Source organism: Melanotaenia boesemani, chromosome 13, assembly GCF_017639745.1.
Source record: "Melanotaenia boesemani isolate fMelBoe1 chromosome 13, fMelBoe1.pri, whole genome shotgun sequence".
NCBI lineage: Eukaryota > Metazoa > Chordata > Actinopteri > Atheriniformes > Melanotaeniidae > Melanotaenia > Melanotaenia boesemani.
The window spans coordinates 9,848,972-9,991,780 of record NC_055694.1 but is presented as its reverse complement, the minus strand read 5'-3'; the positions used below and the strand labels follow the sequence as shown (position 1 = coordinate 9,991,780).

At 38.9% G+C, this 142,809-nt stretch overlaps 7 protein-coding genes, 1 long non-coding RNA gene and 1 other non-coding gene across 19 annotated transcripts; 3 read left to right on the top strand and 6 right to left on the bottom strand.

The window, feature by feature from the left end:
* Positions 1-5,048: 5,048 nt before the first annotated feature.
* Positions 5,049-5,812, bottom strand: LOC121651814. The gene is made up of 3 exons (XR_006012497.1): positions 5,683-5,812; positions 5,548-5,616; positions 5,049-5,478 (listed from the first exon to the last, which is right to left on the bottom strand). It is a non-coding gene; the product is annotated as an uncharacterized LOC121651814 (long non-coding RNA).
* A 28,062-nt stretch (positions 5,813-33,874) lies between these two features.
* On the bottom strand, positions 33,875-38,569 carry kcnk15 (potassium channel, subfamily K, member 15). Its single transcript, XM_042002801.1, has 2 exons — positions 35,371-38,569; positions 33,875-35,172 (listed from the first exon to the last, which is right to left on the bottom strand). The coding sequence occupies exons 1-2, from the start codon at positions 35,666-35,668 to the stop codon at positions 34,169-34,171; spliced, it is 1,302 nt and encodes a 433-aa protein (XP_041858735.1). The 5' UTR covers positions 35,669-38,569; the 3' UTR covers positions 33,875-34,168.
* A 4,122-nt stretch (positions 38,570-42,691) lies between these two features.
* ogfr (opioid growth factor receptor) lies at positions 42,692-47,742 on the top strand. The gene is made up of 7 exons (XM_042003626.1): positions 42,692-42,965; positions 43,386-43,451; positions 43,546-43,627; positions 43,713-43,791; positions 43,985-44,051; positions 45,532-45,680; positions 45,795-47,742. Exons 1-7 carry the CDS (start codon positions 42,840-42,842, stop codon positions 46,879-46,881), a joined length of 1,656 nt encoding a protein of 551 aa, XP_041859560.1. The 5' UTR covers positions 42,692-42,839; the 3' UTR covers positions 46,882-47,742.
* Positions 47,743-47,986: 244 nt separating this feature from the next.
* col9a3 (collagen, type IX, alpha 3) lies at positions 47,987-63,585 on the top strand. 2 transcript variants are annotated; one of them, XM_042003625.1, is made up of 32 exons: positions 47,987-48,639; positions 49,301-49,369; positions 50,524-50,559; positions 51,239-51,310; positions 51,461-51,514; positions 53,755-53,790; positions 54,204-54,227; positions 54,343-54,396; positions 56,175-56,228; positions 57,363-57,404; positions 57,514-57,570; positions 57,682-57,735; positions 57,814-57,867; positions 57,969-58,022; positions 58,145-58,198; positions 58,318-58,371; positions 58,452-58,505; positions 58,590-58,643; positions 58,736-58,789; positions 58,906-58,950; positions 59,036-59,089; positions 59,201-59,254; positions 59,918-59,971; positions 60,061-60,132; positions 60,563-60,598; positions 60,779-60,823; positions 60,945-60,977; positions 61,584-61,730; positions 61,832-61,886; positions 61,982-62,164; positions 62,345-62,422; positions 62,502-63,585. In XM_042003625.1, exons 1-32 carry the CDS (start codon positions 48,574-48,576, stop codon positions 62,684-62,686), a joined length of 2,037 nt encoding a protein of 678 aa, XP_041859559.1. In that variant the 5' UTR covers positions 47,987-48,573; the 3' UTR covers positions 62,687-63,585. The 2 variants fall into 2 exon arrangements, with proteins under 2 accessions (XP_041859559.1, XP_041859558.1); XM_042003624.1 differs by lacking the exon at positions 47,987-48,639 and having other exon boundaries at positions 48,966-49,369.
* A 5-nt stretch (positions 63,586-63,590) lies between these two features.
* Positions 63,591-68,140, bottom strand: LOC121651425 (transcription factor-like 5 protein). 2 transcript variants are annotated; one of them, XM_042003627.1, is made up of 7 exons: positions 68,013-68,140; positions 66,978-67,554; positions 66,729-66,885; positions 66,490-66,631; positions 66,297-66,378; positions 64,673-64,814; positions 63,591-64,363 (listed from the first exon to the last, which is right to left on the bottom strand). In XM_042003627.1, exons 2-7 carry the CDS (start codon positions 67,544-67,546, stop codon positions 64,238-64,240), a joined length of 1,218 nt encoding a protein of 405 aa, XP_041859561.1. In that variant the 5' UTR covers positions 67,547-67,554; positions 68,013-68,140; the 3' UTR covers positions 63,591-64,237. The 2 variants fall into 2 exon arrangements, with proteins under 2 accessions (XP_041859561.1, XP_041859562.1); XM_042003628.1 differs by having other exon boundaries at positions 63,592-64,363; positions 66,729-66,861; positions 68,013-68,134.
* Positions 68,141-69,432: 1,292 nt separating this feature from the next.
* si:ch73-181d5.4 (death-inducer obliterator 1) lies at positions 69,433-102,696 on the bottom strand. The gene is made up of 17 exons (XM_042003615.1): positions 102,613-102,696; positions 101,357-101,422; positions 101,216-101,271; positions 99,954-101,127; positions 99,611-99,857; positions 99,082-99,375; positions 98,769-98,949; positions 80,880-81,405; positions 80,603-80,762; positions 80,326-80,442; positions 80,107-80,214; positions 79,823-79,979; positions 79,088-79,706; positions 78,834-78,987; positions 78,632-78,721; positions 78,338-78,533; positions 69,433-76,696 (listed from the first exon to the last, which is right to left on the bottom strand). The coding sequence occupies exons 3-17, from the start codon at positions 101,268-101,270 to the stop codon at positions 76,608-76,610; spliced, it is 4,167 nt and encodes a 1,388-aa protein (XP_041859549.1). The 5' UTR covers position 101,271; positions 101,357-101,422; positions 102,613-102,696; the 3' UTR covers positions 69,433-76,607.
* A 211-nt stretch (positions 102,697-102,907) lies between these two features.
* On the bottom strand, positions 102,908-122,537 carry LOC121651421 (protein kinase C-binding protein 1-like). 8 transcript variants are annotated; one of them, XM_042003616.1, is made up of 22 exons: positions 122,508-122,534; positions 120,821-121,008; positions 120,489-120,724; positions 115,471-115,541; positions 114,739-114,902; positions 113,069-113,299; positions 112,539-112,652; positions 112,310-112,402; positions 112,028-112,115; positions 111,886-111,941; positions 111,723-111,800; positions 111,496-111,611; positions 110,908-111,383; positions 110,691-110,819; positions 110,424-110,570; positions 109,624-110,136; positions 106,285-106,743; positions 106,033-106,184; positions 105,849-105,929; positions 105,691-105,769; positions 105,324-105,563; positions 102,908-104,032 (listed from the first exon to the last, which is right to left on the bottom strand). In XM_042003616.1, exons 3-22 carry the CDS (start codon positions 120,500-120,502, stop codon positions 103,860-103,862), a joined length of 3,474 nt encoding a protein of 1,157 aa, XP_041859550.1. In that variant the 5' UTR covers positions 120,503-120,724; positions 120,821-121,008; positions 122,508-122,534; the 3' UTR covers positions 102,908-103,859. The 8 variants fall into 8 exon arrangements, with proteins under 8 accessions (XP_041859550.1, XP_041859555.1, XP_041859551.1 ...); XM_042003621.1 differs by having other exon boundaries at positions 113,069-113,221; XM_042003617.1 differs by having other exon boundaries at positions 113,078-113,299; positions 122,508-122,533.
* Positions 122,091-122,163, bottom strand: trnak-cuu. The gene has a single exon. It is a non-coding gene; the product is annotated as a tRNA-Lys (tRNA).
* Positions 122,538-124,182: 1,645 nt separating the features above from the next.
* LOC121651725 (UHRF1-binding protein 1-like) lies at positions 124,183-135,563 on the top strand. Of its 2 annotated transcripts, XM_042004128.1 has the most exons (10): positions 124,183-124,334; positions 126,230-126,410; positions 126,609-126,694; positions 127,293-127,463; positions 128,470-128,620; positions 128,965-129,224; positions 129,427-129,535; positions 129,697-129,788; positions 134,655-134,780; positions 134,882-135,563. In XM_042004128.1, exons 4-10 carry the CDS (start codon positions 127,296-127,298, stop codon positions 134,984-134,986), a joined length of 1,011 nt encoding a protein of 336 aa, XP_041860062.1. In that variant the 5' UTR covers positions 124,183-124,334; positions 126,230-126,410; positions 126,609-126,694; positions 127,293-127,295; the 3' UTR covers positions 134,987-135,563. The 2 variants fall into 2 exon arrangements, with proteins under 2 accessions (XP_041860062.1, XP_041860063.1); XM_042004129.1 differs by lacking the exons at positions 124,183-124,334; positions 126,230-126,410; positions 126,609-126,694 and adding exons at positions 127,805-127,998; positions 128,084-128,382 and having other exon boundaries at positions 127,328-127,463; positions 134,655-135,561.
* Positions 135,564-142,809: the final 7,246 nt, after the last annotated feature.

The following is a 142,809-nucleotide window of genomic DNA, read 5'->3' as shown; positions in this document are numbered from 1 at the left end:
AGCCTTTGTTTACCTTTATTCAGCTTCAAAAGTATTTGAGTTTCATTATTTTAGCATGTTTCATATTATCACCAGACAAAAGAAACAAAAGAAGGAAAAACAATGATACTACAGCTGATAGGTATCAGTGCGAGACTAACACAAATTTAATGGAATAATGCTAGACTTACATGTTGAATTTATGTATTTTCCTGTTTTTATTTCTAATTCTGTTAACTTCTCTTAGATGTATCACCAGCTAAAGTGGAGCAGTCAGGAGTAGCTGAGAAGTGACCTGGAATATGACAGGTAGCTGGTTGAAGTCAATCTTGAAATTCCAGGGTCTGTTATGTGATGCACTGTGATGTGATGACACCCTTTTAAATTCCTTTGAACTTCAGGCTGCGAAAATGCCATCCTGTAGCGGAACCGACTTAAAGAAAAGCAACTCCTTTTAAGAAGTATTTTTAGATTAATGATGTCTGATTAGTCTGTGCAACTTTTACAGCTGGCTGTACTTTGAAAAGCTCACTCTGCGATCCATTAAATTAACCAAAGACCTTTTAAATGAGGCAAATCAAAGAGCGAGCGAACAGTTAATACGGCTCTGAGAATAGATCAGCTGACCTGACACAAAATCCTGAGCACAGTAAAGAGCAGTGGTCCATTCTAGCATGAAAACTTTCAGAAAACATCAAACATGGAAAACTTTAGCAGTGTTTAATTTTTTGTAATGACTGAACATTTATCATGTTTGACGTGGCCTTCCAGCATGTCTATATAGAGCAGTTCTTTTCTTCAGGCTTTGTATTCTATGCTAATTCTTGTTTTAATGTGTTTGGATTCCAGTGTGAGTTTTGTTGATGAATGCTCAGGACTTGTCTTGTCTCACAAATCAGCAACACATACAAGCTGTTTTGGCATCATTGCATGTACACTCTGTGTTTTTGACTTGTTTCATCCTTTGATCAGACACACAGACACAAAAAATACCAAAATGAATGTGAGCTGTTTGAATCTCCTGCCTAATGTTAAAAGAAATTGCTACAACAGGAAAAAATGTACCTTGGACTGATGGAGGGTAAAAAAATAAATAAAAAGAAAAAGCAGCCTGAGTAGGAGCAAAAAAAGGTCTTTTAATGTTTTGAAAGCTGAAACTGTAATTGTACTTTCTTTTTTATTATTAAAAAGTATGACTCCTTTTGTGTAAAGTGACTGTTTTTAATGAGTATTATCTCTACTTGCAGGTTTATCACAATTTATTCAAACTTAACAGCAGCTGCACTTCTAAAATGGCATCTATTAATATGTGATATTTCAAAGCCACATGCAACAAAGGCTGCTATTATCCTGTCTTTTTCTCTCTTTTTTGATGGTAGAACTTGTGGGATTCACAGCAGAAAACAATAGGACAGTCAACCAAAAGGTCTACACAGCTGCAGACAGACAAAATGAATAGACTAGAAAAAGTCACCAGCGTCACCTTTGTACTACAGCCCACAACTCCACTACTGACTTACATCGTAACCAGGGAAATGCTGTCTTTTCTTTTTCCCTCAATCCAGCAAAGACGTAGGCTTGAAAAAATGTTAGGTCTCTGTTGTCAGAAAAGAGCTTAACAGTTCAATGTTGATTTAATTTCTATTTCTATTAGTTTGGGTTTCTCTTTTTTTTTTTTTTTTTTTTTGTTTAAATAATTTTTAAAAAGCAACTTCTTCTATTTTTTAGAGCAGGGGTGCCCAAGTCCAGTCCTTGAGAGCTACTACCCTGCAATTTTTAGATGTGTCCCTTCTCCAACACACCTGAATCAAATGGTTGAATTCCCTCGTGCACATCATCCAACGCTGCAGGAACCTGGGAGGTATTTATTTGATTCAGCTGTGTTGGCGAAGGGATGCATCTAAACGCTGCAGAGTAGTAGCTCTCAAGGACTGGACTTGGGCTTCCCAGCTTAAGAGTACATGTTTACAGAACCTTAAAATGCAGCACAACAAAGTTGAGGAGCAGTTTTTACCCCTCAGCTGTTGAAGAACTTAATCTTTGCCCTGGGGTTTAAAGAGTCTTAGTATGCGCTGATAAATTATCTAATTTTGATTTTTGCATTAACATAAGTTATCCAGCTGTTACAGTCTGAGCTATGATTTTTTTAAAACAATCTGAGCCAGTTAAAAACATGACACAAAACAAAAGAGGGATCAGTACTCCTGGAAATGGTTGGATTGCTGAGGAGGGGACTTCATTTGAAAATAAAATTGCTAATCAGGTTTTTTATTTATCAGTTTGATGTTTGGTAGTCTGAGCTGGGTTTGATGTGTGTGCTAGTGTGAGCTCCAAGGCTACTCACTGTATGCTCTGTCATATTGTGATGATGCGCTTCATTGATTATTAATCTCCAGAGATGCAGACCCCATGCAAAAAGGGATGGAGTGAAATGGCTCACAGCACCCCCCCCCCCCCCCCCCCCCCCCCCCCCGAAGCTAGAAACATGATATGTAGCTCACGTTATTGCCTTGTGTGAATTTCTTGCCAAAGCATTTGCTCAGGTTCAGTTTAATCTCCTTACAGTCTTTGTATGTCACACCCCCATCTATTTCACTTTTGCAGTGTTGACATTCACAGTTAGTCATACATCTTATTGGCAGTGGTGATACAAAGAGCAGGACATGAAGTACTGTAAGCATTTCACTTAAACACTCCCTTTTTACCCATTTCATTTTTCAGTTGATATGGTCTTTGGCAAACTGAGTTTTATTTATTTGAAACCATTTATGCATATTTCGTGTGATTCAGTTTAGTGTGAGGAGTGCAACACTGCCATTGCTCTTTGTGTCAAGTGTTGTTAAGCTGTGCATGTTTATATTGTGGTAGCTTGAAAAAAAACACATGAAATAAGAACCAGAAGAAACTTGCACATTGTCAAAACATTTCTTATACCATTTATGATATTTAAAGTTTAATGAGAGAACTAAGGGTCTAATTTTTTTTTTTTTTTTTTTTTTTTACATTGAAAGAGACATATAGCAGCAGGCTGTGGTGTGGAAACATTCATTCAAAATGAATGGGAGTAGATGTCCACATTTCTTTACTGCTGCTATCAGCAACAACCACTGTGGAAAAACTCAAGATTCTCAACATGTCAAAATCAACAATCTCATCCCATAAACATAACTCCCCCAGTAAACACAATATACCACTTAGAGAGAATTTCAGCAGCCTCAGCACACCCTCAGAGTCAGGCTGTAGGAGAATCATTCATTTGAACATGATGCTCATTCACAGCTCTCTGCTGCCAGCATTGCTCTGTCATGCAAACTGGCACCAATCTCCATGAAGTATTCAAATTCTGTTTGTACAGTATATCATCAGATTCAAGGTAATAACTCTGTGAGATTCGGTCATGCAAAAAGTTTTCAAATGGAAATTAACAGAGAGCTTAAAAATGGAAAAACTGCTCAACTAAAACATGTTGTAATAAAACATGCATAAATCACAAATGGCCTTTAACTGTCACAATCTGACCAGTTAGAAAATGAACTCATATAATTCACTAGTTCCACAGATTTAACAAGATGGGGCGGGCTGGATGTTCTCCCTTTAAGTGTAAGCATTGTTAGAGGATCACAAGTTATGCATGTTCCAGATTCTCTAACAGTTTTATTATGCACCTTCAGTATATGCCATCAGTACTACTTCTTTAACTGCCTCCTCTTTGCACATCTCCTTATCTGCTGTGCACCTTCTCCTCCATGAACAGAGCTCCGAGGGTTCACCGAAGATCACATCTGAAAGAGACACTGGCGCACACAGTAGCGAGCAGCTCCATATGTGGAGATGTGGCATTTGGAAGAAGATGAGCTTGCGTGTTTAAAAAAAAAAAAAAAAAAGGTAAGGTGGAGAGGAGAAGGCGACAAGCAAAAGAAGCGCGCCAGCCTTCCTATATGCCAACAAAGTGCCGTGCACCTGCCTGCTGCCTGGTGTGGGAACCTGTCAGAGTGAAGGGGCTGGCTGAGTGACTTCACATCACCCTTTCAGCTCTAGTAACTTCCCATTTATATTGTAATGCAAATCCGTGGCCTGTCCCAGATGGTGCTTTTCCAGCATCGTGAGTGCATAGAAATATGATTATTTACCCCAAGCCCTCCTCAGATCTTCAGTGCATCCTCCGTCTGCTTCTATCCCTTCTTGCCACTGGCAGCAGTTGAAAGTCACTGCAGTGTGATGTATCTGTCCCTAAAGGTAAATAAAAATGGATAGATGATAAATATAAAAAATGGCTGATAAGGAGCTACCACCAAGAGATCACATAACAGTAAGAGAAACAAACCACAAAGTGTAAAAGTAAATTAAAGAGGAATACAATCTATTACTTTGGAGGGCTTTGCTTTATTCACGGTAGATACAGCTCTGTGTCACGAAAAACATAACCTGGTTTTACCCGGTAGAGGGCATTATGAGCTATTTTTTACCCACAAAATCCAACAATCCAATTCATTAAGTTAGAAAAAAAAATTACTTTTTAAATAAATTTAAAAATACAAATCAACAGTCTATGTAGTTTTCATCACAATTAAGTAATACTAGGTTGCTTACAGCTCAAAAAACACATTTTTGGGTGCACTACCCCTTTATTATGCATCAAAATTAAGAGGCATAAATCATCATAAGTTATATGTCATAACCTTATCAACACTAGAGATATTTACCGTTATCATGAAAAGCTCAGTTGCAATGCAACTTCCCACCACTTGGTGTCAGGTAGTTCCTCAACAAACTCAGGCGCCAGTCTGTAGCAAAAGTTATAAAGAAGTATTTAAAACAAAAAAGCAAATACAAAAATTGTCCCAAACCTCTCCTAAAAGGCAAAACTATTACGCAAGAACAATCCAATTCATTAAGTAAGGTTTTGTAAATGGAAGTGACAAAGCAGAGCCGCGAGGTGTGTGTGGAGTTTTAGCTAACACTACCCAGCACTAAAGCCCCAGCACTAAAGCAGCATCTAGCAACCAAAAAAACCAATGTTACCAGGGGTCAGGTGTAAAGTAACTCAAAAATAAAGAATAAACAATGTAAAAGTTCAACTCAATTTATTAATCACATAAACATAAGGGGTCATTCCCCAATTACTCCTCCTGTCATCTAACCCGGTATCCGCCTGCTCCCACCCGACTGGAACCACACACCACGAAGGCGAAAAACCCGCTTAAGTAACCGGCCCGATGGCAGGCAAAACCAAACCCACACACGATTGCACTACAACTCACTGCAAACTAACACCCAAGTCTGCATGCACAAGAGTCGGGTGTAGAACGGCTCCGGGTGATTACCGACAGGAGGGTTAAACTCATTCGTAGGGGGATGCCCAAACAAACAAAACAAACAAACAAAAATTAAACAGTTAGTCTGCCCTTACAATCAGCGCCACCACAAACAATTGGACCAGGAGCGGACTAACTTTAAAACAAAAACCCTAAAAGGACAGCAGGCAACGGTACCCAACAGCTGCAGAAAAAGAAATACAAAGTTACTACAAGAAAATACTTTAATTCAAACACAATACTCACAACATACCTGCAGCGTTGAATTCCATTACTCAGTCAACATGCTTTTCCAAGGATCTACACCACTCAGATCCCAGCCCTGCATTACAGACCAAACTTAAAACTCATCCACCATATAAAATTCAACATATAAAAACATATTTACCCGATGCTGCTAAAAACCACCTTGCACCAAGGCTGACGTGGCCCAGCAACGTCCTGGCAACTCCAACCAGGAAACTGGCACTCCCTACTACAGTGCCACTTCCCCTTTTATAGCGGAGCAGCCCTCATCAACACAGCGACCCCTATGGTGCCAACCGCTACACCAACAATGGTGGGAAAGCCAGAGGAATTTTAAAAGAAGTAGGCAGAGACAAAGACATAGATGGAAAAACATAACAAATAATAATCCTCTTTGCCTAGTGTTGCATTTATGCTGTCTGTACAAATAGTTTTCCATCCAGCCTCTAAAATCATTGACAAATACTTTTTCAGACTGCTTTTTAATGTGACAGCACTTTGTAGTCATTCTCAGTAGGATCGGCTAAGCGAGGTCATGCACAGTAGAATAAACAGCATAGCTGGAGGTTTTTGTGTGAAACAGCCACATCCTGAGAGACTGCGTGTGCTGTAATCAAATGTGTACTATAAGTCGCTCTGTTATACTGTCAGCATTTCTATGCTTTCATCATAGCACCTTCACCAGATTTGCCGCCTGCCTCTGAAGTATTTAAGTAGCACTTGACACCTCCTATGTCAAATAATTAAATCAAAATCTAGCGTTGGATCAAGTCTTCCAACCTTGAGATAAAAAATTTGAGTGAAGCACAGAAAATGTCTCTAAATGGTGAGGATTACTTTAAGATGGTGGCTGAGTTAAACAGGGTGGGTTCTGAAGATACAGCAGCATCAAGTCAGATTAGCTGACTGACATGAATTTAAGAAAAGAAAAAATAAACTGTTACTGTTGTGTCTTCTGCTTTATGTAAAAGCTTAAAGGCTTTGTTACGCCAAGCCAGCCCAGTTTCACATTTTTAAAAAAAAAATGTGCAAGAGCTACATCAGTCCACACTGCAAAACTTTTCAGTAAAATATAATAAAATTTTATCTCACTGTCACCCTGAAAAAGATGAGTATTTATCTTTTTATAAATATGTTGATTTAGGTCTATTTGAAGCTCCAAAATAATGAAAATCTGGTTCTGATACATAAAGCAGTGCAAAATAGTATTTCCACATCTGTCACATGACGTGAACAAACGCTAACGGAGGAAAAAAAATGGAGGCAAGAAAGTGCTCTCACATTTAGCTGTGAAACTGACCTGTTTTGCACTGATCAACCTACATATACCTTGTACACAGATCAGAGACTAGGTAAGCCTGTGGGTATAACAAAGCTTATCTGCATCCATGTGCCACAGAGATATCTGTTTAATGTATTCTGATTATAGTTGAAGTAGGCTACATAATTTAATAAATTACCCATGCAATAATGAAAAGCAAATCTCTCTTGAACCTCATTTGAAACGCACTTTTAGATGGTCTCTGAATCCATGAGGTAAAAATTAAACCTGCAGAGTATCAGCCAAGCTGTCTTCTACGGCACAATAAATCCATTTAAGACCAACATTAAATATATACCACATTAGTATTGTTTTGTTTTATTGTTTGTTTTTTTATCCATCTATTCTCCATTTTTTAAACCCGTTTATTCCAATGCAGGGTCGCATCGGGGGCTGGAGCCTATCAGGTACCAGGATAGTAGGGATGGCAGGGTGCACTGTGACTAGGTCACTGGGGCATTGCCGGGCCATGGCAGAGACAAACAACCATTCACACACACTCCTAGAGTGACCAGTTAAACTAATACACATGTCTCTGAATGGCAGGAGGAAGCTAAAGTATGTGGAGAGAACATGCAAACTCCACATAGAAATTCTACAGTTCCACATGAACATGTAATGTTGAGTCTTACCCAAACCATTTTAAGGCCACAAAGGTTTTGCTGTTGTTGTTTGTCTTTTTGTTTTTTGTGTGCTTGTTTTACTTTCAAAACACAACCTTCTAAATAATAATAAATTAGATTTACATTGCACATTTCTGCTGACAGGACTCAAAGCGCTTTACATTGAATCCATTATTCCTTCACTCTACATCTAGTGATGGTAAGCTACATGGCAGACTGACAGACACATACAGTCTCTCTGACCACCACCAAGCACTCATATGCATTCACACATCAGTGCTGCTGACCCTGGAGGCAAGGTGAATCATCTTGCCACAAGCAACGATTCGAACCACCATCCTTCCAGTGATTAGACAACCTGCTCCACCACCTGAGCCTCTGCCAACTAGAATGCACAATGTGTAAATGTTCAAATTTGCCATTGAGAATCATCTGCTTCAGAAGCTACTACATATCAAAATAACCAGTGTGAGTCAGGTACTATTAAGTCTGTTATTTTCAATATATAATACAGACATCTGGTCACCACAGAGCGCTTCATCTATATCTTAATGCACCTGCTGTATTTTCGAAAAATAGATGTCATCATTTTTCAAAAGTTTCCCAAGTAGCACAAATTAAAGGTAATTTAACTTTGAGCAAATGTATAGGGTTTAATGGCGCTATCCCCCTGTAATTGCTCCACTCAGTCAAACACTTATCACAATAAGTGTCAGGAAGGTTTGCAACTATCACTCAGATTTTTTATCATTTTATTTCACTGCCTCTCACTACAGCTATATAAGATTTTAGTTAACCATAGTCAGCCAAAATTTTTACTTCCTCTGAGCAGAAATTGAGATCAGACAGTGAGTTTTATGCATTTATATGCTTCTATCAGCCTATGGTAGAACTGTGGTTACAGAGAAATCTGGACAGAGAAGCTATTATGCCCCAGTGATTCCAGTCAGAAAGAAAAATTAAGGCATGCTGACGGTCATGATAACCAACATCAAAATGGGCTTATTTAATCATTTCTAAGAGCAGCAGCAATCAAATCTATTTCAGCCTCTTTTCACATCCCTGACTACAATACAAACTAGGGAACAAAACACTGCAGAACGCTTGGCTCAAATCAAAAGCTCTCCCACTGATTCTTTCTTTTTTAGAAACTCTTTAAAACAATTGCTTGTTTTCTGGAAAAGGCAGAATGAAAGCAAACATCTTTATTCAATGATCTAGTCATCAGGAAATAATTGTGTTCATCATATCTGGCCTCTTGTCATCCTACATCACTCTGCAAACAGTTTACCTGCTTGCACAAAGAACAGAAGTTGGCATTAAGCCTGGATGGTCCCTGGAGTTTCATGTTGCTCACCATCTGTGCTCAAGGCAAAACTCACTATGGCCATTACAGTGAAGAGCCAATGAAAGAGTTGAGCCTTGGGGTGACTGGGAGGTTAATGCAACGCTACTCCACACTGCACAATCAGAAGGGAGGATAGACAGGAATGAGGCTTGTGAAAAGAACTAAAGTAATGTTTTTGCAGGTAACATTCATTGTTGCTTTGTCATTTGAGTTTTCAGCAAAGAGACTGACATTTTTTCTGTCAAATTATTCTCAACGTAAATGGGAATCCTGTCTAGACAGAAATAAATAAAAGCAGATAATTGGGGATTTTATCAGATGCCTAAACATTTGCTTTTAGTTGTTTTATGAGGTGAAGCTTGATGTTTACATTTCTATAACTGGGATGTCATTGTTCACATTTTCACTTGTGCTGCCCCTGAATACAATGCCATTTAATATTTTTAAATAACATGCATTAATGCATCAGTAGGGTTACTTTTACCCATGAGGTGAGAAATGATGTTACCGTCCCTGTATTTGCAGATAAACAGCTGTAAATCAGCAGTCACCCCACCAGTGCTATTTATGATTTGCAAACACATGCTAATTTGCCCAGATTAGTTAGTCTGAACCAGGGTGTTATTACTGCCTGAGGTGGGACTACTGCTGTAGTACATTAGTATCTTCACTATGTTATGCAATGTTAGAAATTAATGGTCATCTCACAAGGTTCTGTGCTAGCATGTTGCTAAAAGAAGATTCATGTACTGTCACCTGCTGACAGTCTATAGAGAACATACACAAAAAGTAAGTAGCAGCCAAGCAGCTGCAGATCCTTACATTAGAAAACAAAGAAAATAAACATAAAATGATTTAATGTACTACAATGGACTGGTGACTTGTCCAGGGTGTGTCCTGCCTCTCACTTAGTAAAAGCTGGGTTAGGCTCCAGCTGCTCTGCATCCCTTAATGGATGAAGTGGTACAGATAACGAATGAATGAATGAATTTCATGTTTGTATTTTCAAAAACTGTGCTTTACTTTTATTTATTTTAGAAAAATGTGTAAATGTACGAGTTGGGATCAACAAATACAGTCATCTTCATCAACAAATATCCTCTTCTTCTCTTCCAAATAGTCCAGGGTGATGCAGATGGTTTTTTGTTTCACCAGTCAATGGCATATTAACCACTTCTGGAACTGACTGAAAGATTTTACAGATCACTTTTGAAACATGCAACATTAGCAATGTCTCTCTCTGGTTTTCAGCCTTAGATCGTTTGGTGACGTCCCCTCTGGCTGTTCCAGTAGTTGGCACCTATATCTGAAGGTAATTGTACGTATGTGACCCCTTTGCTTTGAAAGAATACACCTGAGGGGATTTGTAAACTACATAGTATATTGATAGACTCAGCACTTTGCATGCTTAATTTTCTAGTCAAACTTTGTTTTAATTTCGATCTTACTTGTTTTATCTTTCTCTTTAATGGTATATTATTAGTAGTATCATGTTTTTTCTCTGTCCAAGTATGTTGTAAATCAAAGTTATTCTCATTCTTTTCATAGTCTTTACCAAATGCAGTTTATTTAACTTGTAACCTCACACTGCAGATATTGACCCGTGGCAAAGTAGATGGCTGCCAATGTTTAATATAGAGCAGAAAAGTGCACTTAAGTTTCTTCGCTCTCCAAAGACAGGGTAATAGTTTAACAACAGCCCCATGCACAGCTGTTAAACACATCAGTTGAAAGCCAGCCTACAATTTGGCTGTTCAGCTATGACTGATGACAATCACGGTTCAGGGTCAACTGGTTAAAAAAAAAAGAAAAGAAAAAAACTATATATAAGAAGGGAAATAAAACCCACCATTATACACTGCAGCGGTTACTATATGAAAGCAATGGTGGTGTATGATCTAGAGACTAACAGTGGAAACATACACCAAGATAACATAATAATCCCCAAACACAACAAAACAAATCTTAATCCATCTGAGGTGCACACTGGCAGATTTTGCCCGCAGTTGTCTTCTTATTTCAAAAGGGCTGATCTCTTAAAGCCTGGCGAGATCTCGGTGAGCTGACTCACTGGCAAGAAGGGCAGCATCGCCATCTATGGGCGAGAGCAGCAACAGCACTTTCCAGCCATAACAACAGCTGCCTTTTACACAGTGCCTGCTTGCATTGTACACACACAATGCACCCACAAACATTGCTTCAGAATCAATTACTCACACACCGCAGGTCACACAACAGTTCATTACTGTTCAATTACCAGTGAATGTTCAATAGCGAGCCCATTACAGGAGAAAAGTTTCAACCTCACTGCCAAGACAACAGGACGAGTATGACTATTTAATGATACTATTAAAGATGAGCAAGAGATGAGTGCAAACAAATAAATTGAAGCAGATTATAATGAGCTGTGTGAAATAAAATGGAAAAGAACAGAGTGAGAAGAAGGTTTGACATCAGTTTAACTAAGAATGAAGCTGACTTCTAATTAATATTGATCAGCTGCATCTCAATATCCTGACTTCCCATTAAACTGAATGAGATCCTGAATATTTTTATGATCTGTGTTAATGACATCTTATCCTCGTAGTTTTTCAAACCACAGAAGAGACATGTTTTTCCTCTATGTTCAACTACAATGCATTCGATTGCAAATCACTTGAGAGACAGTCTGCAACATTCAAGTCTCTGCTGTAACTAATTAGGTCACACTTGACACACCTTTTTCTTATCGCTGGAAATTATTCCAGCAGAACAATCAATATTAAGAATTTCCTTTTCTACTTCTTCCGTGTGTGAGTTTTCTTGTTATTTTTTCTTCATTTTTAGCAGATCTTTGTCCTCTTTCTAATTATTCAATTCCCCAGATTCCAGCGTTTCAGCTGGTGGAAGGAACATTAAAGAAAACAGTGAAAAGCTGCAAAGTGAACAACCAACATGTTGTTGATTTAGTAAAAATCCATGCACATGTTGCACAGTATTTTTATTTATTCCTGTTGGGTTTGTAATTGTTTTTGTTTTGAATTTGGTTTGTATTTGTTTAAAAAGAAAAGCAATAGCCAGCATCCTGCTGGCTATTGAACAGAAGAAAATTAAAACCGAAATGTGACATTTTAAAGTAGTGGGACAGCAATTCTCCATCTGCTTGTTTTAATCTTTTCTCATCAGTTATGTGAGTTTGCAACCCACTAAATAGAAACCAAAAGTAGGATGCAAACCCTTCTGGTGAGTGGCAGACAGGCTGAAAGTCAAGTTGGAAGAAAAAAGAAGAAAAGCATTAACTGATAAAGTTTGACAGCCATTTAACTTTTATACCCATAATGACTCTGCTAGCCATCATCTGATTTTTCTTGGAGCTTTTTAAAGTAACACTTAAAATATCAAGCAAAAGTAAAGTGCTCAGAAAAAATTAAAAAGACCATACAATGGAAACCCCTCATTAGCTCGAGCTTGGTGTGCAGAGAAACAGCAGCTTCCGGAGGAGAATTTAACAGACTGCTATGAGGCTCCAGTGAAAAGTGAGAGGGCAGAAATTCTCTTTCTGGATGGCCCTAAAGTTGCTACCAAAATATGACTCATGGGCCTGGTGTTCACTGGTGTGAAAAGTGAAAAATATGTGTATATGTAAAGATCAAGAATAATACAGTATGATCCACATGCTGGGTAATCATTGTGGTTAAAAGGTGCTATATTAGTGAGGACTGCTAAAATAATCCTGCAAAAGTATTAAATGTGCCTTGATACATTGCTAAAAACAGTCCACAAGACAGGCACATTTCTAGTGCAACAATACTTTCTAAGAATGACTGTCTAGTCCTTTGGTTAACATGAAACTACATTTGTCCTCACTGATGCTGATAGGACAGCAGGGAGGTGGATCAGGACGAGGAAGACAGGAACAGTTTTGTTTTAGTGACAAACACAGAAACAGGAGCTGACAGAGAGAGCGTGGTAGGTTGACAGAACAGCCAGTAAACACAGCCAGAGGAAAGACAGACTGTAAAAAAAAAAAGAAAAGAAGAAAAAGAAGAAAAAGAAAACAGGCAACAGGTGAAAACAGGTAGCCCCAAAACAATCCTGGAACGCTTGGCTTGAACACGGGAAAACAATCAGACTGAGTGGCTCTGGAGAGCTATACATACACTGCAGGGATAATATGGGGATTGGAAAGCCTGTGCATGGACTGAATGACTGAGGACATCTGGTGGGCTGAAAGGGTGATGCAGAGAAAACAAATGTGGTCTTGGAGCAAATGGTGACATCTGTGATCCAGCAAATTAAGAAGAAAATCCCTGCCTCTAAATCTAAATTAGCTAATCGTGTAGTTAGATGTTTTAATCTTTTATCTTTGTTGCTGTGCAGTTTGCAGCAGTCAGAGTTAGAAAAACTGAAACTGAGTCAATACTTCTCCATTAATGTGAATGTTTAACACTGATAACAAGCTGACAAAAAGCTTTTCTCAGAGCAGTTCTATCAGACAGTATGAAAAGACTGTTATGGCTTTTATTCGTCATGAGGAATATAATTCAAACAAGTTCATTTTTTAAGAGGCTTATCAATAAGTAAAATGTTTCACAGAAATATTTTGAAATATTTATAGAGAGAAAAAAAAGCTGTATGAATATATTATGAGTCAGAAAGTCATAAATCAAGGAGACAATGAAAGTGTCAAAATGTTGAGTTATTTCAGAGAACACTGCATGTTTGATTACCTCTTTGAATCTCCCATGAAAGTGTTTCTTCCTTCTTCAAATACTCCCTGTGGAGTCCGGTCTCACTGTGGAAAATAAGAGAGGAAGAGCGACAAGAGAAAGTTGGCTGGCACAGGCTGGCTCCCTCTGGGTCTTTTCTAGCACTCAGCCAAGATGGCCATATTGTGTCTCTAAACAAATCGAATGCTTGGCTCTGTGACAAGCCAGCCTCTGTGTGTTCAGATTCACAGAGTCAGCACGACTGTGCTCCTGCAGTCCCAGGTCACCGCATGCAGCTGCCAGTAGGGAGCCGCAGTCGTGTTTATTCTCCTGCTGGATGGCAACTGTGTCATTAGCCTTTTGGCTGCAAGCTGCAAGAAAATACACCAAGAAGTCCAGATTTCTTTGTGCTAAATTTATCATTAATATGCAGCCCATCTTCACTTTTTCTAACTCCCTAAGTTATATTTTAAGAGAATATTTCTGCAAGATTGAGGCTAAGCTCTTAGCTAAAGTCTAAAAACCTTTTAAGATGCTAAATGGCTTCACTGAACAAACCTCTTTGTTTAGCTTCATATACCACATATATACACATTATTTTTATTCTCAATGAAAAAAATCTTCACTTGAAAGAAGAGCAAAGTTTTGTTGTTGTTTTTTTTTAGTGTTTTGGGCATTATTGGATTTATTTCCTCAGTTTGAAGGTGAGTTAACACCAGCAAATGACAGCACATAGATGTGTGGACTGTGTGGGGTTTAATAGAGAATCTGATGATGCAGCACCTCCCCTCAAAGACTGCTGTTATTCTGCAGCACCTGGAAGGAGGGGTCAAGTTTGAAATGCTGCATTTACAAAATACAGCTGCCTATTAATCCTTTTAAGTTGTTTATCTGTTAATAAAAAGCTTTTAGATTGCTTATTTTTCAACTCAATTGATGTTTCTTGTATATGACTGCACCGCTTTATTAAAGAGGTTTTGGAGTTGTTGCTGTTTGTGTGCCAGTCCTTCTAACCAACAACAGGTAAGTATTGTCAGGCTTAAAGATACACAAAAAATTCCAAGTTGAAAGTAACATGTTTCAATTCAGCCTGACCTTCTTTCTTAAAACTAACATCCAAATGAAATTATGCAAATAATAATACAAAAAAAATAATAACTGACATATTTTAGTATCAGTTAAGGCTACCTTTATAAACTACGTAACACTGTTTTTGAGGGTTTTTTTAAAGGACTCTTGTTTATAGTGGATGATACACAATTTGTGTCTTTTTCTGGACAAAGAGGACAAGGGGTATTCAATATATATTTATTACCCAATAAAGCTATTATCTTTAAAGAGTCCAGACACCTTTGGGCCAGTGAAACAGAAATTGCTTCTCTCTCTTTGGGGTGATGAATGTCTGGTTTTACAACTCTGCTAAAGGAATGTCGATATGATGCCCAGCTGCACAAACTACATGCACATATACAACACACATTCCTGCTCACAGAGGCAAAGATTTGACAGCATCAGACACACACATCCATTACTGACTTTTCAACAACAGCCTTTTACAGGCAAATAAAGGGTATGAATGTAAAACCTGTAAAACCTCCACACACCTCCAGTTATACGTGTCAGGCAGTTGAAACTTCTGAGAAAGAAAAAAAAAGAAACGTCAAACTGGATATAAAAGAATCAATAAAGGAAAGAAAGAAAGTGAGAGAAGAGGGAGATTAGCCGTGTAAGGTGCTTTGTACTGGCAGGAATGCAAGCAGGCTAATTGCTCTGGGACCTACATGGGATGCTGGGATGAGCGGATGAGGAGTGTCAGCAGGTCATCGATTGTTTGAAGCTCAAGTAATGGGTGCGGCGGGGGTACGGGGGCAAGATTTTGGAACATTAAAAAAAAATTTCACAATTGTAAAATATTTGCTTTGGGTCTTTTTTCTTAATTGCAGAATGTGCTTTGAGCTGCACTAATGTATTACTCTCTACTATCAATAGAACAAAAGTGAAATGTGAAAGCAGATGCTTGCCTTACTGTTAATGTTCATTTATTATTCTGTTCAACTATGCTGAACTCAGCAACTTTTTCCAGCTCATTGCTTTGGTTTCCTGGCTGATCTGTTATTGGTTTTGCTTCATTCTTTTTATCTTCAGCTCACTTCAGTTTGTTGTCACTTTCATTGCACACCTTCAGCATACAAAGGAAGTGAAATACTGTTATCCAGTTCATCAGTGTTTGCACATTGTACAAAATCACTTTTTAAAAAACACATTGGTTAAAAACAAACTGCAAGATTCTATTCTATTCTATTCTATTCTACAGTCATTTAGCAGATGCTTTTATCCAAAGCGACTTACATTTGAGAGGAAGAACAACACAAGCATGAATTCAAACAAGATGGGACGTCATAATTAAGTGATAGTCAGACCGCTTTTGAGTCCAGTTGGACCCAGGTGCTGTCATGTAGTGCTAGTGCAGTGCATATAATTGTTTTTTTTTTTTTTTTTTTTTTTTTTTTTCTTTTTATTAAAAACACAATTTAAGATTTAATAGCAGCACAGGTGTGACAAGATGCTGGACATGTTGTTAAAGTGCAGTCAGGACAGAGGAACTGGGGGGAAAGGGGGACAATTTATGCTGTTTATTCATTTCTCTGATGTCCTGAGGGAAGACACTGTTGGAGTCTTGATGTCATGACCCATATGCTCTGAAGTCTCTAACCAGAGGGAAGGAGCATAAAGAGACCATGAGATGGATGAGAGAGGGGTCCATCATCATTTATCGCTGACATTAACTTCTATTAATGTCTGTCATCAGCCAACAGCAAAATAGTACTAAAAAACAGTCAGTATTAGAGAGATGATGAGATGAATTGCTCATAGTATGGTTCCATAATGGTCCCAGTTACTGAATATGGATCCACTGCCTGGTTCTATTTTATTTCCCTTGCTTGAGCTGATTCAATGAAGTTTGCTTGTGACTTTGATATAAAGATGCTTCAGCCAAGTGTTTCTGAAAGCCTTTGCCCTTTCCAAACACTTTCTGCAGAGGACTTTCCAGATGGTCTTGCTATGTCAAGTTACCATAAAAATATGGATTATAGCAATATAATACAATAATATTAGAATAAATCTCATTGGTCATGGACCTATTTTTGTCTGATGCAGGATTCTAGCTGCTGGACAATCCTGGGCTTTTGTTGCCAGGTTTTTCCATTTTATGATGTGTCAAATGTTTTCTATTGGTGAAAGGTCTGAACTGTAGACAGGCCAGTTCAGAATCTTTCCCCCCATGCCATGCTGCAAAATGATGTATGCAGTATGTGCTTTAGCATTGTCTTGCTAAAAATATAAGACTTCCCTGAAAGAGTCATTGTCTGGATGAGAGCAAATGTTGCTATAAAACCTTTATGTATTTTTCAGAACTCATGGTGTCTTCACACAAGAGTAAGCTACCCACATAAGAACTAATGCAACCGTATGCCATCAAAGATGCAGGACAGCATCCATGGTTTACAAAGGACTAATGTTCAATCATCTGACCACAGAACAGTTTTCCACTTTGCCTCAGACCATTTTAAATGCGCTTTGACCCAGAGAAGACAGCAACATTTCTGGATTGTGTTCACATTTGACTTCTTCTTCACATGATAGAGCTTTAACATGCATTTGTGGATTGTATGACAAACCATGTTCAGTGTTATTTGGAAGTGGTACCAAGCCCATGCAGTGATTTCCAGAAGAGAATCATATCTGTTTTAATGCAGTGCTGACTGAGGCCCAGAAAATTACAATCATCCCGTTTTGAATTTTGATCTTGTCCCATGTGCACAGAGATTCCTTCAGATTCTCTGAATCTCTTGATGATAATAATGCATGATAATAAAATAGAATTTTCAAAGCCTTTACAATTTCATATTGAGAAACATTTTATGAAATTGTCCATCTTTACATCTGAGATGGTTCTTTTTATATTCAATCATGTCTCTGACCTGTTGCTGACCTAATTAATCTTCAGATGCTCCTCTGGTTGTTTTTTTTTTTTATTTGTGCCATTTACTTTCCCAGCCTTTTGTTCCTCCTGCTTTAGCTTTTTCAAAATGTGTCAAAATGTCTTGTAGTTCCACTTTTTTTTTTTTTTTTTTTGGCTTTTGTGAATGTTTGCGTTTCATGATGCCCCAAATCTTTTGAGTTGGTGAAAGTGCTGGACTGCAGGCAGGTCAGTCCAGCACTCATACTCCGCTACTTCAAGGACATGCTGTTTATTATAGATGCAGAATTCATTAAGCATTCTCTTGCTGATATATGAAAGATATTCCCTAAAAAGACATCACCAGGATGAGACCATATGTTGTTCTAAAATCTGTTCAGTTTTAACGGTGCCTTTCCAGATGTGCAAGTTCCCAGTTTGATAGGCACTAATGCAGCTCAATACCGTCAGAGATGTAGGATTATGAAGTGAGTGCTGATAGCAAGTCAGATGGTCCCTCTTTTCTTTAATGAGGAAGACAAGGCATTGATGATTTCCAAGAAGAATTTCATATTTTGATTTGTCTGACAACAGAATAGTTTTCCACAAATCAAAAAAAATCAAAGCTCATCTAAAATTAGCTTTGACCCAGAAAAGAAGGCAGTGTGTCTGTACCATAAGGAAACATCTTCTTCTTAGCATGATAGAGGTTTGACCTCGTCACTATGAACTGTTTTTCATCATGAAACATACATATTTTTAATTAACTCCCGCTTGAGAGCTTAAAGATCAAAGACATCCAATATTGATTTTTGCCCATGTGCCTTGCACACAGGGATTTCTCCAGATTTTTTCAATCTTTTATTATATGCACAGTAGATGACAGAGTATTCAAGGACTTAACATTTTTACATTGAGAAACATTATTGTGTAACTGTGCAGATTGTTAAAACTTTGCCCATTTACTTCTGGGAGACTCTACTTCTCTAAGGTTCTCTTTATTTACCCAGTCCACTTACTGGTCTGTTGCCAGTTAACCTACTAAGTTGCAACATCTTTCTTCAGATGATTCTTTCTGGCTTTACCTCTTTGAAAAGCTGCTTTTATACCCATTCTGACCTGTTGGCTATTATCCTAATTAGCTATCAAATACTCCTCCAGTTGTTTTATTATTTGGGCCAGCTACTTTTCCAGCCTTTTATAGCCCATATTTTTTTTAGATATGTTGCTTATCCAAGTCTGGAGTGATAGGCTGGAGGCCAATCCAAAAGGCCAGGGGCCGTAACACCCCCTCCCTTAAAATCTGGCCACAGATTCTCCAAACACATCTCCAGCTTGCAATACAGAAACACAGGTTAAACCATCAAGAACACATATACAATCACAAACAGTCCTAAAGACGAGATAAGGCATCCGCGAAAAGGTTGTCCACCCCCTTTTTATGCCTAATCTCCAGGTCGTATTCCTGCAGAATGAGTGCCCATCGCATCAATCTCTGATTATGGTTATACATACGACTTAGAAAGGTTAACGGATTGTGGTCCGTGAATACCTGAATGGGCACAGGAGAGGATCCCACATATACATCGAAGTGCTGTAGCGCCAGGAGTAACGACAGCGTTTCCTTCTCGATGGTGGAATAATGCAACTGATGTCGGCTGAACTTACGGGAGAAATAACAGACAGGGTGATCAATCCCATCGTTACCAGGCTGGAGGAGCACGGCGCCAGCCCCTACAGCACTGGCATCTATATCCAGTTTGAAGGGTTTCCCCATATCAGGAGCCGCTAACACTGGTGCATTTTTAAGTAGAGCTTTTACACTATCGAACGCGTGTTGGCACTTGTGGGTCCATAGAAATTCCTGCTTAGGACTTACTAAGGACGTCAATGGTTCTACAACTGTAGAGTAATTTCTACAGAAGTTTCTGTAATAACCGGCCATCCCCAGAAAACGGCGTAAGGCTTTTCGGTCTTCTGGAATGGGAAATTGGGTTATCGAACTCACTTTAGCTTCCACAGGACGCACGATTCCCTGTCCTACCTGTCGGCCTAGATAGGTGACAGTAGCGCGACCGAATTCGCATTTGGCAAGGTTCAGGGTTAAGCTGGCGTCAGCTAAACGTGCAAATATTGTCTCCAAAGCAGACACATGATCTTCCCATTTGTCCGTGAATACCACCACGTCATCCAAGTACGCAGAACAAAATGGAAGATCAGAAAATAGCGTATTAACGAGACGCTGAAATGTCGCAGGGGCATTACACATGCCAAAAGCCATAACTGTATATTGCAGGAAAGTATCGGGAGTAGCAAAAGCAGAAATTAATGAAGCACGAGGTGTAAGTGGAACTTGCCAGTACCCTTTTAACAGGTCCAACTTACTGACATATTGTGCATTCCCAATAGTATCTACACAATCGTCTACGCGAGGTAGAGGATACGCATCCGTAACAGTTACAGCGTTAACCTTCCTATAATCGGTAATAAACCGTGGAGATCCATCGGGTTTGGTTTCAACAAGGCAGGGCGAACTCCAAGGACTGGAACTAGGTACAGCAAAACCATGCTGCAGCAGATAGTCCGTTTCTTGTTTCATCTGAGCCCTTTTTCCAGGATTACACCTGTAGGGATGTTGCTTTATTGGACGACTTATTCCCACGTCTATATCATGCTGGATGACATGAGTTTGGGAAGGAATGTCCTGAAATATAACAGGGTATCTGTTTATCAAAGAGAGTAGGTCAGTTTTCTGTTCGTCAGGCAGATAATCTAACGTGGAAGTCAGCGATGTCAACATTTCAGAGTTTGACAGCCGCGGCATCAAGCGCGATTCTATGCGTTTCGTCAATGCCAGTTCCGGTTCCGTAGTATCCACCATAGTAAAAGCCGCACAACTCTTCACAGCTTCATGGGATGCGGGAACTTTGACTTTTTTTAATGCAACATCTGCATCACGGGTCACATAAGCCTTGAGCATGTTTATATGACAAACTCGGGTCTTTCTCTTACGATCGGGGGTAACAATGACATAATCAGTTTCACTAAGGCGTTGCTTCACCTCATACGGTCCTACAAATCTAGCAGCTAGCGCTGCGCCCTGTACAGGGAGCAATACCAGTACTTTGTCACCTTCCTCAAAGTCTCGGGAAACGGCCTTTTTATCATAATGGCGTTTCATCACTATTTGGGCGGATTTCAAAGCAATCTCCGCAAACTCACGGGAACGGTGTAAACGTTCTCGAAACGAGGATACATAATCCAATACATTCTCTTGGGCAGACGTGGTGGAGTCAAGGAGTTTCTCTTTTAAGACTTTGAGAGGTCCGCGTAATTTATGTCCAAAAACAAGTTCTGCTGGACTAAACCCGAGTGATTCCTGAGGGGATTCACGGGTTGCAAACAATATGAAGGGGATACCTTCATCCCAGTCTTTACCTTCCTGATGACAGTACTTACGCAACATCGATTTAACTGTTTGGTGCCACCGCTCTAAAGCTCCTTGGCTTTCAGGGTTATAGGCACTTGAAATGACATGTTTTATGCGCAGTTCCGCAAGACTTTGCTTAAATACTTGGGACATAAAATTACTTCCTTGGTCTGTTTGAACTACATTTGGTAGCCCAAACGTAGAGAAGAATTTCAGTAAAGCTTTCACAACCAACCGAGCCGTAATCCGACGCAACGGAATCGCTTCCGGGTAACGGGTCGCTGGGCACATTAGTGTCAAAAGGAATACGTTACCTGATTTAGTACGTGGCAAAGGACCTACACAGTCCAAAATCAGACGCTCAAACGGTTCTGACATTATCGGGATCGGATGTAAAGGGGCACAGGGAACTTTCTGGTTTGGCTTTCCCATGAGTTGACATGTATGACAACTGCGGACAAACCTAACTACGTCAGCCTTTAAACCAGGCCAGAAAAAGTGTTTCAACACACGCTGATAAGTCTTATTAACCCCCACATGTCCCGACCACTGATCATCGTGGGCCAAATGTAATACCTGCTGCCTATATGGGGCAGGCATCACTATTTGAGTCTCCACGTTCCAATCTGTCTCCGCAAGCACAACCGGACGCCAACATCGCAGCAATAATCCACCATCTACATAAAATGCGCTACGTTCGCCACCCCGTTTTTCAGCACTCACCACCTTTTCGAAGCATATGCGTAGTGTAGGATCCTTCTCCTGCGCCTCACTCAGCATTGCACGGGTCACTGACAGCCAGGAGTCAGCAGAGTCTGGCAGAGAAGCCTGAGCTTTTACGTCAGGAGCCTCTGCCCCGTTTTCTGCGTTCTCCTGCTGTTCATCTGTAAAGGATGAGAGCAGAAAGCTGTCAGACAGATCAATTCCTTCCTGTATTTCTGTCTTATTTTGGCGGGCTTGGGCCCTAGTTACCACACAAGTAGGAGAACTTTGCGTTTCCGTGGGATGATCCAGCACTTCCAGGGATGGAGTTACTCTACCCCCAGCAATATCATTTCCTAGAAGCAGAGATATGTTGTCAATGGGTAACTCACGACATACAGCCACAGGAAATCGACCCGAGATTAGTTTTGTGTTTAGATACACATAATGCACAGGACAGGGTGCGTATCCCATCTCAACTCCCCGCAATATAACACTGTAGCCCGCATAAGTCTGTTCTGAGAAGGCCAGTGTATTTGCTAAGATCAGGGTTTGAGATGCACCTGTATCACGCAGTACAAGAATCTTCCGCTCCTCAGAGGCGGAGTCAGTTAAAGACACGGTTCCAGGCATTGTAAATGGCTGGAAACATGGATCCAGGGAGCGATCAACCTTTTTCGCTTTACCTGTACACTTCAGAAATCCCACTCCTTTCTCAGTAGGAGATGGAGTTGAAGAATGATTTCGTTTTTTTAATTTTAAACACGCACTGATCAAATGACCCGGCTGATGACAGTAAAAACAGAGTCTTTCATCAGAGCTTCTGTTCTTAGCCGTTCCCAATATGGGTTTTACATCAGTTTTGGCCACAGGCTGAAATACAGTCTTATGAGTTAAAATATACTCGTCTGCTAAGACTGCAGCGGAAGACAACTCTGTCACTTTCTGTTCATTTAAATGAACCACCAGTTTTTCTGGAAGCTGCTTTTTAAATTCTTCCAGCAACATCAGTTCTCTAAGAGCTTTAAAAGTAGTAACCCCACAAGAAGAACACCATTTATCCAGTAAGGTACTCTTTTCTCGGGCAAATTCCACGTATGTGTGGGTTGCCTCTTTTCTATGGGTTCTAAACCTCTGACGGTAGGCTTCAGGCACAAGCTCATAAGCTTTTAATACCGTGGCCTTTACAGTGTCATAATTCTGACTGTCCAACAGAGGGAGCGCAGCTACCACCTCCTGCGCTTTTCCTGTGAGTCTGCACTGAATGAGGAGGGACCAACACTCCGGAGGCCACTTTAATGCAATTGCCATGCGTTCAAATGCAGCGAAATAGCAATCCACCTCAGATTCCTTGAAAACTGGTACAAATGGAATAAATTTTGAAATGTCTAAAGGGATAGAGGAGGGAGCCGTACTGAGGGACCCAGACAGGTCACCAGAGACTTGCTTACCTGTGGCTTTTACCTGAGCTTCCAGCTCCAACTGGCACAGGCGCACTGCTTTTTCAGCTTCTATTTCCATTCTTTTTATTTCCAGGCGCATTTGTCGCTCTTGGGCCTTTTCCTCTGCCTCCAGATGTAATCTGGCAAGCCGCAACCTCAGCCGAGCATCTAGCGGAGAGGTGCCAGCTTCGGAGAGCAAGGGATCAAAACGAGGAAGAGTGACAGGTGTAGCAGGCCTGTCACCAGCCTCTGAAACCTCTCCAGGGATTTCCGACCCAAGCAGCTCATCCTGCTCAGTTTTGCCAGAACCTATCCCCGAGGGACCCGCTTTTTCAGGCGACGCCACCGGAACACTTTCAGCTTCAATAGCAGCCATTTCTGCCACACACAGTACCCGCCTGTCAACCAGACCAGCCACCACCAACGCCCTCATATCCTTTTTCCTAATTTGCTTCGATAAAGGAATCTCATAAAAGTCGGCCAGCACGGCCAAGTCGTCCTTACGACAGAGGTCGATTTGCTCCAGAGTGGGGTTCTCACGGAACCGCTCCAGGCTAAATCGGACCATCATTAACGTCACAACCGCACTCAGCACAGATCACAGCAACAGCCTAGGAAGATTAAACCAAATATGACTATATTATCTTTAAATAAGGAAATCTCCCGGACGAGCCCCCATTGTGTTACGGACCCCTTCTGGTCTAGGGGTGGAAGGGGTTGAGTAACACAACAAGCCGGTGTTATGATCAAAAATAACAATAATTTATTTACACAAATGTTCAATATTTACAAAAACTTAAAGTGTCCTTCTTAGGTAAATTACAACAATAACAAAAGATGACCTATAAAAGGAAAACGCACGCTAACCGGCGGCAAATTATAACTCGCTTACAAAAAAACACAAAGGAAACTTAACCAAACAAGAAACTATAGTGTCAAACAAAACAAACAATCCTAAATAACAAAAGGAGGGGAGTTTCTCCTAATGAGAAAACTCCCAAACAATCAATCACTATAAATCACTGAAATTACAATCCGTCTGTTGAACAGTTCAGTCAAAATTCTAAAGGTTCAAGAGCCACCAAGTGTCCTCAGACACATAAACCATACAAACAGCTCAAAGAAACCACACAATGTACAAACTAGTCAGAGAACCCAACACGAGGCGAACTGTGTCCTAGTGACACAGCTGCCATGAATAATGACAGGTCCTCCTATTTAAGGGCGAGGCATCTCTCAATGATTTCCAGCTGGGATGAGCGGGAGCAGTAGCGACCAATCGGTGAGGCGGAGGGGAGGAACTGCAGCTTCCGGTCCACAGCCAATCCCGAAGCAGCACTGGCTCAGCAGCATTTGCATATCCAAGTCTGGAGTGACAGGCTGGAGGCCAATCCAAAAGGCCAGGGGCCGTAACATTGCTGCATTGAAATTTAAAATGAGCAAATATGTTTCATGAAACAATAAAAAGTTTGTGTGTTTTCTATGTTCTATTGTGAATAAAATTGTGGTTTTTGAGAACTGCAAATTATTGCATTCTATTTTTATTCGTATTTTGAAAGCATCCCATTGTTTTCAAAATCACGATTTTTTATATTTTGTTGTAATCAAAGCTATAATTCATATTTTATTTACCTAAATAATTTTTTTAATTCTGTCTTTATATGATTTGCACAATTATGTGATATATTTATGCCTGTTGCTGCTGTCATGTGTGTTTATTGTTTTAATTGTTATTTAAAACTTAATAAAAATATTTATAAACATAAATTAAGCTAGAATTCCTTCTATTGACTTATAGGTTATAATGTGTATTTTGTTATACATACTGACGATAGCTTTAGTTGACCTCAGTGTGCTGGAATTGCTGGTTAGACTATAAGTAAAGTTGAGTCCATAAAGACTCAAGAGTTTAAAGACACAGGAAAAAATTAAGTGAGCAGCATTTTGCTATTTGCCTAATAGAAACAACACTTGACGATGACGTCCAGCATTCATTAAAAAGAAAAAAAACTTTCTCAAAAAACAGTAAAATAAAAATCTTTTTTTACTTTTTTGTTTCCTGCAACTTTGATGATGGACTATAAATGTTGGGGTTTTAAGGTGACTGGTGATACGCCTGCAAAAAAAAAGAAAAAAAAAGGAATTTATTGAAAATAAAAGTTTATTTTTCTGTTATATAGCTAAGTAGAAAAGCCACCCATCCACTCCTTCATACACAATCACAGGGAAATAGAAGCTAGCGTGCAAGGTGCTAACCTCCTCACAGGAAACATCTTCAAGTTCAGTGTCTTGCTCAAGGACATTGTCACTAAAGTAGATGTTGTTTCTTCAAGTGCTCCAACTCTGTGATTAATGGACGACCTCCTGAGTCACAGCCAAGTAAGAAATACTGTGATGGACTAAATGTACGAAGTTATTTTCTGTGGTTCCCTCAGCTAGAAAGCCGTTCTGATTAAAGATCATATATTAATGATCATATATGACTGATTATATGTCAGTGAGAAATACTACATGAGTTATATTTGTGATTTCTTTATCATACAGCAGCAGATGAAAAACAGCATCATTTACACTATGACAACAAGCAATCGGTATTGCCTATAAAAAATTCCACTTGTCATCCTCCTCCACTTAATTCCTTTTCAGTTGTATCGCTGGCAGCTCGTCCTCATTTAAAATCATTAATGTCTTTCCTGCAGAGAAATTAGCAGGATGGATGTGAGCACTTTGTCCATCATGCACGTGTGTTTGTACATTATCGTCTAATTCAGTTGTGCTGGTATTAGTTAAAAACCTGTTTATTTATTGTGTTGCAACTTGTTCTGTTAATGCTTTTACAGAAATGAATGGGGACAGAGTCTGTAAAGATCTCATATTAATGTTGGCCTCTTCTTTCATGTCCTGATTGCTATTCATCACTGTTTACCTCCATTTCATGCACAGATCACTGGTGGCAATGGTACAGAAGATGGGGAGAATGGGAGTTGGTACGCAATATGAGGTACTTTGTGAAAGCTGTCTGGTGTGTCACTGCCTCTCAGTGGCAGCTAATGAAGCTACATAACTGTTTCATCTTCCCTCAACCTTCATCTTATCCACAGTTTGCCTCACAATACTTTTGAAAACAAGAAGATAATTAAAGAGCAGGAGGCGTAGCATTCTTTGGTTGAGTTAGGGTGAGACCAGTGGGTGTAAACATTCTTTATTCATTGCTACAGTGCTAGGTCCTCTCAGTAACAAAGTCAGAAAACAACAAATTATTAGCTTCAAAGTGATCTGCTTACGGAAAACTTAGGAGGATAAGTAAGAGCCATGTGCTAATAATCATATACACCTAATTAACTGGTAATTGTCAAATTTAAGCAGCTCTATAAAAGCAAAAGATTTGACAGCTTACTAGTCTGGAACATTCAGGTGTGTTAACACAATGCCAAGAATAAAATGATTTTTGCCGCCCGTCAGTCTGAAAAAGGTTAGAGAAGGGTTATGAAGCTTTCATCCAGCCAAACAAATCTATCTGTATAATCCAGAGAAGGAATTCTCATGCAATTTGGAGTTATTCAGCATAAAAACTATTTACAAAAGCTGCCAATCTTCCCAGGAGTGGATATAAAGTTTACCCTCAGTAAACAGGGAAGGGTGTGAGTGTGGGGTTATATGGGGGTGCAGACTGGAGTAGGTGGGGGGTAGGGGGAGGGGGTCGATGGCACCCTGGTTCCCGGGGTGTGCGGCTGGAACATCGGGGTGTGTGCTGGCCTACGCCGGGTGGCTTTCTGGTGGGACCTGGTTCTCCTAGGCATGTTGCAGGTCCTCTGCCTTTGGGGGGTGGGGTGGCCACCTCTGGGCTCCTGGGGCCCTGGGCCCTTCTCTTGGGCTGCCCTGGGTGGCCGGTCCCTGGCGGGGCCGGCGGCTGCTGATCTTGGCCCACTGGGACCTGTGCCCCAAGACCGTGGGGGGTCTTGCTGGGGCTCTCCTCTGCCGCCCTTCGGGTGGAGCTGGAGTTGTCTTCGTGGTGGGGTAGCTTGGGTTGGTGCTCCGGGGCTGCTGCTGAGGGCCCGGGTCTCTGGCCCTGGTCTGCCTCTGACCTCCGTAGAGACGTGGTCGCATTTGCACGATCTCTCTCACCACTCTTCATCACTGATCACTCCTCATTCCTCATCCTCTGCATGCTGACACAGTCACTGAGTTGTCCAGTGGGTTTTTATACTAAGAGATAATTCTTTTTATTTTTCCTGTGAGTTCGTATCTGGTCGCTGTTATGCTACTTTCATGATATGTCTTTTTGATTTGGTTATTATTTAAAAACTCTTAATGACTAGCAGCTCTGTTTTGTTTTGTGTGTGTGTGTGTGTGTGTGTGTGTTTCTGTTTTGGTTTTTGTAAAAGTTGTAGGAAATTTTCTGGTGTGTTCATGTAGAGGTGTAACAGTTTGTTGTCTGCTGATGGTGTGGATTGAAGGGTCGTTTCCTTCTGTCTGTGATCTTTTTGTCTCCTTTTTTCTTTTCCTTTTGCTCTTTTTTGCTATTTTCCATCTTTTTCTGTCCAAGTTTACCCTGAGTTCACTCCAAAAAGGCAAGAGACACATCTCAGATCCTACAGGCCTTAGTTAGCATGTTAAATGCTAAAGTTTAAGAAGTACGATTTTAAAAAGGCTCAACAAGTACATGGAACAAAGAACATGGCAGCCATACTTTGTTTTTTGAGAAAGAAACTGTAGGATTTCTGGAACAATGTACTTTGGAAAAATTTGACCAAACTGAAAGCTGTTATTTTAATTGATGGAATGATCCAGTCAAATTTCAGACTTTAACCTGACTGGAATGCTGTTGTGGGATCTTGAGAGAGCTGTGATTAAATAAAATGCATACAAAAATTTATTAAATAGAGCAATGATGTAAAGAACCATGAGTCAAACTTCTTCCACAATGATGCAGGAGACTGACACCATTACACAGAAAATAATTACTGAAAAGAAGAATTAAATCCTGAATGATTCTGTGTTAATGAAAGAGAGAAGATGAGACTTCAGCCAGGACTCTTAAGTACAAGCAAGTAGCTCAAATAAATAATTGTCATCATGTCAAAGACTGACTGACCTATATAGTGCTGTGAAGCATGCCTGTGATTCCTTAAATAGTCCCAATCTCAATGTAACTTGTCTTGTTTTTGCTGATCTGAGCATCTTGACAGTAACTTTGCTGCAGAGATCTGCAGGAAATAGTGACACAAGCTTTCTCCACCTGTCTCTGTATCAACATGAAGCTTCCACATGAACACCTTCACATTATGCCAATTATTTAAGTTATTCTTGCTAAAGATGGTCATACAATTAAAGGGTTGTACCAGCTTTTCTCATACTACTTCTGAATTTTGGTTTCACTTTTTTTAATAATCGCACAGCCTAATGTATTATTTGATGCTGTTCATTGTAGTTCGAGTTTACTTCATATTAAGAACTGAGGACCAGATTTTTTTTTTTTATCAATTCTTCTTCTTTTATTTTAGTAGTAGTAGTAGTAGTAGTAGTAGTAGTATCATCATTGGCATAATTGTGTGGCATAGTGGAAACCAAGATGCTAAATTAAAGTGAATTCTCTTTCTTTATGTTTACACACAAGAAATGCAGAGCGAGTTGCTATATCAATATATAATATATATATATATATATATATCAATAATCCATCCAAACACCGTGTCTGCTCTCCTCTACTTCTGATCAACTGTCATTTATACTCTTTTGTGTGATGCAAAAAGAGGCCGCAAACTGTATGCAGCACATGCTCCAGATCATCATTGTCATATCTCACAGTAAAGAGATCAGACATGTGTTTGCTGAGTGATGGCAATGAGGATTTGGTTAAAGTCTAATGTATGCTTTCTTGCAGCCATCACTTCCTAAACAGAAAAGACACTTTAAAACTGACCCATTATCTGTGTCACACAAGATGACATTTGGCAAGAGCATGAGCCTCAGCTTGACTCTTATTTTGCATAAAGTGGCAAGAAGAATATTTTCATTTTCTTTTGGAAGAAAATAGACTTATGGCGAATGGAAATACACTTGATGATGCATTACAACAGAGTGTGATTTTCTAATTTTAAATCAATTTTTAGAAACCCTCGGAAGAACATAATTATCTCTTCTCGTCCTACTTGCACCATCTTTCATTTTAATCAGTCTTGATTTGATTATCCCTTTCAGGATCATTCATTTTAGCAGGAGATGTACTGTAGCACCTTGCTTTGATCCATGTCCTCAGGCACAAAAAGCCTCGCACAACCTGAAATTGTTTGGGCGGATCATAAGAAAGCTTCATAAGATGAAGGGATTCTGTGGTCACCGGAGGGATTTTCTTGAGTTTATGTTAGACTAATGCACTAGGCCTTAAAAGATCCTTTTGCTCTTTTTAGTCCACTTCAAAAGGGGTTAGTAGTATGATTTGGATTTGGATAAAAAAATAAAAAATACTGAACAAAAACAAATGAGATTAGAGTGGCCACCCATAGCACTTTATACCAGCTCATTTGTGGTTGTTTTTGCTGCTATGTTCCAATAGTTTGCTGCAATCCATCACTGTAAAATAAATCATGTCATGGACTGAAGCCAACATTTCCTTTGTACCATTCATGCAATTCAATAGACAGCTGGTTCCTGGAAAATTATATTTGGATCAATGTATTCAGTTCTAACAGTCTGGCCTAATTTGTATTAAAAATGAAAGCTGCAAACGTTGACAGATATTGATCCTGTACTGACATGACAACAATAGGTCAATAAATGAGAAACTGGTCTGCAAATAATATTAAGATACATTTCAGTAATGCATTTAAAGAAATTATCCAGAACCTGAAGGTAAATCTAGGCTTTCCAAAAAACTTGTGGTTATATTTTCTCTCTTTCTTTTTTGCAGAATATCTCTAACAACTCTAACAATGTCTCCCAGTTAAATACCAGAGTTGGCTTTATAATGAATAACACAGTGGGTACATGAATACAGTTACTGTGCTCCTGCATGGAGATTTTTATTCTTGAGGTCCAATAACGCACACTGTAATCATTTTATACTTTTTTTAATATCCATATACTCTCTGATTGTTCAGTGTTTTGTTTTGTTTTAATTATTTCAGTGTCAGTATTGCAGTATAATGACTATGGTTAAGGTCCTGCATGTTTAGCAATCCAGCAATTTATTTGTCAAGTTTCTTCATATTTGAACTAAGGCTGAGCTCTTGGAAAGGTACCATACTGTGTGGACACTGTGTTGATAATTAAATCTTTAAAAATATTATTTATGACATTGGGATGTATAATTCAGGCCATTGTAAGCTGCCTGTTCAGCATTTAATAGCTTCTTTTATTTTGACCCAGACCAAAGATTGAGATAGCTAATACCACAAAGTTTTGAGTTCAGATTGAGGTCTTATGGTCAAACTTGTCATTGAAAACACATTTTTCTGGTAACCAACATAATAATGATGATGTTTATTAATAAATAAAGTTAGTATGACTTTTCCTGTGCACCGTGTTTGATTTAAATGAAACAGATCTTGATCATTAAGTTTCACTTACTCTTTAATAAGTGCGTATACTGCCCTCTAGTGGTTAAATGTTTGCCATGCATCTTTGTTACTCACTGTTTATTTAAATATCCCTAAAGTGTTATCACCTGTAGAGGGCCGTCTTGTCAAAGTATTTATATTTTACCTGATTTCAACCCCTTTACTCCACAATGAGAGCAAAGAATGGTGAGAATTCAGTATATTTGAAGGAAAAGGATAAAATGCTACTCAAACTTGCAGTTAAAAAGAAAAGGATTCGTATCAAATGACCTGAGGAAGAAGAGTAAATGTCACCACATACACACATCATCTACCCAGAGCAGATGGCATTTCATAACCGCTCACAATTTCTGATGCTATTACCCAATCACTTTCACATTTATATGTAAAGTAGTCGACTTTTCCAGCAGACAAACAGATGGCTTGAAATGGATGTTTGGGAACTCTTGTGTGAAGGCTTTGTGATCTCTGTTTTTCATTACAAACCAAACCCGTGTATTAAAACAGAGGCAATATGTACAACTTGCAATAAATTATCTGAGTCTCTCTTATGACAAAAATCTAGATGCGGTGCTTATAGAGTGGAACTATTAGGCCTAGTATTATAAAGTGGAGGTATGATGTTTATCACCATCTTATTATTTACATCATCACTCAAACAGACAGGGATAGCTGATAGTTGTAGAAACAATAGCACAACAAAGGCTCATCAACTGGATTTAAACCAAGACCAAACAATGCAATAACCCCAGGGGAGACAAGGAAATAACATTAATCCATCTTCTGTTCTTTTTTCACTTTTTTTTTTTTTTTTTTTTTTGGTGTGTGTGTGTGTGTGTGTGTGTGTGTGTGTGTGTGTGTGTGTGTGTGTGTGTGTGTGTGTGTGTGTGTGTGTTTGTTTGTTTTTTTATGTTTTGTTGATTCAAGGATGCTAGCTACAAAGAACCTGTCTGAAGTGCAGAACCACAGATCAGTACAGACACATAAATAAACTAATTCCTTTTAATTAAATTTATTATTGATCAAATACAGTGTTTTTAGTTTAAACTACAACTGAACCTCAAAACAAATTCTTAGAGGAGTTTATAAAAATAAACAAATACAGAAAAACTATTAGCATATAGATAAAAGATAATATTTTAAAAAACCCTGTTTTCCCAACTCATTTGTGTATTCACAGCTTTTATTTGTTTCAACTAGATGGTACAAAATAATCATTCTAAAGGAAAAAAATCTTTCAACGGGACCTTATCTGTGGTTCTTGTGCTTCATGGGCTCTCCTTGTTTGTCCAGTTTCAGCCACTTCAGTTTCTCTCTCCTTCAGCCTGTAACTTTGACCCCTTTTTTTTCTGAACTTATACATTTAGTTTCTATTTTCTCTAACTCGAGAAGAGGCCACATGTTTTCATTGTTCTGTCAACTTCAAGAACCACTGATACAGGAATATTCTTCACAAACTGCCAGATTATCTGGGAGTTGATTTTCAATCTGTTTCCAGCCCCATAATATCCAGCTATCTCATCTGAAAGGTTAACAGTACATATCCTCCTTCCTCCATCATTTAACCTTATTTGATGTGCTGCCCTGTGTTCATCAAGTATTCAGTCACTATCCATCTGTCACGTTGACTCACTCTTCTTTCACCTGTCCATAAAGCCTATAAATCCTGATGCTAGGGCTTGTGAATTTGTTTCAGAGACAGATTTGTGTAAACATTCTTAGTCATGTCTTAATAAAATATTTGTAGTTATGAAATGTGGTGACCTTAAAATGTTTTGAAGTTATTTTGAGATCATTTTCTCTTTATGCATTCCATAAGATCCTTTGGAGTATTTGGAATAAATACTTGATGATCTGGGGATCACACCATACTAGGTTTTTTCTGATTGTAGTGTTGCATTTGTCAAAGTGTCTTTTCACTTATTGCTGGTCCATTATTGTGTGGTTACAAAGTTGAATGATTATTAATAAATCTCATCTGAATCTGAAAAGCAATAAAGTTGATGCAGTTAGTTGAGAGGAAAATGTAGAAATAACCATCTGGTCAGAACAGTCACTTAACCTAAATGACTGTAAATGACATGGTCACTTGGTTTTCTTTCTTTCTTGTTTGTTTCTTTCAATAAGATGGGTTTATGTCAACACTTTGGATCATTCTAGGTAGTTAAGTCTAACACAGTTCAAGAGGACAATGTGACATTATCATCAATTTTAATGTAAAATTTTCCAGTATACATAAGTCAGCTGTCAAGTGCAAGAACATAATATGATGTACAGTTTCTGAATTTGAGTGGATTATGGGATGTAGAGCTGAACATAAGAAGTACATACTTAAATGCAACGTTTTAGGCAGTTCTCATTATTTTTATCTCACATTGCTACAATTTTTACAGGAAGTGCTTTGATTGCATGCAAATAGCAAACAAAAAGTGTCATATTTATGTAAAATTGAATTTGTGTTTTTTATGTAACAAGTTGCAAATGTTTTAACGGTAATTTAATCGTCACCATCTTTTTTTTTTTTCCTTCTTTTTAATTAGAGGTCCTTGCTACAACTGAAACACCTGGATCTCCAAACAAATTTAACGGTTTCTCTTTCTTTTTTAACAGATTTTCTTTTCAATAGTTACCGTAACAGTCTTTAAAAGGGGGGGTGGGGGGGGGGCATTAGTTTTTACTAAGTGTTTTTCCAAGGCGGTAAAAACACAAACAGGACAGAGAAAGACAAATGATACCAGAAGCTTAAAAGCTCATACGAACACAAGTCAGTTTGTTCAATAACATCCTAAAATTGGATTTACTGTGTATAATGAATAAAAACAAGAACATGTTTAGGCCTCTCCTTTGGTTTTAATAAAACAATACTGGAAAAGGCTCACATTGATTGTAACTAAAACAACCCTCCTTTGCTGAAAATGACTAGTTTTTCAGAAGTGTGAGTTCTTCACCAATAACCTGCTACATATTTGTTGTAAGCTACATCCATTAATGTGGATAATCTCTTTATATTATAGTGCAAATCCACACTTTTCATTTCTGGTGCTTAATAATTGAACAATTCTTTAAATGCACTGTGTAAAGAAGCCACATATCTCATGTGCTTGGTCAAAGTACTTTAAGGCATATAAAAGTTTAATGACATCTTCTAGCTATGGCATGAAAAGTTTAGAGAGCAGAGTCCACTGAAGGTCAATTATATCCCTTCATTGCCATTTTAGACATTCATAAGTATTATATCCTAATTGTTTTTGATTTTAAAAAAAAAAACAGTAGAGGAAGCTAACACTTTATATCTTATTAGCACTTATGCATTCACATTCTGTGCTATTTATTGTGTTTAACATGCATTGCTTACATGCAAGCAAAACAGCAGAATCATCGACATAAATATAGCAAAAAAAATCTTGCTTTACATTCTAAAATCTCCACAACAGACAACTTGTTCATTTAACAGAATTTCTGTCCTCTGACATGCACAAAACAGAGTAACACAAAGTGTCTCTAAAAATGCTGTTTAAAGTCTGTGCAAAACCTTTTCCTCAAAATAACACTCTTTACACTGATTTTCTCCTTAAATGAGGAAGCTCCTGGAAGCTGTGCCCAGGTGAGAGCGTGCTTCCTGGGGAAGAGAGTCCAGTGTTGTTGCGGGAGCAGCCCTGGATCCTATATGAGACCGAGTTGCAATAAACAGAATTGACATGGCAGCAGTGATGCTCACTGCGAGCCATGAGAGGACTATCACAAATCTCTAAGCGGTAGCACACACAGGAGGAACAGAGGGAGCTGAGGCTCGACTCACGCTTCCGCCTGCCTGCCTTGATCTGAAGATGTAACCTGTGCCTGCATGGGCTTCCTCGTCTCTCCTGATCTTCCGCTGGGGAAGAAATGAGGTTGGTGCGGCTGGTTCCTTCCTCCATAGGGAGAAAAAGTGTGCTGTGGCTATGACTGTGCAACATGGTGCCCCTGTTCCTCTCCCTGTAACTGTCTCTGCTGTGATCCCCTACAACACGGAGGCCCAGACCCCCTTCCAAACGACCTTTGTCCCTCCTCAGGGAAGCCCTCTCTTGAGCATCTCGCTTTTCATCTTCAGTGTTCATTGTGAGGAAACGAAGCACCACCAAATTAAGAAAAGCCCCAATGACAGTTAGCCCCACTAGGATGTACATGAAGCTGAAAGCAACATAGGGTGTCTTCTCCTGCAGGTCCTCTTTTTTCTGCAGGGCCACAAAGTCCCCAAAGCCAATAGTAGTGAGTGTAATGAAGCAGTAGTAGTAAGCATGGAAGAAGCTCCATCCCTCAAAGTGAGAAAAGGCTGCAGCTCCTACACACAGGGTTCCAATGCAAGACAGGAAGCCCACCAGGACCATGTTCTCCATGGACACTTCAGTGCGTCGAAAGCCCATGCACTGCTTCATCTTATGTAGGAGATAACGAACAAATGTGTTCATCCTCTCTCCCAGGCTCTGGAACATGACCAAAGTGAGAGGAATGCCGAGCACAGCGTAGAACATGCAGAAGACCTTTCCTGCGTCTGTGCCTGGTGCTGCATGTCCATAACCTTAATGCAGAAAGGTGGAAATGAGAAGAACGCTGTGACGCATATTCACGCAACGCTTGGATTAAAAACAGGCGACAAATGTTTGTTTTTGATTAGTCAAATTTAAAAAAATAGCCTGGAACATTGCCTCAGGCATCCAACATTGAAACAGAGTGAAACATATTCCTTATCAAAGATATAAGGCGTTCATTAACTTACCAATGGTAGTGATGACTGTTATGGCAAAGTAAAAAGAGCCGGCAAATTTCCACTGCCTCCCGGCGCGGTGGGGTTCAGCTTGCAGCACCACTCGCTCAATTTCGTGGTAGTCGTCCTCGGAGAAGCGGTACTTCTTCTTCATCTCGTTGCGCTTCTGCTCCAAGATGCGTCTGCGGGAACTCTCCGACTCGGACTCCAGCGCGTCAAACACCGCGGCGCCCACCAGCAAATAGGAAAACATGCAGAGGATGAGCGACAGGGTCCGGACGTTTTGCTTCTTCATCCTCGGTGTCGGCATTAAAAGTCGGGGGAGCGGAGGCGCAGTTACAGGTGATACCGTGGTCTTCAGCGTTGACACCACATTGGTGTAGCAGCCTGTTGCGGAGCTACAAAGGAGGCGGGCAGGAAAATTAAAACCTGGATATTTTTTTCTTCAGGTTTTGATTTCTACTTAAGGTAAAAACGCGCGTGTGCTTTTCTGTTGTTGCTCATATGGTCATCTGTTTGAGCAAGTGGTCTGGGGTTACTTCTTCGCATGCGCAAACCAGTCACCAATAAAAAGCTGCGTGTAATGTAAGTGTGTGCCTGACATTAGGAGAAGGGTTCAGCTTCAGCACCATGGACAGCAACCAGTGGGACTTGAATAAGGCGTAAAACAGAATAAGCTCAAACATTTAGTCAAAGTAATAAATATTTGTACAAATATATCATGCACATATACAGTATGGAGCAAATGTTGAGCATCATTTCTTTATTTATTGCTTCCAACGAGCCATATTTTCTTATATTTAAAATAGTCTTGAACACCAGATCTTCAAAGTTAACTGGATCTTTCAAGAAGAAAAGAGGGATGAATCAGAGTTGTGGCCACATATAATTGATAATTTTGTTGTTACTTTCTTTAGAAAAATGCCCACAGTAGCACATTTTGGCAACAATGGATATCACATTAGTACTTTTGCACCTACAAGATTATTCTTAAGTATATGCCAGTTTTCATTTATTTTGTACCGTTTTTCTATATTTAAGTATACAGACATAAAGAAGCACATACAGTTATGTGGAAGACAATACAGAAGTGATGCTTTGAGACAATACAGAATGGGTATGTTACAAAAATAGTTAGGATTCACTTGCTGGTTTAGTGTAGGACTTCATACCTGTGAGTGTTTGCATGTTAAAGGACTGCTGCATGCACATTATGTACAGTGGCTAAATAAACGAGATGGCTACACTAGATGCTTCTGGAAATGTACTGTAGCTGATGCTGGTTGCCATGGTTACTGTACTTGTGCCAGAGGCACAGACTTTTACTGTGAGGTGGGCTGAATCTTATATAAATGTAATAATCTTGGACATTGCTCAGTAAATAATGTTGTCACTACAGCATTTCTCTCAGTCGAACCTGGCAAAAAGAAAGAAAGAAAGAAAGAAAGAAAGAAAGAAAGAAATTAGAGGAGCTATCATAGACAAAAAACCAAGAGAGATATGATCTGTCACAGCAGGTGTCGTGTCACCAGCTGAATATTGCTGGTGGATTACTTTGTGCTCTTTTGTTCCTGTGGACCAGAGTAACCTGCTCTCTGTGCTCCTGTTTTTGTGTTAAGTGGCTAAATCAGTACACTTAACATCCCTGTTGAGATTCAACCAGCTCTTCATAAATCAATTACATCGCAGCTGATAAGAAAGGTACCTGAGTCCACATCCTTTTCAAAGCCCAAGGACTTGGAACAAAGTGAGGGGGGCTTTTAATCCACACTGGGCCAGAGTATTTAGACTGAGATTGATATCTTTATTACTTGGGTTCTGCTATCTTTGTTCTCATTTAGGTATATTGCATTATCACACTTCCATATGGACAAGGAACATTAGGTAAATGCCATCTTCTAACCACAGTCAGCAAGGAGCAGTAGAGACAATGCCTCCCTTTCACCGCTGATGTGGATTTCTTTTTTCTCTTTCCTCACTGTAATAAGATTATTGTAACACCTATAGTAGTAAATCTGTTGGAATTGCTTAATGTCATCTGTATCATCATTGTATTACAGTAGCTTGAGATTTTATACAAGCTTTCCTACTTACATATTTGTCTGTATATGGAACATAAAGGGAGATTTTGTATATTTACTGTATGTTTCATATCTTACAAAATCAAACCTATAAAAGGCATGGTGGTGTATGGCATGCTAAAAATACACAGACTTTGTAAAGTATTTTTAAAATGCAGGTAGCATGCAGTTAAATACAGATCTTGTGGGCTGAAGGTACAGTTTTTACCCAAATGAAACCCATTTGGCATCTTTGTAACAACAACAAAAGGAAACAAACTATAAAGGCTTGTACAAAAATTAGGTTCCAGTTTGAAAAGTTAGTGTGGGGAGGGGTTTAGCAGGAAGTTGAAGCTGTGTTTTAGCCAAAATATAAGAAAAAAGGGATAACAAATAGAAGATGGTGGTAAAAGTAGTCTGACACACAAGATGCAGATTAACCTTCTTTCAGAATAGTCCATGAACAAAGGATGAGGATCTCTAAAGACAAACATGTGGACAGCTGTGAACTTAACTGTAAACACTAGATAAAAAAATATTTGGGGGGAAAAAGATCTCATTATAAACTGCTTAAGGTGTAATTTGGCTTTACTGATTACTCCATTTGGCAAGTGCTGTTATGGTATAAACATCCTCAACATCCTTTGTGAGACTTTTCTGTGTCTTTTTATTAATTAATGTTAAATATTAAATATTTTACCTGCAAGAAAAACATTGATGGTGTCAGCTAAGGTAAGACTGCCTGATATTAAACAAGCCATGGTCCATCACTGCCTTCCAGTTATAGCACAGAACTGATTTATATTTGGTGGAGTGGTACAACACACACCAAGGCCTGTCTTTCTCCTACTCACAAGGGAAGCCTTAGGCAACTGAGCCAACTGGATTGTCTGATTATATCTGAATATGTAAGATTTCATGAGCTCACAGAAAGCAAGATTAAATACTTATTTAAACACAGTTCATTTTTGTTCTGTTTGTTTTATTATCAGCTCATCAGTTTATGTTTAATACCAGTCAGGGAAAGGAAATGCATGCTATTGATTAAGATCTTCTGCTACTTGAGACCAAAGTACCACAGGCTAAAACAGAAAAATATCCAAAGACAGCATCATTTCATCAATACTTTTCCTTTGGAATTAATACAGCATCATTTAATGTCATTCAGTTTATTTATTGTAGAAGTGAGATTAGAATTAATGTGAGAAAACAAACACATGTCAGTCAATAGCTGATTTATTTATTTATGCTACACCACTTTTTATATGACATTAATAACTGTAAACCAATCACACTCATGTCTAAATCCTGTCAGCTCCTACAGTTCAAGTCTGAGTTTTTCAGACCTTTACTCATCTATTTATTTTATTGATTCATTTTAAACAAAAGATAAATACTATAATCTACAAATACATACCAAAAAGAACAAAACATCAAACCAACACTCATGTGTTTAAAAAGGAGTAGGAGGAAACTAAAGTTGTTTTGATTTTTGTAAATATTGCTCTAATTGGATAATAATTTGCATATATCTTTTACCCCATAGTCATTTGCTGACTCACTCATCCACATTTTTGTTCATTCTTTTACTCATTTGCCTACCAGTCCAGTGTTTAAATCATAGAAAAATGAAATCAAAAGTGCATATCCCAAAAGACAAATAAAATATGACAGAAACAAAAAAAATATAGCAACACATTCATAAGGAACAATGTAAGAACCCATTGGCCAAATGAGCTATAAGCTCACTAAATAGTAACTTAATTAGCTATTCAGGTCTTTGACTTAAGTGAAAGCAGCCAGATATTAAAGTTATAAGTAAAGGTCTGAAGTTTTTACCACCATGATACACCAAAACTAGTAGAATTTATTATATAACATGGCAGAAGAGTCATATTATCAATTATTATTTTATGATATACATACATGCATCAATTTGTTTTTGCAACCAGTTAAGATTAAAATTATTCAAACCACTTTCTCATGTGACTTGTGAATAATTAAAGTGGTAAATAAAATCTAAATCAACGTAAATTGTGATTATATTTTGTGTTATGTGTATGTAAACACTAAATAACACTAAAAGCTGAAATTGGAGGAGGAAGATAGAGATTACCATCCATTTTATTTACAGAAATTATAAAAAATGCAGCCCAATTTTTAATTAGAATTTGTTCCCCTGTATTTAATTGAAAATTTAACTCCCTTTAAAATTCTTTAGAATTTCCATCTGGCATTAAAAAAAATATATATTTTTCATTTCACTGAATTCCTCTTAGTGTGCAGAGGCCACAATCTATTGCAGGAGCAAAACAGTTGTCTACTTAAATGTGTTTGTTTTGCCTGATTCATTGATTCTTTAAGTGTCTGGTGTTCAGATCAGTTAGTACTGGATGTCTTTGATTGTGGCTCGGAAATATCAGACCCAAAACTTAGCTGGTGATCCTTGGAACTGTCTGCGGTGCTAAATTTCTCTGTCATGATAAAAGTACATAACCATGGACGTAAAAGAGGATAATGGAAACACAGCCTCCTGCTTCTTATGATCATAGTTCTTTGATACTTACATAGTCATTCATTTTTCTAGTGCTGTTGACAATGCATCCCAAAGTAATTCCCTCCATCCATCCATCCATCCATCCATCCATCCATCCGTCCATCCATCCGTCCGTCCGTCCGTCCGTCCGTCCGTCCATACATCTTTTACTTCTTATCCAGGGTCGGGTCACGGGGGCAGCTGGGAAGCCCAGACTTCCCTCTCCCCGGCCTAATTTGCCAGCTCGTCCAGGAGGATCCAGAGGCATTTCCAGGCCAGCCAAGGGATGTATTCCCTCCAGCGTGTCCTGGGTCTTCCCTGGGGACTTCTCTTGATGGGACTTGTCCAGAACACCTCACATGGGAGGCATCCAAAACACTTCATCATACTAAGAAAAGAAAAAAACAATAGCTTTTTGAGGTTAACAGTTTAAATATACATGATGTGTATTGCAAAAAAATTCTCATAAAGGTACTTAGTATCTATTTCTAGTATGAAAATACTTGCACAAAACATTGTATGAACTTACTCGCTTTAAAATTCTGTCAAATAGAAATTGTATTGCAATATAATAATAATATAGAATTACAAATATATTTAGGTCTGTGTGCACATCCTGAGGTCTTATAGTGATATGAAGTAGCTATAAAAAAGTGCTGGTTGTCTTGATGATGTGGAAACAGAAAGTTGCTCCAACATAACTAACAAAATACTACAGGAGACCTAGAATATAATGTTCAGTAAACATACTTTCCATCACCAGTATTTTCTACTCATTTTGAATAGTATTCTTGATCCTTTATGTATGAAACCATGTTAAATGTAACACAAAAGGGATGAAGTATATGAAGCTCATAGTGAGGCCATATAAAGTTGCAAGTTAATCCTAAAGTCAGTGATTTCACGTCAAAGCAGTGAAAATGGCAGCCAGGCTGGGTTTACAGACTTTTTATAACCCCTGTGAGTATTAGAGGAACACATCTTTCCATCTGTATTGGACTAACAATAAAAGCAATGAGGATTCAGTTTTATGAAGCAGAGGCAGAAAATAGCAACAACAAATACTGGATGCCTGCAGAGCCTTTTTGGTTTCCACAGTAACCAAGAACAAAAATAGTAACCCACACCAGAGGCTATTCAACACCGAATCCCTTGTGATAACACGATTCTATTTATACCCTCTAATGGCGAAATAACCACCATGTATAAATACATCAGTATAATTATTGTCAAAAGATCGATGACATGGTTCAATTCAATGTTCTCACCTTTAAATCAAATTCCTACATCTTCCGACTGTCATTATCATATGAAACCAGAATACAAGTTATTATATACTAACAAGCTGCTGAAGATATTCATGTGTAGCACATTTTCAATTATTTGAATATGTTAGAGATGAAGAGTAGGTTTGTTTGTTTGTTTGTGTGTGAATGACTGCACTGTTTATATTCGCTCAGATAAAAGATTAAAGCAAGCATGTTTGTTTCACACTGCTTATACAGTATCTTCTAACTGTAAAATATTTCTGTTTTTACAGTAGAGCTTGAACTTTTGTGATTACTTTCAACTTGTATTTCTACCAAATTTGAGCCAAAAATCATAAAGAGAAACAGTGACTCTTTTAAAGAAGTATTTCTACTAAAGATCATTGTAAAAAGAAAACAAAATGATGCTGAAAACAAAAAACATTTGTGGATGCATGAAACCAAAAATAAATCTCCTATTTTCTAAAAGGAGTGCGGGAACTAAAACACTGCCTTCTTGTGGTCATCTTTGCTCTGTGAGACGCATTTGCTTTGGTTTATCTGGCTACAGATGGCATCACCTCATGGCTTAGGGATGGTGAATTTGCCTGCCCTCATCAAGACAAGGGGGAGCAACTTAAAAAAGGTTTAGTAGACAATTCTTGATTAATTTTATTAGGTGGGCCTCAGCTTTGTGCAGCATAGTTCATAATTCTGTGTGCATCACTGTTTGCTCTCATCTCATCTGAGTTTGCAGCTGCTAAATTTGAGCTATCCTACTAACTTGCTTATCAGCATCTTATGTTTAAACAAGGTTATTGATCAAACCTGTCACGCCCCTAAGCTTTGTCTTAGGGATGTGTCATTCCGAAACTCAGGCAAGCCACTTAAGAAATGATTTTCCAGCAGTTGGCTCCTCTTTTGGCCAATTTAGTTCCTGTTTATTAATGCAAAATCCTGTGTCTCTTACTGTAAAGTGGTACTGGTCTGCCCTCTCCAAGACAAGATACCCAACAGGTACATTACATGCTATTTAACCTCTGCTGCTCCTTGTTTTCATTTTTTTCTGACCTTAATAAACAGCCATGATACATTTTGGCCACAGCACCTCCCTAATACCCATAACTATAAATTCTTCACCTTAAATTCCTTATTCATTCTGCCAAATGTTAAATGGTTGGAGCAATTAAAGCACTGCACCATGATTGTAATGGTTGGACAATGGTTGGTCAAAATTACATAAGCAGCTAAGACATAATTAATTTATATCGCCATCCTAAACTACTTTTGGCCAGTGATTATGGAAGGGAAAAAGACAGCTATACATTGAGTATTGTTTACTACTTTTAAACATAAAAAAACCGTCCTGCTAAATTGCTGATTTGTCCTTCAACAACGCAGCTTTCCAAAGTTGTTATTTACGACTTAGCTGGAGTACCTGAAAGCAACGTCATTACTGCAGTCGCCAGCAGAGCTGCTGCTGTCTTGACGATGGTAGGCTGGAAAGACGGATGGGCAGAGCCGTCCACGTCGAACCTGAACATGCAAGTGTAACCTGTTTCATCGCTGGTTATAGTGCTACGTCGGGTTACGCTTTCATTTAGCATTAGCCATTTGTAAAAGTATATTTTTTAAATAATGGAGGACGACTGTGTTTGTGAGTACGACTCGACCTGGGACACAGAGAGTGATGGTGACGACCCGGCCGGAGAGACCCAGACCCGACGGTCGAGTCAAGATAAAAACAAATCTACTTGGGCTATAGTAGGTATTTTCGTTATTAGTCACCCACGCGATATCATACAAACATACTTTCATTTTGCTATCGGCCTAATTGCTTTTGCTCCCGGTTAGGCTAGTGCAGAGCTCGTGTTAGCTGTACGCCTCACTGCTGCAGCCTTGCTAACTAGCCTAGCTAGTCATAAATGTTAGCTTACTTTTGACTCAGCGTTGTATGTTAATATGAAGGTTTACAGATACCATACGCGGTTTATCATAGATACACCGGACGACTTATTTTCCTTAATGAGAAATTAAAAGCTTTTAAGAATCACCAGAGATATGCAGGTCTGTACATCTGTAATAATATCGTTTGACTGCGATGGATTCAGGATTAGTAAAGTGTTAATCCGTTACTATTATTGAAAGATAATTGATGCTGGTTAATTTTATTTGAATTTGCAGTGGCATCACGCTCCTAGAAACTTAAGGGCAGCAAAGGACATGCAGAACTACAGAAGAGGATACCCTGTAAGTTCCATATAAACACACAAAAAATAATTCTCGGCTTAAAACTGTTACTGATCACATTATCCTTTTGTTTGTTTGATTGTTGTTTTTACAGAATCTAACAGATGATGAATGCTTAGAGGATAAAATGAACAATTTACAGTTTTATCTCAATAAGTTTCCCTCCGCTCCTGATGGTAAGACATTTAAATGTTGTTGCGAGATATTTGGGAATATTTTTGTAGGATATTGTTGTAGGTATTTTCTTTCTTTGTGTCACAGACATCTATATTGAGTCGTTTCTTAAAGATTGGAAAAATGACTACAAAAGACTGGAGAGGGTTCACTCTTACATTCAATGGTATGTACTTTTTTGATTTCTGTATGGTTGCAGCTTTATCAGCATATAATCGATGCAGAGGTCATTATTGTCGTATTACTTTGACTTTATGGTATAAGTTCTGTTAGTCTGGGTTTTATTGATATTTATATATGTATATATAATTTAATTAGAGCTCAGTTTCATAAGATATTATTTGGGGTTTCTATTGCAGGTTGTTTCCACTACGAGAACCAGGTGTTAATTATATGGCTTCAGAACTCACCAAGAAGGAAATTGAGGTAAGTCGAAGTCTGCACATGAGGCGCCTGCTCACCAGTTTAGGTGCTTGGCTTATATGGCCATTTTAAATAATGAAATTTGATTTGGGCTTTGCTCTCATCAAAAGCTGTTCAGTAAACCAAAAGATCATCATATCTCTGCAGCTTTGGTCTGTATTGCTGCTGTAAGCTTGTCTCATGACTTATTGATGGTGACTGTGTGATAAATTCTGTCCAAAGTAACATACAGACATTTCAACCAACCTGACGAGGTTGCTTTGTAGACAAAGACGAATCCCAACATATTGCAGACTATTTAAACATTGCTTTTAAATTAAAACAGTACAGAGATAACATATAAATGTTGAAACTCGGAAGAAATATCTTTTGAAATGTGCTCATTTTGATTCTTTTTTAGCAGTGACATATTAAAATAAAAGAGAACTGTGGGACAAGTTTACCGCTGTGTTAGAACACCTTTTCTGCAAGTGTTTGGAAACAGAGTAGAAAAAATATTTTCCATTTCTTCATTGAATGGAAAAAATAAGTTGTGGTGCTCAACAATTCAGGGTCTCTGTTTATTTTTCTAACTAAAATGTGTGACAGTTGTGGACAGCAGACATGTTTGTTTTAAACCGAACTCTTTCCCTGCAGAACCATCTTGTTTTAACACACTCAGACTGCAGCTTGGTATCTTTTTGCTGATATAAGCAACTTTCTTTTGTGGAAGTGGTGGGAAGCTGTTTTTACTGACAGAAGTTTTGCGAGGTGTTTCAGATCTCCTTTGGGGATTTCCACCACAGAACCAATACCGTTTTTGATACTTGAAAGTTGTGGACGTGTCAGTCATAAACCTTGGATTTGGAGACTCCTGGATGCTCAGAGACTTGATGATATTCAGTACCACAGATTATATCACCTTCAAATTCTTTGCAGTTTTGAACTGCAAAAAACAAAAAAATGGATAATATTCTTATACAATCTTCTACAGTGTTAAACCCTTCCCCATATCTATTTCTAAAACGGTTTTCATACCAACGTCTTGACAGTTAATAAAATTAGTTCTGTGATGTTCTACCAGTATTTTATTCTAAAATTATGCAACTTTTCCGCCTTTTATTGCCGCTGTCCCCATGTTTTTAAAACATATTGCTGCCATAACACCCAAAACGAGCCTTTAAACCGGATTAGAGCATTAGCTTAATGTGTGTCAAGCAGTTTACGATATTTACATCATAGCTGTATTTCACCTCGTCTTGTTTGTTGCTGTTCAGCAAAATTTGAAATATTGCATTTGACAAAATTTCAACATTTCTGTAGTGTTTACTGAATCTTTTATTCATAATGTATTGTAATATTTAGCATGTAATGTGTTGTCTTACTGCAAACACGTCATATTTTCTAAAGATATTGAATGTTGTTTTCCATGTTACTATTATATTATTATGATGTGATATATGTTGTTTAATTTATATTTATATCTACACTGTATGTAAACCAGGCCTTTAAGAAGAATGAGGATGCCAAAAAGAGACTAGTGGAATCCTATGAACTCATGTTGGGCTTCTATGGCATCCATTTGGTCGACACTAAGACAGGTGAAGTGAAGCGGGCTGAAAATTGGAAGGAACGCTTTGGAAACCTGGAGCGGTAAAACAAATTAAAAAAAAAAAAAAAAATCATTTTTAGATATTTTTTCTTTTATATGTACCTTTTTTCTTTTATTTTTTGTTCCTGTAGCTAAAATTGTCTAATCTCTTGCAGGAATATGCACAATAACCTGCGGATCACTCGGATCCTGAAAAGCCTTGGAGAGCTGGGCTTTGCGCACTATCAGGCCCCACTCGTGCGCTTCTTTCTGGAGGAGACTTTGGTTAAAAAAAACCTCAGCAGCGTGAAACGCAGCGTCCTCGACTATTTTCTGTTTGCTGTGCTGGACAAGCAGAAACGTCAGGATCTTGTGCGCTATGCTTACCTTCACTTTGAGCCAAAGGACAAGTTTGTGTGGTGTCCCAGAAGGATTCAGAAACAATTCAGAAAAGCAGAGAAAAGATCTGAAACTGCTGGGAATGGAGAAGGAAAAGACGAAGTCTGTGCACGTGGTAAAAGCAAAGATGGAGAAGCAGCAGTTCAGCAGAGAGATGACGGACTGGATAATGTTGCTAAGGCTCAGAAAGTAACTGATAAAAGTAAGGACAAGAGCAAACAGGCTGAGGCGTCCCCTGAGCCAAAAGCAGAAGCTGAGGCAGTCGGAAATGGAACTGTGGGGGTTGTGTGTAATAATGAGATTGTAAGAAATGGAAATGACTCTCCAGATGATGTTCATGAAATGGATCAGTCCCCTAGTCCCGACACTTTGACGACAAAGACTACACCCTGTGCAGACAATGAGCAGAAATTGACCAACAACACGAAGGACGCCATCCAGGAAGTTGACATTATGCAAACAGATGGAGACATAGAAACTGAAAAACCACCAAAGAAGAAGAGAGAAGATGATAAGGTCCTGTCAGACAACAGCCCTGCTGAGGACTCTGCCAATAGACAGATAGAGGAAAAAGCTGCTGCTAATAAAGCCGCAGGTCAGATGAGTCCATCTGTGCAAACTCCTCTTAAGACTTCAAAACATTCACCCTCTCATTGTTCTGAAAGGGAGGGCAAAATCCCAAGGACTGATTATAGCCAAGTGCCAGATAAAAAGGAGGAAGAAACTTCCCAGGAAGATAGTTCATCTGCAGACGGGATGGAAGGCAGCAGCGTTGTGGATGAACAGAGGAATGGGAAACATTCAGAAGATGCTGACATGGAGTCAAACTCCTTGAGCTCAGACCAAAATGAAGAGAATTTGTGATTGGTGACCACACAAACTTGAATGACGTGTAAATTAAGGACAGATTTGGACTAAAAAGACTTTAAGGGCCTTATTTCTACTGATGTTAAGACACTGATTCTTTTAACTTTGAAGGAGTATATAATTTGGTTAATTCACCAAAACATGAGACTGGATGTGACTCAAGTTTATCCAAGACTTCTGATATGCTGTATTTTTGTGGGCTTTCTTTTCCATCCATCAATTATCTATTCCGCTTAGTCCAATTCAGGGTCGAGAGTGAGCTGGAGCCTATCCCAGCAGTTATAGCAGGCCAGAGGCAGGGCACACCCTGGACGGGTCGCCAGTCCATCACAGGGCTGACTTTCTTTTCCCTGTATCCAAAACAGCGCCCTGGTTTACCACTTAAAGGGTTGACTAACTTCATTGCTGGTTTTGTTGTTTTTTTTTTTTTTATTTGTATTTGTTGACAATGAGAAAATGTAGAATATTACCTGATTTATCTTTTTAAGACAGGGATGGCAATGACTGTCTGGAACACATTAATCTACGTCTGCTCATTGAAGGTCTCAGCAACTTTTTATACTTCAGCATTTAAGCATTTTTTTGTGTTTGTTTCTTGATCCTGCTGTTCAAATAAAATGAAGGTGGAAAATAATTTAAGTTATATTTCAATCTTATTGCACGGTTTGTATGCTGTTATGCAGACTTCTAAACAGCTGAAAGCCTTGCCAAAAGTCCGATAAGACTGGTTGATTGTATATCGTGTTTGTCTTTGAAGAAATGATAAATCTCTGGTTGTAATTTAAAGTCCACTGTATGTTCATTTTGAAATGGATGCAGTCCATGAAAATGTATAAAACAGGTTGATGTATCTTTTTATATTTGCACTTCATTTTTGCAATCATTGGCTGAAGTTACTGTATTTACCTGATGAACACCTGTTTCTAACACACCCCGCCTCCCCTTCTAACTACATACCTGGCTGTTTACAGAGCAGAATAAAATCATACTATTTTCAGATTATTGTATGAGATCAATCTGCATTTAGCCATGATTTGACTCCTGGTATCATTCATTCCCGTAAATAGTTTTCAGAATAACACTGGTGAATCCTAAAATAGGCTGCAGATTTTTTTTGACACTGATTGAAGCTTAATTTAATTTAACTTGTTCAAAAAGAGAAGCACTTCTATATTAATATGAATGTAAAGTAGATCTTTAACACCAAGCTGATCCGTTTGAAGGTGAAAATGACTAATTTACTTACAGAAATCTACGAACTAGGCCAATGACTTGATGTCAGAATGCAGAGATTGAAGTGCATTATGGGAAATGTAGGATCCATTACTTTCTGAAAATGTTCACTCATTATCAGACGTTAACTGTTTTTCCTGCTCTCTGATTGGTTAGTTTATATGTTTAACATTCATAGCTCTTCCCACTTTCTTGGTGTCCGAAATGGATTCCCTACCTCCTTCACCATCCTCACCCCCTCACCCCTGTGTGCAATGTGCTAGACTGAGTTCAGCCCCTTCGGCTGGAGGCTCGGGTTTATCTGGAAGCAAAGAGAAAGCCATTCAGGGGCTGCACTCCGTGAGGTGAAGGAAGGCTCCGTCGTGGACGCTGCTGGGGGGGAACGAGACAGGACCTGGAACCGGGGATTTGACCTTTTCCGCATAAACTTGGGTTTGTGAGCGCGAGCGGGGAGCCATGGTGCTGTTCTCTGCCCTTTGGGCGCTCTTGCTGTGCCAGCTTTTAACATCATCCTCTGCACAGGTAAGGCTTGTCAACGTGCGGCATTATTCTTTTGGAGCACTTTAATTGCGCTATCTGTGTTTAGAGTCTTGCCTCAGTGCCGTAGGCCTACGTAACAGTGAATATTACTGGGTGATGGTGATGACATTGCTTCCTCTCACCCTTGCTCAAGGCCTGATATCCAAGCAGTTTACTCTAAAACCTAATATTCTATTTTAGTTGTAAACTGTGTGTGGGGTTTATTCTTCCAGCTCAGTTTAAGGTCAGGATCTTTTGAGGAGTCTCGAAACTGTGCAGGTGGCTGTATCTTTCACGCTGCTGCAGTCTAGGTTCTGTTTTCCCTGATCCTGCGGAATGCGCACGTTGGATCAGCGCGCACAAAGCCGCCTCTGTTCATTCATTGGCCCTGGCTGAGCAAAACTCTGGAGCACATCTGGAAAGTCCTCATATCATAAACATTTAGTTTCAAATATATTTGTGTTATTATTTAAATCTGTCGGAGCCATGCTCTGTGCTGTCAATGAAATTTAACTCGTTTTTACACGTTTTTCTCAGCATGTAGTTCATGGGGTTGCAGTGGCATATTTTAAGCATTTTCCCGTATTCACTTCATATCAAACCCATAATGATAGTTTATGTTCGTTGGGGATTAATTAAACTTTTGATGCATTGTATTTTGCAGAGGCCAGGCCCCAGAGGAGCCACTGGGCCACCAGGACCCCCAGGATCACCGGGAAGGGATGGCACAGATGTGAGTTAGCCAGGAGTCTTCACTTGCATGTGGCTGTAATCCAGATTATTTAAGGTTTCACAGTCAACCAGTAACAGTAGGTGAGAGCAGAAAGCAGATGATTTAGGTCCTAATTTTCTTTCAGTGGGTAAACAACAGATTTAAGAGATTAAGAATTACAGATTATATAATTTTGTTTCATTTTTTTCTTTTTATATTCTATAATCAGGACAACTCAGCCTTGGCTGTTTTTATTGTTGAATTTTAATATTGGAATTACTTTTAATGTTTTGCTGATTCACAAGTGTTGCTGAATCTCCAGATATTATATTTTATCAGCCTGACTCCTCTTGTAGCTCCTCCTACAAGTATTGAATGGTCGTTTATGGAAGATGTGGGCAGGGTTTAGGTGTGTGAGTGAAAATGATTCAGAGAAACTCTCTAATTAAAAATAGATTTTCCTTTCAATACTCTTTGCATTTATACAATGAATGGCTTGCATATTCACTTTAGGCAACCATATTGATTTATATGTATTATTTAATTGTTTAGGGAGGTGTTTTTAATAGAAAAATTGCATGATGAGATTATACTTGCACAGTTTCTAAGAGGAAATGGGATAAGGAAGAAGCTAAGTAACAGAAAAATCTGCTAACATATCTAAATGAATATAAAAATAAACCTTGGGAATCTGTTGTTTTTACACATCAGAAAACTTTAAACCATTTTAGCTTTGGATAATTTTTTTGAGACTCCAGTAACGTTTGGGCACACAGAGGGTCCATTCATACATTCCCCAGCTCTGTGAGACCATCTAGAATTTCAGTTCGCACCTCCTCCCTGCACCTTAACCCCCCCCAAAAACCAAACTGAGGCTTTTATCATGTGTCCAGTCTACACTGGGTCACTTTAGTGGTGTTTGTTCTTCCCCATTTTCAGCATAAGGGAAACACTGCATTCAGAAAGCAGCTCATACACACGTTGTTTCAGATATTGATGAATTTGAATCAGGATCTAGCATCACTTCATCTGTAATTAGACTTGTAGACTCTTTAAACTTGTCCGACACTAATATTTCAACAGCTGCATTTTTATAAATTCATTGTGTATGAGCCTTTTAAGATTAACAACTTATTAACATAAAGAATAAATGAAGGCTGTTATCTCATTAACAGGGGAAACCTGGACCTGCTGGACTGCCTGGCAAAGCTGTAAGTATTCCATCTAGTCTGCCCAAACAAATTAAGTTGTATAGGAAAAAAATTAAGTGTGTCATAGTCTCTGGCTCTATATAAATTTCAGTTTGATACTTCTTGAAGAAAGAAAGCCCAAGGGCTGAAACGTTGATTATTAAAGCAAAACGCTTCTGTGATCATTACTACTCTTCTTTATTATTAAAAAAAAAAAAAACTTTAACAGCTACAAGTACAAGGTTTTCCTAAGGGTTACCAATTTCTTTGCATCCTTTCTTAATTAGTATATAATGGTGTTAAACTAGAGCAGTTTCATTGAGGTTTTCTCTATGTTAATAAATAATAATAGCACTTTAAATTAGACAAACCCAGATAACAAACATACTCCCTACCAGGAATGTGGAAGGAGAATTAGTTGGTCACACACACCAACGCAAGAAGCAATCTCCAGTTATATTAGTCTGATAAAAGGCTTTTCTACGCTCTTAGCATAAGAGCATGAGACCAACAGACTTTACACTCCAGGATACAAAATCTTTTCATCTCAGACGCAATTAGAAAAAGGAACATGTCCAAAATCCAAAGTGTACTGAGAAGGGACTTTTTTTTTTTTTTTTGAAGATGAATCACTTTTTAAATAAGTATATTTTTCCTCCCAGTTGGGTAAATGACTTTGTTCTCATCTGTGTCTTTGTAGGGTCCCAAAGGAAAAGGAGGAATACCAGGATCACCAGGAAAACCAGGCCTGCCAGGACTTCCAGGGATCGATGTAAGTGACCACACACAAATTCAAATCAACACAACTCTTTGTTTTTTTATTTTAGTGCCCAAACTGCATATGGTTGATGCTGGGAAGCTGGAAATGATCAGTTCTAGACAACATTGGTAACAACATGATGATTTTACTCTTCCTCTTTAGGGTTTGACCGGTCCTGATGGTCCTGCTGGCAAAGATGGACCCCCAGGAGAAGCAGTAAGCGTGTTTTGGGCTTTTAAACTTTTAGAGATGCTGAGGATACATGTATATGCCCTGATTGGGTTTGGCAGCCTCCAAGCTGCTTCACACTCCATCAGTTAGGTGAAGTCAGCCACCCACACGTGAACGTATATAAAAGCAAACTTTGCTAAATCAGACTCTGTTTCATGCAGCTCTTTAGGAGGCTCTAACAGGCATAAGGCCAGAGTTTTGCATGCCAGCTTGAACTAGTCAAACTGGCTCAACAGCATGGTTGGGAATATTTTTAATGAGGGATCAGAATGAGGTTTGTTCCTGCTGCTTCCTAATCCTCACCGGAATGTGCACTGTTTTTCACCAGTTTGCAAGATTGTAGAAGTTCCTGATGCAGATAAGTCTTATTCTCAGAGTGATAGAGAATTACAATGTTTGACATCACTGCTGCAGCATCCTGGATAATCAAGACTTTCAGCTTACACAATGCACCTCTGCCCCCATACTCCTTCCACCGTTTAGCTAACCCAATGAGGAGGCTTGCATGTGCCCATGTCCCTAATTACACAGATAAATACACTGCCGACTGTGCTGAAGAGTCAAATAAGTTCCTGAAACAAAGTATAAACTAAACTACAGCTCAGATGCAGTATCCACAATCTGGTGTCACAGTAAAGCAGGACAGCCATTGTTTTTATGCATATGAGCACAAAAGGACACAGATGATTCTTCTGGGTGACAGATGTGTCACACCCTCCAAGCCCCTTAATGTGGACTTTTTCTTATTTTAAATCTGGTCAACATTCACTTTGTGATAGATTTATGATTTGACATCAGACATTGTTGGCACACACACAGGCACCTCACAACTCTTTGTTTGGGATTTGTACTCTACGATGCACCGATGTGCATTTTGCATGCTGAGGAATGTAGTGTATAGGTGTGACAGCACTGTGTTAGGTGTGTTTATTTAAAGTCTTTTTCCATCTCCCTTTAGAAACAACACAAATACAGCTGGGAAGGGACACACACTGTCGTGCTCCATTCTTATGAGCTACAGTTAAACTCTATGAAGCACACACCACACATTAGTCCCCTTATCTTCATTTTTCATAATGCTAATGTGTGGCATTATCCTTTATTAATCAACTCCAAACCCCATTTCCAGAAAAGACACGTTTCTAAATGCAATAAAAACTTTTATTTATATTTTTTAACTTTCTTTGGACTTTTACAAAATACATATCAGCCTCATCACTGACCAGCGTCATTGCATCTAAAAATATATAAACTCTAGATTCCTTTTTGATACCAGCAATACATTACAAATGCAGAAAAAAGACAAAGATTTACAGAATATACACAAGACACTGTTTTTGAAGATTCTACAGTCTGCATGTTCATTGGTGTCTGGTAAGGGTGTCAGAATTGGCGTAAAAGGAATATTCATCAAATTCTCATCTTTCCACATGAGGAGGAGTAGTGGTTAAAATGTTCCACAAAAAGCAGGAGAATCCTTAATAAATAATAAGTAATGCAAAGAACTTTGCACTGTTTTACATTCCAGAAATGCAACCTGAAACTGCAGGTACTTTTTAAAGATGGGACTGATGCCCCTGCGCTGCATATCTGTTTATATGCGATGGCACGGGTGGCTGAAGTCGATCCACCTCTGACAGGTTTGCTGATATGTTAAAAGGGTTTCTGAAATACCAGGAAGAAAACCACATATCTACCCTACACAAAAATGTCAAGTTCTCCGGGGACGAACTATTCTCGGATGTCACAAAGTGTCAGGGATGGTTGAGGGGACTTGCATATGTGTGAAAGTATCACTGATGCTGAAGCCTATATTGGAAATTTGATGAGACCTATGCTACCATCAAGACATTGTCTTATGCCAGGAGATCTGTGGCTATAACGTCATTCTGGATCCCTGCCTACAGTCCAGATCTGTCTCCTACTGAGTGTGTACGCTCAGTTTTCAAACTTTTAAAGATACAAGAAGTTGGACAGTGAAGACAATAAAAATCATTTCCTTTGTAATTTTGCTAAATAAACACTTAATTATAAATGAACAATTACAGATTAAAGTTATGCTTTTTTTTAAAAAAAGCTTCCCTATTTTTCTGGAAACAAGTTAAGTAAAGGAAATGAAAAATAAAGTAATTTACATCAGAGTTTCTTCATGGGTTTTGTGGTTTCTTTTGCACTCCTTGATTATGTCTCAAAGCCTGATAATGATTTTGTGTTGCTGTCATCAGGGTGAACCAGGACCTTCGGGACCACCTGGGACTCCTGTAAGTAATGTCACTTCTGTGTAGCACATACACACATCAAATCACACACATACACAGCTGTTTGACTTCTAGTCATTACTTCACTTAAATATCTGTTTCACTGGCCTGGAGTATTTAGAGAACTCTGATTTTATATCTACACAACCCATTTTAGATTTACAGACTGGACCAAATCAGCTTTAAACTAACTCAGGGAAGTCTCTGCTGACATTAAAACAATGAGGATACAGTTTAAAGTGCCAGTATCGTATAATTAGACTACTGGAAAATGGACATTCACCTAAAGAATACAAGTTGTGGTAAACTTTGAAAGTGGATAACCTGCAGTGTAACATCACGTGATAGATGTTGTTTCTAACTCTAATAATGCTCTTGTTTTTGTGACTTAATTTGCCTTCCTGTGTCTTTCGTAGGGCAGAGGGAGACCAGGAGCTGCAGTGAGTACACCTCAGTTGTCTTACTTTGCATCCTGGAAGTGTATGTTTTTTGTTTTGTGATGAAATCCACATACTGTGTACCAAGTGTTTTGTTTTGTTTGGTTGTTGTTTCTAGGGACTACCTGGAACCAATGGGTTGCCAGGCGGAGTCGGACCTCAGGGTCCAGCAGTAAGTATCTGTCTGATTTCTTCAATTAAGACTGACTTCCTATCAAAATTATATAATTTCATTCACTAATTCACAGAGTAATAGTCTTTTCTAATTTCAGGACCATATAAAACTTATCACCCACATATTATTTAAGCTGGAACATGTAATGTCTGTGCATGCATCTGCAGCTGTTATAGGGCAGTGCAGCAGGTGTAGTAGCTGTAATCTGTACAACATTGTCCTAAACCTAAACCATTGAATGACAGTGACATAATTGCTCAAAGGCAGTCTCAGTGTTGGTGCTGGGTCACAAGCTGTTTGGATTTTATTCAGCTCAGCAGCAATGTGAGGAGTTTAACAACAGTTTGGGACAGGTTAATACCAGGGTTACAACAGCCTGCAGATAACTGAAGTATTATTAAACGTGTACTCTCAATTAACATTTAAGTAGCTAGTTAGATGTTATCTGTTAAAATGACAAATCAGTTCTCAGATCAGTTGTGCTAGAAGTTTAAAGTTTCTGTATTACATCTTTCTTATCACCGGATTAACTTTTGATCTGTGATGTCACAAAATCTTGAGTGCAAAGATCTGATTTAACACGAGCATGAAAATACAACCTGAATAGTAAAAAAATGTGATTCTAAATCAAAACCAGAATGCAAGGATTTGTAAATTTCATAAGTTTTTTCCCTGTAGAACAGAAACAACATGTCAGAGGATGAAACGTAGACATTTTGTGGAAAATATTGACTAGTTTTTTTTTTAATTTAATGGCAGCAGTGCATCTCAAAAAAGTTGGACAAGGGGGAACAAAAAGCTTAAAAAGTAATTGGCACCAATCAGAAAAAACTGGAGGAGCATTGGAAAACTAATCAGGTTGATTGGCAACAGGTTAGTAATATGACCGGGTATAAAGGAGCATTTTGGAGAAGCAGAGTCTCTCAGATGTAAAGATGGGCAGAGGTTCATCAATCTGAGACTAACAGAATCTAGACATTTTGGAGAAAAATGGTTCTCAATATACAATTGTGATCCTAATATCTACAGTGAATAATATCAAAAGATAAAAAAAATCTGGAAGAATCTGCACATAAGACAAGACAAGACAAGTGATATTGGGGCCCTCATGCAGCAGTGCATTAAAAACAGAACCCCTCCAGAAATCACTGTATATGAACACAGGTCACCATGAAACCCACAAATACAAGTTTAAGCTCTATTATACAAAAAAAAAAAACAAATGTGAACACAGTCTAGAGATGCCATCTTTTCTGGGCTAAAGCTCATTTAAAACAGTCTGAGGCAACGTGGAAAACTGTTCTGTGGTCATACGGATCAACATTTGGATGGAAAAGAGTCCAGATGTGCTGAACTGGTCTGTCCCTTTTATCAACAGAAAACATCTGACATAATGTGAAACTAAAATACACACACACACACACACACACACACATATGGGAAAAAAGGGGGTTTACAGGGTTTTTAAATTTGGGTTGTAAGATTCCTCTTTTACCAGGTGAATGTGAGCCAGCCTCTAACTGCAGATACATCCCGCTACACACAGAACATTTAACGTTATTGTGAAGTTACAGTAACTTCAGAATTTTGAGAGAAGGTGAGCCCCAGGTATTACTCTTTCCTATGTGGTCATATCTTATTTGCAGTAAGTATGGACAGACCACTTCTTGCTAATGAAACCAGATAAGAAAAACATCCTTAACAAGGATGAAAGTACATATTTGACAGTGAAGGGCTGAAGACATTTGTAATATTGGTGCTTTTCTGTTTCTCAGGGTGCTGAGGGTCTTTCAGGACTTCCTGGACCTCCTGGCTCTGATGGACCTCCAGTAAGTGCATTTACACTAGTCTCAGTATTATTCCTCACTTCTTTATATTTTGGTTCCAAGGAACCAGTCTGTCTTGTAATCTTTTAAAGTGGTATTGAGCATCAGTTCTTCAGGCTTTCTGAAGGTCTTTCATACTTTCTTTTGAAAGCCACTTCTCAAAATGATCTATGAGCTTTTTAAGCACAAAAAGGCATCTTACTCAAAGGATTAATTTGTGTTGTCTGCACATTACAGGCAACTTTGCAAATAACCTGTTTAAATAGTCACTTTAGACACTCGGTTAGAAGCAGCCTGTCACAAAGACGTCATTTGTTCCCATTTTTTAGATGCACTTATGAAAGTGGGCAAAGATGAGTCAGTTTGACTGAATGAACAAACTAAGTAAAGAGCTTTTAGATGAACATGTGGTTCAGCTCAGCATGGTGTTTTTCTTTTAAATACTTGAGGAAACTGGACAAGTAGAGGACAAAAGAAGTGGCTGGTCAAAAATATCTATTGATTAAGAGGAACAGAAAAGGATATATTTAAGAAATAGAAAAAAAGATCTTGAAGTGGCAGACCTGACACCAGACCTGAGACACACCTGGCCTTTCAGTGGACTTGTTTTTTGTTTACTGAAGCCTCATCAAAAGCGGTCTCCATGGTAGAGTGGCTGTCAAGAAGCCATTTTTAAGAAATGGAAGTAGGAGAAAAAAACTAAGGTATGCCAAATAACTCAAAAACTGGCATATTGCTGAAGCAGTGTGGGATCATAATAACAGAGAATGGAGCCCATATTAAGGTAGAGCTTTGAAATGTCATTTAAGAAGCCTGGAGAACTATTCCTGAAAATTAATTTAAAAAACTACAAGAAAGCTTATCTGAGAGGGCTCAAGCTGTGTTGAAGACACACCAAACATTGACTCTCAAGCTAATTCGGATTGTACATTTTCTGTTTCTGTATCTATTTCCCAATTTTCCTGGCAACATATGAAGAAATAATGTTTGATTTAAGATTGTTCTACAGTACTGTATCATCGTATAGCTTCTATATCACATAGTTTGTACAGTAGAGTCAATCTCTTGTTGAAAAAGAACCAAAGAATTCACAAATGCTATTATTTAAAAAAAAGGTGTGATTTCTCCCTCTGTCAGGGGCTTCCTGGCAGCCTTCAAGATCTTAGTGGAGACCTTCTGGTAAGACGTGAGCAGTGCATGTTGTGAAAGTACCTTATATGAGCTGAAAACGTGTTGTCTACATACAGCAACTGCAGTGTCCTCAGTGTTTTGTCTTTGTCCTTTACAGTGTCCTGCAATCTGCCCCCCTGGTCCCCCTGGTGCACCTGGGATGCCAGGATTCAAGGTAAAGAATCTCCATCACGGTTCTTTCTATATCTTTTTTTTTTTTATTGCGCTATGCGAACTTGCTTCATGTGTCCCAACTAACCTAATTTCTGTGTGTGTGCTTATGTAGGGACACACTGGACACAAAGGAGACAAGGGAGAGCCTGGAAAAGATGGAGAGAAGGTAAGGCGTGGTGAAAATAATCAGATGTTTGTTATACATGCCCAATGGTGTTTTCAGTGTCGTGTTCTGTATCTCTAGGGGGACCCTGGCCCACCCGGACCAGCAGGTATTCCTGGTACAGTCGGTCTGCAGGTAAGATTCACAAAGAGAATGTCCCATTATGAAAGTTAATCCCCCCCATTTAACTTTTAATATAAGTAAGTTTGTAAGAGTGCTTTATTGCTGTGTTTCAGGGCCCACGTGGTCTGAGAGGTTTACAAGGCCCAATGGGACCTGTAGGCGACAGAGTAAGCAACTTTAATTCAGGGTCAATCCTAACTGCTTTACTCATGTTATTATTCACTGGGCGGACATCTCAGTTTGAATCAGGATGCTTTATTTGACCTCGTCATCCTCGGTTTGTCTCCAGGGCTTCCCGGGTTTCAGAGGCAAGCCTGGCATTGCCGGCATCATTGGAAAGACAGTGAGTCACTTCTTGTTTGTTCCACATCATGAAAACTGTTCATGTTGGTAGATGACTGCGGGATTGGATGGCTGGTCCCATCAATGAATAGCTGTGTGTGTTTCATCTGATATTTCCAGGGTGATACTGGAGAAAAAGGACCACAAGGATTCAAAGGACCCAAAGGAGAAATTGTAAGTCAAAAACTTTGAGTTGTAATTGTTAGAAGATACATAAAAATGCTTAAATAACACCGTTATATGTCTTTTAACAGGGTAAAATTGGTCCCAAAGGAGCTCCTGGGGGAGCAGGACCCAAAGGGGAGCCTGTGAGTTTATATGTGCAAAAACATAAATGTGTATCGGATATCACATCTTCAAACTATGAGGGTGATATTTGATGTTTTGGGCAGGGTATTCCTGGCAGAGATGGCAAAGATGGAACACCAGGGTTGGATGGGGAGAAGGTAGGCTGCACTTCCTTTTCCTGAAAGATCCTTGACTTAAGTTGCGAGTCCACTGAGTGAGCAGTAGTGTCACTGTGTTTGCCTGCTGACAGGGTGATGCTGGACGCCACGGAGTAGTAGGAGAAAAAGGACCCAATGGACTTCCTGTGAGTATAAATACTTAGATTTACAATTCAGTGACATTCCCGGTGATATTCTGCAAAATATGGAGGATAACCCATGTTTTACCATTATGATACAACTTCTGTAACTTAACTTTTAGGGTCTGCAAGGAAAGGCTGGTGCAAAGGGGTCCAAAGGAGAAGTTGTAAGTTAAAGAAACTCCACACAGCCTAGAAAGAAGACAAGGAGCAAAAAAAAAAAAAAACAATAACATCTCTCTTCTTTTACAGGGTGATCCAGGGAAGGCTGGGGAGATGGGACCCTCTGGAGAGCCAGGTATTCCTGTATGTATCTGGTGGGATTATTGCTGAGGGGTAAAAGCCTCTTTGATGCACTTAAGCCAACATGTCTGCTCCCTAAGACTTCCTGACCTGTCTACAATATTTTCTCTTCAGGGTGAGATCGGTGTCCCAGGAGAGAGGGGTATAGCAGGTCCCAGAGGAGTAGCAGTAAGTTAATTAATACTCTAGAAAAAATGACAACTCATATAACCTATTGTTATGGAGTTGCAGGGCTAGTATAGCCACAGCTACAAAATAATGTGCTAAAGGCTCAAACAAAGAGAATCTTTGCTCCAGTTACCCTTTTCTAGCACTTTAAAACACGCTGTTGTAGTAAAAAAAGTTAGTATATCTGAGTAAGAAAATGAAAGCAATATTTTTTTTACACATATCAATGCACAGCAGTGTAGAAACTATGAAATTAAACTGGAATAGCAAGATAATAAACTACTATCCTTCATATCTAATTATATTCTACAAAAGTACCTGGAGTATCCACTCTGACCCAACAGCTTGTTAGAGTGGACTTGATTAGTAACAAAGGTATACCTGCAGGGAGGAAAGCTGAGTTTCATGAAGAAAGAGTTCATAAATAGTGAGCCCTTTGTTTCAAATCACACCCTGCGTGAAGAAGGAGGAGGGGGGGTAAACTAGCACAACACAATATCATCACACGGTGTGCTGCATTACAGATCATGTCTCGCAACTGCAGCATCCATTTGCTTCGCTCTTTTTCTTTGAATTAAAATTGCACAAAAAGAGGCTCTTATTAATATCTAATGTGATATTTTGCATCCAGTGAGATCACATGACAATGTCTCTTTCTAACAGGGAGGTATTGGACCAGCTGGCAATCCTGGGCCCCAGGGAGTGAGAGGCTTCCAGGTCAGCTGCATGAAATCTCAAAAAATTCTGTTTTTTTTCTATGATTATTATAATTTTTAGTGAACTTACTGGCTGTGTGTGTGTTACAGGGAGTTAAAGGCGCTTTGGGTGATCCAGGTCTTCCAGGACCAACAGGGCTGCGTGGAGATTTTGGTGACAGGGTGAGTTTTCATGTGTGGAAAAAGCAGTTAAACATTAACACGATAAATGGCTCCAGCTCATAGTTATTTACATTATTTATTCATTTACCTATTTAGGTATTATTATTATTATTATTATTATTTAATTCTGAGATCTTGAATTTATTTTTCTTTTATAACACTAAGGTTCAGTTGGGTGGGGGCTCTGTATGTCAGTAACCAGCTCAGCCCTCCCCCGTTTCATCTGTATAAACTCAGACTACAGACAGGAGAGTGCACAGACACAAAGTGGCCTCCTGTTCAGAACCTGTGGACAGAACAAAGCCGGCCTTTATGTCAGTCCTGGTCCCGCTCAACCACCTCGCTTCCCCACTCCCCCTTCCGTCTTCCACAAATCTCTGCATGGCTCTTTTTTTTTAAAACTCACTGTATGCTCTTATCAACCCTGTAGGGTCCAGTTGGAGCTTCTGGAGCAAAGGGAGAAATGGTAAGTCAATATTTAAACTTTCTCTAATGTGGGATGGGATAGTCTCCCTACAACAGTTTGAAGAGGAATTATAATTTTTCTCGCTTTAAATTGGTCAAAGCTATGTTTCTTTATATTCAGATTTTAGTCATGCATTTTTTTGACAACTAGTCAAATAATTAAGAACTTGTGTTACTTTAGGGCGTGGCAGGAAGTGATGGTTTACCAGGAGAGAATGGAGAGCCTGTGAGTATTTGCAGAATTTGAGTCTGCCCCCCCCCCCCCCCCCCCAAAATCCAAGAGGCAATACTAATAACCTAGTGATTCTCTTTGACATGCTTATCTAAAAGGATGTCTTCATTTTCAGGGTCCTTTTGGTCCAGTTGGACAAAAAGGCGAGGTGAGCTGCTTCATCCAGTTTTACATCTACAGTATTTCATACACAGATCCTTACCCCTCAAACCAGCTCACTAAATAGTTCATGTGTGCCAAACATAGATCAGATGTTGTGAACAAGTGTAATTAGCAGCACAAGTTTGCTCCAGACTCCCTTACTGAGCAGTAAAAAAGTGGTTCCTCAGTCTGAGCTGTTGGGCACTTGTCAGAGTAACTGCACATGATTCAGCCTCACATTCCAGGTTTAATAGGATTAATTAGAGATAGGCATTGCAGCTTTAGCTTTATTGGCCTGTTTGCTGCTATCGCCACGAGGGAAGGACCAGTCGCACTAAGCCACAGCACAGTTTCTGTAATTAGAGACAGAGACAGCACTGATGAGCTTCACTCTCCATGTCTCATTTACTGTTTGCGGTGCTCGTTGGAGTAATTATCAAGCAACAACATGCCATATGGATCCACCCCCACATTGTCTCAACAGACATTTTGTTCCTCAGTTAGTGTTTAATCAGCAATTACGCTGTATAAATGTTTTGTACTCTAGTTTAAAGAAAAACTATTTTTGCTAAACTTACTGAGGCATTAAATCCATCATTCTTGTTGACTGTAGTCAGGGAAGCGAGGTGAACTGGGGCCAAAGGGGGTAACAGGTCCACAAGGAGAGCTCGGTGCAAGAGGGCCTCCAGGAAAACCAGGACCAATGGGCTTCCAAGGTGAACAGGGTGTGCCGGGAATCCCAGGAAAGATAGGTGTTCCTGTGAGTGTAGAGTCTGTCCAAAGAGACTGGCTTATTAAAGCATGTTATACAGATTTTTTGAATGAAGTTATGCTTCAGACATTTGTTCTTGTGTATATCAGGGCAAACTGGTGAGTGAGCAGCACATCAGAGAGCTCTGTGGTTCAATGATTGATGGTGAGCATCTTCATATTTTCTCCATCTGTGATTCACTGCTGTGCTGAATCAAAGAAATGTTGAGAAATAACCCTCTGGTGTTTTTTTTCATGCAGATCAGATCGCACAGCTGGCTGCTAATCTGAGAAGACCTCTGGCACCTGGAATGGTGGGTCGTCCTGGTGCTCCTGGATCTAATGGACAGCCGGGAGTTGCTGGCTCTATTGGGCATCCAGGCGCCCGTGGACCACCAGGGTATAGAGGCCTGCCAGGAGAACTTGGAGATCCAGGCCCCAGAGGTATAATAAATAACATTAGTGCCAATTTTTTATTCATTTCATTATGTAAATGCAACAAAATATTCTATTCTAGAAGAAGTGCAAATTGTAACTTAAAAAGAAAGCTTCTAAAAAAATCTAATTTGTGCTGAAAGACCACACACTGAAGCAGAAAAATACAGGTTTCTGTTTTCATTACAGGTGATGTTGGTGAGCAAGGTGACAAGGGCCCCATTGGCAAAGCCATTGACGGGCCCCAGGGAGACCAAGGAAACCAAGGTATGTGGCAGCCATTGTTCAACCAACTTCAACCATATGCACTGAATCCATTTCTAAAAATATCTCAAATTTCGCACAGGTCTTCCAGGAGTACCTGGAATTGTCAAAGATGGTCGCGATGGGTCTCCAGGAGATCCAGGTGAGCCTGGAGAGCCAGGCAGGGTAGGTAGGACTGGGCATCAGGGACCTCCTGGGATCTGTGATACATCAGCCTGCCAGGGAGCATCAGCTGCAGGGAAATCCTCCAACCCCAAAAACCATTAAACATGACTCCCTGCAGCCTGACATCCCCCACACTGACAGGTGGGGAGAGAGTGATATGTGAAGAGGGAGGAAATGAAAGACGAGAGATCACAAAAAAAGTCTTCTTTATTTAAATACATGTATCACAAGATGGGAAGAGTAACATCAGTGGGCGTGATGCTTTGAAAGGAATGGAGGAACATCCCAGGAGTGATATGAAAACCAAAGCAATTGAGAGACAAAAAAAAAGAAGAAAAAAACCCACAAAACACAGATGACATCCACAAAAAATGGCCAGAGGAATGGAGAACATCTGCATTGATGCCAGTACTATCACATAACAAGACTTGACTGAGAACTGGATTGCATAACAAGTCATTTGTTTGTAAAAACTTTTTACATGGTGTTTCTTTGCCCCTTTAACTTTGGTTAACATCCTCATGGCAGACAGCACACTACAAACTTACTGTCTCTGAAGTAAATGTGCATGTATGATGGTCCATTGTATAAAGCACAGGTGTTACCTCAACATGCAAGCTTACATTGTAAAATATGGAAATAAGTGCCAGAGGGAAAAAGCCTGAGTCGAGGAGCTGTGTATGTACTGTAAAAGCAATAAAAAAACAGATAACTAGATGCCCAGAAATTGTGTAGATTTAATACAAAACTAAATCTTTTAATAGTCATATTTTTTACAGCTTGTTTTCTATTTTTGTTTTTAACATGTGAAGCTGATTCTGTAGATTTGCGAATCACAAACAGAACAAAACTTGTGGATTCATAAATGAGACGTAAAATGCGTACGTTAAAAAGGCTTAGAAGTTTGTTTTTATAAGGTTTTTCAAGGTTATTTTTTCTAACTTGCAACGACAACATCCACTATGTACTTCCGGTGCTGTAACTATTAAATATACATGACTTTAAATACTATTTATTATTTGTGGGTGACTGTTGTATGTACAGTAAGATGCTACAGCGACATGTTGTAAGAAAGAACAAATAAAGCCACTTTTCAGTAAAACATTACTCTTCTCTACACATCAAATGAACAGTGCACTTCAGAATAGTCAAATAACCTCATCAATTACAATCACATTTTTCTTGCTTTACTCAATAAATAAAGACGAGATGCAGGAATGTAGTGAGCTTAAGAACATTTAGTAGAGAAAAACTATTCCAAAAAACAGTGAGCATCAGTTATAAAAGATGCAAATATTCCTGAACTATCAGCCTATTTAATTGCCTCTGCATTTTAAAAGGGAAACAGCACCACCTGTGTAAAAAAACCTCTCCTCCTAAACTGTCTTGTATATCTGCCAGAAGAAATAGTACGCCAGTTCAAATATTGTGACAATGTGTTCTTCACATTCAGCTGCAAAGACATTTCTGAGCATGAAACAGTCTGGTACTGAAAACCATCCACTTCCTGAGACACTCTAAAGTAGTCAAAGACACGTTTTTTGGCATAAAAAATGTAAAACCTTCTCAGCAGAGCCTCACAGGCTCAGGCAGACGTTTTAAGGTTCAAATAAAATGCTTGTATTGTCAGTAAATTTTTAAAGGCAGAGGAGTTCATTGTTCAGCTGCAAGAGGAATGCTCAGTGTCTCGTCCATCTCTTGATTAATTAGAAGCTGAGCTGGAGAAAAGATGGATTTAAGAAAGCCTCCTCTCCCACGAGTGAAGACCTTCTGAAACTCCTGCATAGGAAGAAATGTTCATGATAGATTTTCTACTTTTTATTTTACATTTGGGCTTTCTCGACTTTCTCCTTCGCTCCAGATGGTGGTGCTGTTGCACACTGTCAATATGGTGTGATTTATATTCGACTGTGTAGTTTACATTAAATTTGTTCTTGCAAAGTGGTAATTCATCACAATAGAAGGATTATGTTGTGTAAAAATGAACTGAATTAAGTCTGCTGATATATTTATCTTACAGATACAGGTTTCTAAAATATTCAGGTAGAGGACGATGCTGCTTTACATCCATGATCTATTCAGGCTTACCTCGTTGAAGGTGTTTCCATATGTTTTATTGATGTATCTCAGGTAAGCCGTGGTCCACTGCAGGGTGGTGGCTTTGTCGGTATCAGAGTTACAGAACGGCACCATTGTGTTCAGCTCATCACAATACAAGCGGATTCTCTTCCTGTGCGATACAAACATGTAGCACGTTTTTAAAGCAGTGTTTCTCAAACATTACTTTCTCACATCCTCGGGTGTCTTGTCCTATAACTCACTGAGGAAACAAGTTTAATGTGAATATTTTCAACTGAAATGAATGTGACAATATCTGTAACTATAAGCTGGGTTAGAAGGAAAAGATGTCAGGCTGAGACAGTTCTGGTCGGTAGATGTGTGCTGAGTACCTGTTTTGCATTCAGGCTGCACCAAAGATTTAATCAAACCATTATTTGCTGTATCACTATTAATTTAACATGAGCTGCAAAAATACTCCAATATATGTGTTACAATAGACATCTCTATAGCATGCCAGTAGCTTAAAACACTCTTATTCTTTCATGTATAAAGTCAATTCAAATCAAATTAGCAAAGAAATCAGAGATTTAATCATCTTAGATGCACATGATTTCTTCCCTAAAGACATCTCTCTAGGGAAGGAATTAAGCCAAAAACAAATACTCAGTGGTGTCAGCATAAAAAACAGATCATTCTGTTACAAGCAGCTTAATATTTCAACAAAGCCTGAACCCTTTTAGACAAGTTTTTTTATATATAGTTTCTTGAGAAATAGTTCTCAGACTTCTTTAAGGACATTCCAAAGTTATTCACTTCTTTTCCTTCCTTAAGAATGGCTTTCTTGACAACCACCTTTCCACGGAGACCATAAGACTTCAGTAAACGGCAAACAACTCAACTGAAAAGCCAGATGCATCTCTTAGGTCCTGTGTCAGGTCTTTGCTGGATTTTTTTTTTTTACCTTTATTTTCTTGGGCCTCCCACTTCATTTGTTCTTCATTTTTCTAGTTTTTTTTTTTTTTTTTTTTTAAATGGAGAAACTGTACACCTTAGAGATGCCAAGTTTTCAGCTAATAGCACTTTGGGAATCACCTTCTTGATGCAAAAATACTTTGTCTAGATTTTTTTTTTCCTTGCCAATTCTCACAGATACAACAACGAAATGGAAAATAATTATTTGTTTTTGCTACCTGTTGCTAATAACAAGATCTCTAAAGATTTATGAGCATTCAGAATTGGTATAATATCCTGCTACCCAGACATCTTCTTCAAGTAAAGCCTCAACCCTTTCAGCAGGTCATATAGCAGAATGCTATGTGATGCTATATAAAAACAATATGTATAAATATTGTTACAGCAAAATCACATAATACAATCAGCCAATCTGGATTTTTTATCTGTTTATGTGACGATATGTATAGCTGAAAGCTGAAGACTTTAATGCAACCTGCACTAAAAAAATATCCCTTGAAAATGCAACTCTTGCTTTGAACATCTTAACTGAACTATTCAAGGTTCATTATGCTGTGCAATGTGATAGCAATACTGGACACAGTCCGTAAAGATGGATGCACAAGCAAAAATATGTCAGACAGAGATGTATCTGCAATCAAATCACACTCTGTGGAGACGCTGTTAAAAAATGGCTCACCTGCGCTCCCTCTCCTTGCTGTTGTGTCTCTCCCTGCGCTGGCTGAGTGGCACAGAAGATCGAGCAGGTTTTGTCACATTCGCTGTGAAAAACATGAGGGGGATATTTAGATATAGGCCTACAATTTTGCAGAGTAGTATAGTAGACAACTGTACTTTATTAGGTAAGCATAAAATTACAATTTGATTATTACTTTTCATTTTAACCAACTCTGTTCTAGGGATGCTGCTGTTGGCATAGACCGTTTGAGGACTCTCTGAGTGAAAATTGAAGGAAAAACTCTTGGGCATGATTAAACTCTGAGGTTTGTTGGGTACAACCATATTAGCAATAACCTGAAATAGCAAAATACAAATAAACAAACATTAAATTAAGAGTTATGGTGAAGATAGAAGCTATGAAAATATATGTTGGTTAGCTTTTCCACCTTACCTGACTGCAAATGTTGGTTACTTGGTCAAAAGTATCCGCAACATATGAGCTAGAAACTTCAAAAGGATTTGCTTTCTCATTTTTCATCCGCTTCTGATTTTGAGGATGCATGACCACTTCCTGAGCCTCTGCCCTATATTGAAGTGCGGTCAAAAAACTGAACCAAAGATAATTTTGCACATTGCATAAAAAATAAGAACATCAGTTTTGCATTTAATAAAATATAACAACAGTATTACAGAAACATACTTGTTGAGAACAGCAGAGTGAATGTCTTGAGGTGTGGTTTCAGCACACATGCTGTCAAATCTTTTCTCCAGACAAACTCTAGCAGCTACTCTGGATCGATACTGTGAAGATTTCACCTTTTTGGCAGGTGGTTCAGTCAGGCTTTCTTCATCTCTGATTCTGGCTAGCACAAAACTTGGAACATCCCCATAGGTGACTGGTGTCTTCTCCCCTGACATCACCAGACTGTAGTCATCGCTGGAAGTTGACAAATCAATGGCTTGAGTAGACATGAGGGGATAAATCACTGTAGAACCAGTGGTTTCTTTAACCATCACTGTAGCTGGATGAGGTCTGGCATCTGGCTCTTCTAAAGGTCCAGCATGGACCTCCATGTGTGCTTGGATAAGGTGCTGAAGATGTGAACATTCATTGTCTGTCATCTCCATGAGACCAAGTTCAGAGCCCAACATCTGCTCCTGACCCTGGGTCACACATCCATCCTGGCCTAGACCAATCAAGTCAGAAGAGTGCTCACAAGATGGAGGTGATCCATTAACAGCTTTATCAGCTGGAAAGATGGATGACATCTTTCACTCTATTAATGGAAGCAAGAGCAGGAAAAATATATCTTATTGTCCGCAGAGTGCAACTACTACAGCTAGTTTTGGTGTTGGCTGTAGAATTAGTTGAAAGCTTAAATTATTTTAATATGTTTGGAACCGAAATTGTTTAATTTGGCCAAATTAACTGCATATGTTATCTTTTCTCATCAGTTTTGCAATCATTTGTCATGTTTATTTCAAAATATAAGAAGTCATTACTGAGCACCTGTTAGCTAGCAGGTTTCAGCTAAGCTAACATTGGTCAAATACCAACGTTCGACTAATGACATCGCCATTTTGGAATGATCTAACACTATTAAAAACGTCTTGACACATAAAATAATCAATAACCAAGCTATAGGTTTTATAAAATAATAATTTCAAAACAACTTAATTGTTTACAATAAACATTATTACGTCTATCGATTTCTACTGAATCTTTAAAACTTACCTCAAAGACAGCGCTTCGATGAGTGGTCAGGATTGGCAACTCACGGTGTTGACACCTTCTATGCCAATGAGGACAAAGTGTTTTATTTAGCCCAGAATGTATCAAATGACAAACCATTTTTAACACTCAAAAAAAAAAAAAAAAAAAAAGATGGAAGTAGCAATGCCACATGAAAAACTTTATTTAGACTGCATGTAAATGTTGACATTATTTTTTTATTTACATTTTAGTTTCACGAAGATTAATAGGTAAGTTTATAAGTGTATATATATATATATATATATATATATATATATATATATATATATATATATATATATATCACAATTGCTAATCATGAGAACAGTCAGCATGGTGCTGTCTGCTAAACAATAAATTACTATTACTATTATTTTAATAAACTTAAATAATCACAGTCTCCATACTGTGCATGCTGACAAAATTCTGTTTCAGAGTAATAAAGCCTGCATTTTATCATGTGACGCTGCAACCTAAATGTAAACTTTTAAACAGTCTCCACAATTTTAATGTCATATAATGTACTGAAAGACTGCCACTGATTAAAACACATTTTATAACAAATGAGCCATTTAAATCTGTATCCTCATCAGTCAGATACTGGTAGATATTGTGGGGCAGCACTGTTGAGCTTAAAATATTCTTATAAGTTCGTATTTTATCAAAAATTGAAATTACTCTCAATAAATATGTGTAAAAATATGTTTAACGGCAGTGGTGGCTACCTTTTTATATAATTATCCCCACAGCAAATCATAACAGTTTGAAGATATAAAGACATTGAAGCATAGTGTCTCAATCATTTCTGTTCCCAGTTGGGACGGGGTCCACCAAAATTATTAAAATCACATTTTTTTTTTCTTAGTTTGAAAGACAGAGAAATTGTGCTGGCACAGTCTAAATATAGGATCTGTAAAAGTAAGATCTGGGTACCATTCATGTAGCAAAAATTCACTCCAAGCATCAAAGACCAAATTTCACACAAACTGAAAAAGGGACATCTTTTTATTGATTTCTTGCAGTCTAAGAACGACATTGAAACGAGTGTCTTTATCAGCAAGACATACAAGCCAGATGAAGGCTACTGTAATGACACCAACTATTAAAAAAAAAAAAACTGTACATACTCTACAAAGTGTTCCCAACTATTTCCAGTTACAAATCAAGATGTATTTACAATTAAATTACATTAAAGACACAATCATAATCAGTAGCATCTGTTTTGAATATATCAAAACAAACTAGAACATAATTATTTTTTTGTGCATGGGAAAATTGAAAGGGGGAAAAAAAATTATTTGAGGATCCTTATCTTTAACCATCTCAATCCAGCACAGTGAAGCTAAACATCTTGACAGGTCTACTTTAGCAGCCTTTGTGTCCTGAAGACTATGCATAAAGATTTTTTTTCCAACTGAGCACAGCTTTTATATTTACTGCAGTACACACTGTGACTGGTTTGAATTTCTACACGGGCACTATTAAAGGTCCTGTTGTTAATTTACATTGCGCCCTTAATTTCTGTCTTCTCCAGCGAATGCATTTACATTACCAGCTGGATTTCCCCGGCCTCGCCCTCGTGTGCGCCCTCTGCGGATGCCCATTGCTCTGCCTCTACTTGGGTCTGCATTTGCTGGGTAACCTGCATCATGATTTTTGATCATGTGATTTGGGAAAGGTAGAAGACCTGTTGCTGGAGTGGGAAGTAAGCCACCTCTGCGTCTTGGGGGTGGAACAGCCTGCTGATTTTGTGGCCTATCAAAAACAGGGAATGCTTTTCCTCCCCTGTTTGGACCTGGACCGCATGGTCTATTGAATGGCGTTGAATGTGAATCATAAGAGTCCTGAATTCCAGCAGCCTGAGGAGGACCTCTTCTTCCACTACAGGTTGTTTGTTCTATCGGCTCCTGCTCCCCATCCCTCGTGTCTGGACCTGTTCCATCAGACTCGGGGAACTCCAGGTTTGTATCCCGCCTTCCAGTTCTGTGACTGAAATCTGAACTCTGGGGTGATGTCATCCACATTTCTGCTTTGTTAGGCCCTCTCATTTTAGGACCTCTTCTATCCCCTCTAAAAACATGCCTAAATCCTTGTCTGCCTGGTCCAGAATCCTCAATATTTGCATCATGCCTTTCAAATCCTAGCTCCCTATAATCTGAACTCCCATCAGACACAGGTCTTCGGTGCCTTGAATCTGGACCACCTGGGCCTCTTCTCTCAAATCCCTCCCTCTCAAATTCTCTCTTGTCTGAGCAAAGATTTTTCAAATCTGGACCTTTCCTATGAGCCCCATAATCATCTATGTTAGTGCCTCTCATATTCCCTTTGAAGTCTTGCTGACTCCAGTCATTATTTGTGTCAGAATGCCTTTGCATACTTGATCCTCGTCCTCTAACTCGGCCTCTATAACAGCCGCGTCCTCTATTGTCTGGATACCTTTCCTCTTTGAAAAATGGTCCAGCGCCTCCTCTATCAGGCTCCACCCATTCATTTCCTTGTTCTTCCATACTAGGGCCATGACCAATCAGATCTAAATTCTCCTGAACAGGCCCTAAACCTCTACTACGAGGACCATTCCAATCATCTCCACGACCCCTTCTAGAGCCTGGGAACTGCATATTTTGTCCATCATGTATGAGCCCTGGCCCGCCACTTCCAGAGTCTGCCCATTCATCATAAGGCCCACTATGTGTTTGACTGTGTTCATCAGAACTATCTTGCATAGGCCCCGAACTCCAATTATCACATTCAACCCAATTATCTCCTGAGCATCCTGTTTCATTCCCTGAAGCATCAATATTTGACCCTCTTGTATCTGACCATTGCTCCTCAAAGCCTGTGCCACTACCAGCAGGTGCAGAACCCCAGACATGTGGCCCTGGTCCTCTGTTTCTTCTCATAGGCCTTAGAGCCCTAAAATTTCTCCGTCCTCTCTCAGATCCTGGAACCTCTATATCTGGGCTGTTTTGAATAGGTTCTGACTTTCTCCAGTCATTTTGTCTTTCCTGTTTTAGACCCTCCACATTTCTCCCTTGCTGCCTTATGCCTGGACCGCTACAATCCGGACCACCAGATCCTCTCCAGTCAGGCTCTGGATGCTCCATATTTGGACACTGCCTTCTAGGCCCAGGGTTTTTTAGGCTTGGGTCTCCTGGTCTTTGTCTGTTAAAAGGTGCGCCCTTCATGTCTGAATCTGTACTTTCATTACATTGTGCTCTAAAACCTTCTGGACCTTTTCCAATGGACCACGGGCCTCCCATACTTCTGTCAGGCCCCAATCCTCTGAAGTGTGGCTCTCTTATATCACACCGTGGGCCCTCCATATGTGGAGGTATTCCTCCTGATTCAGGATCCCTGAACCCTGGGCCTCTTGGAAAGTTCCTGTTGTGTTCCATTTCCTCCATATTTGGAGGTATTATATCTGCCCCTGCTTCCCTGATGTTTGAACCTTCTGGACCTCTCCAGTTGGGCCTTGGGCTCTCTCTGTTTAGACCTGCATGTTGAGGCCCTGGTCTCCCCATTCGTGGACCTCCTCGCCCTCTCCTGTTAAGTGGTGGACGTGACATATCAGAACCTGGCCTACCAAAGTCTGGACCACTCTTTTTGTGCCCCAAAATATTTGGATATTCACCATCTGTCCCATCAACCCCAGAATGTGGTTCTCCCTGTATAGTATGTTGCCCTGGTCCTTCTATACCTGAGTCAGTTCTTTCTGGCTCTTGTCCTATGAAGTTACACCCTGCAACCCCCATATATGGTCCTTTCTGTTCAGGACCTTGTCCACCAGTGTTTTGACTTCCTGCTGCGCCCCTTTCAGATCCTGGTCCCCAGAAATCTGTCGCTCTTGATACTCTTCTCTCACGACCTTGGCTGTCCAAACTGGGTCCTCCCATTTCATATTCGGGCCTACTGAAATCTGGACATCCTGATAACATCCTGTCAATCTTTGGACCACTCATAGGAGGACATCTACTATCAGGCCCTGACTCACTGAAATCTGAGCCTCCAGTTCCTATATCCTCATGTCCAGGACCCCTCATGGGCATAAATCTGTTTTGAGGCCTTGATCCTTTGAAAACAGAATGTTCGTGTCCTCTCCTATGTGGATCAGGACCTTCCATAGATGGATTTCCCCTCTCATGCCCTGGTCCTCCAAATTCAAGATCTCCAAGTCCTCTGCCATAATGTTCAGGACCCTTTATGGATAAGGCTCTGTCTTCAGGCCCTAGTCCTCCAGGTTTTTCAATGTTGGGACCTCTCCTTTCAGGTCCTATTCCTCTAATATCTGGGCCACCTGGTTGTCTACTGTTATGCATAGCACTATCTTTGGACAAGTCGCTGCCATCAGATCCTAGTCCCCTGAAATTAGGATTTCCAAATCCTCTCCTGTCGGCTTGAGGAGCCCCTCTTCTTACAGGTTCTGGTTTTCTGAAATCTGGCCCTCCAGGTCCTCTCCTGTCAGTCCCAGAACTCTCCATGTTAGAATCTCTCTGATAAGGCCCTGAATCAACCATATCTGGTCCTCTCCTTTCAGGCCAGGGTTCCCTAAAAAAATTTGTGCCTGTTGACTCTATCATGTCAGTTCTATGACTTTCCACCATTTGACCTTTTCTCTCACGTCCCGATCCTCCAAAAGGTGGACCTACAGGTCTTCTTCTTTCAGGCTCAGGACCCTCTACAGTTAAACCTTGTCTATCAAATCCTGGTCCCATAGATGGAGCTATTCTTTCGGTTCTTTGTAGCATAAAATCTGTGCCCCCTGGTCCTATTCTGTCATGCACTGGAAATTCATTGTCAGGAGTTCTTTCAGGTCCTTGTCTATTGAAATCTGGATGCACTGGTTTTTTCCTGTCTGGGACACCCATCTGAGATACTTGCCTTTCAGGCTCTTGTCCCATTAAATCTGGTCCTCTCCTTTCTTGCCTTGGGAATTGCACCTCAGAATCTCTCCTTTCAGGTCCTGGTCTCATTAAATCTGTAACCCCAAGTCCTCTACTATCACGCCTCGGGTCTTGTATGCTTTGGATTATGTTACTCTCTGGTTGTCTATATTCTAGGTCTCCAATGCCTCTTCTGTCAGACACCTTGTTCCACTCGTTATTCATAAATGGTCCTCCTCTGTGAGGATCTATTCCACTCTTATCTGAACCTTGACAATCATGTCCTATGTCTGATTTTGGAATATTACAATCTGGATCCCTTTTATGTGGACTAAGGCCTTCATTTTGACTACTCTGGAAAGGCCCTGGACCTCTCCAGTCTGGATTTGTGATGTTTAGCTGGGTTTCATTTCTTTGACCACCAACCATTATGCTTAATTCTGCATCTTTTCCATGTGTCTGAAAACCCCTTTTCCCAAGGCTCCTTTCTTCAAAAGCTGGACTGCTATCATGCCTGGACTGTCTCTGGTCTCCTCTAAAGCCCATAAAAGTTGGGTTCAAATCTGTTTTATCTCCATCTCTCCTTGGAGATCCCAAAGCTTCAAAATGTGGTATTCTTACTTCTAACTTTGGACCACCAAAGGGTATCCCAGTTTTCATGGCATCTGGCCTATTGTCTGAGTTCTTTGGGTGGAGGCTAAAGTCCTTTGCTTTTAAACAAGGTAAACTTTTCTGCAGAGAACTAATATTCTGGTTTCCCTCATCAGCATGCACCCTTGTATCTTTTGACTCTGGCATCCCCTCTGGCAAAGCTCTATTTGACAACAGTGTTTGCATGAAGAGATTTCCTTTCTCACTTTGTATGCCTGATTCTCCCACTGGCGAATTTGAGACAGATGGTACAAGCTTTTGTCTCATATCTGGACTTGGACTTTCTAATGAAGACCTTTGCATTTCTGAACCTGTCATGACACACTGTGACTCGTCTCTGTTAAGATTTCGATGCTGAATGCCCAGGTCTCTTATATTGAACACTGAACCCTGCATGCATGTTCCACGTCCCATTACATGATTTCCTTGACCATCTATAACTTGATCTTTTATGGCTGCTCCTGAGCCCCAAATATTTGGCATTATGCCTTGCATGCCTAGACCGGAAGAATCAGGCCCTGGAAATCTAATTCCTGTTTCTTTTATGTCTACCTGCAGCCCTCTATATCCAGATTCTTTCATATCTGGTCTTAAATTCCTAATATCTGGACAACTCTTACCGGGTCCTGAAAGTTTTGCAGTGTCAAACTCAGGTCCTGGGTGTTGACCACCTAGGCCTGTAGGTGGATTTGAATGTTCTCCCCCCGGAAGTACTGTTTCTTGATACTTTAAGATGGAACTTCCTGTCATTATCTGGTTATCTATTTTCATCAAACCCCGCTGACTTTGGATATCAGGGCTTTGTAGATCTGCTCTAAGGGACATTGCTGCATGCCCACTAATTGGCAGACTATGATTTTCCGCTTTAACTGACAAAGTGGTACCCTCCTCTGCACTAAGACCGATTTCCTCAGTCTTAGAGTCACCATTTTCTGTACTGGAAGGTTTCAAAAACTGTGGCTCTGGATCAGGACTCTCAGGTGAATCTCGAAGGGGTGGATCAATTTCCCTTAGAGGGATTGTGTTTTCACATTTGTCATGAAAAAATGTCTGTTGCATTGGGGGTGTATTTACCTGTGTAGAACAATAACTAACTAAGTTTTCATTGTCACTGACTGACTGCTCTGAAACCTCAGCCTTCACTTTTTGAATAAGTTTGAGTGGGTGCTTATTAGAGCTCATAACAAGACTACACTCCAACTTCTGTCCATCTGGATCATTTTTTATAGTAACTGAGGAAGATGACGATGTCTTACTTTCTACAAATTTTCCTACAACAGAATCAGGAACATTGCATGGGATACTTGCATGTTCTTTTTTCACTTGAGGGCAGGGTTGCCTGTGCTGTTTTGGAGAAAGGGATACAGAATGTTTTTTCCTAGGGGATGAAGGAGATCTTCTGCGCCCACGAGAATGCTGGTGTGTAGTATGGTCTCTGTGATGGTGTCCCTGTCGTTCAGATGGCTCTCTAGTTCTGTGCTTTGACCTGTCTCTTTCAGTTCTTCTGTGTCTATCCCTGTCTCTTCGTCTACGAGAATGTGACCGAGAACGTTGCTGTGACCTTCTTGAAGGACTTCTATTGTGGTCTCTATCATGACGACTCCGCCTTTTTGGTGAAGACCTTTGCTTTTTGCTTTGACATGAGGATGGAGACACACCCTTATGCCCTGCTCTAGATGACAAATCACTAGCAATTGTGCTTCCTCCTTTAAATACATCTTCTTGGATTTCATCAAAAAGAGATTCATCCTCAGGATCATAAGCAACATCAGAATCTCCAATCTCTCCAGTAGAGGAATATTTGTCATGTTCCTCAAAATTTTCTTGTATTTTGTCTTGCTCTACAGCAGAATTTTTATCTTCTTTTAAATCATGGCCAGATGTTGTATTTTCTAGCTTAACCGTTTTTGAATCCACATTCAAATTGTCCTTAGCCTCTGTAAGGTTTTTGGCTTGAGGTGTTTGATCTGACTTTGACTCTTTTTGCATTTTACTACCCTGCAGAGAGGACAGCTGGCTATGTGATGACACTTTTGTTGGGGGAGACATGAGGGAATCAGAAACAGAAAAGTGAGCCATGAACATACCAACAGCTTCCCTTTGCTGCCGCAATGCCTCTTCCTGCTCTTTCAACTGTCGTTTTTGCTCTTCAATTTGCTTGTTAAGTTCCTCAAGCATCCGCTGCTGTTCATTCAGTGTTGCAGCTGAGACAACTACAGTACCTGTAGGAAGGGTTTGTATTACAGTAGCTGCAGTAGAACTTTGTGCTGCAGTAGAAGTGGAAACTGGCGTAGGGCATGATGGACAGTCTAGCATCTGAGTTGAAACTGGGGGCTTTGTTTCAGAAACACCACTTTGAATATCTTCAAAAATGGTCTCATCCTCTGGATCATAGGCAACATCATCTTCCACAACCCCTGATAATGTAGCGTCATCGGTTTCCATTTTTTGCGTGTTCTGTACAGTAACTGTTTTACATGTCATTGCAGGATTATATTCCTCTTCTGGGTCATAAGGTCTGTCAAAGTCAGTCTGTTCTTCCTCTTCTTTTATCTCTTTGGCTTTGGATTTCTGCCCGTACTGTTGGACAATTGGATCCACCATTGAACCAGACACTTGAGAAAACACTGGGGTTTTCTTTACTCTCTCTGCTGATTTTGTTGAACTTGCATCAGAGGAGCCCTTGGACTCAGACTGATTACTTCTAAACAAAGTCTTCAAAATAGTCTGTAATGGTGTCTTTTTACTGGATACCGGTTTTGGATTATTAGTAGAATTGTTATTAGACATGGAGTCTGTGGAAGCAACAGTTGAGACAGAAGGAGTTGCTTTAGTGGAGGTCAAAAGAGATGGTACGGTAGCCGAGCTAGAAGAGGAAGAGTCTGATGGTGATCCAGGGCAAGATGGTGAGTCAGGAGGGGAAGTATTAACAGGAGTCTCTGGATCATAAGGTTGGAATACATCTAATTTGTCAGAACCATAGAGGACTGGTGGTTTTGGGATCCACATTGGGTCTTTAGACATGTGAACCTTGGGTCTCTTCTCTTCAATTTCCTGTGGTAGGCTTCCTGGACGTTTTGCCTTCTGGACAATTGCTAGACCAAGAAGAAGATTGGGTCGTTTTTTTTTCAAACCCTGGGAAAAAAAGAAAATAAATAATTCATTACAACACATCTGGATTAATATATTCTATTATTACCAATATAGTTTTTCGGAAATAGGTCCCTCCTTAGATAGAAACTCCACATGGATGGATTGATGGATGGACAGACGGATGGATGGGTGGATGTGTTTGGGAGGTTAAAATAATGGTTAAATTAATAAAAGTATTAGTTGTTAATTAAGTTTTACTTCTTTTTTCCCCTCAAAAAATATTTAGACATTAGCAACCTTATTTTTTTTTTAAAGGGGTATGACAGGAAAGTGTCCAGAGAGAGAGAGAGAGAGAGAGAGAGAGAGAGGGAGAAAGTGACAAAGACAGATTTCTTTTTTTTTCTTTTTTTTGTAGCATCCCACTTAATTCAAGAGAGAACAATAGAAGCACTTTAACATGGATGTGAAGTCAACACAGCAATGTAAGAACATGACCTCAGTGCCCTTCTCATTTTAATAATGCTTAATATGTAAATGTCACTACCTGCATTTATTAACGCTAGGGGGTGGGGGTGGGTCCATTTTTAGATGCATCATGATCTGGACGGACGTGGACGATTCTGAATCAATTTACAAATGTTAAAAAATCAGTTTGTTAACTGTTAATTAATAGCACAATGTGGAGGCATGCAAAAGGCCAAACTCGAAATTTCAGCAGTGCAGCATCTGGCCAGTTTGTGGCATGTATACCACAGACATAATGGCTGAGCGTGAAATCCGGCACACATCCTGTGCATGAAAAGCCAGCGTATGGGAATACTTCAGGTTCTTTGGGTGGCTTTGTTTGCTTGGAAAATCTAGTACGTCTGGGGAGGTGTGAATGTGCAAACAAACTCTGATGCACCTCAAAAAAGCAAACGCTGGTCCGCCTACAAACCTGAGCTTCAACTGAACCATGTGCAGGAAGCGGGATACAAAACTAAGGGTATTGTGGGTTCAACACAGGGCAATGTGTGTAAACATGACCAAAACAAACGTTTGTGTCAGTTGACAGGCCAACAAAGAACTGGCTTTAACCCTGCCTTAAACCAGTGATTAAAAAGGGTTAATACTTTCGAACAAGCTTCTCAAGCTGTGTTAAGAACAGATATTTTAGCATTCTTTGGCAGTCCTGCTGATAAAATCAACTTACATGAATGTTAGGCTGTAAAGCTTGTATTTTATTGGAGTACTGCACTATCCTAACCACATACTGTTTACTTTTTAAAATAAATGACAGAAACACCTGTTTGTTTATCTAGCAACACCTATGTAGGCTATAAAATTTACTTTTTGCATCAACCCCTGCAACAAAGATATGTCTGTTTGAAAACTACATTACCTGTTCCCAAGATTGTCGTGCTTCACTTTTTGGTTGATAACATGTTATTGAGCTTTATATTCATTTATGGTATACAATTATATGATATAAAAATGCATGGAAATAAGAAAATGCTCCTGACATTTTGACACGATTCATCAAATTTCTACTTTTCATTTCACTTTTAATCTTAAGAGATGGGCGTGAACAATAATTTTAGACAAATGAAGATTCATCTACAGGGTAAAATTTGTTTTTGATGCCTTTTTTTCTTCTTTTTTTTTTCTCTTATTCTTTCCAGAAGATAAACAAAGCATCCATACCTGGTCCTTCAAGAGGTTGCAGTATGGATGGAATTGATTCCTTAGCGCTGAGTGGGACGAGGTATACATCCTTAATGGAACGGTTGATGTTGGCAACCACCCCAAAACGACCTCTGCTGCTGAAATAGGAAAACAGGGAGACATAGGCTACCTCCTCCTCCTCTGTTGCAGGGTGAAACCGGATCACGCATAACTCCTAACAAGCAAAAAAAAAAAAAAGAACGTGCAGAATATTGTAATACTGTCATTACAATTTTGCAAAATGAAGAAATAACTATGACATGTTCAGCTTGCCTTTGTAACAGAGGTCTTCAGTTTCTCAACATAGTCCCACACAGTTTCAGGCAGGATTCTTCCTCCAATTTGTATGGTATCAGGCAGATCCTACACAACACACAAACATATCTTTTTATTCATTTCTTCACCCTATGAAAGAGAAGTGTTTTTATTTTTAAACAGTCCAGTAATCTTAAGTTATTTTTGTGCATTACTATACCGCTTTGAGATTTTCAGCAGGTCCTGAAACCAGATATCCCTTTGTGACAAACTTAGCAACAGTAAGCATGTTTAGGAAGCCTTTCCACAGTATGTCTTGCTTAGCTAGGAACTGTGAAGTATCACCATCAGCAGGGGATTGAGGAACCATAGTTCTGGAAAACAAACCATAACAGCAGAATAAAAATCATGACGTTCGTGCTCTACCTAAAACAAAAGAGAGATTCAGGGATTTTTTTAAAAGCTTTTAATTACCTTGCAGATGTGCCATAAAGTCTGGGATCAGAAGTGGAAGATGGTTTCATTAAGATAGATTTGGGCAGTGTTTTGGGTGGTGGTAGTGAGGATGGCGGTGCCGACTGGGAGGCAGTGGTCTCTTTAATAGGCGCATAAGGGGCTGCTTGATTATGGATTATGTTACTGGGACTGGAGGTGCTCCCAGATGAAGCAGTGAACCTGCTAGCTGCAGTACGGGGGTCACGTCTTGTGATGGTTACTGTGGAGACAGCTGGAATTACAACTGGTGTATAACTCCTCTTTGGTGCAATTGCTGTAGGGGCCTCTGGTGTTGGGGAAGCAGGGGACTCCATCACAGGTGAAGTAGGAGACTCTAAAGTTGGGGAGGCTGGAGAATCCATCACTGGGGAGGCAGGTGATTCGACAATGGTCAATTTTGGAGAGTCAATAAAAAAGTGGGATGAAGGATCCATTAGTGAAGATACTGGAGAATCTGTTTCAGGTGAGGCAGTAGGCGCCCGCAGAGGGGAGTCATCTCCTGCAGACTTCCTCCAAGATGGTTCATGCTTATCTTTTGATACAGATATCTTGAGTTTTTTCCTAACAGGTTCTTCTGCTTCTGCAGCAAGTATCTGGCCTTTGGAAAGTAATGAGAAACTGCTTGAAACAACTAAAAGTAACAGTTGCATATCACTGAAATTATAAGATCTACTCGGGGAAAATCACTGTTTTGCCAAACATTTTTTAATTCACCTGTGCATATCTTGCATTTCAGATCAAAGAGATGAGATTTGTGCTCCGATGTTGTGTCCTTAAGCATACAAGAAAGAATATCTGGCACAGCTTTGTCCTGGCTTGGTTGGCTAGCTCTGGACTTAAGAGGAGGAGCAGGAAGACTCTTCTTCTGCTCCTGGAAATTCAAACACACCAAAAAACACACAAACAACAACACTTAACAGTCATAATGAGGAAATCTATAACAACCCGAAAAGGTATTTCAAGTCCATCAGTTTAATGCAAATTAAACCAGTACCCACCATACTATCAGGTTTTCTTTCTGCTCTAGCAGAACTCAAACTAGGCAAATCAACCTTCTTTGTTTCAGGCTTCTGCACATTTATTACATTTGGAGGTCCATCTTTAACCTTCATCATAAGAAGCAAACAAAGAATATAATCAGTTTTGTAATACTACATTATGTTTTGAAAACTGCTGAAAAACACAATATTTCATTTTTATTGTCTACTATTCTTTACCTCTTTTGTCTCCTTGGGACTTGGCTCAGGTGCCTTGGTAGCCTGCATGTCCTTTTGGCTCATCCTGACCAGTCTGAAAGGGCCAATTTCTCCATGCACAACTCGATACAACAAACCCTAGAGAAAATTAAGAAATGAAGTGTTACTTTGCCAAAAAATAAAGCCAAAGTAACCACGAGGTGCTGCTATACAACCGCATTTGAAATATTAAGTCATATGCAAATACAAGATAATAACCGGAATGGTTAAATCAAAGTTTTATGAATTATCAACAAACCTTGTTTCTTGGGTCTTTCAGGTTGAACATTATTGTTCTGTACTTGTTCATGTATTTGCTGTCTGTGTTGCGAAATATGTCAAACATTTCCATTTCAATGTTAGCGACAAGCTTAGCAGCTTCAGCCTCGGACATCTCCAAATCTTCACAATCACACACCCTTAACAAACAAAAGGGGAGTTACTCAGCAAGTTACAAACTAATATGGATTTTTTTCCCTAATTTTTGAAAAGTATAATAACACTGCATTCTACTAATGTAATGTACAAACACTCACCTTTTAAACAGGATGCTTGTGAGGGATCGCTGGATGCTCTGTCTGACCTGGTTGTTGGGCTGAGATGGTCTAGACGAGGGAGCACTGGGTGCTGGTGACACGGGCAGATTACGGGTTTCATTCAGCAGTGCAGGCACTGAAGACGGCTTCTGGCATGACGATGAGGCTGATGTGTGACTGGATGGAGGCTGAGATCCAGTCTGTTTCTTTGGTATAACATATGTGGTCTTTGTGACTATCAGAGCACCAGTTTCATGATGCCTAGGAGCTGAGGTGGTTGGAGATTGTGCATCTAGAGAAACATGATGTTTTACAGGAACAGGTGGTGTTGAGGCACGGGATCCTGCACACTGTTCTTTAGGCACATCACTGCTTTCAGGCTTATTTGTTTTTTCTGGAGATGGACTTTCTTCCTCAACTGCAGGCTGGGAAAGGAGAGTTGCATCTGTCGAGGAATCCTCTGGACATTGTTTTGAAAGAGACATGGCCTCATGGTCAACCTCTATTGTTTCATTGCCCTCATCAGCTGTTAGAAAGAAAAAAAAAGAAACATGAAGACATGTTAACTTTGCCATGATAATGGAGTGCTAGATATGCAAATTAATTGAAGATAAATAGACAAATTAATACTTCTTAAAAGATTAAGAACATCATCTTAAGATAAATTTGCTCTTCCCAATATAAATGGTTTAATGGGATTTTTAATAAACCAGAAAATTAATTCAGACCCAGAAAAGACAGTAGCACCCACTTAAAAAAGAAAAGGTTATTGGAGTGAGTTAAGAAAAAAAAACTAAAAGATTAGATTAGATCTAATTAGATGATACAAACATTAACAAAAGGAACATTCAGAAACATTTACATGCTCATGAATCCTTTAGAGACATTAAATAACTGATGGCACAAAGGGAAAAGAAAAGAAAAACTCTGTTTCTCCCATGCACTACTTATTTAAAATATAGCAAATTTGAAGGAAATTAAAACATTGTATTAGCTGAAAAAATGCACATTGTTGTACTTTAAAAATAGAAAGCTTAAAGCCAGCGAGGAGTCTGATCACTTTTATGAACACATGAATGTAAATTATTTAACAAATAAAGTCAACAACAAATATACGAAAATAAAATTTTCACATTTGTTTATGCTTGTTTTGCATACTTTCTATACATTTTTTCATGCAAATCTATGAACCTTTGTTCATGTCAAACGTGTGATATTAGTTTCTTTTTGTCATCTATCTACATTTTAGTGGAATATTTTCATTTCCTAACTCAAACAACTCTGAAATAGTCAATAACTAGACTTATCTAAATAAATCTGATTTCTAGATTAATTACTTAACAAAGTTCAAATGCTGAAGTAGATAACTGACAACTAATGTGAAGACGTATGTTCTTATTAGGTTCCCTGTCAAAGGAATAATGTGGAGGCTGACATACATACTGGCCATACTGTAGTAGAGATGATTAGTTTGAGTTTCTTATGATTTCCTTTCATTATTAGTTCACCGAGTTGGCAATGAAGCAGCAGTTGTCTGGGATGATGTAACAAGATTGATTCTGCTGTTATGTTGGCATTTTGTAAAACTGCAACTTGCTGTAGAAAATGTGTATTTTGTTAAATGACGTCTGAGGAAAACGTTTTTTAAGCATTCAGTTTACTCCCAGTTACAAAACTGGTGGTGCATGTTTACAGTGCAATTACCGAGGCACTGTCAATATGTCTAGTATTGATCAGTCATATCTAATAATGCGCTTAATATTTTCCCATGTTGGAGTTGATTAAACCACATGGGTACACAGTTTGCATGTTTTAAATCTACAGTTTATCTTTCATATGTGCAGCACAACACAAACAGTATCTTTATTAATATGGCTGTTTGAGAGGAAAATCACTCACATGATGGGGGAAATTTACAGTGGCACTGACCATAATTATTGATTTCTTGTGTTCAACAAATTTTCCAAATAGAATTAAAGTACATGTTTTTCATAAATCATATAAACTACTATTTACTGTTGGACTATGTTTAAATTAAAGAGCTGTAAAATAACACATATTTAATGTAGAACAAATGTTGGGCAAAATATAATAATCGGAAAATATAGTGTCTGTTGGAAAACTTCCTTTTCACAAGTTATTGCATGGATCAGTGGGGAGGACAGTAAACATCTACTACAGAGCAGCACTGCAGGCAGAGACCAATAATAATAATAATACTAATAATAATACTACTACTAATAATAATAATAATTCTGAAATTCAGCTCTGCATTTCATCCATCTCTAGATGTACTAGAGAGCAGTGGGCTGCCATGTTTCAGTGACTGGAGAGCAGTTGGGAGGGGTTGAGGGCCTTGCTCAAGGACCCACAGTGGTTGACCTCTGTTGGCACACTGAGGACTTAATACCCAGGTTTTCTGGGCCCAAACCCACCTCTGTAACCACTAGGCTACCCCCCCCAATTCCATTCCATTATGTGGAACAGGGACATACACTTTATATCCTATTTCACAAATCAAGCTATTGAGAACATTGTTTTTCAATCCATGTCCTCAGGGCCCACTGCCCTACATGTCTTAGAGGCAACCCTATTTTAACAAACTTGTAAAATAAAATAAATTGCTTGTTAACATTAAAAGAACTCGATGAGAGGAAGCTCATTCAACTGAATTAGTTGTGTTGAAGTAGGAACATGGCTAAAACATGCAGGGCAGTGGGTCCTGAGGACCTGGATTGAAAACAATGATTCAGAGCATCCAAGGGCATATTTAACTATGTAAATAATAAACAAATACTTTAAAATTTTTGTAGTCAAGTTGTTTACATATCCCATTTTAATTTAACTGTGTGAATGAATAAAAAAATAAACTTTGTTTATCTTGGAGCCAAATAAATGGTCCACCATACAAAAATCTTTTAAAAATTAGAAAATTAATAATTGTAACATCTCAGTTCTGAATTCAATGTGGTACTCAAGGACATACAGAAACTTTATGGTGACCAGTTTTATACAGGAACTCTTGTTTTCCTGCTAAACATAAACTGTCAACAGCATCACTGTGCAGAGAGAAGCAGAGGTCAAGTGTAATCTAGTTCCATAATACTGCAGAAAAAGCTCTCTTTTCAAATTTTACACCAAATCACTAAAAAGAAGTTTTTGAAATGAGTAAACCGTTGAATTAAGTCTTTCTCTCTGTGTGCAGCAGCAGTTTTATCTTCAGGGCTTTATACACCTAGTCCAGTATACAGCTACCTCCCAAAAGACAGGCATGTTACTACCACAACATGATGGGATGGTTTGACACTGCATCCTGCAGGTTGTTTCTAACAATGAACAACTCTGCTGTTAACTAGACTAATGACGTCAGCCTTACATGGCAGTACGCAGAACCATTTTCAAGCTGTATTGACATGAGATTAAAAAATAAATGGATCAATCTCATATTTGCTTATCTGTGCAATGTTGTCAATTTCAGCACCTCTGTGTGAGCTGTTGTGGTCTTTAGATGTGTCTCTGTAAAGAAAATAAGCTGTGCCCATTTCTGTCGTCCCCTCCACAGCATCCTCAGTGAAAAGCAGCCTGTACTCCAGGGTTTTCTTTTCCCACAACGCCAAGCCAAACTAGAGCCGATAAAAACCTGTCTACTGCAGTCATTTCATGAAGGACTGCCAACTAAACACTTTCAAACTGGACTCATGAGCCAGATGTTTGTGGGAGTTGCTGCCAACTTGACCAGTATGAAAAGAGCTTTAGAGATATCAGCCATCTCAAACTGATAACCCAAAAACACAGCAACTTACTCCAAAAACAATGTGACTAACTAGTACCACAGATCAGAGCAAGAATATATATTTTGTCAGGAGATCTTTCCTTTTAATTTAATGTAGTAGAAGGGACTGCAATGATAGTTCACACACATATATGTGATCAACTGTACAGGTGCAATTGACACCCATGTACTTGTACATGACAATCACTGTATGTATGGGCAATGTGTACATAAGAACTTTTTTTTTCTTTTTTTTTTTACTTTTTCTCTCTTTTTTTAATAAAGTAAAAACATCCAGAAAGAATGTTCATGGCCCACAAATACTTCTGGCTATAAATACATCTACATTTCAGTCCCAGCTTTTCCCCACCCACTATCAGATATAATAAAGTATAAATGAAAATTGATAAAACGTAATAAAATATGAGCCATTACACAGATGTTGCCTTTATCATCATAATATTCCTACTTTTAATATTTCAAATACATAAATTCATTATGTCTGTCACCATTTTTTTAATATGGGTGCTATAAAAAGTTGTGTCTGAGCAAAGATGCTGTAGCTATGGAGTTGTTTAAGGACTTTGCAAATGCATTTACAGAATAGCCACCTCCTTTTTTCCTGCTCACTACATCTGTTCCTGCCTATGGATGTGAGTGAAAATCAGCATTGAGCTCTTGAGTTTGGGCTAAAAACTCTAAGAGTGGCATTGTAAGTCTTACAGAAAGAATGTTCATTTCTGCCTTGACACTTGCAGTTTTAGTTGTTAATCTACAAAGTTTTGAGCATCTGGCTCACTGTGACCTTAGCTGTTCCAGTCTATGGCAGGTCTAAATGCATCACTATGCAAACCAATATTCAGGGGTTTGTGTATTTAAAGTGGAAGTGAAATGAGACTCGTGAATCAAACAGAACCTAGCTTACATGGAGCTCACATCAGTTACACAGAGGGAATATTTATAGCAGGTTTAATTTAAAAAGTGATCCCTGATGTACCTCAAAATGTATGCCAGCCCCGCTACCACACTGATTACATGCTAATGAAAATAATTTAACCAAATTCTGAGTGCAATGCATTAAAAACAAAACACAGACTGCCTCAAACAGACAGGAACCATCCAAGAAAATTCAGCATCATCATAAAGGGAAGAACATGAGTTACTAAATTCCTAACGCTTCCTTTTCCTTGGAGGTGCGGATGTGTCCTGATTTAATAATGTGAAAATATCCTGAGGCTAGAGGTCCCTTTGGACATTATTAATAACTAAGGTCATAAATTATACATTTTGTAATGGAAGCTGAGGCTGTATAAAATCAGACTGGTTTTAACTGGTCCCCAGTACTGACTACAGGTAGGCTTGCTTAAAACCACTGACAGGAAGAAAACTGTTAAAAATGACTAATTAAATGAACAAAGAGAAAAAAAAGGTAAAAGCAACAGAACAAGTACACCATGTATCTTTTAGATTAATTACAAAGAATCTTGGTGTATAAGTACGTGACTGTGTCTATTTACAGATGTACAGATGTATTTCACTGAATTATATTTCTGTGAAATCTTGAGAGTAGCTCACTAAGTTGTGTATGAGAGTTTTTAAATCTATCAAGTATCCACAAGCTGACATGCATTGCCTTTGCCTGAGGTATTTCTGCAGAAGCTAATTTCAAAGTTAAATCAATCAGATGTTGTCTCTCACATTTTACACAAAGCTCTGTGGGCACATCTCAGCCTTTCATATTTCACCCTAAACATCATAAACTTAAATACTGAGGTTTCATGACTTGAGTCAAGCAGCTGTAACATCCTGCTTTTTAAATATAATGGTTAATATGTGGTCAGCTAATTACTAGAAGCAAATAAGTCAGTCTAATCGCCAGTCTTTCTACTGTTGATCTAATATAAAACTGTTTATACACTTCCAGGTAACTTTTTTATTTTAAAATTCATCATTATAGTATATACTACTGTCTTCCTGGTATACGAGTTATCTATATTAGGTGAGGATGAAACATGAGGCTGTCATACAGTGTTAAGTATACAGTAGCAGAGCTCTGCTGAGGGCCCAACTAGACTCATCAACATGGCACTCTGTATCATCTCATCACAGAGCTCAAGTGCTGTTACTGTTATTCTGCCAAATGGATTTGAAGTGTCTGAAAAGGCGTCTTAATCTGCAATGATACCACAGCAATGATACAGCAGTATCTCACAGCCCAGTAAGAAAGTCAAATGGTAAAAAGTCATCTTAAGCTAGTGTCAATGACAGATTGAACTCTCTTTGTGATTTTATGCTGTTGAAACACAACAAACTAAACTGGACCTTCACCCAGTTGTGTAGATACCAACAGTGTTGTTATCACAGGATTAATCATTGGCTCCTCTTGTGTCCCACATCTAAAAAACAGTGCAGATGTTACACTGTTGTTTTGTGACTTTGGAGATGAGGAATCTTTGCAAAGTATGTGCATGTGGCGCTGCTTCGCCTCTTTATTACACAGTTTCATGAGATGATAGTCATTCTTTTTTTCAGTTGTTGTGCCTACAAACTAAGGTGTTGTTGCAGATGTGTTTGAGTGAGGCTTAAAAGTGCCTAACTGTTTCTCTCTCGCTATAAAACTCGCAAATTAGACGCAGGTTGCCCTAAGCATTGTGGGTAAAGGCAGCACTGAACAGGTTCCCTTCTTTGTTGTGTACAACTTCGTACTGTGAGGATAAACGTTACTTCATGTTTTGGATGAATAGTCATATGTCATAGCCGTTTTCACACATGTAAAGGTAAACCTCAGTTATCGTTTTCCTACATGGAAGGAAAATGTTAATTGCAATGTTAACAATGTAACCAAGAGGCGTTGTACGGCATACATTGCACCTGCAAGACAACTAAAAATCACCTTAGACACAAAAATCCAACCACACATGGTGGTGTCCACAAGGCATTTTCATAAAGGTAAGTCATACATTACTCCCAAGCGATATATCACGGTATGGTGACGGTAGAGATGTGTTGTTGTAGCTTGCAGAGGTGAATCACAACACAACAACAGACCCTTTGTGTAAAGAGCTGAGTAACATTATAAAGAGAATTCTATTTTACATAGTTTACATGAAATTGTGTGCTATCATTTATTATAGAAATAACACAACAGAGAGAAGGAAACATTCATTTCTATCTGTAGTCAATTTGAAAATGTTACCCGTACTTGCTCAAGTAGTCGCTAGCGTTAGTATAGCTGGTATGGTAGTTTTCCACCACACAAACAAATAGATTAATATAAAGTGTACACAAGAAGGAAATAAAATAGTTCTACTTCATCTTGGTATCAATTTTCCTTGTTTTCAGGCAAGCTTTCAAGCTTTGATTTCAAATGCCTACTGTTGTATGTTTGCCAATAAAGATGAAGAATGAATCTGGTTCTGGCCTCTATGTATTCATGGAAGTCAAAATACAAATAAATAAAGGCACATGCACCGTCAACCCTGTGTAGCATCAGTTATATTAGTTCAACAGATTTAACCATTTTTTGTAAAAATATAAGGAAAACTATTAACACGATGTGAAACTGTTGAAATGAGCATTCCCCCAAACCTTTTCATAGATGCAGGCTGTTTTTATGAGGTGATTTTCAGTTATGTTTGCATGTGTCATAAAACCATAGTTTATAGCCTATTTAACCATAGCCTCGGAGAAGTATGGTAGCACATTCACGCCAGACTTCCACTCCTTGTGTTCATAAGGGTCCAACCCTTCAACTCCCCAGATTTTTTTGTATCTTAGCATTTTTTTTTTTTAGGTTTTTCTCTGTCTGGACACTCATAATTGTCTTTAACTCAGTCCATCCTGAGCATTGTATGTTTGGGTCTTTGTACCACATCTTCAATGCTTAGCACTGCTTATGTCACACCAGTGAGCTCTATTGGTTGAATTAATCATATTTTAAAGTTAATGATGTTCCTTCTTTTGTTTATCAAGTAAAAACGAAAACATCTGTATTCTTTCTGTGTCTCTGAGTACATCTGATCTACACACTAATTTATACAAAAGTAGGTATTTACATACATGATCAAACTAAAACATTAAGGCTGGGTAAATGGTTTCCACTTCTTCATCCTAAAGCCAACTGGGATTCCGTTGATGGTTCTGAATTTTCCCATTCATGGGCATGTAATCAGTGTACAATATATTTCAGAGATATGATGTACTGTATATAAATTTCATGCCATTATCTACAAAGTATCTCCTTAAACTAAGTGTCCCTGTTGTTTTTCTGTACCTCATCTTCTTGGTCCAGGAGATTTTCTTTAGAATTTAGTTTGATCCACACTGACAGTTGACACATTTAGCCACACAGGAACCCAATAGACCATTGCGGTCTGATGCAGCGGTGATGAAAATGTCATCACACAGGCCTCAGAATACACACAAAAACCACAAACTGCCTTACATTCTGTCAACTAGCTGCATGGGGATAGTCTTTTGAGTGTGCTGTTAGGTATGTGGTTTAGCTAATGTTTATGGATCAATAGTTAAATTCTTGGTCAATACCAGTAGTTTCTGATAATTTTGTAAATAACCAATAAACATTTATTAACATCTATTTTTTATTTAATGCCAGAGAAACATATTTGCATCATTATATTAATGTTAATATGCACATTATTGGTGTGCACTTGTTTTTCCTCAGTCATTTTGTGTTGGCACAAATATTTGTTGGTGTGAATATTTGTTTGTGTACTCATTAATTCCAGGCCCATCTGTGTGTCAGCTTTTAAAGTGAACATATTCTATGAGACACAAATGAAGCTATGTCACAAGCTCCTTAGTTTGTTGTTTTCTAGGCTACACACACAGAAAACGTGAACTTTGCTCTGCTGTGTCACATGCAAAAACAAACACCAAGCGTTTCTAACCAAAAAATATTAAAAATAAAATAAAAATAAACCTTGCTATGTTTGTGTAAATGCAACATGCATTGATTTCTGAGTCCACAAAAGTGTTGATCAACAAATTAAGCATAGAACTTTTTTGAATCACGTCAGCTGTTTCAGAGCAGAAACACATGCTTCGTTCTAAGATTGTAGAGACTGAGTAGCCAACACAGACTAATCAGATTAACCACAGACTAGACAGTCTGCTGCAGTGAAGAATTAAGTTGCTGATAGTTGAGAAATGTCTGGAAAATATCTATGGGTTACTTCTAAGATGGCTTATCTTGATCAGGTTATTATATGTTTATGAAAACTATTCATAGAGTCCATGTATTTATATTTATAGTGTAACATTTATATTTATATAATATTGGATTCAGCATTCTGTTTAATCAAGAAACCAAGTCTCAGCTGTCAACAGGTAATAATAAATCCTTAAGGCCGGGTGGTCTGAGCTCCCTCCATCTACAGCTGTAACAGTGTTTTAAACAGACTCTCCTCAATGATTTGCACTATCCAATCAGCAGGTCAAAACCTTAAAAAATATTTTGAATTAAAGAGCAATTTCTTGTTTATCTGTATTAACTATAACTATGGTGTTACTGGTACTTAAGACGAGAATAACATAAATATATATGTACAGAGCAAATTCTAAAAGTTATAATAGAATAGATGTGTATGTAACAGTATTAAAAAAAATACAGTTTTTTAATCACCCTTTAATATTTCCACAGCTTTCTATTACTGACCATGATTCCATAAAATGTCTATTAACTTCATCCTAATCCTGAAAACTAGGGATGGGAAATACCAAAAATGTTCCTATCAATATGATGCCATTCATTTATGGTACTTTTTCATCTATACCAATAGATACCCGTTTCCCCTAAAAGAAAAATCATGATTATACAGAGTGCAGTAATATCTGCACACTGTATTCTTAAATATAAAAGTGCCCTCATCAAGTGTCATAAATAAATTATAGCAAGACAGTCTGGATTAATTAGTGGATTTGCACACAAAGCCCAACAGCCTTGGAGTATTTCACCACTGCCTTAAATGAGGTGGAAAGATAAAGCTGAGGCTAGTACTGCAAAGCAATGAAGGAGAAAAAGCAATAACAGATTACTCTGATTTGATAAGTTATACTTTAAATATCTAACAAATAATACTGCTCATGCTGTTCATATATTTTGTAGAGAGTTTACTACAAGCCTGAAAGCATCCAAACTGTAATAATCTTGTATGACCAGCATTTCCCCCATATTGAGGACTTCAAAACCAAATATTTGGATGTCTTCTGTTTAAGCAATAATATCAGAACTGGTTTCACTTAATTTTACAAGTCATGACCTTGAACCGAATCCAAGCAACAATCAGTAAGTTTAATTCAGGAACTTAATTGTCCTAAAGCCAATCATTTGTAAATTAGGGAAATCAAATATTATTTATCTGGCTAGTAAACAAAGTTATAGTAAAAGGATGCTTAACATTAAATCTAGAAATCAAAGTAAACAGAGTTGTATTTTGTTTTTGCTGATTTCTCATTTTGCTTTATTTTGTTTACTTTTACTCCATTTAATCCAGGTATAAACTATATCAATCAAACAGCAAATCTAAACAACAGCTGCTTAATATTGAATTAATTTTATATTATAATAGCACAGATCTTTGACATCAGTCTAAGACACTAAATCAGCATTTTCCCCAAAAGTGACACGCATTTGCTTATTACCCTTTGTCATTTGTTTTGTTTGAGCTATTCTGACCACTGATTCACTGATTCGTTGTTGTAGTGACATGTACGTGAATGGACTGAATCATTTTTTGTCCACTTCTTACAGAGTTAATTCAGGAGAAATAAAGTAAAAAATATTGCAAAAGGATTGTTCTCAAAAGGAAAGCCATGACTACTCCTTGAATTAAACACTGACTTACTGTTTTGAATGTGTATGTAAAATCATTCTAAAACATTCATGCAAGCTTTTTGTTTTTTTTTTTGTTTTGTTTTGTTTTTTCTTCTTGAAGGGAGACTAATGAGCAACTAATTTAGCAATTTTAGCACTTGATTGTTTTAATAATAATCATTTGTAATAATAAATATATGCAGTTACCCAGTTTGCGCTATTTTGAGTCACTCAATATATCAGACGGGATAATAATGTCAAATACAGGGAATATTCGTAGATTGTTTCTGGTTGTACTGTAACATTCTGGCCAGTAGAGGGTGCTTGTGTTGTACTATTCTTTGCATGAGACCGGTGGTGACACCAAATGTTAAAAACTGCACACCCTCAGAACATGCAAGCTTTAAGAGCCTGTGATGGGAGAACAAGTAGTGATAAAGTTTTAGCCAACCTGGAATGAAAATCCATTTTAAATCAATCATAAAGTTTTATACTATTGGCAGCGAACACATGCTCGTTAGGACAGTTTTAAAACATGTTCCAGTACATGTGCACTAACCCACTGTAAAATTAACCCATAACAGACAATTGTCAACACTGACACTAATCAACAAGAGTCACATGTCTTTCCCATGGCAGTAATATTTTATGATGTGATCACACCTCACTCAACAGCTGAGTTTAAAGTTTGCCTTCTAAAGGGATGCAACTCGCTGAAAGTCCATGTTGCACATAAACTTAAGAACACATTTTATACTTCCACCATGTCAAAGCTGTACAACCTAATGAAATTTGTTTGTATATGTGTGGTCTCTTAATGGGCTGCTAACAGGAAACTAGTCCATTTCAGAACCGATGAGTGTCAAAGTCAACAAGGCGAGATGTGTGGACACAAAAAAGCATTGGACTTTACTGAGTGAGTGTTGGGGATGAAACTTTGATATTGTTTTAAGAAGGTTGAGGGGGAAAAAACAGACAGTTTTCAGACCGCTTCACTCAGACCCAACCCGAGTTTGCCTACCACAATTTATCACCATAAAGCTGATTTAAAGCAAAACATTTGGCTGTTTTAACTTCTTATATTTCCAACTTGTTTTTTTATTTATTTATTTGTTTTGTTAGGTAAAATGTTAGTTTCAGCAGTGATGCCACACGTCACATTTAACAGGCATTTCATGAGTGGCTTCATTGTGTTTGCATTTTGTCACAGAGCATGATGAGCCATGTTTAGAGTGTCAGAAACTATGAAAACTAAGAATAAGAGTTCAACTCAGGTCAAAGTGGAAAACCATGATACAGTGGGGTGGTGGTGGGGGGGGGGGGGGGGGTCTTGCACTAACGAAAATGTATGATTATGGCAAATTCTTATGACGCAACAGTGTGAGTGGCCGTTTGTCTCGCTGTGTTGGCCCTGTGATGGACTGGCAACCTGTCCAGGGTGTAGCCTGCCTCTCGCCTAATAATTGCTGAGATAGGCTCCAGCTTCCCCGTGACCCTGAATTGGGCTAAGCGGTACAGAAAAAGGTTGGATGATGGTTACTTGGATAAGGAAATATTTAATAGCAGCTTATATTTCTTGGATCCTGGAGAAATCATACCAAAACAAGTGGAAGATATACTTGAAGAATGAAGCTCAGTTTCTGTTCTTGGTTTTTCATAACAACTTTATCATACCTAATAGGAACATTTAAAGGCAGTCAAGGATATCGAGTTATCAAGTAAAAGCTGTGGAGAGGCTCCATTTTCATTTTCAAGTGGGTTCATCACTTATTAGGTTACAGATTATGTCTCTACATCTCATTCAATATGTTCTGCCTAAAATATCAAATAAAACATTTATAAGGTGACTACTTGACATATACATTTCCAGTTTATTCAGAGTACTTGATGAAATGTGATGTTCTGTTATTTGGTGTCTGGTCAGATCTGCTATTTTTGCAGGAAATGTAATAGCCAACCCACAAACTGTAGCTTTTAGAATGCAAAAAGTGTTATTCACTGTTTTATGGAATGAGCAAAAAAAGAATACTTTGAAAGGAAACAGCATGTACTGTCAGATAAAAAATATCACAGCAAAGTTTTACTACTACTCATGTAGGGAGGTGGTCAACCCTCTGAACCAACCTATTTTTAGTGTGTCTTTTGTTGGATACATAATTTGAAAAGCAACGGTTATGTGCACGCAAGATCATTTGAAATATTTCAACACGAGACTGTTGTGATTGCGGCTGGCCTATATTTAGTTTTACTGCTATATATACTGATGGAAAAGAAACACTTTACAGCAGGTGGGGCCTATAGTAAGTTTGTCCTGTACAACTTGACCAGCAGTTCTTCTTGCATCAACCACTTAAGATTATCAGAAATGCTTTGATCCATCAGGACACCTCTGCTCTGCAGGCCGCACTCAGATGTTGTGGTCACACTGGAGGAAAACTTGGGGTGAAGATGTGTCAGCCTCCCTCTTCCCCTGATGTTGTCCCCTGAGACGGGACCACTGCTTGTAGGAGCCAGCTGCTCAGTCAGGACCTTCTCCAGAAATGTGTCAGCACCTCACAGCTGCACATTCAGAGGCACAGCAGCTCCGTGAGGTGTCAAGAAGAGCTGAATGCAACCAGTGGTCACCGTGGTTCTGATGGACTGCTGGTCAACTAGTCTTAAGTTCTCTATTGTGTTTCCCTGTTATTTATTTTCATTATCTAGTGGTGTTCAATTTCTTTTTACCATCAGTATATATCATGACTTGCTGAAGTTACTAACATTTCAGTGTTTGGATCCATAAACCCATAATCCATTTCTCTCACTCTCCAACCCACTTCGATCTCCAAAAATGTGAGCAATGTGGAAAAGATATGACACCGATTCTTCAGAACTCTTTCACTGACAAAAGTCTTAGTGGTGAGATAGTTTAATATGTTCTCAGCTAAATTTTCTGCCACCACCCCAATATAAAATGTGAATCATACTACATCAGTGGTAAAAAAAAATTAGTTAGTTTGACACATTTTCCAATAAATTTATATCAATTGTCCAATGAGGTGTGAATTATCTCCCAACAACAGACAGTTGTGCTTTTTTAAATTTGCAAACGTCTTTAACACCACAAAGTAATTTGATTCACCCAATTTTTATAGGTGTGAAGTAGCAGCAGAACTATTTCAGGGGCAAATCTGCATAGTGAAGTTATAACTGATGTTTGAGCACCAGGACCAATATATGCTGCTGATTAACATTGTAGTATATTCAGAAAAAAAAAAGTTTGAAGTTAAATTTGGTTAACCCCTTATCAAGCGGGGTCATTTTGGCAAAAACGCCTGTAATATGACCTCTCCAAATTAGAATTACTGCTGTTATTAAATGCTCTGGATTGTAAGTACAGGCTTGGGCTCTTTGTAAAGGTAACACTCTCTAGTTTCACCCACAGCAATCAGAATCACTGCAAGTATTACTGATAAAAAGTTATACACTTTAGAACACACAGAAAAAAATAGTTTTTTGTCCTCGCCTAACCTGTACGGACAGAATGAGACCAATCTTGATGGGAAATATTGATGTTTGACCTATAGAGAGCCCTCAAAGGTAAGGAAAGTCAACATTTAAACTTTCTGCTTTTCTGTAAAACAGGCTTTAGTGTTAGCGCTGTGGTTGTTGCGTGTCAAAATGGTTTATATCATCGGAAAGACGAGACTTTGAGCTTTCATTTGATGTGTATATTGTGGGCATTCATGACGGAGGGGCTTGCACACATGGCTGCAATGTTGTTGATTAGTAGTCATGTACCGGGACCGGTACGTCTGCATCGTAAGGGGTTAAAGAGAATGTTTCAAAAGTAGGAATAAGTTATCTTGACAACTAGAAATTAAAACTCACAAAAGGCACTTGACTGTGACCTGTTTGACATAACAAACTCCTGGTATGAAGTGTACTCAATTTTTCCGGTTTTTTATTTTCCTTGGTGTAGTTGACATTCATAATATTTCTCCCCAAAGTCTGGTTTTAAACTCCTGTAAAAAAAAAAAATAAAAACTGCATCTGCTCAAAGTTAAGCAAACATGGTTGATTTTATGTTTATAAGGGTGAAAAGAAAGGCATCTATTGCTGTTTACTCCCTACAAACCTAATGTATAAGTTATTTGTGATTGCAGGTGGTCTTTTTTTGTGATCCTGACATCCTGGCCATTAGGTTGTCTCAAACTATTGATTCAAACTTCTCATCTGTGTCTTCAGACATGCTATCAGTTGTATGTACCTTTATTAAGGTTAGTTTAAAAGGGTGGATATAATTTAAAAGTCCAAAGAAAGTATGATGGTGATAAAAGAAGAACAGAGACAGACCACAAGTCATCAGAGATGAGTATTGTCAAAAAAAGCATTTGTGTGTGTGTGTGTGAGTAGATGAAGAACTGTGGATGCATGTGATTGTGTGATCAAGAACAAAGGATGTGGGGACACAACTACCAGGGTTGGATTTAAGTCATTATCCCAGGACAAATGTGACCAAACCCAAGAAGGATCTTTTAATACAATGGTTGCACTCAGTTACATGATTAAGATCACTTTCTCTCAACTCTGGTTTGAATGCCATATGCTGATCAGTGTTATTTTTCATTTATAGCAGGATGAAGACCCTCCCAGAAGCTCAGCATTTTACTGAAGGTGACAAGCAGGCACTTTGACATCATCTTAATGGAAATGTGACAACTGATCTGTCAGTGAACTTCAGGTGGAACCTCATCTGAACTGATGCATCTTTTCATTTCATCTGTAGCAACAAATCAACTCATACTCCTCTTCCTCCTCCATATCTGTTGCCAAGCCCCTATTCATCCCTATTCATTCAGGATCCTGTCCAGCTGGTCAGTGTATGTGTGCTGTGATTGGTTAAGGCACTGAGCTTCAGCATTAAGAAACATGAAGAGGTATTAAGAGAATGTGTTTTCCCTGAGACATTGGGAAAGATGTTTGAAGAAGACTTCTGCAAGAAAACTTGCATGTATGTAGCAATTAATATGCAATGAACTGCATTACATGGATTAAATAGATTAAATTAAGTTGCACTGAATGCAACTCTCTACAAAAAAAAAAAAAAAAAAAAGAACAGAATGTTGCCTGTTGGAAGCATTATGGGTTTGACATATGGGAGGCGACCAGTGACAGCGACAGATTAAACTCATCCCCACCCAGGTGAAACCCATACAGGACGCAACAAACAGCAGCAACGGCAGCAGCGTCGCACATCGCGCTCTTGGATCCCTGGTTTTGACATTTTGAAAGCAGTCTGTGACAGACAAAACATCAACGATGAGGAGTCAGAAGATTTTGTTTGAATAGACAGAAGTTTTGCTGTTGACTCTACTGAACAAAAAAAGACAACCCTGGGTTCATCCTATTATACAAACAAGGAAACAGCATGGTGAATATATCATTATTTGATGGCGGACCTCAAGAGTGATCCAGATAAATCCAGGACCTAAGTTCGGACAAATTCACCCTGGCGCCCTGAGGCTGCCTTTTTATTTACATCTCTATAATCTTTGCGTGAAGTATTGTAAAGTATGAGAAAGTCAGACACAACTGATCTGTTCCTCCATGTTTAAAGTGGTTGCCGACTGCGCTGTATAGCCTGTTCCCAGCTCTTTGGTCAGTCAATGAAACCCTCACTGGTTGGTTGTAGTGCCATGCAACAGCGACGTAATGTTGAACATTTCTCAACTTTCTTGTGTCAGGTCGCAAGCCCCCATGTGCACGTTTACATAAACGAATACAACACTTCACATGCACAAATGCTGCCTGTTGCTGGGCTGAAGGAGGGCAGGGATTTTTGCCTCATCACGGAAGTTCCACAGGAAATTAATGGAGAAGAAGCAACGTTGCCTCCCGTGTGTCGAGCACATTAGGCTGCTGTTTGAAGTACAAACATATCCTTATGGATATGATATGCTTGACCTTCAGACTCCTTTTAAGGAAAGCGCAACTTACACAACCAGTGTGTGCAATGGCACAGAGGACCAGTGAGTTTGATTTGTGGCAGATTCAGCTTAGTAGCAATCAAGCTAAGAGATGTCTATATTTCATCTTGCTGAAATTATATAATAAAAGGACACCAGAGCCAAAATACAACCAGCTCTTTCATAACAGCAAGAAAACATGTTTAATTACTGTCGTTAATGTTTAGAAAGCTGCTCTAGTCTTCCTTTTAATTGGTAACCGTCACCTTTGTGAGCTTGTAAGTTTTTGGATTAATTAAGTTGTCAGACTAGATTTAAAAGAAGATTTGTTTTAGTAAATATTATGGAGAAAAAGAAAGGCTTCGCTGGTGTATGTGTATTCTTTTTAAATAAAAAAATATATTTTTTTACATTTAAATGCTATTCAAGCAGATACTGTAAAGTCTGTGATAAAATGTGCAGAAAGTGATTTGTATTATTTATCAAAAAGAGTATGAATAAAGTTTCCGTTTAATCCATTTATGACAAACCACTCAAGCTCCTTGTAAGTCCTTCATATGTGGTGTATTTGTTGTTGTTTTTTTGTCATGACAAGGTAATAAAACCACAAATCACTGATAAAACTTTTATAGTTGTGCAATTACAGTTGTATAATTATCAGAAAAAAATGTAAAAAATGCAATCTATAGTTATTTAAACTACACTGAATGTAAGCAAAGTCATCATCAATCTAAGTGAATATGTTTTAAGTGTAGTTTATATTTAAAAAGGACTTAAATGTTTAAATGTAGAGTTGTCCAGCTGTTTAGTTCACATAGTATAACACCAGAATGAGAGATTGTTGTCAACAAAAATATTTTCCAAGTTGTCTTAATTGTTATTTGTTGATTGCCATGACTTTTGGAAAGACCCTTTTGAATATGCAAAACCATTCAGTCTGACAACTGAAGGAGTGTACCAATACCAAGCACAGCAAAGCGCTCCCCGCTTCCCTGCCGTATTCTACCAGCACGCTGGATGTTTACAGCTAACGCTGCTTTAGATGAGTGCTTTTAGTTGGGACCAGAAACCCCACTTGTCAAGAAAGTTTCAGCAGAACATTTTGGACTTCTAGAAAAGAGCAACTATTAAAGTGAACATACTTACCCATTGCTGACCCCTGCTACTTATCAGTCATCCCAGAGAGAACATGTATGTGTACAAGTGTGTATATGCTTGTGTGATTGTGTATTGTAATGGTTTTAAGGGGAGGCCAAATCTGTAAAATCATAAAAGGCACCTTGTACCAGGTGTATAAATTGGTATAATGTGTGTGAATATTAAATGGTACATACACGTGGTGTGTAAGTTAGATGACGGTATGGAAGTGGACTGAACATCTGTGAGACTGGGGTCACAGGCTACTGAAGGTGCAGCTGCCTCCTGCTCTCTGCCATCCTCCATCATCTCTTCTTTATCAGCATCCTCCAAAGCTTTTTCTGCCAATCTCTTAGATGTCCGTATTGCCTTCTGAGCCTGTGAGGGAAATTTTTAACACATCTAATTAAGAATACTTAACAGTTACAAAACATCATGTCAAAAAGACTATTGAAAAGATCTAATACCAATATTTTTTTAATCATAAAAACTCTGCAAGTTTCCACCTACCTTTGCTGTTGTTGCAGCTTGTCTCTGTTCCCGTCCTTTGGACTTGGGCATCTTAGGGCCAGAGAGTGTCTTCATAGTGACAGCAGCATGCTGAAGGATGCAGTCAGTGCCACAGTAAACAGAATCTGGTAGGGCTTGTTTGAAGCAGCCAGGCCCAGTACACAAGGGAAAAGAGTCGTCTGTCTCCATCTCAGCCTTAGGTTCAGGTTCGTGTTCCAGATCAGGTTCAGGTTCAGCTTCACTTTTGGTCGTTGTCATCAAAGCCTGCCCTTCATCCTCAACCACTACAGTCTCCTGAAAGCAGATTTTAATCTTAAACAGAGAACAGACTTCCTTTGATAAAATCAGTTGGTGACTGAAAAAAACTCTTATAGTGATGGTGAAATATCACACATGCTATCACACAAACCTGATATATTCACGTGTATATTAAATTAAAAAAAAACAAGCTGAAAGGCAATTCTTATTAGTTTTAACTTGACTCTGAGAGCAATCGAAAGATCAGTAACAATTCAAATTAAATTCTAACCTTGAGGGCTTGCTGCTCTTCTTGTCTCACCCCTTCTTCAGGAAGAGGACATAGTGTTGAGCATTCAGGAAAGCTAAGGTCTGGGTCTAGCTGGGACTGAGACTCAAACTGGAGTTGGCTCTGCTTCTTTGTAGTGCAGGGCGGGCACACGTACTCTTTCCTTTCAATTTTCTGGCTCAGTGTTTCGCTGATACCGACACAGTCACCATGAAACCAGTACTGGCAGCTGTCACAGTTGATCATGAACCTAAAAAAAACGTGATCAGGAAATGACATTGACATATGGTACAGATATGCAAACCTCTATGCCCAAGAGATCTTGTTACCAGAAATGAGCATGTACCTTTTATTATGTTTCTGGCGACAGATGCAGCACAGAGTGTTGGAATTGTATCTTTTAGTGTCTGATATGCTGGGAAACAGTCCTGTATTCGCAACCTCTTTCTTCCCTTCCCCATCCTCCATCTCCTCTGGTGCATCATCATACTGACCATGAGTTATAGGAGTACTCTGGTTTAAATCACTATCTATGATGATGAGGTCTGAGCTTAACTGTTGAGCAGGACTTAAAGTATCAATGTGGGCAGGTGATACCACTTCTTTAGGAGGGCTATGAGTGTCATTTTCTTTTTGCTCCTCATGTAAATGTTGCGGCTCAGCTGTATTAACTAGGATGACATCATCATTACTGTCCTCATCGATTGCAATGATTGACTGAAGCTCCACTGCTCTACCCCTCCCTCTTCCCTTTCCTTTACCTTTTCCTCTACCTCTACCTCTTCCTCTACCTCTCCCCCTTCCTCTGGCCCTTCCTCTCCCACCTTTTCCCCCTCGGGCCCTTGCACCTGCCTGACTGTCTGTGGACTTTAGCTGCTCCTTAATCTGCAACAGAGTCATTTCATCACTGTCCTCTTCTTGACTTGAGATCACTACCATATCACTAATTTCTCCTTCTGCCACAATGCCAGGAGCAACTGGCTGTGCTATCTCCATGTCATCCATATTATCAGGCAACCCAGCTTCCTGGAAAGCCTGAGGATTAGGATCCTCAGTGGCATCCATGGCTCCCAAAATGTCAGGGACTGGCAATGCATCTGTCACAGTCAATGGAAGGTCCTCGTTTCCCCCAAGCAGGGAGAAGGCAGTGTGGAAGGCAGACCCAAAATCCTGCCATAAACTGGGATCAAGGCTAACCCCTGCAGAAGACTCTGAGGCTGGCTTGCTATCCTCTGACACAGGTGAAGATGGGGCAGACCACTGGAGGTCATCTAAAACACTCCTAGCTGTTCGAGTGGCTTTCTGTGTGTTGTGGCTCTCTGCAGCAGTCTCAGATGTCTGGTTGGTTCTTCGATTTCTGCTTCTTCGAACAAGTGGGGGACTGTGGGTTAGTTCTCCAACTTCTTCCATGAACTCCCTTTTGGCAATGGTTGTCCGCCTGAAGCCCCAGGACTTTCTAACCTGCGACAAAGTGGGCCTAACGCCCAACTCTCCTCCCTCTGACTGGCTCTGCTGTTCAGCTTTAGAAAAACAGAGGCAAACAGAATGAACAAAAACAAACAAAACACATATATATTCTTTTACCCAGTCCATTTAAAAAATACTGACCTGTTACAGCTGAATCATCATCATCACCCATGGAATTGTTTACCATTGGATCCATTCTGGAATTCAGAAAGGAGGGGAAACTATGACTGGATATGTTAAATAACAACTACATGCATCAAAACAGGTACCTCTCCAACTTACACTGTTGCTGAAGCCAAATGTTTTCAAGTTGGAAAAAATGTTCATTCCAACTGACTTCCACTGTGCCTGTAAATAGCATTGTGAGAAAATGCACCAAAGCATCCACATTAGATGATAAACAAACAGCAAGTGACAAAAAAGATTCAATGAATAAAAAGCATAATTCAATTGCAAATGTTTGGAATTTTTCAAAATTATCATATTATGAATTCTTATATATACACTTGTATGTAAGCCCTTCATTCTTAATAAAAAAAAAACTGAGTATTATTGCTTTTTTTGGCAATAGGATTTCTATGCAGTTTCATAAAAGTGAGTTACTTTAAACCACTAGTTATCTCCACGATACAACCCAGACTCAATCAAACTTGGAGTTTCCCTTTAACCTTCATCCTAAAAAATTAGGGTGAAAAATGTGTAACAAATGGATCTGATTAAATCAATAATATACTCAGTGGGCAGAGCATATTTCTTGTGGAAGAGTCGAAGCATGCCTGAATGCATTTGGAGCATACATGTACTTTGCTTGCTTAATCACATTAATTTTATTTATTTATTTTTTTATGTTTGTTTTCTTGGTTGCTTTACTGTCTAGTTCAGCTCCAATTAAACTCTGATGAAAGTGTTGCACATTTTCCTCAAATTTTACAGCTTATGTTATGCACCTTTTAAGATTATACATTACAAACACAATCACACAAGATTACAAATGAAAGGTACTGTGTAAAATTAAATAATCAGCTCCTCACCTTGTTAGGTTTCTATTTCTTAGATAAAAGCAGCTTTTATTTAAGGTTCTTCATCATGTTTCTGCTGCTTTATGTTGATTTAGAATGGCTTATGTTCACACCTCACTGTTTTCTATTGTTGTAATGCTATTTAAAGTTTGTCCACTGATATCTGTAGGAAGACTTGACCATAGTTATAACAGCACGTATGCCTCATGCATGTATCTTACACTTGTAAGCAAACGGAAACGAAAATAACAGGCTTCGTTCATTTAAATAACAGAAACCAGGTGGCTTAAAATCCACAGAAACGAAACGTCTTGGCTCTGCTATGCTGTTAATCCGGACAAGTTGTTCTGTAAAGCAGGACTCTTGTTACAGTCGATCGACATTGTGTTTTGCAGCTAAGTTGGCTAACTGATCAATTTAGCCAGTACTACATCATTACCTTGCAGAGCCAATTTTTTCCAACGATCCCGACTGAGAAACTGAATGTTACATGCTCACACACAAACACAAATATCATACCTTCGACGTCAATTATTATTTTCCAGTTGTTAGATTCGCTCAGCTACCATGCTAACACGACTTCCATTTTCTTTACCTTGCAATTTGAAATCTCGCGAGAACTACTCAAAGGCGGAAAGCACCGAGGTTTCTTCTACATTCATTAGTCTTGTAAGAAGATCGGTGATGAATTTATGGTTAACGACACTATAATAAAATAAAAGGGCCCGGGGACCAATGAAAATTTAAACTGATTATTTTTTATGTATCAGGAAAGTTTGTATTTTCACTTATTTAAGCACCAATTAAACACGAACATTTTTCACAGGGCCATTTATTGTATGTACAATATATAAACGAGAACAAGACACAAGCTTAACACGAACATGCTCACAGGAAATATCTGGCCATAATTCAGTTTCTTATCACGTCTACCCAGTTCTTAGATACAGTCCGACCAGAATTTACATCAGATTTTGGTAACCAACTACACAGAAACTTCACTCAGAGCTGACATTCACGTGAAGTCATTTATTCTCAAATAACTGTTTTAGACACATAAAAATGTGATCTCAATAAACATACTATAAAAACATAACACTATAAATATTGTTCAGGTATCTTCTTACAAAAACTTTGTACAGTTTAAATTTTTTAGTCTTTTTAATAAATCAGTTTTTTTTAATGTGGGGCTATACAACATGGAACTACAATACAAAACTGGTATTGACAAAAATGCCACCACTGACAGGACATGATGGATTGAAATGCAATCTTTAAAACTGTTACTTTGAAAACACCTTGGTTCAAACTTAAGATGAAACTCGTGTGAGTTAAAATATCGAATGGCACTGTAATGAAAGTATCACCTGTTGAAGGCTGTTTCATTTGTTTTGTCTCACAATATGGAGAACAATAAACAAAACAAAACAGCAACAAAGTACTTTAGAGCAGCATTAAAAGTGATAATGTATAAAATATTCTGTAGGTGGACACAATCTTATCCAGGGCTGTAAAAGTAGTAACAGAGCAAGAACACAAAACTACATTATGAAAACATATAGACTCACATTTTATTTTTCAAGACAAACTACTTTCACATAGTGAATTGACCTGAACACAGATGTGGAAACCGATAATGAGGGGTAAACCAAAAACTGTCCACCAAGCAGATGCACAAATGGGAATGGAAACAAATGATTTGTCAAAGTGGTGCGGACCTTCAAGCACCAAGTTCAACTGCACAGATTGTGTCTGTAGTGTAGCGGTTAGGTCACAGTAACACCAGCACTGTCCTTGCTTTTGTCTATATATGTGGGAGAGTTGCTTTTGTCTGATATTGATCCCATGCCTGAGGGCTGTGTGACAGGAGAGTGGCCTGATGGTTTGACCAAAAGGTCAGAGTTGGGCTCTGACTCTTGCTCCTGCTGCGACGCTGTGGCTGGAAGAAAGAGCAAAAATAAAAATTAGAGAACACGGATAATGACTTCTCATCCCATTTCATCATCTTCAAAGTGAGACTAGAGTCGGTTAACAGGTCACCAGATTATTTAATAATCATCTGACTTGCTGCAAGAGTAGAAAGAAAAAACACTCATTAAGATTTTGAAGGAAAGGCCTTTTAAAAGGAATTTATCTTAAATTAAAACTAAGATTAGATCACATCAGATTTGTGAGGGAAATTACACAAAATTTTGAAGATAAATCCAGGAAAATATATTTGTAAACTAAGACATGCACTATACATTATTTATAGGATGGCATATAATTTTTTATATACCAAACGTTGGACACATACTTTGTGAAACACCAAACAAAACTATAATCCAATAATTTTATCAAATTTGTTTCTTCTCCTGTCAATGGAAGCATTTATCATACTGTTACCCAAGCAACTACATGTTATATTCCAACTATTGCAACCCAGATGGTGCAACCTTACTGCCACGGTTCCTATGTGTCACATAGCATTTTCCTTTTGAGTTATAATGTGTGATGAGCCACAAGCTCTGAGACAAGAGCCCTAATACTATTCCATTTTAAATATACTTGCAGACAACATGTTTTTAAAACCAGTTCTCACTGTTTGCCACCCTTGAGCATCAAAGTGTCATACATGGATCTACAACAGATACAAGTTGCTTTATTAAAAGCAGCTGCCAGTAGGTTAACTTCTACACATACCATCATCTTACCCAGTTGTACAAGCACTTTGGTCAGAGGTGTATGAAACTGAGAGCAGTCATTTCATGTTGCCTGGTTCTCTTATTTTTGGGTTATCCTCTTACCTTAAAAGCTCTCCCAGCAGCACAGGCCACTTTGCCCAATGTCAGAATATGGCTCTCTGAGCTAGGCACCTTAGCAGCCCATGAAGCCCTCCATTTTAAACTTATCAATCAAGATAAGTAGCAAAACTTCCTTTCCTTCATTGGTGACCCCTATCAGTAATATGATCTATTTTATAGATCATAACATTTGATTTTCATACAGGTTGATTAATTTCTCTGAAACATCTACCAGGGTACATCAGATGTCCACTTTTCCTCTTTATTTTCCCCCTTATTTCTCCATGTACCTGTGTACTCTGTTATTGCTCCAGTCAGTTATTTTGTAATTTTATTTTCGACTGTCCTGAATTGTTTTCATTACTAATTATTAATTTCTTAATTAACAGTTGCCTTTTTTTTAATCTAAAACTTTGAATCTTTGTATGCAGTAGAAATGTTTGCTACCTGACTGAGTGCATGACTTCATGTGTTCAGGCCAGTGAGCTTGCTGGCAGGGGTAATCGCAGTAGCTGGTATTCCAGCAGCAGTAGAATATGGCCTCCTTCCTGCAGTTGGCGCACCACTGCTTCTTTTTGGTCTCATCCACCGCCTGCTGTTTCTCCACCTCCATCTGCTTTTTCACCTCAGCCACCAAACGTTCCCTTTCCTGCTCCAGGCTCTGTCTCATCTCTGCCATTGTCAGCTCTGCAATAAATAAAAAATAAATCAACTTCAGACTAATTTGATATGTCAAAGAAAAATGTCAGCACTGGTTACAGAAGAGCACAAACGCAGAACTATGGCGAAATATTCCTAGAGGCACAGAACTTACCCAGATTGTGCTTCATCTCTGACAGCTCTTGCTGATGCAGCCACTGGAGCTTCTCAATCTCGATTCTTAGCCGTCGAATCTGTGGTAAAAAATAGAAAGCAGTTAAACTTGACTATGAATACATTATCACAATAACCACTTACTTGAATGTGGTTTACCTCTGCAATTGTGTTTCCAGATGTGCTTTTGGAAAGATCATTGTAGATTTCAGTCATTGTCCCCTTTATTGTATCCATGATCTGCAATTTGTCACATTAAAACCAAAACATATCATCTTAACTTTTTTAATACCAACAAAGAACTATTATATTAATCAGAGGGCTGAGTATTTTTTTTTCTTACTTTGCTTGTGTATTTGGCTATATCAGCTGCTACATCTGCTGAGACTGTAGGGATTTGCAAGTCTCCAGACAAGAAAGAGGAGCTGGCAGATGTGGCCTGGCTGGCCGTTGATAAGGATGCACTGTGAGGTGGGTCTTTTTGTTGCACTGCAACTGATGCAGGAAGGAGAAATTAGAAGAGAATAAACATCTTTAATACACCTTTTCCTTTGTCACGATCCATCAAGATGAATTTGTGTTCTGGTGCATTTACCTTTGACTGCTTGTCTGGTCTGGTAGCGAGTGCTGGTGGAGTTCTGCTGTGACTGCAGCTGCTGTGGACTGCGTGTCTGCACCTGACTTTGGGTCTGCATGTTCATAGCTGACTGCTCTCCTTGTTGCTGCTGCCTCTGCACTTTCTGCATGTGCCACTTCTGGGACGATGTCTGAAACTTGGTCGGACTCCACACAACTGCCTGCTGTACAGCCTGAGCAGTCTCTTTAGGCAGCAGTGGGCGCTGTTTTTTCACAGCTGCAGGTGCTGTGGATGTTGTGGAGACAAGAGAAGGGGCACTGGCAGGGCCACTGGTAGTTGTGGTGGAACCCTGCTGACCAGATGCTGCAGTGGAAACAAGGTTGAGTGCTGCTGTGATAGAAGTTTGCAGAGAGTCTTTGAGGCTGGAAGCAGCTTCTCGTGTTGGTGCGACTGATGCAGCAGATGAAGGGAGTTTACCTGCAGAGAAAGAAATAGTTATTGTTCATTAAGGATGAGGCATTTTGGATTTCTAAACAAGAAGATAAACAGAAGAAGCTGACAAAGCTACAAATTAACTCTTCACTTAAAAAGTATTCAGACAATGTGAAATAAATGCTTTGTTGGATGTATTTCTGGTCATTTACTATGCATTTTGTTATCCACAAAGTTTGTAAAATGATAAAAATGGTTGTATTCTTGGTATTACTGACATGACGGTATAGTAAAGTTAAGTTTAGTTAAAATTTAAGATATATTTAATTTTACTTCAAGAGGAGAATTGTGCCCAGTTTGGAATAACATCTTTTTGTAAAAGTCAGTCTTCTTCAGTTTGGGTTGTTATTATTAAAAATGTGATATTTAGTAGAATTAATTATTTCCATGAAATGTGAAGTGCTCTCTGTGCCACTGGGTCCCATGCAATTAGGAACATTTTCCACCCCATACAAGGAGCCAAAGTCTGTCTTAACTTAATCAATGCACAGCACTTCTTTGCTTAACTACTGACTTATCCAGATGTTGGAAATTCTTGTATTTTTTCTGATGACTCCTCAGTGTAAAGTCACCAGTTGAGCATGCTGGGTTTTCCCAACCTACACTGCATCTTCTTTCCATTTTTATGACATTTTTGTCGCTGATTATCATATAAAAAATTGTGGTCAATGATTTGTTTTTCACTGTTCACTATTCTGCACATTACAGAAGCTAATATAGAAAAAAGGTTTAATACACATAGACCTAAAGAGCAGGTGGGTCACGTGTGATGTCCATGCTTTTTCTCCATTTTCTTCTCAAAATCTTATAATCCCCTCTTACAAGTCAGTGGGCTCGTTTTCATTTAGCCTAAAACTAAATTAAAGAAAGAGAAGGCTCAAAATACTCTTGGTAAAATATTAAAGTCAAGCAGCTCACAATTAACAATTCAGTTCTTTATCAAGATGCCATTAAACCACTGAGAGATCTACAAAGAGATCCAAACATTAAAATTGCACCACTCAACCCTTAACAAATGGGGGAAAAAACTGAAATGGTGATGGAGACAGGTGATTTCTTTTACCTAAAATAAATTTTATATGTACAGAGAGGAAACTTTTATGCAAAAGAACTAATTATCTCCAATAACTGATCAGACAGTTATTTAATAATAGTGACAGTGTGAGTAAAAACGTGATGGTTAACAGTTGCAAAGTGAAAGAAGATGGAAAACAGCGGTTACACAACAACTCATATATCTGGCAGTATTATGAAACAGATCCACTTTTAAGTTTCACGTGTAAAAAAAAAACTAATTCTGAAACTAGAAGTACTTACAGCGCTTACATCTGGCATTGTAATTTTATTTGCCTATAATTGTGGGCATTATCATCCTAATGATTGTGGGCCGGCAGTAATCCGGATCACCCCCAAAATCTAATGACTTGTTCCTTATTCCATTTGTGAGATTTCCTGAAAATTTAATCAAAATTCATCCATAACTTCTTGAGTTATGTTGCTAACAGACAAACCAACACAGATGAATGTGTGACTTCTGCCTTGGGGGAGGTAATTATGTGGGAGGCCAGCTGATGACTAAACCTAAACAAATTTATGCACTTGCGGAAACAAAGAAAAGAAGCTTTACAAAGTTTTCATAACAAGTAGAAGCTGTGGCTAACTGTTGCACAAAATGGCATCAAGACTTTTCTCTTTTAAATCTGCACTGTTCGGACTGGGATGACTGCTGGCAGCAAATTAGGAGGAATCCCACACCAGAACAATTTATTCTAAAGAAAAAGAGTTGAGAGCCCTGCTGAAAACTCAGATGTCATTTTATTAGCAGTTACTGTACTCTCGCACATCCTCTTTTTAATTTCAAACTATTTCTCTCAAATAAATGTGGCAGTCATATTCAACTACCCCACCCTAGCAGTTTTAAAAAGAAATCAGCTAAACATCTGCAGCCTTAATAAGTAAAAATAAAATCATTACTAGGAGATCCTCCATGTGGGAGGCTACTGCTAAAATTAACAGTGAGGTCGGCTTAGATTTATTGTGGCTTCTTGTTCTGTAAACATTACATAACCAGTGCGCAAATAACAGGCACTGAGAGGAGGTGCACAACTGAGAATGGAGGAAGCAAAACATTAACAAAAAGGTCAGTGTCTTTAGACGCCCTCTCCATAAATGTTGTTAAAGTCACTTTCAACAATCTGAGCCTGTTATTTGCAAATACAAGAACATTTATTATGCCATGGATATTTGCATGATTAGATTAGATAACATTGCATCCCTCTCATTGTGTTCTCATTTAAAAACAGGTCTGACTGCAAAGATTAGTTGTGAAGTGAAGAAATGGCAGCAGTTGAAAAATTCACTGAATATTCCTTTAAATGAGCACCACCAGTCCCGAAGCGCTTGTCATGACCTCCACATTCCCTAGTAACTGATATTATGAGATTCCACACAGTAGAAGCTGAAAGTGTTTGTCTACCTTTTTTTTTTAAAGTCATTCTTAAAAAAAGGTTTAAAAACTGCTAGAATCTCAGGAATTTTAACCAGCTGATAATCATGACTCACACTTCATGTCAGGTCTGAACAAAATATTTAAGACTTAAGAGTTAGTGATGTTTTGTAGATGTTACAAAAATAAGCAAATGTAAGCAAGAGTATGAAGAAACAGGACACCACTTTGATGCCAAAACAGTTGGAAACATTTGGTGAATAGGTCATAGTGTACTGAAAAGCAGTTTTGACTGGTTCACACCTGCACTTTACTGCATGTGTGCTCCAACATCATAAGGACTTAATCCCCTACCAGTTGCCTTAGAAGTCATAAAGAGAAAATCAGCATAAGAAGATGCAGCTGATTAGTAGCCTCACCTTCTGGCTTGCCAACATTAGACTCTTTGTGAGTTTTGGTTGCAGAAGAGCCTGCCTCTCTTCTCGCTCTCTTCGAGTCACGGCCTCCATGTTCATCTCCAAGGTCAATCACAAGCTCTCGTTCAGAATCAGAATCTTGTTCAGCCACTGTTGTGACAGCCGCTGCTTTGCCGTCCTCTGAGGCTTTAGGCTTGTCAGCTGGGGGCTGAGATTGGGGTGTTCTGGGCTTGTCCTGCAGATCTTTATCTGGACCATTGCTGCCCTGTTTCTCTTTTAACAAGAGTTCAGGGGTGGCTTTATCCCCTGGCCCTGCAACTCCCTCCTTATTCTCTCTCTCTGTGCTTGCTTTAGACCTCTTTCTTTCGGCTTTGTCCTTGTCATCCTGGGCAGAGCTCTTTGGCTTGTGTTCCTCGTCACTGATATACTCGCTGTCACTTGAGTCAGATTTCTCAGAGTCTTCAGAGTCACTGTGATCCACATCTTTATAAACGTCCTCAGAAATTTCATCAATTCCTGTGTGAAGAAAACGTAGATTCCTTATTTTTCTTATTGTAATATAATTTCTATTAGAACAGAAAACCCAAATCATTAAGATTTTCTTTGGATAATTAAATGACAACCTAAAGCACCCCTTCCCCAAACGCCAACAGTCACACAGTGCCAATATTAAACAGATCTGTTGACTGAATCCAGTCTTTCTTTAGTTTGAAGTCTAAATATCAGAAAATTGTCACTCTTCTCTTTATTTTTTGTAAAAGGCCAGTGAACAAATCAATTAAAACTGATAGATGTATATGTACCGAGTTGTGCCTTGCAGCTTTCAATAGTTTTGTCCAGACTCCTGATGGGTCTCTTTGGGGTCGCGACAGCAGCTGGTGGAGCTTGTTGCTGTTGCTGTTGCACAGTCTCACTCAGCTCCTTCAGATCCATTTCAGCCTTGACTCGATCTAAGAGAACAAGTTTGATTCAGTCATAAATATTCTCTATGAATTAACTTGCATGATACTGATGATGGCATTTCGATTGTTAGCCTTTGGGATGGTAAAATATTTATTAGCAGTACTAACCCAGGTTAAGATTAAGGATGCCGCCTGTCCCTGCAGTTCTTTCCTGCTTGGGCACCAGTCCAGGGTTCGAGGGCTTCGGACTGCCCGTCGTATTGCCAGCCGGACCCATCTTCCCTGAGGCGGGAGATGCTATGATAAAAAGACAAATAAAGAACATACAGGTTAGGGATGTTGTTTCAAAGTGGCATCAGTGCACCGACAGCAGAAAGAAATTTACCAGTGCAGTCCATTGATTCCTCTCCAGTGCTGTAGTGGAGCGCAGGATTCCTGCTGACCTTCTCCAGATCTTGCTCCCCATCGGACCCTGTGTGAACTGAGGAGTTGGTGCTCATAGGAGATCGAGGCATGTCCGTCACGGAGACCCGCCGACTCATACCACTGGGGGTGGAACTCTTGCTGAGGATCATCTTAGGAGATGAGGTCATGTCAAAGTTGAAGCGAAGTTTATCCGCTTTCTCTGATTTCACTGTCCCAGCATTGGGGTTGGACGGGTCCAGCAGCATCTGTAGCTGGTTGTTGGGTGTATAGGGAGTGCGAAAGGGCGCGTAGTTAAAGACACCAAACTTCTTGCGAATATTTTCCACATAGACCTCCATTTCTTGCATGGCACTGTTGAAAATGCTCTTTGTTTTCTTCACAGAGAAAGGGATCTCTTTAGACATGAGGTAGCAGTTGTTGATGGGAACCCAGGCCCTGCAAAGAACACAGAGCAGAATAAAATCAAGATTAATTTTGGTTATATTTTCCTTAATCAACTTCAATTCTAAGAGATACTGTCTTCTAAGGGGCCCAAAATTGATCTAACCTGTCATGCTGCCCAAAGAAGCGTGCATCTACTTGCCCATCCTTTTCTCTAAGTGCTTTTGCTGGCCAAAAAGGAAAACCCTTCAGCTTAGCCCAGACCAGCAGGTGGGGCTGACTCTATTGAAGTAAATGCAAAATGTTACAACAAAGTGATTCTCACATCTGGAAACCAACTAAATATGCATAATTCAGTAGAACTATGTTACATAAGACAACATAAATACATACACATGGCTCACAAAACCAGTTGTCCCTTTTTTGGCATGAAGACAGGTAGCACTCTGGACACACCTCAATTTCATTCATCTAAAAGTTCATTTTAAAGAGCAGGGTTTAAATTCATCCAGCATTTTAATGTGTTTACAAAAATGAGTTATGATAGTTCTGTTACCTCATGTTCACAGATCTTGACAATGACTTTTGCAGTAGCTGTTAATTTGTGATTACCTGGAACAAAGTCATACATATATATTACATTTTGTTCATACATGTGCACAGTAAAAGAAGTATTTATATTTGTCAAAGTGGCAAACCTCCATTATAGATGATGCAGTTGTGCAAGATCCATTTCACATCAGCAAGAAAAGCCTCAGTGCAGCCATACATTTTCTTTTTGACGTTCTATCAAAAAGCAAAAATAAAATCAAGGCCTAAAAATTACAGAGAAAATATTCAGCTGTCCCAATATTTGCATTTTCCACAAACTGGCTCATCTTCAAACCTCAGTCTTCATTGCTAAAATTTAACATTTTACTTTACTCTGATTCTGCTTTTGCCTTCAAAAGCACGTTAAATAAAAATAAATTTATGAGTACCTTCTCTAAAGTACTAAGGTCCATGGGGTGGAAGATGTATTCTGCATAATCCGGATGCTGTTCCAGAGACACGGGCTTCTGAAAAGGCTCTGTCTGCTCAGATGAGGCGAAAATAAAATGTACAAACAGGTTTAATTGTTGCATTTGGATGCCTCATCTCCTGGATGTATCTGCAAAACTTCTCTGTATGAAGATAAAAAAAAAAATAAATAAAAAAAACACCCCTTACCCCAGGCTGTTTGATCTTTTGGAGTGCAAATTTCAGCAAGTAGGAGAGCTGGTCTATTGTTAGCATTGTCATTGCCTTACTCTGGGTTTCAATGCATTCAGCAACTGTTATTTTCTGCAACAAAAAAGGAGACTTATTCATTAATCATTATTATACGATTATTATTATACAATCTATATAACAAGCAAAAGGAATGAACACAGGTTAAATGTTTAAGTTTACAATAAATGCTCTGTTTTAGCTTGTGCACATTAAAAACATGCAACTAGAAAGAATTCCACAGAAACTCTCTGTAAATGTAAAGAAGCAGGTTATTCCGCTCTCATAGATACCAGTTATTGTTGCAAAAGGTGTCACACCATATATCAGGTATCAGGCCAAAAATCTACAGATTTTTTTTCTGCATCTGCCACAGACTAAATCAGGTAATTACACTAATTTATTGCTTCTGTGATTCAAGCTGCTCGTGCAGCTTCGGTGCAACATTTCTTTCAGTCAACTACATATAGTTGATTTGTGCACACACATACATAAGATACCTCACACTCTGGACAGAACCAGTCGCCCTCGGGCTCGGCTGGCAGTTTGAGGCACTTGGCGTGGTACACCCTGGGGCAGAGCTCACAGCAGAGCACCTGACCCTCGCGGTGGCACAGCCAGCAGTAGAAGTCATTCCTGCCGTCCTGCGGTACAACATCAACAGGGTCTGTGGTGAGTGCTGGCTGCTTCATATAGTAAAAGGGACCATGTCTTAGCTCTGACTGAAATGCAGGCAAGAGAAACAGGGGGGCAGGTTTCAAAAACACGCAGGAACACAAAAAGGTGCAGTGCAACAGAAACAAGGCAGCATTAAGGTGGGGTAAGAAGCATACGGGGTAATAAAAACAACATAAAGGTGTTTTATGCAAATAAGTAGTGTATTTGAACATATTTTACATGGAGACTACAACTGAAATCAATACTACCTAAAGACAAAGTAGAGAGTGAGCTACAGCTTAGCTCACCCCTTTTCTGACACTAATTGAAATGCATGATGTGGTTCTCTGGGAGGTATCCAGTGGTATCTTACTGATGTGATGTTACTTGATTATTTATTATCAGCTAAAATTTAGCTTACACAAGGTGCTCAATTTCAGTATTAGTGCTAAAAGTTGATCTACAGAGAAGCAAAACATGCACTCTTTCGTCGTTTGAAATCAAATGTCTGTCACAACAGTGAAAATCATCTTTTAATATCATGCAAGGGAAGCCTGGGAAGAAAAATCACTCAGTACAAAACTGATACCAAAGCACCGAAAGATAGGAAACCCAAATACAACTAAATAGCTGGACTTAAATGACCAGAAGTGATTATATATATATATATATATATATATATATATATATATATATATATATATATATATATATATATATATATATATATAAAAATTTAAAAAAGGGTGTTTGAGTCAACCATCCATTTATAACTCAGCTAAAACCAGTTCACTTACAACTGTAGGTCACACCTTGCTTGCCTACAGAGTTTTTTTTATTTATTTAATCTTTTATTATTATTTCTCTTTGTCCAGCTCATTTCATTATTCTTTCTATTGAGGTGGTTTGGGACCAAAAATTTGTACTGATTATTTTCCATTTTCACCTATACTGTTTCTAAAGACACTGAAGCAAGTAGGACGTCGGTCCGTTAACAGAGAGATGTTGCTACAGGCAGTAAATTAACCCTGTTTTGTATCATTCTTACAGCTTATGTTGAGGCCATCAGTGTTTACACTGGGATTTGTGGTAAATAGTTGTGCTGCAAATGTGCTCATCCCATGAACGGTCACTATGCAGTTACACTACAGGTCGTCCTTCTTTTGCGAAGAAAGTGATAAGAGTTAAATAAAAAGGTTTTTACAGTTCCTGTCACATTGATACCAAAACATGGCAAATAAAAAAAGCACCTTTGGCCTATCTTTGGATTAAAAACTAAATGGACCAGAGCATCCTGACAAATGACCAGCTGTCCCTCAACTTGCAGCTTTCCAAAGCCAGATTCAGAAACTGCCCCTTCTTTCCAAAACTAAATGAGAGAAACTGAAAATGTACAGTCCTCCGTTCTCTACAACAGCCAGCTTTTTACCCTGCCTGATCAAATCACACCCAGCAGCTTCGGAGAACGTGCCAGGTTTTGAAATGAGCATAACAGAGCCCTTACCTGGTCTTTGTTGTTACAGTTCACGGCCCCTGGCTTTTTCTTTTTCTTGAGAGGGCTGGGGGAGGTATCTGAGGGAGAGTGTCCATTGGAGGAATGGGTGGGACTTGATGCCTTTCGCTTCTGTGGTGCCACTGCTCTTTCTGCTGACCCTGGTGGATCAGGCACTGGGTGCATACAGAGAATCACACAGCAGGAGGCTTGCATCATTCATAGAACACAACTCCAATGCTTAAAAGAAAGGAGCAATGACAGAAATTCAACTAGTCCTAGAATAAATTATGGAAAAATAATCTACAACAGATTATTACATTCACTTCATATTCTAACAATGTTTATGCAGTAATAAGAAAAGGCAGACACACACTTTTCAGTATCAGCAAAGCAACATAGTTGATTTAGTTTGTATTTGGTAGCAATGATTCATTTAATGTAAAATGGCAACAGCAATCACAATAATATCTTAAATAATTGTTGAAAATACTGCTTAAATATATCAAATCCCCACTTGATCATGGCTTGAAGGCTTCGTCTTAACTAATCTGACACCCTTTGAGTTGATTCTTGACACAAACAGGCAGACAATCAGTCATAATGGACTACTGTTGCAATGCAAAGAGCACAAAGAATAATTCATTTGGTTCTGATATAAAAATTTATAGTAAATAACATTGATGTTTTTTGAAACGAAGAGGTCTGGCTTCTAATGAGAGCTACACGGCCTTATAGACTTACCTTTAGATCGCACAGAAGCGTCCATCCCCTCTACCACATCAGACTCTGTCTTTATCTCCTCCTCAGCCAGACTGCAGAGCAACGAACATGAGCACACAGACACACAGGAAGAGGGGCAAACACAAAGTCAGAGAGGGTGTTCAGAAACCATATCAGCGTAACAGTAAACAAATGGAACACCACCTAAGGCACCCTGGTCCCTGAGGATCTGTCAATAGGGACGCTGTTGGTTTGCATTGCTTTTGTTTTCACTTGATTTTACCACATCTTTGAGTTTTGAGGCTGAGGTTCAAATCATTTCCATATTTTCAGTGACAATCAGGTCTAAAAATGTTCTTTATGCTCCAAGAGAGAGAGAATGGAAACAATCACCATGGCAACACTCCTCTCTGCTAAGCACAAGTTGATATTCACAACAACACGTAGGGCCATTTAGCCAACATCATCATGCATCTCTGTTCTTTTGGAGACTGAAGTTAAGACATTTTAAGGCCAGTCCTGGTCTTTGCACTATGCTTTGTTTATGACAAATGGTAAATAATCCTCTAGAAACAACAGTGGGAGTTGGCCCGTGACACTGAAGGGATAGACTCTCATGACAATTAACAGTATATGCTTCTAATACCTTTTAAACCCCTTCAGTAACAACAGAGTTCTCCCAAATGACTTGGTCTCTTTCCTGGAGACCAACAGCATCCTACTAATAATCTTTAGACCATAGTGTGTCTCAATATTCTTGGCCTAGATCTTCCCCAAAAACATGATTAAAAATCTGTAACGTCTGGACCACAATTAATTACAAAGATATACAACATTCAAACCTATAAAAGTTTCTCAGCTCATAGCCAAAAGTATCAGTCTTCTTTGCCACTGGGTTCACAAGCTAATACTAATTAATATAGCAATTGAATCCAAAAGAGAAGAAAACACGAAAGAAAAAAAAAAGTCTGATGTCCTAGTCTTTGCTCCTGCAAAGCAACTCATTTCCTCTGAGGAACAAAAAACAATGAGTATAAAGAAGGTCTGGCAATAAATGAAGGTCTTTTGAGTTTTTGGCTCCTCCTTTGTCAGAGCAACAGAGGGCCTCGTTCCAAGGATGTACCCTTTTTTCACAAACTAAGAGAAGAAAACCCTCCTGTGAACCCTGGTAGGTCACACACATACACACCAATGCACAGACACACACTTGACCAGTTTATAGTGCTAGCTGCAGCTCTGTTTTCTAGCTAATATGATGGGTTTTCAGGCTACATCTAAAAAGGTCAACCACATTTGAGTGTAAGGGTTGGTCTCTTCTTTTTTTCCCCCCCTTCTGAAACTAAAGAATGCTCCACACACCGCCATCTTCCATCCTTAAGCAGACATAACAAAGTTAAGCACGTCAGATTACTGATAGAAAAATCCTCACACCCCGAATGCCAGACACGACATGACAAACCAAACTCTAAAACAAGCACAGATGTGATCACATCAGCTCATAAATCTGTGGTCCTTTAAATTCAACAAGCCTTGTTTTTTGATTTTTCCCCATGTTCTAAATGCAGTTCTCTGTTGTGATCAGAAAACTGAAACAGAGAACAGAAACATAACTTGCATTGTCTAAAAAATGTCAGTCAAAGGCTTGGTGAAGTTTCTTCAAAATAAAATAAAAAAATAAAAAAGGCTCATGGGTATCATGTTTCAGCTTGCCAACAGTCTTGCATGCATGCACAGAGACACACACACACCCCTTCAGGGCCTTCCTGTTCCGGACTGAGTGAACAAACAAGGCCCACATGAAAACAAGAAATCGTTTGCCAGGTCAGTCTGATATGTGCACCACAGACCTGAAAAGAGAGAACATTTGCTACTCTGTAGCGCAGGGCTGCCACACAAGTCCCACAACCCTGTTCCATATAGCTACTTCATATCAATGACAAGACATAACTGAAACTACACACAGGCAGGATGACCAATAAAAAAAAAAAAAAGATATGATGATCCAAAGGGCATTCTCAGTTCTGGAAATATGATCCATCACACAAGGAGTTAAACAAATAAATCCTCAGCAGATTCTGAGATATAATCCAGAGAAATCAGGTTCAAGAAAACACTCACAGTATCTCCCTCTGTAAGTACTGTAGAACCTGATGGACAAAAAGGAAACAACACTGAGTCTGTGCCTTCAGATTCCACTCCTGTGAGAGACGAGCAGGGTTCTCTCGTCACAGAAAATGGAGGCCACAGCTTTCTCCCCTCCCCCCTCTCCCCCATCCCCCACTCCAAGGCTCAGACTCAGGCACTGGCACATCCATGCAGGAGAACCGGAGAGATCTGTGGAGTCCAACATTTAAGGAAAATAAACACATAAATACACAAATATGTCAGGACAAACCTTTGTGGCCAAATAAAGACACAGAGGAGAAAACACACAGAGGAGTCACAGGAAAATCCAGCAGAGTGAGAAGCACTCGTCTGTTTTGTTTGTTTTTTTCCTCCTCATGTCTTCGATCTTGGCTTCCCTCCTCTTTGAACATGGCTGTCGTAGAATAATTAGATGTAATTTTCAGGAGAGAAACCCAGCCTGTAAAACAACTGCCAGATCCTGACAAGGCTATTCTCTATACATCAAAGATGACTCAGTTTTTACATATTAAACAGATTATTAGTCAAAAAACACGCCCAACGTAAACACTTTACTGCACCGAAACTGCCACTGAAAACACCTGCGATTTAAAACAATATTAATACAAATAATAAGGCTGCCAAACAAAACCCCAAGAGAAAGTACTTGGTTTGTAAATGGCTAAACAACTCACAAGACGAATAATTACAGCAGACAAATGAAGAAATCTCTATTACTGACGTTTTCATAACAACTGAAACTGATTCTTACATTTCATTAAATAATGCTTTATACAACATTAAGACGCCTGCTCTAGCATGACTAGCATGACTTCTAATCATTCATTGACAGTACATACAGTGAATGCTGTAAAAAAGAAAGATTTGACCTGGTTTTTATATAAGTCTGTGCAGGGTGAATCAAAGATGGCTGTGGAATTTTCCAGAAGGCCCTTGCTCTCCCTGCTGTTCTCCCTCTGATTGTCAATCTTTAACCTCAACTCTCACTGCAATTGGCTGGAGGGCCAACAGGCTGGAACATTATTGGTCGGCTGCGCTATGCCACACAGATCACAGTGTGCAGGCTCCCCTCTTCCTCTTAAAAGCAGTTTTGCTGCAATGCAGAGGTTTCCCCCGCATTAGACGGTTTATTTTTCTTCACTTTAGCTTGCCCTTCTCGATTATGATGGGATAAACCAGCAGGGATTTTAAAAAGGCCTTTGGGGAGACTAGATTTGTGGCTGTGATGCATAACCTCAGCGGCTCTGCTACTCAACATCTGTCACCCTGTTTATAGGCTGCATTGCCTCAGAAAGAGGCCCTAAAACTGTGTTTCCAACACCGAGCCATTATGCACCGCTGACATATTTAACTATCAATGTAACATTTATACTACACCCTCATTTGGCTAACCTGGAGTACTAAAACTTAACTTTCAGTTTTGCTTTTACAATGAGCGCTTAGAGGGAAGACTGATTGTAATGATACTATTTTCTGCTTTTCATGTAGATGAAAAAAAACCTTGTATCAGTCTATAAGAGAAAGAGATCATGCTTTGTTTCCCCCCACGCAGCTGAGTCTGCTATAATTGTGCTACATGACTTAACACAATGTACCGTCTTTGTTCTGACAAATACAGGATGACATCTCAGTTGAAACCAAGTTCAGAGCTACTAAATTTAAAGAGCTGTCATGCATTTGGTGATTATACATGAAATGTTGTACTTTTTAATGCAGTTCAAATCATTCATAAAGTGCTTTGGTTTTTTTCAGTTTAATTATATAGAATAAACCTCCCTTAATGTGTGTTTTTTTAAAGCATAATCCTGACTTTAAGACAAAACCTGCTGTTTTCTGTATGACTCATAATTCTGTTTTGTGCAAAAAAAAACTGGTACACTGCAGTTTCGGGAAGAAAAAACAAGCTAACATATTTTAGACTTCCAAACAGGAATACCTTTAAAATCCTTTCAGATGTTTTAATATCCTCACATAAATAGTCACATAAAATCTTGTTAAGTCTTACGCAGTTTCTTTGTCCTTCTATCTGATCTGTTAAAGGGAGGGTAAAGTTCTCCTAGAGGAGCTCTCTAAACACAAAATGGCTACTGTGTAACTGAGAACGGAGGAAGCAGTTTGACACTAGAGCTGAAGAAGCCTGAGGCAGTAACCTCAAGGCCTGTGACTCTAATTAGTGCTTCACAGCGTTTGAACAATTTATTTCTAAAGATTGCTTTGTGACAGAAGGGTTTAGTGTGTGTGCTTCCTCTGACCAGAACAATCTCCTTAAACATGTACAAAGTCATACAATCTTCAGTTTCTTTTTTTGTTTCTCTCTACACACAGGTCCTGCACTCTCTGCCATCTTATAAGCACATGTGCTACTCTTTGTATGTCTCCCTCTGGCCTGGCATGAGACAAGAAACCAGTACATAGCCAGTCCACTTACAAAGGGTACATAATATCCACCATCCACCTCCCCTCTTATGCCCACCCCCTGTTCTTTCTCTGCCAGGCTATAACACAAGTCTGCCACAACAGAAAGGAGATGTGGGTGCCATTTTTAAATCCAACTCTCTTTTGCATTAGAAAAAAGAAGGAAAAGGATTTGCCATGGTCCACCCTGCCTCCTGTATGGCAGCCTGGTTGTCTGGGGCACCCATGTGACCCTGAGACACAGAGAGAGAGCAAGGGTGAGAGTCGTTACCCAACCCCCCACCCTCAGCCCTGTGGAGTGCAGAGGCCTGACGAGGCCTCCAATCCACCCCAGCTCCTCCTCCTCCTGCACACTAAACTGACTTTAAGGAGTGTACATTCATCATTTGAAACCAACAGTCACCACAACAACAAGAAGAAAGCCATGTTTTTATCAGAAGGCTAAGATAAAAAAAAAAAAAAAAAAAGACAGAGCTTACCTCTGTGGATGCATGGCTGCCTGACACACTGTTATGTCAACACTTATAAAACATGGAGGACACTCTCAGCCCTCAGCCGGGGAAGGCTCCGCTCTTCAGGCAAGGCGATCAGGCCCCAGCGATGTTAGCCAGTCCCTGAATGGTCGCTTTCCTCACAGGCAAGATACAAGGCTGCACCTGATTGGCTGAAATGTTTCCTGAGTAATTATCTTTGTTCACTGCAGGCAGGGGCAGCACTGTGAGAGTCAGAGACAGGGGAAGAAAAATAAGCTCAGAGCTAGGTCTAAAACCACACAAATAGACGATTAAACAAGTATTTTTCACATACAAACCTTTGGTAACAATGCTTTGAAGCTTCCAAGGGTAGAATCTGATGGTAGCTGTCTCAGCTGAAGGCTGCTTAAGTGAAACTAGCAGCATGTAGAGTGTTAGAAGCAGGACACCATGGCTTCTCTGCACAAGCCTCCATTTTTTATGTGGAGAGGGCCTTTGTTTAAACTCCTCCCTCCCTCTTGGCTGTCTGTAGAGAGAGCAGAGGATATAGCTCTTCACCTATTTTTACAATTTAGTATACAAGAAAATAAAATAGGATTATACAGCTAAAATCATGAGTTATGTACAATTATTTGTGTTCATATGGTGTGTAGAGAAAACAATTAATAAATTGTTGAGATTGTTTTATCTTGTTGCTTAAAAACCTTTGTGTACTGAATAACAAGAGGACTGTGGCCAGTCACCCGACCGGTCAAATATGTGTAATGTCTAACAGTTTACAGTGAAATTAGATTTTAGTTTAATGTACATTTCCTAAATATGACTGAATGTTGTACTGATGATCATGTGTTAAACATAAAACGGATTAAAAAATGTTTTTGCTACTGCCCTCAGCTCAGTCTTCTATAATAAGGCTGCCTGTAAATTGAATTTTCTGAAGCTGTGAGTGTGCGCATTTCAAGTGCTTCTTTTAGTTCTGATGTTTCAAAAAGTGCCATATGTTGAATATTTTAAAGGTACTTTTCTGAATTAATCTACTCATACACCACATAGCTTAAATCCTTTAAAAACCTGCTTTTAGCCATTCCCTGGTGGAGGTTAGTCAATAAGGTTGATTATGACTGACCAGTGCCAGCTATAAAGCTGTGGAACAGCACTTGCAATGTAAATTAAATGTGCCCCCTTTGTCAACAGTTTTAAAACACAGTTCTCTTTAGCTTTTAGCTGCACTTACTGCTCTTAGTATATGTCAACACTTTTCATGAAACCTATTTTAAAAGGTATAATTTTGTCTTTTCTCCATTTACTTTTATGCCCTTTGTTTCTGCTTACTTGTTTTGGTTTTGATCTGTTGTTGCTGTTTACTACATTGTGTGCTTCATTCATTAATTCATTAGATAAGATACCTTTATTGGTGCTTTATGTACACTGATACACAAAAATTGTCAAATGAATAAAAATAATCAAAAAAAATATTTATTCTGATAATTTAATCAACATTAATAAACAGTTCAAACTACAATTAAATTATTTCATATTGGATAGTAAGTTTTAAACTACTGAAATATCGATGTATGCATTAAAAAAAAAAAAAAAAGGAAAAACAGTCGCCCAACGTGGGGCTCGAACCCACGACCCTGAGATTAAGAGTCTCATGCTCTACCGACTGAGCTAGCCGGGCCACGTCACACACCGCACACACTCATTATAAGACATTTATGAACCCGTCCTATTAATTAACGTGACTGTTCTGCTAAATTGGCTACTTACTTAAGGTTAAACGTTCCTTTAAAAGCACAAAATACTGTTTGGCCTGATTAAATAAAGATGTCGTGTTTAGGCATAAAAAGCTAAATAAAAAAATAAATATAAAATAAATAAAAAAAACGGTGACTTTATTTTCTTTTTGTGTGTAAGAGACCCCACGTTGGCTAAGGTAACTTTTAGTAATAATATCCTAAATTGATTAAAGTATGACATAACAAAGCAGAAACCTCCAATGCAACACATTTTTGGAAGGCTTACCGTCTCACGTCAGCGGTGCTCTGCACTCTCAAATGCGACTTCCGGTGTTATGCCGAGAACAGCATATCTGCCGATATTTGCATGCCCAGCGCGTGAACGCGCACAACTAAGCAAGCGAAATCTACTCGTGTCGTTGTCTGAGACATTTCACATCTAGAGTCGATGTAGCTTTTATTGTTGTTGTTTTTATGGCCAATAAATTACTTGAGAGCTGTACTTTAGTAATATTTAGAGTTATTCCACTGATTGAAACATTATTTATTCGCTTCTTTAGCTCATTTAAGAAGTGTAACTTTTTTCTGTCCACAGTGTTTTAGGCAGCGTTTCAATCACTTACGTATAATTAGCCCTTGACTGGTTTAAAAAAAAACAAAAAACCAAAAAAAAAACAGCTAAATCTTCCACTGAAATGACGCAGATTTTTTGTGCTGGTTATAAGTTTTATATGGTTTTTATGGCTCCCCATGTTTAATGGCTAGTGTTTCAATCAATCAGTCAAATTTAATCTAATCTAAGTGCTAGACAGAGATCAAAACAAGAATAAAAACATAAATATCACAAGTTTCTCATTATAAATTATAAATATCACAAATTTCTCAAGTGACACCACTATCATGTGTCAAAGGCTGATCTGAAAAAATGGGTTTTCAGTCTTCCTTAAACAGGGGCAGGGGTAACATGTAAGTGACATGTAAGGAACTCACACTGATGAGTCAAAATAGATTATGTATAATGGAGAAAACACCATTTAAACCCCAGTATTTTGTATTTAATTATTTAATTATTTCTACTTATAAGGTATGTGGTATCAGATTAACAGTTCTTGGCAACTTTCAAATCTACTCTGCCAAATAATGCATCCACCTCCTTGTACTGAACATGTTTGGATAAAACTCTGTTTCCTACATCATATTGGGTGTTTTTGGAGTTTTTGGTGTTCAGTGTGAGTTTGATATAATAAATCAGGGGGATGCAAATAGAATAGAATAGAATAGAAATCTCAGCAAATCTGCTTTGCCACATTATGCATCCCCTTCATGAAACTTAAATATAAAGCTGTGGGATTGAAATGGTGTTTCCTCCATTATAACTAATCTATTTTGACTCATCAGTGTGAGTTCCTTACATGTCACTTACATGTTACCCCTGCCCCTGTTTAAGGAAAACTGAAAACCCATTTTTTCAGATCAGCCTTTGACACATGATGGTGGTGTCACTTGAGAAATTTGTGATATTTATAATTTATAATGAGAAACTTGTGATATTTATGTTTTTATTCTTGTTTTTATCTCTGTCCAGCACTTAGACTAGAGTTGTATAAATAAAATTTGACTGATTGATTGAAACACTAGCCATTAAACATGGGGAGCCTTAAAACCATATAAAACTTATAACCAGCACAAAAAATCTGCTTAATTTGAGTGGAAGATTTTTTTCTGTGTTTATTAACCAGTCACAGGCTAATTATACGTAAGTGACTGAAACGCTGTCTAGGGACAGAAAGTTACACTTCTTAAATGAGCTAAATAAGCGAATAAATAATGTTTCACTCAGTGGAGTAGCTCTAAATATTATTAAAGTACAGCTCTCAAGTAATTTATTGGCCATAAAAACAACAACAATAAAAGCTACATCGACTCTAGATGTGAAATGACTCAGACAACGACACCAGTAGATTTCGCTTGCTTAGTTGTGCGCGTTCACGCGCTGGGCATGCAAATCTCGGCATAACACCTGTACATCGAGGGATTTGAGACCAGGCTTTAGTTGACAGGAGGGTCTGTTCCTTCAATCAAGGACCGCGTTTCCGATCCTGATCCACGAGCTGTAAGTAAAACCGAATAAGTTGTGTGTTTTGTTTTGATAGTTAGTGTGTGAGCAACTGTCAAACTACAAGAATTAACTTACACTTACTTTACCTGATCACTACCAGCAGGTAACACACATGTGATGATGACAAGAAAGTTAGAGACAACAACAAACTTTACAACCTAAAAACACCCAGCTGATTAACCACGCGAAATAACAGATGTATAAGGAGTAGCTAGAAATACAATTAACTATAATGTAACAATGCATGAAAGTTGAAGGGGATTCAAAGTGCTTTACAGAATACAAGAAGCATAATTTACCATAAAAAAAAAGAAAAGGAAAGGAAAAAGAAAGGACAATGAATAAAAACAGTCATCAAGTTTAAAAATTCAAGCTTAAAAGAAACAGATGCGGATTTCGACTTTTTAAAATAAAAACTATTGAAATGCAGCAGAGAACAGGTGCGTCTTTAACTTTAAAGATGTAAATAAACTAAGTGTTTCAGGTGATCTGAGGCTTTCTGGGACTTGTTCACTGTCGTTGTCGGGCTCGAACATGTACGGCTGTATGTTTTGTGTTGACGTTGTTTACTGAGTATATTACTTTGGTTTCTTTACGAGATCTTGTTTCTATTATACTCCTACTTTGAGACATCTGGATATAATTTAGACATTAGGTACATGAAACCAGCTCAGTTGTTTGCAGAAAGGTAATATAAGTGTTACTCGTTAATCAGACAATGTAGTGTTGCGTGTTATGGGGATTTTGAATGGAATTTGCTATTTGTACCACATACAAGCGCTTTAATCGTATTGTGTTTATTACATATTGTTTCACCTTGTCATGGATATTTTTTTTTTTTTACTATTTCTACCATGAATTGTCATTTGATTGAGATTGGGACAGTTTCCTGGTCACATCAAGTTGGCATGTTTACATGCTCTTTGGTCTGTTAGAAGATGCATTATGATCCAAGTTCAGCTGCATCAAATATCCCTAGGATGGATGGAATGAGAAAGTGCAGCTGTAATCACTAACATGCAACCCCATATCATCAATGATGCTGGAAACGTGCTTGTTTTATTCTGTTTAGGTTTTACTGATGGTTTATTTTTTGCTTTTCTGTATCTAAATCCCATTGCCTTCTGATGATTTCTTCCAGTTCAAGGTTACTTTAATAATACTTGTGGTAGATTTGTTTTGCAGAAACAAAGAGCATTTGGCATTCCATAACAAAACACACATTGAACCGAATCGAGTGACAAAACAAAAACAAAATAAAGTACTGTGTTCTGCCATTCACCCATATAGTAGTAAAAACAATAAAATAAATAAGATCATGTTTCTGCCCGTATGGCTTTTCATTTCTTTTTTGTGCATTTTCTGTTTTCGTCTGTCCTGATGCTTTAATGTCTTCCTTGATCTGCCTGGTTGGTTCCCTTTTACAATCATCCCAGAGGTACTTCCTCCAAATTTTAGGCACACCTGGCTGTACTAAGCCAACATTTTCTGTTGTACTAACTGCTAAAAAGTGCTAAAAAACATTTTAAAACAAGTTTTTGTTGTAATTTACTACTCACTCAGCTTACAATGGTCTGCAAGTACTCCTTTTAAGCTGCAAAAAAAGTAACAAAAAGCCTAGAAGACCAGTATAATTTTTTTTGCAGAAGCAAATACATGTTAAAATATATGTAAAAAAACAGTCTTTAAATGTTATTGCAAATGCAATATGCTCATTAATTAACAGACAACTTTTAAGGTAGCTTATTGGTGGACACAGCATGACATGTATATAATACAGTTTGAGATAGTTTTTTGTGTTTGTATCTTATTCATCCTGCAAGAAATTTCTTCTCACTTTTATGAAATCAGTGAGGTAACTTTGATGTGTTCCTCTTCTGTGGGTTTAGACTGCACCTCCATCACCTGGAATCCATAGCTTGTGGACCGAACCCCCACCTTCCTCCACAGGCAACCACAATGACATCAGTCAATACTTCGATCACTTTGATGTCAAGGAGTCTTCCTACCACACCTTCATATCACGCTTAGACTTGCACATATGCAATGACAGTTCTTCAGTGGATGATGGTGAGAATCAAACCTCCGTGTCCTAACAGTGATTGGGTTGTACTGTCTTTCCTACTCATGTGTAGCTGTTTTGTTTTCTTTCAACAAGAAGCTAAGGTTGTGCTTTCGGAGTAGTCCCTAAAACACTAAACTCTTCAGTATCTGTGGGTTAATTACTGTCGAGCTGCTTTTAAACAGCTGTCATGTGATGTTGCGTAGGTGAGCTCCCCCACCGGGCTTGCAGGGTGCCATGCAGCTGACATTCAGGAAGCTGGGGTTTGACTACTATCCCATCCACAGACCTGGTGAGTGTGATTACTTTACTCTTACTCTTTAGCTGAGTGCATTTTAACAGCAGTTTAGCCCAAAGGTACATACCTCTCCCACTGACGACCAAAACATTCATTCAGGGCGGTTTGTTTGAAGGATTGCTGTTCAAGCAAACTAATGGCATGGGAGAGTGTGCCAATACCATTATACTCTGCTGAATCACAGAGGTGTGGAATATTGGACAGTAGAGCTGCCTCTTGGGCTAATTAAGGCTAATTAGCCAGAATAGCGACACAATGGGGAATGATTTGGCTTCCTTGTTCTTTTTTTGTTAATTCACAAATCTTTATTGTTTTCCAATCAGTGTTACCATGATATGTAATGAACTAATGACAAACTGGTTTGGAAATTCCATTAAATCTTTATAAACTTGTATCACAATAGCTGAAAGTGATAACACACAATATTGCTGATAAAAAAAACACATTCTCAGTAAATTATAGTTTATTTAATAACATATGTAAAAGGGAAATATTTATTATTACAACACAGATCAAACGTTCATTTTTAATAAGTTAAGAGTTTTGAATATTTGCTGAGTCACTACTGCATGTTGTTGCTCCTCTTGCACAGCTGATGGGTGTCAACACTGGGAAAGTCACAGTGGAGCCATGGAGGCTCAGGCGCAGTGGGTGGGGAAACTGTTGCGGGAGTATCAGAGAAGAGCAGAGGCTTCCGGGTTCCCGGGTCCGCATACCAATGTGCCCCAGCCAGCCAAGGACTCCCCTGCTAAGACAGTGCAAGGTCTGATTGAAGAATTAGTATAAAGGTTAATCAGTGATATGATTAGGTATTGAAGGGATGATTTCTTTGAAGAGATTTGAACACAGTTTCATGAGAAATAACTATAAATCACATATAAAATTAATTTGTTAATAAATTATTAATTAATTGCTGCTCAAAATGCTGTGGTTGTGTAAATTCTGGACATCAAATGGGATCTTTATGGAACTTGATATTGTGGTACAAAAGGAAGTTTAATAACCACTTCATTGTCATTATTCCTATATAAAATAAAAATAAAACTCATTATATCCCTTGTCAGCATCTTGCATCAGTGTCTCTTACCTTTTTCTTTCTTCCAGTGCCCACCTCTAACCTGTATGCCCAGTTAAACAGCCTCCAGTTATGTGTGGACCCAGCCAGCTTGTTGTGGATCAATCTGTTTTCCAGGGGTCTCCTGCACACCCTGGAGCAGGTCAAAGCGTTCTACCATTTGCAAGACAGTAAAAAAGTTGACTAGCATGTAGACATCCGGATGGATGCAGCTGAACTGAAGGTGAATGCTCTTTTCTTTTCTTTTTGCAGTCATTTGTTTTGCTCAGTCTCAGGTTGTAAATGATTATTTTTTTGTTCTTTCATAGCTCATAATTCCTCTGGATTCATCCATACTGGACCATCCAGAACATCCACAGTCTCTATCTGTTAATATACCCCAGATGGTTCTCAGTAACAGCCGTCACTGCCCTCATGGCTCCAGAGCTGACCTCAGCAGTACTTGTGAAAAGTTCACAAGCAGCCCTTTCTTCCAGACAACACCACCTTGCCCCTACCCTAGAAATCTGAGTGCCTTCCAACCCATTCCTTCCACCTTCCTTCAGCACTCTCAAGAAATGGATCCCCAATCTCTGGACAGAAAGCAGCTCCGTTCTGAGGATATCTGGTCTCTCAGTCTGTCCCGTGTCATCACTGTACTTTAGCACGGTATTTGCAAGTATTTGATCATTTAATTTTTTTTGCTGTTTTGCAGTCTTCAGTGTTGTTACTGATCCTGAGTGGAACAGCTTGTACCATGGAGGCACAAGGTGAAGACCAAGTCATGGCGTTACAAGCACAGAATATGGCCAATGTGGAGTTGGGCAACATCAAGCAGTCAGACCTTCTAGCTGGACCATTACAAGGTAGCCAGAGTTAGTGCTGCCATGTAAAAATCACTTCAGGCGTCTGCTAATCAGGGATTTGTTTACAAATCAGATGGTTTACTATTTGGCAGATTGCATCTCTCATGCAGGAAAAAGGCTTTTTTCAATTTGGTTTGTACTTTTTAAAAACTTAAAAAGATGCTTAGTTTTCTTTGAACTAGGGTTGTGTGGAATAGTTTATGGGTTGTCAGTGTCCTGCCTGCAGTAATCCAAATGTAGTCTTGATATAATACACACATGGTCTCAGCAAAGAGAGAACCTAGTTTGTTTGTTTGTAAGCATTTAGCTGGGATGTAAGCGTTTGGCTGTTTTTGTTTCTGCAGGTGAACCGATTCAGAGGCAGGACGGGCAGACGAACAGGGACACACCTGCACTGTGCATGCGGGCAGAAATGGGCCCATCTGCAGCTCAGCGCTCTGCTCTGGCCGAGTCGCTGGGCTTTCTGGACGTGAGGGTGCAAAACTGCCAGGCAGACCTGTTAGCCTCAGCGGTGGCTAACATTGGTCCTTTCCTTGAAGATGAATTTAGTGTTGATGGACAGCCAATGAGGCTACAAGTGTGTAATGTCACCATTACTATGAAGGTAGGTTGACAATATCCCAATGACAGTATAACGTACCAATCCATTTTGAGCTTCACTCTTCAAATTTGATCATCATAAGTGCAGAATACATTTCATATACTATCACAATTTTTTGTTTCAGTAGTTGGCACATAGTTAGCATGTATGCTGTGGTGAGTCTTGTTTTTCCTTGTGTTTGATAAGTGTTCTTTTCCTGTTTCAGGACGATGGCCCCAGGATCTACCCTACATCCCCCCAACCCGTCCCGGCCAAATTCGTTATCGATCAGCTAGTCCTTGAGCGAGGTGATGATGGCTTTATGAGAATAAGAGGTAAACTTTGTTTTTTAACTTAAATTTAGTGCTATATTTAAACATGTAATGACGGCATTGTGACTACACCTAAATAGAAAGAGAATCGTGAACCTTAAAACCAGAGTTAACCTTCCTGCATCAGCTGTCAAAGCACTCATCTGTTTCCTTCCTGATTTCAGCTGAAGGTGCAGACTCTAAATCCTCAGCAGATGTTCCTGTGGTTGGCTGTAATAACCCTAACAGCTACAACCATGTCCAACAGCAGTGTGACGTAAGTGAGACCAAGAAATTTTGGATGCTGTTTGAGTTTAAGCTCATTAAGTTTGTAGCCAAGATTTTAGAAATAATTGATGCTCCAACTGACATTTTTACCCTTTTTTAAATAGTTTTTCCCAATTTCCTCAGAATAAAATGAAGTCCCCTAATAGTTTAACACATTTTCCATTTTTAAAGGTTGTCTTGTCTTGTTTCTAGATTTACTTTATTAAAATCTACTAAAGGTTTTTATATTTTTAATGTGGAATTAAACATTGAAATAGAAGCACAAAACTCTTAAAGGTCCCATATTATGCAAAATTCACTTTTTAATGGTTTTGGAACAGTCATACTGGTCCCCCCGCATGTGTAGGAGACCCGTAAGTGTGAAACTCTTTCAGGCGCTCTCTCTCCCCCCTGCTCCACCTCTAGGGAAGTAAGCGCTGAATTGAGCGAGTTTGAAAGCCTGTACGTTAAGACGTCATAAGGGACAATAACCACTCCCCACAGAGCGATGGACCCGCTTACCGGCTCTCAAAGCCCGCCCTCTAAAAATCACCTAGCGCCCAGTGTTTATCCTTTTCGGCAACCCTCGTTAGCGGACATGGCTAAGCGACAGAAGCACTGTTCTGTTTGTGGCTGCATAAATGAACACGAAAACGTTTTTTTACTTCCATCCACTGAACCCACGAGGACTGAGTGGATTAATTTTATTTTTGGAGGAAATGTACCCGGAAACCTTCCAAAGGTTTTGCATGTCTGTGGCCAGCATTTCAAAGAGGACTGTTTCCACAACATGGGGGCATGGAAAGCAGGCTTCGCCAACCGTTTGAAGCTGAAGCCAGGTTCAATACCAACTGTCCGTGACACAGCTGGAGAGGTAAGAGCTGGCAGTTATTTTATCGTTTCGGCCTTATTAGTCTGATAGCTTGAAAATATATTAGCACTGTTGTAAATGTAGCCAAGTCACTGTTTCTACTGTTTGTATCCGGTGCCATTGTGCATCAGATTGATGAGCGTAGCTAGCTGTGTTCTCCGTGCGTCACGGTTTGGGTCGGGAATGGGGGCTTCAGGAATGGGTTCCGGTGTTCCGGCGTTTGTTTATCCTTCACTACGCTGTAATCAGCGTCTAGTTACCGCTAAGGCCTAACCTGTCAATCACCTCATGACGGGCGATGCGATGGGCGGAGCCAACAGCTGAGCTGCTCCACCAGGGTTCCGCCCACCATAAACGGCACATTTCTGAAGCTGCTAAAAAGAGGGAGGTGAAGAGAAGCCGCTGCACTCAAACTGAGGGTCGATTTGTCCATACCATGGCGGAAATATTTCATTTAGATATTAATGAATGGTCTCAGATTGGGAATAAAGTGTATAATATGGGACCTTTAAGAGAAGTTTTCTGCTTCTATTGTGCTTCTCAGTATTATTTTGCTGATTATTTCGACACCCTTTCTAACTCCAAATGTGAGAACTGCGTATAGCAACTGGTTGCTAAAATATTTTTCAAAATATTCAGCACATGACTTTAGTCACTGCTTTAGGGTCTAACAAACTCCAGTTACTCTTTGTTTAATGTTGTAAAATGAGTGAAGATGCTCATAAAAACTGAACAGTGTGTGTTTATGATACTTTGAAAGGGTTAAAGTTTGCATTCTCTGTATTTTGGTCAAATTAGGACATTCAAATTCTGCTAATGTTTTAGATGAGCACTGTCTCTGTTAAATACAGCCTTATCACTGGTGGCCTGTCACTTTTCCACATAAACAAAGCAGAGATGTGTCTAAGCACACAGGATTGTGTAAGAGTGTTGTAATTACACCCATCTGCCGTAGAATCTGATGTACTGTAAACCCACTGGGTGGAAATTGCCAAGTCAAAGCATCAGCTGTCCCTAATCAATCCAATAATCCTGCATTTGCAGAGACAAACCTTGGAGTCCCGGCTTTGTGATGCACAGGCTGCCCTCAACCAGGCCCTCGAGGAGAGAGAGCGCCTCCTTGTGGAAGTCAGGAAGTACAACCCCACGTTTACTCTCTGAGCGTCTTTGTGGTTGACTTCTGAATCTGGATGTGTCAGGCTGAACGTGAGGAATCAGCTAAGCTTATTCAAAGCATTTGTGGAATATTAACCTGAAATTGGAAGATGAATCTGAACCATGACATTGGATCTCTTCCAATTTTGTTCACACTATTTATGAGATTTAAAAAGATCCTCTGTATTTGGTACTAAAAGGGGAACTGTAATTTAACTCTATTATAGGTAAATTAATGGTACTATTTTTTTAAATCTGGCAGTCTAGATATTCCTCACTTCTGTGCAAAATGCTAATTTTCTCCAGTTTGTTTCTCATCCAGATTAGTGTTTAGTGGAAAGTCATGAGTGTAAAACATAGCATGCACCTCTCCACCTGGGTTACTTGTGCTATGGAAATACTTGGTGAAGCACAAAACCCCTTTTCACATGCACAGACACTGCCAGAAAGCTGCTAGTCCACCGGTCACTTCTACTACAAGTCTTATTTTCAAGCATGCTTAATGATCAGTGCTTGTTTACTAGAGGCACATCCACAAATCTACAGTCAGAGTTAGAATTATACTTGTACGTTGCTTTAGTTTAGTGTAAAATAAGAAAATCATGTTAATTTTTTAAGTATTGTCAGTTGTGACGAATATGAAAGGTTGAGAAAATTGCACTTTTTTTGATAGCAGACTTTCTCTGCTTTTAATGAAAATGAAGCATCTCAGTTTCCAACTCAAAACAGTTTTTATCAGCAGGGTGGAATGGAAACACGCTCTTATCAGGTTTTCCCCCATTCTCCAAAGAAAAGAAGTCTTTCCTTCTCTCCCTCGCCTCTGGAGAGCATTGTGCACAGAATTATAATTACCTGGTCTGAAGGTGTTTAAGGTTAAAATCCTCAAAAAGTGTTTTTTTTTTATAGCTTGCCAGGTTACACGTCTTTTATCACATATTGATCAGACATCACAGACTTAAACTTAATTCTATATGTTAATTTAGTTTTTTTATATTTATTTGTATTTTCTAGTGGATATTTTTTAGTTTTATTGCATTTGATTTACTGCAGTGTGTGTGTGTGTGTAAGCCATATCAATCAAAGAACCGGATATTTAAAACAAATCTAAGGTACAAATAATATGATATACTTAAACTCACTAGGAAGGAAAATATTTTGAGTGACTTAAATCCTGATGTGCTGCAGATTTATCTAACAGGCCACCGTGTTTTTCAGTGAAGCGATCTGTTACATTCTAGGATTTAAACAATGACGGATTTGTTTATTGAGTCTAACAGTGTTTGTTCTATGAAAAGGACACCTCTGTCAGTTACACCTTATCTACAAGTGTTCTGTTGTTGAATCAGGATTTGCTTTTGGCAGTTCATCTTTTTTCACGTTACAACACTCAGCTAGAGGGATTTTTTTTAATCTTTGACTTCCATTCAGTAATGTTGTAAAGGTACTTGGGAGACCTCTGGTGGCCGACTTGTCACAGTAGTTTCCTTTAAAGATTTCTTTTCTTTTAAGCTGCGATTGCCTTGCAAGCTACAAATGATTGCATTCTTGAAAAGGAATGTTATCTCTTTAAGCAATAGGACAACATTTTTGGTTTAGCCCAAATCATGAAGAACAATGAGACTATAATCTTTTTTTAAATGTGAAATCCAGTTCTTGAGATGACTACCTTTGTAACACGTTTATATTCTCTCATCTGCATGCAAACCCAGTAACTCTACATGTTGGTGTAACAAAGCAGGAAAATTGCTCATTTACCTCAGTATCACCTAAGAATACCATGTGATCTTTTCTGTTGGTGTTTGTTTCTGCATGGCCTTAATAAAAAACGTGCTGGTATGATTTAAAACAAGCTATGCTGGATCTAATATGTAGCTCTGACGTTTCCCCACTTTCATCAGGCCTCAGTGTTAAGTAGCATCTCTGTTCCTCTAACAAATTGGTGCTTTGAGTTAAACCACCTCATAACGTGTTAAACTAGCCCTCCTTTGCACTCCAGGGGTTTCATGATGATGTCACATTCACCTGCTGTGCCATGCAAAAAGGAGGAGATGGACATATTGAAAGACTCGCAAAGTTTTTTTCTACTGTGGATGTATGTACCGAGGTGATGTTGTGTTCATGCCTTGTGGATTACTTGCACTTGAGAGGTCAATTCACTGGAAATTGCACTTGTTTTAATGTAGATCACCTCAAAATTATGCAGAAGATTCATTGTGGAAACATTAAATGGCACAGATGTTGGAAAAGGGTGGATAATATTTCTGTCATGTGTGTAGAATTACATCACTTCACTGAGACTAATATAAAACTGGTTCTGTGAACCAAAGCTACAATGTTGAAAAGATTTTAAGTAAAAAAAAAAAAGAATAAACTACTCGACACACTGATTTTGCCTTTTTATTTTCTCGTTGCCACATATTGGAGCATCTGCTGCAGTGATTTTATCTCTAGAAAATAAGCTCAATTGTTTAAATTGGACCTCATTAAAAAGTCACATATTAACAATAGTTTTAGTTTGGGTCACAACCCCAACAAACTAAATTATACAGTTCAAATTTTATTCTTGCCCAAAACCACTTGGTAATACTAAAACATTTGCAGGAGAAAGTTAAAAATCCAATGATTGTGGGCATTCGTTTTTGAATTGGAAGATCGTAAGGCAAAATTGTCCTTATCTCTGCCTTGTTGGGGCTAATAAGTCAGCAGAACAATGTCTGACTTTCACTGGTTAAATTTCATAGAATTTTTATTTATTATTACTTTAGTCAGATTCAAGTTATTTCTGTGACCATTGTGAGTTTTTCTTTCATTAACCAAAGGGTACCAACAATTTTGTCCACGTGTGTACAGACCATGAAGAGAACACCTGATGCTGGAGAGGAAAGCGGTCAGCTGCAGACCAGAGAGAAGACACATAAGGCTGGAGAAGATGGTGATCAGCTGATCACAGAAGATAAGGCACATGATGACGTTTATGTATGTGTACAGTCAGACAGTTGGAAGGTTTTTTTTTTAATATATTTGTGCAGCAAAAATGTGCAGTTTTTTTGTTTTTGTACATGGTGTCACGTCCCCAGGCCTCTGGCCTGAGACTGTGTTTCATGCAAAGCCGGCTGAACAGGAACATTTCGACCATTGGCTGTCAGGCCGGTTACCACCCTCTACACCATCCCCCTCTGTGACTGGCCGCTTCTTCCTCCGTCTGCAGACCAACCCTCCTTCGTCAGGATTGGACCCTGCCACTCCCGCACTTCCTGCCTCGAGACCTATCCAAGAACACCTGGATCTTTAAAAGACTGAATGAGGCTGCATTCGTGGCAGCTGTGATCCATTGAGGCCCACAGTTTGCCTTGGGATTGTCGGAGAGACGCTGGTCTGTATTAGTGTTGTTTAAAGCCGTTAGATTTCCCTTTTGGTAGTTTGGATACACGATTGTGTAGTCTTGTAGAGAATTGAGAAGAGACGCTCTCATAATTGAGTAGCTGATTTAAGTTTGTATTGTTAACTAGTCTCAATAGGAGAGCTTTTTGTTTGTGTTTTGGGAGATAAGACCTTTTGTTTGTTAAGCTGATTGTTTTGGTTGTTTTCTATTAGCTCTACATTTGTTGTGTTAAGTTGTAATATAATAACCTTGAAATAAGGACACCTTTTGTTATTTGTTTTGTTAATTGTGTGGATAACTGAAAACCGGACTAATAATACCTAGGACATTTTGGTTTTTTTTATTTTGTGTATATAGAGATTGTTATTTGCCTGGGATTTTGAATAAATACTGGTATATCTTTTAGTTTGAGTCCGGTGGTTTTTTTTGTTATTGACCCCGCTTCCCCTAGTTCTAAAAGGGGTCATAACAAAGTGGGGGCTCGTCCGGGAGATTTTTCGTATTTCGGGTGATAGTTGAGAGAATCTTTTCTCAATTCGGTTGAGTTTTGTTTCTCTGCATTGCAGAAGTCCAGTGGCCTTAGATTATCATGGCTCTGTTTGATCTTGAGGGATTCCGGGAGAATCCTACTCTGGAACAGGTGCAGCAGTGTCGCAAAGATGATTTGATGTTAATTGCTGATAGGTATGACATCCCCGTTCCTAAAACAATATTGAAGAAGGATTTGAGGGCGATGGTGGTGGCTGGGTTAGTTGAAAGGCAGGTGCTGCCCAGTGTTGAGGCTGTTCCAGTAGCGTTGCCTGGACTGGCTGGATTGCCCGAGGAGGCGGGACCAGCAAAGGCTGAGCAAGAGAGCCTGTCAGGCTCTGATGGGGAGGAGTCAGTGGCTTCAGCGGGGGATGACAGGAGGTCTCCGCCTGTTACTCTCCCCCGTTTCGATCCCTGCCTCTCCGATAACGGTTCAGATTCCTCCCGGCTAGACGCACGGTTGAGGGTGAAACTGGCCAGGCTGCAGATGGAACAGCAGCACCGCCTGCAGCTCGAGATCCGCAAACTGGAGATCGAGGCTGACACACAGGTGCGCCACTTCCTCTGCCTCTGATGGCCCTGGTGGGACACAGAGTGCTTCCTCCTTCATGAATCCCTTCGATATTACCAAATTCATCCCATTTGTGCCTGTATTCGGGGATAGTGACGTGGACTGCTATTTTGCAGCCTTTGAAAGAATTGCTTTAACGTTTAAATGGCCCAAGGTCTGGTGGTCCCTTCTTGTGCAATGCAGACTTAAAGGGAAGGCTCAAGAGGTGGTAGCAGCGCTCCCTCTTTTAGACAGCCAGCGTTATGATGTGGTAAAGGCAGCGGTAGTCAAAGCTTATGAATTGGTACCGGAAGCGTATCGCCAGAAATTCAGACAATACCACAAATCCCAATCTTATGTCGAGTTTGCAAGGGAGAAGAGTAACCTCTTCGACCGGTGGTGCTCTTCATGTGGTTCGAGCACCTTTGCCTCTTGAAGAGAACTCGTGTTGTTGGAAGAGTTCAAGAAACAGCTGCCTGAAGATTTAGTTGTTTATTTGAATGAACAGCGGGTGGCCACACTGTCAGCTGCCGCTGTCATTTCTGATGAATATGTGCTGACGCACAAAACAGTATTCAGGTCTGGAGGTAAAGAGAAACCGGTGTTGGATACATTGAAAAGTAACAAGCCTCCTATATAGAGATTGTTATTTGCCTGGGGTTTTGAATAAATACTGGTATATCTTTTAGTTTGAGTCCGGTGGTTTTTTTTGTTATTGACCCCGCTTCCCCTAGTTCTAAAAGGGGTCATAACACATGGCTTAAACATGAATGATAAAGTGTGTCAATGGTATTTTTGAAGTATTTTGACTTTTCGTTGCCTCTTAAGCACATAAATAACCAGTGTCAGTTTTAATAATGAAAATTACATTACAATCAGTTTTAATTACATTAAAAAAATCTTGTGGAGATAAACACTGAATAGAAAACATGACTGTTAACCAGATGAGAAGCTTGACCGTTTTACTTTTCATATGGGTGTTTTTTTTTTGGGGGTCGCCAAGTTAGAAGGAAACCACTATTTCCACCACAAAGGAGGATCTTATTCCAATTGTGAGTAAGTATTTTGCAAAAGTTTTAGCAGCCCAGTGGGCCTTGCTGTCTGCAGGAAAAACGGATTCAGAGGTGGAATTTATTCTTGCAGGTCCGTTAGCAGAAGTGATACGAACCGTATCCACTTTAATCTTAAAAATCGTGCTTCCAAAGATTAGAGAGCGTGTTCCGTCAAGTGAAGAGGATCAAACTTTACTTGTCATTAACACAGAGCTCGGAGATTGTATTGTGGAGAGTTCCTCAACGTATTTGAATGCACCTCTCGAAGAAGATGCGGATTTGGATTTGCATGCAGATGCACAAAAACTAAAAGAAATGGCAGGAATTGAAATACAAAGAAAAGTTCAAACAATTCTTTCAGAAGTAACAAGCACAAAGGAACTTCCTTCAAAACCTGCTATATATGTTTGCTCCTTGATGGGAGATATCAGGCATCTTTGCGGCATGGTTCATCATGCTGGGCTATGTTTACAAACATGCCTTGCAAAACGTCTTGGGAAATTCTCAAGAAAAGGCGCAGGATCAAAACCATTTTTCACACGGTCAACTGACAGCAACAAATTGTTAATCTCTGTTCAGTCAGCAACGGAGGCTATAAGCGGCATTTTAAGCAAGAGGTCCAAATCAGAATCACCAAATTTTAGTGAGGAAAATGAGCGAGCTTCTTCACCCGTCCAACCAACTGTTTCAGCACAGAGTGCAGCGGCTGAAATTGTCAGCATTGTTGTAGGAAACATCGAAAGCCCAGAGCCTGTGGCCCCTGTGGATTCTCCAGGGTTCTGCAGAGTTTCATGTGCAGCACATTTTAATTTAAAACCACATATTCTACAAAAACAAAAGTCTGAAACCACAAAACCGCAAACACACAAAAAATCCAAATCTACAAAAAAAAAAAAATCTAAAACCACACACAAAAAAGATTTCTACAAAAAAATCTACAAAATCACAAAACAAAATAAATACAAAAAATCTAAAACCACAAAACCTAAAAACATTCAATTAAATAAAAATAAATAAAAACATCTACAAGATAAAATCACAATAAAATAAAAATCTTTAAAAAAAGATAAAAACCATTTTAAAAAAAAGTCTAAATTAAAAAAAAAATCTTATAATCTTCAAATTATTGATCATTTTATTGATCTTCAGCTCCCATTGAAATGAATGGCATTTCAGCTCTTTCAGCTCTTATAACTTCTGCATACTTTCAGCTAGAAACACCACTCAAACTTTAAACAACTCCCAAGGGACTGGGCTATTAAACTTCTGTTCAACTTATTGATATGTTTTACCGTTATTGAAATATGGCAGTTTAAATATCAATCAATTTTAGAATGTTCACTCCACTCTCACAATTTTTGTCATAGAGATATAAGTTATACATCAAAACAGAGGAATTTGAGTTGGCTTCGAAGAGAACCAAGCGTGACAGAGCTGGGATTTACACATTAAAAAAAATGTTGTGGAGATAAAACACTGAATAGAAAACACGATTGTTAACCAGATGAGAAGCTTGACCGTTTTACTTTTCATATGGGTGTTTTTTATTGGGGTCGCCAAGTTAGAAGGAAACCACTATTTCCACCACAAAGGAGGATCTTATTCCAATTGTGAATAAGTATTTCACTAAAGTTTCAGCAGCCCAGTGGGCTTTGCTGTCTGCAGGAAAAACGGATTCAGAGGTGGAATTTATTCTTGCAGGTCCGTTAGCAGAAGTGATACGAACCGTATCCACTTTAATCTTAAAAATCGTGCTTCCAAAGATTAGAGAGCGTGTTCCGTCAAGTGAAGAGGATCAAACTTTACTTGTCATTAACACAGAGCTCGGAGATTGTATTGTGGAGAGTTCCTCAACGTATTTGAATGCACCTCTCGAAGAAGATGCGGATTTGGATTTGCATGCAGATGCACAAAAACTAAAAGAAATGGCAGGAATTGAAATACAAAGAAAAGTTCAAACAATTCTTTCAGAAGTAACAAGCACAAAGGAACTTCCTTCAAAACCTGCTATATATGTTTGCTCCTTGATGGGAGATATCAGGCATCTTTGCGGCATGGTTCATCATGCTGGACTATGTTTACAAACATGCCTTGCAAAACGTCTTGGGAAATTCTCAAGAAAAGGCGCAGGATCAAAACCATTTGTCACACGGTCAACTGACAGCAACAAATTGTTAATCTCTGTTCAGTCAGCAACGGAGGCTATAAGCGGCATTTTAAGCAAGAGGTCCAAATCAGAATCACCAAATTTTAGTGAGGAAAATGAGCGAGCTTCTTCACCCGTCCAACCAACTGTTTCAGCACAGAGTGCAGCGGCTGAAATTGTCAGCATTGTTGTAGGAAACATCGAAAGCCCAGAGCCTGTGGCCCCTGTGGATTCTCCAGGGTTCTGCAGAGTTTCATGTGCAGCACATTTTAATTTAAAACCACATATTCTACAAAAACAAAAGTCTGAAACCACAAAACCGCAAACACACAAAAAATCCAAATCTACAAAAAAAAAAAAAAAAATCTAAAACCACACACAAAAAAAGATTTCTACAAAAAAAAATCTACAAAATCACAAAACAAAATAAATACAAAAAATCTAAAACCACAAGACCTAAAAACAAAAAAGTCTGCAGACTTTCACGTGCAGCACATTTTAATTTAGCATTAATCGCTGATAAAAAAAAAGACTTATTTTGCGAGATCGTGCTGTAAAATATCGGAAAACATCCTGGAAATTACACCAAACAAGAAATGCTGCGTAGATAATATGCAAAACCACTTTGACAAAATGAAGACGAATCTGAAAACGTCACTTAGGACTCAAGACGAAAAATTTGTTGTGGATATCAATCATAACTTGAGCTCGGATTGTATAGGAATATCCGAAGCCTGACTTAACGCATTCACCTGTGACAAGTCAGAAAAGATTGATCACTGTTATGAAGAAGGAAAAGTCCCAGGTAAGTTTTGACACTTTCAAAGCTGACCTGAAAAATTTTATATTTAAGATTTGTCAGTCAACAGGGGACCGCTCAGAAGATATAGAGAACATCAAACTTTGGGAAGAATTGCAGAGGTTTGCCAGACAACTGATAAGATGTATGATCATCTTATGACTGGGCATTTTTATCAGATACCTATTGTACCTGAAGGTAAATGTCTTTCAGATTCAGTGATTTCAAAAGTAAGAAAGATAGAAGAGGGAACTAAGAGGACCTTTGCTCCTGAAGTCCTTTATTCCATGACAGAGGATGCAGTTGTAAAATTTCTGCAGCAAGCTTTTGTGGGAATGGAAAAACCAACAAAAGAAAAAGTGGACAACCAAGTATTAGAAGCCCTTACTGACATTCAAAATCTTTTTCAAGAAGGGATTCTATCATCAGATACAACCTCGACTTGATCAGAGTCCTCTGAACTTTTCACTTCGACATCGGTTTCAAGTCAAACATCACATTCCAGTGAAGAAACTGAACCCAGAAGCATTTCAAGAGATGAATTCACTAAAGAAAAAGAGGAGCCTCCTCAAGAAACATCAGAATCAATTTCATCTACTGAGGCTGACAAGTTTAAACACAGCAATATTGTTGCGCTACTTATAATGCTTGCGTCAAAGTTCAAATGTAAGGACAAAAATTCAGAAATGGCCCTCTTAACTATCAAAGAAAGGCTTGCGACTCTTGTACTTAATGAAATTAACTTGGAGGAAGGTAGTGGCATTGTCACCAACACAGAAAATATTCATGACATAACCAAAGTTGTAGTAAAAGACCTTTACAAATTATATAAATGGCCAAAAAATCTCCTGGAAGCAGCAATTTCACCAGATGGATGTTTTGATAAAGCCCTTAGTGCCTCTCTGAAATACCATTTAGGTGTCCGATTAAAACCCCAAAAGAACAGAATTCAAAAGTTTTTTTCTGCGACTGGAGACGGTTTAGAGAAGTGTGTCATCAAGTTGTTAAAGAAGAGTTACAGAGACATTTAAAATTTTAATGGATTGCTTAAAGCATAATGTACAAAGAAAAAGAAAAAAAAGTCTAAAAAATATCTACAAAAAATTTAAAACCACAAAAAAACCTACAAAAAAATTCTAACAGATAAAACCACATATTCTACAAAAACAAAAGTCTGAAACCACAAAACCGCAAACATACAAAAAAATCCAAATCTACAAAAAAAAAAAATCTAAAACCACACACAAAAAAGATTTCTACAAAAAAAAATCTACAAAATCACAAAACAAAATAAATACAAAAAATCTAAAACCACAAAACCTAAAGACATTCAATTAAATAAAAATAAATAAAAACATCTACAAGATAAAATCACAATAAAATAAAAATCTTTAAAAAAAGATAAAAACCATTTAAAAAAAAAGTCTAAATTAAAAAAAAAATCTTATAATCTTCAAATTATTGATCATTTTATTGATCTTCAGCTCCCATTGAAATGAATGGCATTTCAGCTCTTTCAGCTCTTATAACTTCTGCATACTTTCAGCTAGAAACACCACTCAAACTTTAAACAACTCCCAAGGGACTGGGCTATTAAACTTCTGTTCAACTTATTGATATGTTTTACCGTTATTGAAATATGGCAGTTTAAATATCAATCAATTTTAGAATGTTCACTCCACTCTCACAATTTTTGTCATAGAGATATAAGTTATACATCAAAACAGAGGAATTTGAGTTGGCTTCGAAGAGAACCAAGCGTGACAGAGCTGGGATTTACACATTAAAAAAAATGTTGTGGAGATAAAACACCGAATAGAAAACACGATTGTTAACCAGATGAGAAGCTTGACCGTTTTACTTTTCATATGGGTGTTTTTTATTGGGGTCGCCAAATTAGAAGGAAACCACTATTTCCACCACAAAGGAGGATCTTATTCCAATTGTGAATAAGTATTTAACTAAAGTTTCAGCAGCCCAGTGGGCTTTGCTGTCTGCAGGAAAAATGGATTCAGAGGTGGAATTTATTCTTGCAGGTCCGTTAGCAGAAGTGATACGAACCGTATCCACTTTAATCTTAAAAATCGTGCTTCCAAAGATTAGAGAGCGTGTTCCGTCAAGTGAAGAGGATCAAACTTTACTTGTCATTAACACAGAGCTCGGAGATTGTATTGTGGAGAGTTCCTCAACGTATTTGAATGCACCTCTCGAAGAAGATGCGGATTTGGATTTGCATGCAGATGCACAAAAACTAAAAGAAATGGCAGGAATTGAAATACAAAGAAAAGTTCAAACAATTCTTTCAGAAGTGACAAGCACAAAGGAACTTCCTTCAAAACCTGCTATATATGTTTGCTCCTTGATGGGAGATATCAGGCATCTTTGCGGCATGGTTCATCATGCTGGACTATGTTTACAAACATGCCTTGCAAAACGTCTTGGGAAATTCTCAAGAAAAGGCGCAGGATCAAAACCATTTTTCACACGGTCAACTGACAGCAACAAATTGTTAATCTCTGTTCAGTCAGCAACGGAGGCTATAAGCGGC

What these genes read in the sequence shown, in the direction of transcription:
- kcnk15 (XM_042002801.1), bottom strand. Translation starts at nt 35,668, where the DNA reads ATGCCGACACCGAGGATGAAGAAGCAAAACGTCCGGACCCTGTCGCTC. An exon ending in AACAGTCATCACTACCATTG is followed by an intron (nt 35,173 to 35,370) that starts GTAAGTTAATGA and finishes TTCTGCATTAAG; the next exon opens with GTTATGGACATGCAGCACCA.
- ogfr (XM_042003626.1), top strand. Translation starts at nt 42,840, where the DNA reads ATGGAGGACGACTGTGTTTGTGAGTACGACTCGACCTGGGACACAGAG. An exon ending in ACAAATCTACTTGGGCTATA is followed by an intron (nt 42,966 to 43,385) that starts GTAGGTATTTTC and finishes TTGAATTTGCAG; the next exon opens with TGGCATCACGCTCCTAGAAA. An exon ending in GTTTCCCTCCGCTCCTGATG is followed by an intron (nt 43,628 to 43,712) that starts GTAAGACATTTA and finishes TTTGTGTCACAG; the next exon opens with ACATCTATATTGAGTCGTTT.
- col9a3 (XM_042003624.1), top strand. Translation starts at nt 49,184, where the DNA reads ATGGGGTTGCAGTGGCATATTTTAAGCATTTTCCCGTATTCACTTCAT. An exon ending in TCGGACCTCAGGGTCCAGCA is followed by an intron (nt 54,397 to 56,174) that starts GTAAGTATCTGT and finishes TCTGTTTCTCAG; the next exon opens with GGTGCTGAGGGTCTTTCAGG. An exon ending in AAGGACCCAATGGACTTCCT is followed by an intron (nt 58,790 to 58,905) that starts GTGAGTATAAAT and finishes CTTAACTTTTAG; the next exon opens with GGTCTGCAAGGAAAGGCTGG.
- LOC121651425 (XM_042003627.1), bottom strand. Translation starts at nt 67,546, where the DNA reads ATGTCATCCATCTTTCCAGCTGATAAAGCTGTTAATGGATCACCTCCA. An exon ending in AGAGTTGGTTAAAATGAAAA is followed by an intron (nt 66,379 to 66,489) that starts GTAATAATCAAA and finishes TGTTTTTCACAG; the next exon opens with CGAATGTGACAAAACCTGCT. An exon ending in AGCAAGGAGAGGGAGCGCAG is followed by an intron (nt 64,815 to 66,296) that starts GTGAGCCATTTT and finishes TGTATCGCACAG; the next exon opens with GAAGAGAATCCGCTTGTATT.
- si:ch73-181d5.4 (XM_042003615.1), bottom strand. Translation starts at nt 101,270, where the DNA reads ATGGATCCAATGGTAAACAATTCCATGGGTGATGATGATGATTCAGCT. An exon ending in ATCTAACTTACACACCACGT is followed by an intron (nt 81,406 to 98,768) that starts GTATGTACCATT and finishes TCTTTCTAACAG; the next exon opens with CTGATGAGGGCAATGAAACA. An exon ending in TGAAGACCTCTGTTACAAAG is followed by an intron (nt 78,534 to 78,631) that starts GCAAGCTGAACA and finishes TTTGCTTGTTAG; the next exon opens with GAGTTATGCGTGATCCGGTT.
- LOC121651421 (XM_042003616.1), bottom strand. An exon ending in ACTGTAACAACAAAGACCAG is followed by an intron (nt 113,300 to 114,738) that starts GTAAGGGCTCTG and finishes CCTGCATTTCAG; the next exon opens with TCAGAGCTAAGACATGGTCC. An exon ending in CTGCATCATCTATAATGGAG is followed by an intron (nt 111,942 to 112,027) that starts GTTTGCCACTTT and finishes ACTTTGTTCCAG; the next exon opens with GTAATCACAAATTAACAGCT.
- LOC121651725 (XM_042004128.1), top strand. Translation starts at nt 127,296, where the DNA reads ATGGGTGTCAACACTGGGAAAGTCACAGTGGAGCCATGGAGGCTCAGG. An exon ending in CCCTGCTAAGACAGTGCAAG is followed by an intron (nt 127,464 to 128,469) that starts GTCTGATTGAAG and finishes GCTGTTTTGCAG; the next exon opens with TCTTCAGTGTTGTTACTGAT. An exon ending in TCTAGCTGGACCATTACAAG is followed by an intron (nt 128,621 to 128,964) that starts GTAGCCAGAGTT and finishes TTGTTTCTGCAG; the next exon opens with GTGAACCGATTCAGAGGCAG.